Source organism: Polypterus senegalus, chromosome 12 (assembly GCF_016835505.1).
Source record: "Polypterus senegalus isolate Bchr_013 chromosome 12, ASM1683550v1, whole genome shotgun sequence".
NCBI lineage: Eukaryota > Metazoa > Chordata > Cladistia > Polypteriformes > Polypteridae > Polypterus > Polypterus senegalus.
Genome location: NC_053165.1, coordinates 157515485 through 157659663, shown reverse-complemented (window position 1 = coordinate 157659663; position 144179 = coordinate 157515485). Strand labels below are relative to the sequence as shown.

The 144179-nt window shown below is 46.9% G+C and overlaps 3 protein-coding genes and 1 long non-coding RNA gene across 8 annotated transcripts; all 4 read right to left on the bottom strand.

Annotated features, from left to right (window-relative positions):
• Window positions 1-8096: 8096 nt before the first annotated feature.
• LOC120540010 (CCN family member 1-like) lies at window positions 8097-26460 on the bottom strand. The gene is made up of 5 exons (XM_039770451.1): window positions 26205-26460; window positions 25750-25963; window positions 15167-15493; window positions 14854-15053; window positions 8097-9074 (listed from the first exon to the last, which is right to left on the bottom strand). Exons 1-5 carry the CDS (start codon window positions 26253-26255, stop codon window positions 8769-8771), a joined length of 1098 nt encoding a protein of 365 aa, XP_039626385.1. The 5' UTR covers window positions 26256-26460; the 3' UTR covers window positions 8097-8768.
• A 32211-nt stretch (window positions 26461-58671) lies between these two features.
• Window positions 58672-71684, bottom strand: LOC120540009. Its single transcript, XR_005635739.1, has 3 exons — window positions 71409-71684; window positions 65685-65786; window positions 58672-59025 (listed from the first exon to the last, which is right to left on the bottom strand). It is a non-coding gene; the product is annotated as an uncharacterized LOC120540009 (long non-coding RNA).
• Window positions 71685-73354: 1670 nt separating this feature from the next.
• Window positions 73355-89174, bottom strand: LOC120540008 (regulator of G-protein signaling 8-like). 4 transcript variants are annotated; one of them, XM_039770447.1, is made up of 8 exons: window positions 88936-89172; window positions 88609-88740; window positions 87754-88385; window positions 86579-86646; window positions 85269-85382; window positions 84725-84786; window positions 77853-78019; window positions 74137-74398 (listed from the first exon to the last, which is right to left on the bottom strand). In XM_039770447.1, the coding sequence occupies exons 3-8, from the start codon at window positions 88024-88026 to the stop codon at window positions 74225-74227; spliced, it is 858 nt and encodes a 285-aa protein (XP_039626381.1). In that variant the 5' UTR covers window positions 88027-88385; window positions 88609-88740; window positions 88936-89172; the 3' UTR covers window positions 74137-74224. The 4 variants fall into 4 exon arrangements, with proteins under 4 accessions (XP_039626384.1, XP_039626381.1, XP_039626383.1 ...); XM_039770449.1 differs by having other exon boundaries at window positions 87754-88382; XM_039770450.1 differs by lacking the exon at window positions 77853-78019 and having other exon boundaries at window positions 73355-74398; window positions 88936-89174.
• Window positions 89175-92331: 3157 nt separating this feature from the next.
• On the bottom strand, window positions 92332-139407 carry LOC120540007 (transforming growth factor beta receptor type 3-like). Of its 2 annotated transcripts, XM_039770445.1 has the most exons (19): window positions 139177-139406; window positions 135554-135690; window positions 127624-127793; window positions 127391-127528; window positions 126177-126357; window positions 123738-123906; window positions 122201-122314; window positions 121426-121573; window positions 119884-120070; window positions 117524-117753; window positions 111633-111788; window positions 108827-108928; window positions 108392-108568; window positions 103502-103810; window positions 100999-101131; window positions 100475-100534; window positions 97475-97582; window positions 97225-97336; window positions 92332-92636 (listed from the first exon to the last, which is right to left on the bottom strand). In XM_039770445.1, the coding sequence occupies exons 2-18, from the start codon at window positions 135606-135608 to the stop codon at window positions 97227-97229; spliced, it is 2547 nt and encodes an 848-aa protein (XP_039626379.1). In that variant the 5' UTR covers window positions 135609-135690; window positions 139177-139406; the 3' UTR covers window positions 92332-92636; window positions 97225-97226. The 2 variants fall into 2 exon arrangements, with proteins under 2 accessions (XP_039626379.1, XP_039626380.1); XM_039770446.1 differs by lacking the exon at window positions 108392-108568 and having other exon boundaries at window positions 139177-139407.
• Window positions 139408-144179: the final 4772 nt, after the last annotated feature.

The window sequence follows — 144179 nt, the reverse complement described above, 5'->3', positions numbered from 1 at the left end:
TTGCTGCTCATTCAACTCATATTGCTCTATAACTTCTTTTAAAATGTACACATTTTATTTTATATAGCTAGTCTATTTTTAACTTGAATTTTTTTTTTAATTTATTTTTTTAATTATTTATTTTAACTTTATTGGATCTAGGCTGAGTGACTTGTTTTTCTCGTCATACACATTTCATTGTATGTTGACCCTGTGTTAACCTACAGTGGTGTGAAAAACTATTTGCCCCCTTCCTGATTTCTTATTCTTTTGCATGTTTGTCACACAAAATTTTTCTGATCATCAAACACATTTAACCATTAGTCAAATATAACACAAGTAAACACAAAATGCAGTTTTTAAATGATGGTTTTATTATTTAGGGAGAAAAAATCCAAACCTACATGGCCCTGTGTGAAAAAGTAATTGCCCCTGAACCTAATAACTGGTTGGGCCACCCTTAGCAGCAATAACTGCAATCAAGCGTTTGCGATAACTTGCAATGAGTCTTTTACAGCGCTCTGGAGGAATTTTGGCCCACTCATCTTTGCAGAATTGTTGTAATTCAGCTTTATTTGAGGGTTTTCTAGCATGAAGCGCCTTTATAAGGTCATGCCATAGCATCTCAATTGGATTCAGGTCAGGACTTTGACTAGGCCACTCCAAAGTCTTCATTTTGTTTTTCTTCAGCCATTCAGAGGTGGATTTGCTGGTGTGTTTTGGGTCATTGTCCTGTTGCAGCACCCAAGATCGCTTCAGCTTGAGTTGACGAACAGATGGTCGGACATTCTCCTTCAGGATTTTTTGGTAAACAGTAGAATTCATGGTTCCATCTATCACAGCAAGCCTTCCAGGTCCTGAAGCAGCAAAACAACCCCAGACCATCACACTACCACCACCATATTTTACTGTTGGTATGATGTTCTTTTTCTGAAATGCTGTGTTCCTTTACGCCAGATGTAACGGGACATTTGCCTTCCAAAAGTTCAACTTTTGTCTCATCAGTCCACAAGGTATTTTCCCAAAAGTCTTGGCAATCATTGAGATGTTTCTTAGCAAAACTGAGACGAGCCCTAATGTTCTTTTGCTTAACAGTGGTTTGCGTCTTGGAAATCTGCCATGCAGGCCGTTTTTGCAGGCCAGTCTCTTTCTTATGGTGGAGTCGTGAACACTGACCTTAATTGAGGCAAGTGAGGCCTGCAGTTCTTTAGACGTTGTCCTGGGGTCTTTGTGACCTCTCGGATGAGTCGTCTCTGCGCTCTTGGGGTAATTTTGGTTGGCCGGCCACTCCTGAAGGTTCACCACTGTTCCATGTTTTTCCCATTTGTGGATAATGGCTCTCACTGTGGTTCGCTGGAGTCCCAAAGCTTTAGAAATGGCTTTATAACCTTTACCAGACTGATAGATCTCAATGACTTCTCTTCTCATTTGTTCCTGAATTTCTTTGGATCTTGGCATGATGTCTAGCTTTTGAGGTGCTTTTGGTCTACTTCTCTGTGTCAGGCAGCTCCTATTGAAGTGATTTCTTGATTGAAACAAGTGTGGCAGTAATCAGGCCTGGGGGGCTACGGAAATTGAACTCAGGTGTGATACACCACAGTTAGGTGATTTTTGAACAAGGGGCAATTACTTTTTCACACAGGGCCATGTAGGTTTGGATTTTTTTTTCTCCCTAAATAATAAAAACCATCATTTAAAAACTGCATTTTGTGTTTACTTGTGTTATATTTGACTAATGGTTAAATGTGTTTGATGATCAGAAACAGTTTGTGTGACAAACATGCAAAAGAATAAGAAATCAGGAAGGGGGCAAATAGTTTTTCACACCACTGTATATATGACAAATAAACCTAAACCTATCTTTAAGGTATATAAACCCCTGATTCTGGTTCGTTGTGGTCTGCAGTAATTTGGACCGCTGTCTACCTGCTTCTCTTTGTCTCGATCCGACCGTGGAAATCACTCACCTTGCAAGTGTCCTTTAAAGCTTTACTGTCTGCTACGTATTGCTTCATAAATCATTATTGATTGTCCCTGTATATACCCTGTATGTTTCTTTTGTATATATTTCAGTTTAAAACGAGGTACGTCCAGTAAAAGCCTTCAAGAAAGCTCACCCTTGCCGTCTTAATGAGGATGTGCCGAGTTATTTCAGCCCTCGGCGGCCGCGTTGCACCGTCGGCGCAGAGTGAGGCCGAAAAATCAAAGAGGAACTTGTTGTACAGAATCGTTCCGTTCAAATTGTAAAATGTGGTCATCTCCATGTTGAATGGGCTGGAAAACAAAAAGTACAGGAAAGGACAAACTCTGGGACACACAGACACCCTCAGGACGGTCCTCCTCTCGGTGACTTATGAGGAAGGTTGAGGAGAAGCTGCTGCCCCTTCTGAGGTCCTGGCGCCAGCCGTTAATTTAGAAGACGTTCACCATGTGAAGTCTGGTTAAGAGTGGACTTGGCACAGATTATTGGAAACGCAGTAAATGGTGTCGAGCTTTGGAGGGGGGTCTTCAGATCGCACTCAATTACAGTCTTTAACATAATTGAAAACCTCTTCAGAAAGTTGGCATCACTCTGACTCCTTCCAAGTGGCTGCGCTCCAATGATAGAAACACAATTCAGAACTCAATGTTCTTTGAACTGTTCGTTTTAGGATTTGCTCCGCTTGTCCCTTTTGGTTTCTTTTATTAGGGGGCTGCGCCCGTATTTATTTATTTAGATTTTTTAGGGGACTGTACATGAAGTTCTGACCCTCTTCTTGAGTCTGTTGACTGATTTATCACCCGCTTCTTTGAATTCTGAATCCTGTGCTCTGCATGCACATCAATCATTTGAGTTGCGCCCGTGTGTCAGGTGGCACCGCTGGAATTTGCATTGAGTGCCACCAGAACAAACAAGTCGTACCTGGGCACTTTTTTTTTTTTTTTGGTGTGCCAGAGCAAAGGGTCTGAATACTTGTATATAAAACTGGCTGGGGTTGAAATCCAAGTAATCAACGTAGACCTTAGCGTTAACATCTGCAGTGCGCTGTTTTGTAATGCATGGAGTAATAAAAAGCCCTGCTTCTTTCATTCCAACACATGGCACATCTTAAACATTTATAGTAATAAAATTCAACACTGCAAATGTTTGTGAGGTGCCATCTATTGGAATGACAAATGCAGTGCAGTCTATCACTATAAACCTTTGTGATGCGCCATGCGTTGGAATGAAAAATGCAATATGTCTCCGTCGCGTTTATTTCAGATGTAAATATGCGTTTCACACAGTTCTAATTAGTGAGGTGGGCTGGAGCGCAACCCTGCAGCATTGGTAGGAAGGTCGGGTAGCAACCATAGAGGTGGTCTCAGTCCGATGCAAGGCCCACTGACGAAGAGCCAATTAACCCAATAATGCCCATCTTGGGTGGACCACGCACTCACACACACACACACACACACGGACAAAACCAGGGGAGGATCTGAACAAAAGGTCCAAAGAGTTATTTATAAAATAAATTTATTATTTCATTTTTAAAAAAGGCAAACAAGTCCAAAAAGTTATTACACAAAAAAAAAAACCAGCTATATTAATTTACAACATAAAAATATGCTACAGTTTTCATAAATACAAAGAGATGATAAAAGGTAGTGTGTGGTACATCCTGGCGCAGCTGCCCTGGAAAGTGTGGTGGCTTGGTGGGGTGGGCGATGGAAGATAGATAAGTGGGAGCACCAGTGGCTCATTTTTTTTTTTCCCCTCATAAAAGGGTCCCATCATTTTAAGATGCTATATGAAATCAAGGGTGACAAGCAGCGTCCTACTGTGGCACTAGTGGGGGCTTAGAGGGTAAAGTCTCATTGCACCTTTTGTTTTTTTTTTAAACCCCCTCTCCTTAAATGTGCTTTTCAAAACCTATGCAGACATCATTGGTGGGAAGGCTGGGGTCCGTCCAGGCGGAGACCACCAGCCACACTTGTGCCATCATGCACACAAAGTCCACTAACTCGATTCTAAACAGCCAGTTAGGCTTAGGTAGGTAGGGAGGGAGGTAGGGGGTAGTCTGGAACCAAGAGGACCCTCGGTGGTCTCTTTTTTTAACCCATAGAGCGAGCAGGCAAGTGTAATGATTCTGTAGAATTTAAATTTTGCATACATTAGCTTTTGTTTTATTTGAATTGTCTTAAAATGTAAATTCCACCCCGCCATTTTGTTTTTAGTTTTCTGTCCCAAGGTGCCAACATTCACGCAGCATTGAGATGGTCAGGGTCCTATTAGAACAATCTAGACAAGAGCAGGCCATTCAGCCCAACAAAGCTCTCCAGTCCTGTCGAGTTTTGAAGGTCCCTAAGGTCCTCCTGTCCACCAACTACTTGGTCACTTACTTCACTTGTCTGTGGCTCACTGTGTAAAGTGGGTGGAATTTCCCCTTCACAAGTTTCAAGCTGTGCCCCCGTGTTCTTGATGAACTCATTTTAAAAAGTCACCGTCTCGATCCAGTGGACTGATTCCCTTCACTTTAGTTGGGTCTCCTATTAATATCCTGTGTAACGGCTCAGCTCTTTTAATCTTTATAACTCTTCACCCTGTAGCCCTGAATCAGCCTGGTCGCTCTTCTCTGGACCTTTTCTTGTGCTGCTGTGTCCTTTTTGTAGCCTGAAGACCAAAACTGCACACAGGACTCCGAGACGAGGCCTCACCTGTGTCTTATAAAACTTGATTATTGTTACTAATGGTGTGACAGTTGCGACACGTGACGTAGTCAGGCCGTCGATATTTAAGGTAACTCGCGTCCAGGTTTCTGACTACCTCAATCAGCCAGAGATTCGGGACTTTTGACGTTTGGTTTGCAGATTAAAAACTGGTGTCAGGGCCCTCATTTGTCTGGTTTCGACCTCAGCCTGTTTCAGATCATCATCTCTCTTTCTCTCGGCTCTTGGCCAATGTTTTGAACTAACTCAGTTGTCTACGTGACCGTGTTTATCGGTTTAGGTCTTGAGAAAACACATTATAATATCTGTATATGTCAAAACGTATCTCTTTAAAAATGCTGTTCACAAAAGATCTGAAAAATAGCGGGTGCAGCCCAAATGGCATCACTCGATACCCGTAATGGCCTGTTCAATGCGGTTGTCCACTCATCCCTTTTCCTACTTCCGAGATTGGCTTTCACTCTTGTTCTGTTAACTTGTCTAACCTCTCGCTCATTTCCATCCATCCATCCATTTTCTAACCCGCTGAATCCGAATACAGGGTCACGGGGGTCTGCTGGAGCCAATCCCAGCCAACACAGGGCACAAGGCAGGAACCAATCCTGGGTAGGGTGCCAACCCTGCCACAGGACACACACAAACACACCCAGCACACACTAGGGCCAATTTAGAATTGCCAATCCACCTAACCTGCATGTCTTTGGATTGTGGGAGGAAACCCACGCAGACACGGGGAGAACATGCAAACTCCACGCCGGGAGGACCCGGGAAGCGAACCCACAGATCTCCTAACTGCGAGGCAGCAGCGCTACCCACTGCGCCACCGTGCCGCCCCCCGCTCATTTCTTATATCTAATTGGCTAACCCAACCATCCTGCTCATGACATCTGTAGGCCCCACCAGAGATGGTCTGTCTGTCTGTTTAGGTGGCGTCGGTGGCTGCCGAGTGCATCGTCGACTGAAGAACACCATTTACCGTAAAATCCCGCATAGAATTCGCACTCGTGTATAAAGCGCATGCTGATTTAGCCCAACATTTTCAGGTTTGAAAAAAAAAAAAAATGTATTTATAATGCGCACCATTAACTTTGTTCAAGATTTTCTTAACTCTTTTTAGGGCGGATATCAACGTTTGTCGACAGGAGAGGCGATTATCAGCTGTAAAAATAACTCGCCATTACGGTAAAAGTAGACCCTCTTTGCTCGGACGAATGTTCGACTCGTTAACTTCCATTATTCAACTCGCTATATCCTAACTAGAGGGTCACATGGGGGGGGTCTGCCGGAGCCAATCCCAGCCAACGCAGGGCACAAGGCAGCGCCAGCCCACCACAGGACGTCTAATCTCTACATGTGTGCGAGTCGCAAAGAGCAACCATTGGCAACGCCATTCGTGACGCGAATACGTAAAGCAAAATACTCCACGGACAACATTCTGCGTGTAGTTTATTATTCTGAATTTTAAATGGAATATTATTATTATTCTCTTATTAATATTTGAATAGAAAATTATCAGGACTCTAATTGTGTTGGGCTCCGATTTTTTGGTGCAAGTGATCTGGAGGTTAAGATCGAAAATGAACGCGAGATACCGGCAATCGGCTGATTGTGGCGCTGCTTACGTTCATCTAGCTGATGCGGTTGCCTGGGAGGACCACCACTTACGTCGACGGAGGGTACAAACTGGACTGTGTGGCACTACGACCTCTGCCGCCACTGCCAGAATAGCCCAAAAAACGGCGAACGCACCGCGAGAGTGGCCAAAGAAGCAGCAGCAGATGTTTTAGGGTTGATTTATGTGAGAAGCTATCGCTTTAAAATTCGGTCTCGTGTATAACGAGAATTTCTTCCATCCTAAAAATTTCTAAAGTGGACCGAAGAGATGATCTCTAAATGACTTGGACCAGTCATACACTCCAAAATGAGAGAGCGCGCGAGAGACTCGGCACCAAACTGAATAAATCTGAGATGGAAGGACTCCTTCATTTGTCAGAAATTGAATAGTAATGCGCTGCGCAACACTACTGCGTACCTCCTGCTCCGACATCTTGATTACAATGGACAGGAAAAGGGAGAGAAAGAGCAGCCAGCACTGCGAACGACAAGTTCATCTCTGGGTGTGTTTGTCCAATGAGTCGGGTCTACATCGCACTATTTATAAGAACAGAGCATGAAAAGTCCTGTTTATAATCGAACACCCCTCGTACAATTGTCCATTTGATGTTCCACGATTAGAAGGAAGTGTGAGGATCATCCCCGATGAGGAAAATGCGTAATAGAATTAGCGCTAAGGGTAGATGTCGTGCAACTTATGGCAATGACCTTTCATTCGTTCGTTCATTCGACTGAAAGACTGTCTTGTCAGTCAGGGCTTTGTGAACAAAATGTCCGCCCTGTTGAGCAACAATGAGATTAGGATTAGGGACAAGGAGATTCCACGGCACCCTTTTGCAGTGCACTTTGGTACCGGGACCTCCCAACAGGAAAGCAAAGGGGTGGGGGCAGTTTCCGCACCATTCAGGCGGAAGGGGATGGGGGTGTCGTGGTATGGCAGAAGGAATGTTGGGACCAAATGCGCCAACCGGATAACCCCACCCCACCACAGTAGTACCACACACAACTAAAACATTTAAATAGAAACATTTGTTACAAATGGATGAGCAATCAAAACCAAAAGAAACAAAAATAAAAAAAAAAAGCCAACTGCTCCCAATGGAAGCCTAATGCGTCTTAGTGGCTCCGACACAGTGCTTCGAAGCGTAAATTGTGCAAAAAAATAAAAAAAATGAAATCTATCCCAGGGGTGTCCAACTCCCGCAGCGGCTGCAAGTTTTCATCCGAACGCTTTTTCCTAATCAGCCTGCAGTTTTCACTGCTAATTCACTCCTTTTCCCTTCCTTTTAATTAGCCCTGTTTTTAAGGATCCAGTCCTCGGAATCGATTCGTTTCTTCATAAAATGGCAGCCAAACGGAAATGAGACGTGAAACGAGCCGACAGATGAGCAGCTAAACTGGGGCTTCAAACTCCAGCCAGTTTCACTCCAACCAGTCTCTTAATGAGAAGCCGATTCTTGCTCTTAATTGAATATCAGGTCGTGTTGCTGCTCTCAGCAGACTGGGTCTGATTTTTCTGCTTTTTCCAAGACCACCGTCAAGATGTTTTGGTGACCGGAGCAGACCCAACATGGCCGAGACCTTCACCTTTCTTTATTATCAGGTGAGCCGGTCACGTGACGGCTTGTTTTGTGTTTGGCTGCTCAATAAGGAAAAAGAAACAACGAAGGGGGTCTGAGTCTCGTCACTTAAAATGAAGGCAACTAGCAGCAAAAAACGGCTCACTAATTAAGAAGATGGTTAGAATGAAAACCTGCAGCCCACCAGGACTGGAATCGGACGTCCCGGATTTCTATTCTCTAGGAAAATGAGAATGAAAACCAATACGTTTATATAGAGAGGTGTGCAAGGACACTCAAGAGGGATGAGCCTTTTGTCTGAACAGGTCAGGCTTGACAGTAACGATTTCTCTGCTTGGGTCCAGCAGGGGGCGCTCTGTGCAGCTGCAAATGTATTTTACACAAAAAATAAAAGAAAATGAAGAAAGGAGGAGGGAGCCATGGTGTGGCACTCCAGCGTCTGCTGCCCGCAGGCTTGTCCAGCTGCTCCCTTACGGACCCGTTCCTTAGAGAGGCACCCTGGCACCACCATGACGGCGTTGTGCTCTTCTCATTTCGTGTCGAGTCGCTCCCAGCACAAAGTCTGTCTTTGCTTTTAAATAATAACTAATGGCTTATATTCAAGGTCTCGCCGGGCACCTGGCCACTGCTGTCCTCGTGTCCCTCGGGCGTTGAATGGGCTTTCAAGAAAGCAGGAAATGAGGCAAAGGTCTCGACCCCTTGACCCCCCGCTCAGAACAAGGTGCCACCCGGTTTAGGCCTTCATGGGCCCAGGCTTGGTCTGTCCCTTGGGTTTCTTATCACGGGCACCTCTGTGATCAGTGCACCTGCTTTCCTTCTTATCTCTTTAAAACAAACCAAAAAAAAAAAAAAAAAAGTCCTCGAGAAAGAAAGGAAGGAAGGAAGGAAAGAAGGAAGGGAGACCTCCTAGTCCGTGAATTTGTGCATGTCTCCGTAGAGCCGGTAAGATGGCTGCAGCCCGGCCTCGTTGAGGTAGCCGCAGTCGTCGCTGCACTTGCACGACTGGATCATCATGACCTTGCGCTCAAAGGAGTCGCCGTCTTCGCAGAGGAAACGCACGCTCACCGTCCGCGTCTTCTGGGGGGCGCAGCAGCGGCCGTCCACGCACACGCCGCAGAAGTTGGGCTGGAAGCGGCGGAGGCTCTTGCAGCCCGCGTAACTCAGCCGAGTTGGCTCTTGCGCCTTCCTGGTCCGGGTGCACTTCTTACCTTTCTGTCGAGAGAAAATAAAAAACAAAATGGAGACACGTTTATGAAATGGAAAGAAAAAAAAAAAAAAAGAAACCTCTCTCTATTATAAAAGATAGACACTGTCGCCAAGAGATTTTTTCAAGTCCCGCCCTCCTCTCCACCATTTCCGTTTCACGGCCCACGCCCGCGCTCCTCTCACCTCTCATTGGTGTGAATGCTTTTGTCAGACACACTTCCTGCGCTCTCGGCTCTTATACATTTTTTACGTTTTCCTCACTTTAAGTTCCCAATAAATGAAGACGTATTGTGTCCAAATCTTACTGAAGAATTTCATCCCGAAGGGTTAGCAACCAAACAAATGGGTACACGGGCAATCATGGCACCGAGAAATGAGGAAGTCAAATGAATGAACGCAAAAAGTGTCCATCGGTCACACGGCAAATTGGTTTAATGCGTATCAATAGACTGTGCTGAAACAGTTGGTGGTGATGGTGCGGAAGATGAAAACATCGACTTACAATATCACGAAGAATATCGACAACCGTTAACACCGTCTGGCCTTCCACCGGCCGAATTACTGTCGAGAGAAGGAAGGATGTCTCGTAATGCCTGAGTGGTGGGCTACGCCAGCGTTTCTCAACCTTTACGTATTTGCAACCCGAGTTTTCATAACGGTTTTAAATCGCACGTCCCTAAGATTTTTTTGAAAGAAGCCCACGAATACCAATTTGTTCTTTTTTAGTTAATGATATATTTTATTATACCTACTTCACTTTTATCGACACGTATCTAACTCTATATTTATTTTTCTAGTATCAGAATGTAGTTCAAGTTCATATTTTTGATTCTTGTGTTCTTTTTAGCCGCTTTTCCACTGCATAGTACGGCACAGCACGGTTCAGTACAGCGCACCTTGGTTCGGCGCAGTTCGGCTCGGTTTGCGTTTCGACTGCAGTTTATTACTGCTTTAGAGTGGGCGCGATTATTCACGTGTCGTTAGAGTTGCGCCGCCTCTACTGCTCGCTCTTCATTTTTTTTAACTTGTCCCCTACACTGTTTGTAAGTCCGATGGTAGCCGTGTGCGGCCAAGAGCTTAGCGACCTCCTGAAAAACTTTTTCATTCCGCGTCGCCCCATCCAGCTCTCGCTGGATCTGCTCCTCGGCTACCAACGAGAGGAACGTCTGTACTTCCTCAATAGACCACGGAACAGCCATTTTTGGTTAAAACCAGTTCGAACCTTCGTGGGTCTGTTGTGTCTCGTGTCGCAAGTTCAGTGACGCAGTAATGACGATTTTCTCCGGCCAATCAGTGACCAGCAGTTTACACGTCACGTTTTGGTAACGGTTCGGCACGCTTGGAACCTCGGCTGAGGTGGTACTAAAAAAAGGACCAGGTACCAGGTACTGTTCCCAGTGGAAAACTCCCCAAAAGTGAGCTGAACTGAACCGTGTCGTGCCGTACTATGCAGTGGAAAAGCGGCTTTAGTTACTTCGTGCCCCCCCACAGTTTGAGAACCACTGGGTTATGCAATGGAACGAGATTAGCTGTATTCAAAATTGGTCGAACAATTCTGACATGTAAAATGTTAAACCGGCGACAAGAAAGGTAATGCAGTCCATCTAACATGAGACACCAACGGAGATCTCGATATGCGTATTAAAATGTTTACGGCTTCCCGTTAGAAGAGCTTTTACTGGGACAAACATTCGAAAAAGTCCGTTTATTTATTAGAGAGAAAGAAACGAAAATGAGTTCACGGGCAGTTAGTTATACGTGGTGTTGTCGCGATGTAACAAACGGAATCAAAATTCATTGCGATATTGTTCAAAAAATTGATTTTACTGAAGTTTTACAGTAAAAGTGTAAGTTTTAAAAAGTATTTGTGTGTTAATTTCAAAGCCAAAGAGAACGAAAACGTTGAACGCAACGAATAACTCTAACGCATCATGCAACAATTTTATTTCAATTTATTACGTTTTGCTGTTTTTTTTTTTGCGATTGTTAATTACTCGCTGTAATGTAAAATACTTCTATCATGCATATGTAATAATTCCCATCTGTTTAAATTGTACATCCGCATCCCCATACGCGAGTGGCAGAGCCCAGCAGTGGCTAGCGTGTAGTGCCCGCCCGAGGATTGGCGAGCGAAGTGAGCAGAGGGCAGAGCCCCCTAGTATAAATAAATAAATAAAGGAGACACATATAGAAAATGGACACACATTTTGCTCGGCCTCACCCAACTAGTTTAGCACAGAAATGAGCGTCGCTCTCCTTGAACGGTTTATAAATATCAGTCAGTCATTTTGTAACCCACTCGTCCTGAACAGGGTCACGGGGGGGGATCTGCTGGAGCCCACAACATATGGCGCAAGACAGGGAACACACCCTGGACGGGGCAAACACACACCCCGGAAATGCCAGTTCACCCAACCTGCATGTCTTTGGACCATCAGAGGAGACCCCCAGACACACGAGGAGAACAGGCAAACTCCACGCTGGGAGGACTGGGACACGAACCCTGGCCTCCTTACTGCAAGGCACCAGCGCTGCCACCGTGCCACCCCCTTTGTAATGTTATTATTGAATATCGATACAACAAAAATTCTTGCCTGCACGGGCCAACCAACGTGAAACTTGTCTCCATATTACAAAAGAAATACATGACGGTACTGAAGAGGGCACGCAGGCTGGTTGGCAGCGAGGGCCAGGGACCACGAGGAGAGACGGACCTTTACTCCCAAGTCCAGAGAAGAGCAACTCGGCCGATTCAGGGCTACAGGGGACGAGTGGTGAGGAAAGATGAAGAGAGCTGAGCCTTTACAGGAGATGAAGAGGAGACCTGAGTGAAGGGTTTAAAATGACGAAGGGAATCAGACCAGTGGGTCGAGATACTGAGGGAAACGTGCCTTGTGTGTACATCCCATCCTCCAGCTGTCCCCAACCCGTGACATCACACTCGGCTGATGGATTTTTCCCACCCTGTTGGTGACACTTCTTTCTATTTGTGACATCCCAATCTCCCAGTGGAGTCATATTTCCCAAACAGCACCTCTCTCATTAGGATGTCATTTTCTCCAGATGATGTCCCTAACCCGTGACATTACACTCTCCTATTGACCTCCCGCCCCCTTTTAATAATGACAGTTTGTCCTTCCTGGATCTTTCCTCTTTATTGGCGACATTGCCCCTCCGTTCCCTAGTGACATCCAATTTCCCAAGAGCACCTCTGTCATTAGAACATCACATTCTCCAGATGATGTCTCTAACCCAGGACATCACACTCACCTGATGCCCCTCTCCAATAGTGACATTTTCCCTACAGGAATCCTCTCTCTGTTGGTGACATTGCAATCATCTGACCTGTGTCCCCTAGTGATCTCCCATTTCCCCAGAGTGTTACCCCTCTCCTTATAACGTCACATTCTGTAGACCACGTCCTTCTGCCCTTTGTGACATTCTGTAATTCAAAGCACCTTCTCCTCCTGCCCTCCCTGGCACGTTTCCCTCAGTATGCCATCCCTCCACTAATCCTGTACTGGTTGTGCCCACCGCTTGAAGGGCAGACCCTTGTTGAAGTCCTGGTAGGTGTAAGCCCATCATACCGCCTCGTCCACCGTTCCCAGTCTTAACATACGTTCCAAGAATGCCACTTCATATCTGGCCTCTGTTACCAAGTGACACACGAGGGAGCTTCTATATTTACCCGCTCGAGCTTTACGAGCCCCCAGCCCCGTTCCCACCGTGGCCCCAGACTGGAAGTCGGATGCAGAGACGTATCGCTTGACACAGGCCTGCCGCCTCTCTCGGGGTATTTATATCGGGCTGACCGGCTCGGCATGCACATTTCTTTATTCAAAAATAAACACTAAGGGGGGACACACCGATGGCTGAAGTGCTGCGCCTTGGCTCAGAAACCCCCTCCCTCCCCAATGACGTTTGGGCCATCTTAAGCAGAAGACTTGACACTAGGATTCTGGACGTCACCCAGGGCCGTTAGGGTGACGCTGACCTCTGCTGGACACGCAGGTAGCTAAGGGGCTGAACACTGGGTGGGCTTGACTGATCCCAGCAGCACAGCCCGGGGAGAAACATATAGATAAGCGACATGGTGAGTGGGATTTGTACCCTCCACGTTGTGCTCTCCGGGTCAGCACCTGTAAATATCCAGCCCAGGAGAGGCCGAGCGTTTTAGGGTCTCCATTACACTGTGTGCATAATTATTAGGCAAGTGAGTATTTTGACCATATCATCATTTTTAATGCGTATATTCCAACTCCAAGCTGTATTAACTTGAATGCTTATTGGATTTCAGCACGTCAGGTGATGTGTATTTGTGTAATGAGGGAGGGTGTGGCCTAAGGAGATCAACACCCTATATCAAGGTGTGCAGAATTATTAGGCAGCTAGTTTTCCTCAGGCAAAATGGGCCAAAAAAGAGATTTAACTGACTCTGAAAAGTCCAAAATTGTAAAAAGTCTTTCAGAGGGATGCAGCACTTTTGGAATTGCTAAGATATTGGTGTGTGATCACAGAACCATCAAACATTTTGTTGCAAATAGTCAACAGGGTCGCAAGAAACGTGTTGAGAACAAAAGACGCAAATTAGCTGCCAAAGATTTGAGAAGAATCAAACGTGAAGCTACCAGGAACCCATTATCCTCCAGTACTTTCATATTCCAGAGCTGCAACCTACCTGGAGTGCCCAGAAGTACAAGGTGTTCAGTGCTCAAAGACATGGCCAAGGTAAGGAGGGCTGAAACCCAACCACCACTGAACAAGAAACATAAGTTGAAACGTCAAAACTGGGCCAAGAAATATCTGAAGACAGATTTTTTCAAAGGTTTTATGGACCGATGAGATGAGAGTGACTCTTGATGGACCAGATGGATGGACCTGTGGATCAGTAATGGGCACAGAGCTCCACTCCAACGTGGAGGTGGGGTACTGGTATGAGCTGGTATTTTTAAAGATGAGCTAGTTGGACCTTTTGCATTGAAGATGAACTCAAAATCAACTCCCAAACCTACTGCCAGTTTTTCGAAGACACTTTCTTCAAACAGTGATACAGGAAGAAGACCATGATTTTTATGCAGGCCAATGCTCCATCACTTGCATCGAAGTTCTCCACTGCGTGGCCAGCCAGTAAAGGCCTTAAAGATGAAGGAATAATGACATGGCCCCTTCCTCATCTGACCTAAACCCTATCGAGAACTTGTGGGCACTTCTTAAACGCTAGATTTACGGGGGAGAAAAACAATACACCTCTCTGAAGAGTGTCTGGGAGGCTGTAGTCACTGCTCCACAAAAAGCTGATCGTCAACAGATCAAGAAACTGACAGACTCCATGAATGGAAAGGCTTATGACTGTTATTGGAAAGAAGGGTGGCTATATTGGTCATTGATTGATTGATTGATTTTTTTTAAATGTCAGAGATGTTTATTTGTAAATTTTGAGGTGTTTGTTTATTATTCTCACTATAACAGATGAAAATAAACAAGTGAGATGGGAAAATTTTCATTTTTCCTTTAGTTGCATAATAAATCTGCACACTAATAGTTGCCTAATAATTGTGCGCACATATGTATTCCCCTGATGATGTTCACACTCACATTTCCGTTGTGAAACATTCAGGTTTCAGGTTTATTAACATTTTGGATTGACTGATAGCACTGTGTTTGTTCCATATTAAAATTAATCCTCAAAAATACAACTTGCCTAATAATTGTGCACACAGTGTAGAGTGAAATGAGAAGCTCACCAAGTGTGACGATCGCAGGGACAGTATGGACACGTGCCTACCTTGAGCTTGCCGACATAAGCCTGGTAGCAGGGCCGGATGTTGCACAGCCGCGTCTCCTTCACAAGCTTGCACTGGGCGTTGTCGTTGGTGATGCGCGTGGACACCCCCATCCCGCAGCTCCGGGAGCACTGGGACCAGTCGGTGGTCTGCAGGATGCATTTCTTTTGCAGGGACCGGCCACTGAGTAAAGGCCTCCAAGCTGCGTGAACACAATTAAAATTGAGAGACCGTCACTTCACTAGGAATGGACAGAAAGGGGTCACCACCCGAAGAGGGGGTTGGGGACAGACTGGTGACGTGAGGACGCCTCACCTGCCATGTGCTTGTACCCCTGCGTCTTGCCAAAGTCGTAGAGCTCGTTGCTGTGGCCGTAATATGGCACCCCACTGATGTGCATTCCCTTGTAGGGCTTCTTCGGCTCCTTGTCACAAACAAACTTCTCGCAGCACTGGCCGGGCACTTTCACCAGGCGTGGGTGGGGGCAGCTGGCCGATACCAGGGGAAACTCGGTGGGACACAGCGGCACGCAGCCCACTGCCCCGTCGATGCAGGTGCACTGGTGTTTGCAGTTCGGCTGGAAGTTTTCACCGTTCTGATAAATCCTGCTGTTGTATTCGCACGTTCGGCCCTCCAGCTTGGCTGCGGGAGAAAAGTGACAATTATTAGGACATCATATTCTTTAGTGGACGACCGCTTCTCCCCCTGTGACATCACAAGCACCCAGTGACTTCCTCCCGTGTCTCTCAATCTGTGACTTCCCAACCTCCTCACATGTGGTCCCCCGTGTCTCAGTGACATCACTTTTCCAGATGACTTCCCTAACCCGTGACATCACACTCACCCTTAATAGTGACAAAATGTTGCCTATGGGACACTTCTTCCTCAGCCTCTCTATTTGTGACATCTCGATCTCCTGATGCATTTTCCCTATCTTCCGGTGACATCCAACTTCCCAAAGAGCACCGCTCCTATTATGACGTAACATTCTCCAGATGCCATCCCCTCTATATGGCATTTGGTCATATAAAGGACAGTGCGCCTCCATGCCACTGCCCTGCCATGTCTCTGTCGACCCTTTCTATCTGTGGCATCCCAATGTCCTGATGCATTGTCCCCATTTCCTGGTGGCATCCCATTTACCAAAGGGCACCTCTCCTATGATGATATCCCTAACCTGTGACACCACACTCACCTGATGACCTTTATCCCCCTAATAATGACAATATGTTGCCTATAGGACACTTCTTCCTCAACCACTCTGTGACGTCTCGATCCACCATAGTGCACCTCTCCTAAAATGTCATCACGTTCTTCAGATGTCATCCCCGCTTTATTGCATTTGGTAATGTAAAGGACCCCCATGCCATTGTCCTGCCATCCCTGGCACATCTCTCTCTCTCTCCACATGATATTCCTAACCTGTGGCATCACACTCACCTGATGACTTTTTCCCACCTCATAGTGACACCATGTTGCCCATGGGACACGTTTTCCTCAGCCTGTCTATTTGTGACGTCCCAATCGTCCCGGTGGAGTTGCATTTCCCAAACAGCTCTTATAATATTATAAACCGCTCTTATTTGTCATCCTCTAATGTAAAGGATGCCCATTGTCCTGCCATCCTTAGCGTGTCAGAAATTCCCTCTCGATTTCTCTAGTCCAATTACCCATTACTGTAACTGGAGAAACCAGTTAAAAATGTCAACCACTGCCAATGCCACAATAAGAGTAATGACAGCAGGAAGAAAGTGGGCTGCCATCAACAGCTGGGCTAAAATAAAAAGGATGCCCACCTCTGCAGGTCCTTGGCGATGAATGGCCCTTCACTGCCATCGCTGCCCTCTGTGCTCCCCCTTTAAAATGAGGGGTGATGGAGGATCATGACAAACGTCATCCTTTGGTAGAGGAGAATTAGGTGGTCTCAAACCTGCCTAATCCAGTTTAGGGTCTTAGCAGCATTAGACATAAGAGAGTAGTAAACAACATTGGCCGGGGTGCCAGTCCAACAGACACACGGCCACATGCACCGAGCCGATTGGGAATTGCCAATTAACTTAATAGGGATGCCAATGAGAATGTAGAAGGAACACCGGACTGCGATTTCCTTCTTATTACGATCACTACAATGTGGAATCCTGATTTCTCCGCTTCCCTTCAGCCATTCATTTACAGTAAGGACTCTTAAAAGTGGTTTTGGACTGAGGACCACTTTGTCAAAGTCAAAAACATGGCGCACCACCTACGGCCAACAGCAAGCCCGGTAGCGTAAACTCCTTGGTAGGATCGTCCAGCTACTCGTGAAAAGTAATGTCACGATGCAAACAAGAAGAGTTCTCACATAAACTCAAAATGGTGAATTGGTAGGCCCCCCGTAATGTCCTACTCCCAGCGTCAGGTCTTTGAGACGTGCCCTAAGGAAGCCGAGCGAGGCACAACACGTCCGACTCCTACAGCTCCTCGCTCTCTTTCTGTGTTGTAAGCCAGTTCTTATACTGCGGCTGCTCTATGAGCGACCCTGCTGGCTGGCGACTTTTTGTTGGTGTAACCCTAAGGTTTCTACCTCTCGCCTGGTGTCTTCTCTCAGGTTTGGGTAGCGTCCACTGTCCCCGTTTAAAGCCCTGCTCTGCCTGGTGCTTGGCCCTTCAAATCTGAACGGAAGGTCTACACTGCAAGCCTACAAGCCATGGATTTACATCTCCAGGTCTCGGATGTTAGCCTTGAAGGTGCTGGTGAATATAAATACGTGAGAAGCAGCATCCACACTGAATTATTAGGCTGGGTTTATACAGGGTGACACAGAAAAATGGGAACTTTGGAAATGCGTAGTGGCAGCCATGTACAGTTGGCAGCACTGCAGAACAGGGACCCTGAGCTGTAAACAATCTCGCCATTTAGTAATCAATTGCAAGGCAATCAATGGCAGCTGTGCGAGATTTGTTCGGTAACCGTGTCATCTCAAGATTCGGTGACATTCCCTGGTCCTCAAGATCACCGGATTTGTCAGTTTGTGATTTTTTCTTGTGGGGCTACCTTAAGAGTCGGGTCTACACGACTCGGCCAAGGACACCAAATGAATTGAAACAAAGAATTCAAGACGAAATGCGTGGTATCCCAGCTGAGATGTTGCAGCGATCAATGGGGAACCTCAACAGCAGATTGAAAGAATGTGTACGTACAGGAGGACGCCATCTACAGGACGTTGATAATCTGGATTACTGTCTCTTAAAAAGGCAAGCTGTAGTGGTTCAATTGCTGTCAATAACATTTTTTTTGTTGGATTTCTTCTATTTTTATTGAGTTTTTCAAAAGTTCCCGTTTTTCTGTGTCACCCTGTACTTCAGGAGATGTGAGGTGAGCGCCTGTGGACGCTGCTGCTACGCATGTGTGTACTTCACAGAAATCTGGAAGATTCCAGCAGGTGGCAGTGCGAGATACCTTCACAATGTTCTGCTTCTCTCTTGTCGCCTGAAACATCCATTAAATTCTCAGGACACCTTGCCACAATACAAAGTTTGTGAACCCTTTAGAATTTTCTATATTTCTGCATAAATATGACCTAAAACATCATCAGATTTTCACTCAAGTCCTAAAAGTAGATAAAGAGAAACCAGTTAAACAAATGAGACAAAAATATTATACTTGGTCATTTATTTATTGAGGAAAATGATCAAATATTAGATATTTGTGAGTGGCAGATGTATGTGAACCTCATGGACGATCAGTTAGTTTGAAGGTGAAATTCGAGTCAATGGGATGCCAGTCCGGTGTGAGTGGGCACCCTGTGTTATTTAAAGAACAGGATCTACCAAAGTCTGCTCTTCACAACACATGTTTGTGGACGTGTATCATGGCACGAACAAAGGAGATTTCTGAGGACCTCACAAAAAGAGTTGTTGATGCTCATCAGGCTGTTAAAGGTTACCAAACCATCTCTAAAGTGTTTGGACTCCACCAATCCACAGTCAGACAGATTGTGTACAAATGGAGGAAATTCAAGACCATTGTGACCCTCCCCAGGAGTGGTCGACCAACAAAGATCACTCCAAGTGCAAGGCACACGTGTAATAGTCGGTGAGGTCACAAAGGACCCCATGGTAACTTCTAAGCAACTGAAGGCCTCTCTCACATTGGCTGATGTTCATGTTCATGAGTCCACCATCAGGAGAACACTGAACAACAATGGTGTGCATGGCAGGGTGGCAAGGAGAAAGCCACTGCTCTCCAAAAAAACATTGCTGCTCGTCTGCAGTTTGCTGAAGATCACGTGGACAAACCAGAAGGCTATTGGAAGAATGTTTTGTGGATGGATGAGACCAAAATAGAACTTTTAGTTTAAATGAAAAGCGTGATGTTTGGAGAAAGGAAAACAGTGCATTCCAGAATAAGAACCTCATCCCATCTGTGAAACATGGTGGTGGTAGTGTCATGGTGTGGGCCTGTGTTGCTGCATCTGGGCCAGGACGACTTGCCTTCATTGATGGAACAAAGAATTCTGAATTATATCAGAGAATTCTAAAGGAAAATGTCAGAACATCTGTCCATGAACTGAATCTCAAGAGAAGGTGGGTCATGCAGCAAGACAACGACCCTAAGCACACAAGTCGCTCTACCAAAGAATGGTTACAGAAGAATAAAGTGAATGTTCTGGAATGGCCAAGTCAAAGTCCTGACCTTAAACCAATGGAAATGTTGTGGAAGGACCTGAAGTGAGCAGTTCATGTGAGGAAACCCACCAACATCCCAGAGTTGAAGCTGTTCTGTACGGAGGAATGGCGGTGTGCAGGAATGATCAGAGGTTACCGGAAACGTTTAGTAAGGAGGGTCACACCAGATACTGAAAGCAAAGGTTCACATACTTTTGCCACTCACAAATATCTAATATTTGATCATTGTCCTCAATAAATAAATGACCAAGTATAATATTTTTGTCTCATTTGTTTAACTGGTTTCTCTTTATGTACTTTTAGGACTTGAGTGAAATTCTGATGATGTTTTAGGTCATATTTATACAGAAATATAGAAAAGGGTTCACCAACTGTCAAGCACAACTGTACCTCTGAAAAGGATAAATTTTTATTGATTACATCCATCAGTCCAGGGGTGCACCCATCCCATCGGGCACGAGTCAGAAGTGATCCCTGGACGGGGCATCAGCTCATCGTAACGTGAGTGCACACACACACACACACACACGTCATTTTAGTGCCACCAAATCCGCATATCTTTGGAAGGAAACTGGATCCCACTGTGGAAACCCACCAGGAAAACATGCAAACTCCAGGCAGGGAACACCAGGGACGCGACTCTCGGAGAGACCGCATCGCTACCAGTCCGCCACCGTGTGTAATTATTAAATGAAGTTAACGACTTCTCTGTAAAATGTCACATACATACTTTAATGCATTTCATCATGAACGTGATATCGAGTAGAAATCTAAGGATTTTAATTGTGCAGAGAGCTGGAATATCAGAAATGTAAGGAGTCCTGTGGGGCGATTGCTGCTGTCAGTTCAGGTGGAAGCCCCAGAAGCGGGTAGTGATGAACAAGTGGGTCCGTTTTAAGATGACGTTTACGACGGTCTGCTTTCATGATAAAGTAAACTACCAGGTTAAAGCGAAATTTCCACTTTAATCACAAAGTAGACCTTTTCACCATGTTTGGTTTTTTTTTCCTCTACGGATCAAATACGCTGCAGTACATTCTGATGCTACTGTGAAGGTGTGAGACTTTTAAAATGTCTCGCGCCATAACGATGGGGAATATGCAACGCTTGAATATAAAAGCACCACCAATATGTCGGTATTTTGCTTCACCACATCGAACCATTCATCAAACATGGAAGCGCACACTTCGATCGCGTAGGAGCCTCAAAGCGGCTTTCTGTCACATGTAGATAGTAAACGGTGACTCTGACGTCACGTTCCGACTTGATGACACCCCGATTTTTGCAGGTACTGCAATGCGCGCGCGCGTCGCGTGCTCGTGTCAAATGAATGCTGGGAACACGTGGCTGCTATTGATGCGTGCGCGTACGCGTTTTGGGCGTGAAGTACAAGGTGGCGCAGGGAAATTTTTGAACTAGGTGTTGGCGACACTGGGGTTGTCAGCAGTTGTTTGGGATCATTGCGAGCTCGTTTAGAAACCCTTGCCTTGAATTATAATGGAGCAGTGGAGTGGTGCGTTCGTTGTGAAGGCCTCTTGTGACTGCTGCGCAAAGGGAATTGCGGCGTCATTACCAGTTAGGACGTCACGATCGTGTCCCGTCTGCTCATGCGATTAACACATGGGTGTCTAATTTCGAAGAAACAGTTTCAGCCATAAAAAAGAAGTCCCCAGGTGGAGCCACCACTTCGCATACTGCCTGTCAATCGATGGCAGCGATTGTTTGGAAGGCGCGTCATTTCACGCATGACCTCCGAGATCCCCAGATCTCCTTGTTTGATTTTTTTTTTCCCGTGGGGGCATCATTAAAGCCAAGCGTAACTGTAACCATTGCTGAAATAAAAAATAGGATTGAAGACAAAATCGCTGGCATTCCCCTTGACATGTTATGTCGAGCATGGCAGAATTTCCACAACAGGCTGTCAGAAGGTGTACGGAGAAATGGACAACACCTTCACGATGCTTTCTGCCAAATGTAAAATGAATATTGATTACCATCATTAATCGCATATCCTGTACAATACATTTCGTCATTAAATGTATTTTGTAATGTGTTTATTCGTGCATTGAACGTCAATTTAAGATTTCCCGTTTCCCCACTCCCCAGTATAAAGAGTTTGAAGAGACATCAGAAGAGAGTAGGGAGTAATCACTACCGACCATCTGGGATCGAATCGAGGAGGAGTGGTGGGGAAGTTAAAGATATCGTCTGCAAGAAAGTCAGGCAGGGTGGTTGGGGCCTTTGAGATGCTTTATGTGGCCTTATCAGCAATAACGTTCCTCAAAGAAGGTGAGCACACGGACCACCAAAAGGTCCATGGAGCACACTTTTGAGAAGCACTGAGCTGCTTAGCTACCACTGAGATCGAGAAATGAAGAATGGCCAACGACCGCCTGCTTTAAGATATAACAGTGTATGTCCACTAGAGGGAGACATTGCTAAAAGAATTCGCTCAACTCGAGAATTCCTAGGGTCAGAATTGTCACAGGGTCAGTCGTTACTTCCACGTGCTTCTCAACACGCCGCACGTCGCCATGATCAGCAGGTATTACCGTCTTACCTCGAAACTAACGGGTGGGGGTGGTAGGGGATTCCCCACACAAAACTTTAAAGCACGCAGGAGACACTCGGCCCCAGGACACGCACAAAAAGTGTGCCTAAATTTGTCTGGCCACTCGATTTGTTTACAGTGTCATTCAAGCCCTTTACAAGGAAAGAATTCGCCAGGCCAGGGCCACCAAAATAAATCTTGCTTTATTTAGTTTAAATAAACACTTAGCCTCTGCCTATATAAAGACAGGGAAATCAGAGCCATCTGCCGCATAGAATTAAGATGGACAGATGCTAAAACCGTCTCGGAGAGTAAAGTGGTGCACCAGGAGAGTGGCGATAAAGGGGTCCTCGGCAGCGGGTAGCTACGTGAACCGAAAAAATAAAATAAAATCAGGAGATCGGAAATCTCAGACCCGGACCCAAAGTCCAAAGGAGACACAAGTGGGTCACCTAATGAGGAATCAGATGGACATCAGTAACACATAAAAGTCAGGGTGATGACATTGATCAGTCTCCTTGGAGCCAGTGGGTGAGGAAACAGCTAAGCAACATACAGAAATAAAACAGCCAGGCGTCAACTGGAAGTGAGAACTGGTACAAGTGTGTGTGTGCCTGCGTGCCCTGTAATGGACTGGTACCCTATCCAGGGCTGTTTTGTTGTTGGCACCCAGTGCTACCAGGATAAGCCCCCATTCACCCTAATGATCCTCACAGATACATAGGTATGAATGGCACTGTATAATAGATGGACAAGATAGATAGGAACGGCACGATATGATTGATTGACAGATTGGGATGGCACTATATGATAGATAGATAGGTGGATGGGTAGGAATGGCACTATATGATTGAATAATAGATAGGTAGATAGTGTGGCAGTATATGATAAGATAGATGGGTAGGGATGGCACTATATGACTGATTGATAAGTAGGTAGATAGATGGCACTATATGATAGATGGGTAGGGATGGCACTATATGACTGATTGATAAGTAGGTAGATAGATGGCACTATATGATAGATGGGTAGGGATGGCACTATATGACTGATAAGTAGGTAGATAGATGGCACTATATGATTAAAAAGATAGGTGGCGCCATATGATAGATAGGGTAGGGTGGCACAATGATAGATAGATGGGTAGGGATAGCACTATTTGATTGATTGATAAATTGGTAGACAGGGTGGCACTATATACTTGATTGATAGGCAACATGCATTTTAATTTGTCCCCAGGAAGACATTTGTCTCGAGGCGGAGTATTTATCTGCTCACCACTTATTCTACATGCTGTAGATGCCCGCTCCCAGTATGTCCATAGCTCTGTTGGTCTCCTGTTCCCCCATCTCGGTCGTGTTGTCTCTAGGCGTTTGTTGCCATGTGCAGTAAACAGACAGGCGTGAGGATGCTGAAGGTCGGCAGATATAAATGAAGACGTGCAGCCCCTGAGGTCACCGAAGTGTGCTGCTGGTTTACTCAAGGTCACGCCAGTTCTGGAATGGGGTGGTGTAATGGCCCACCCGGTCTTATTTTTGGCTCAGGTGGTACACTGGGTGAGGAGTGCCGGTGTCGCTTACTTTGGGGTTAAATCAAGAGTCAGGGCCACATGGGCCGAGGTTATCCAAAGTGTCGATGACAACCAGCATAAGGTTAAACAAAGTGCCAGGATCACTGAAGTCATAGCCACAAAAAGGGCCGGAGCGGTAGACGGCAGGCGACGTATCCTCATGAACTACGTGTATATAGCAGTTATATAGAGAAACAGAACCTGCTGTAATGCTGATGCCCACCATACTAGTAAGCATACATTACAGGGTGGCACTGCTGCCTCACAAGTCCCGTGGGTTTCCTTCCGCAGTCCAAAGACATGCAGGTTAGGTGTGTGTGCGTGTAATGGGTTGGTCCTGCGTTGTTCCCGATGCTGACTGGGGTAGGCTCCAGCTTCTCTAAGGGGTAAGTGGGTTTAGACGATGTGTGGATTGTATGCACATATCTTAGGGAGCTTCAAGCAGACAATAATAAAGGAAACTGACTGCATTGTATGAACCGAATGTAAAGATAGAACAGCCGAGCACAACCTATAGATTTAAAGGCAACGTGCCAGGGCTATTGGGTCATGTCGATATCTGTTGGCGTTAAGTTACATCTGGAACTGGGATGTTCACACCCAACTATACCAAAAACAAAACAGAAACTGTATACTGGCAAAGCTGAGCATCAAATCATCACTACAAGCGTGCAAACGATCCATCCAGTGGCACTATCTGAAGTTTAGACCCTGGCACTGAGCGGCCTCCTAAATGCATTACTTTTATTGGCAAGATCAAGGTGGCACAGTGGTTACCACTGCCTCCTCGCGAATCCCAAAGCCTGGGTTCAAATCCTACAAGCCACTTGCAGTCTGTTTTGTCATCTCACACCAGCAAAGATACATGCAGTGGGTTATATGGGGGGGTTCCAAGCTGGCCCTGGGTGAGTGGACCCTGTAAAGCTGCTGGCATAGGCTCCACACCCTCGTGATCCTACTCTGAGAATGTCATGTTACGACTTGGGCTGAATACGTTTGGAATCTTCTCATGCAGACAAATTGCGTTATAATACATCCATTCATTCACCATCATGGGGTCAAATGAACATGCCATGCTAATATACAGGATATAGTGTGCCTCCATACCCATCCCCGGAATCAAATTGTTCTAGATAGTAACTGTTAATACCTACGTAGCATCACTTTTGCTAACACATCCCCATTTAAGGCATATAGTCTTATACATTTGCTTTATATATATTATATTATATATATATGTATATGAAAGGCACTATATAATAGATAGATGGATATATAACAGATGGATAGATAGAGAAGGCACTACAGGTATATGATATATAGACAGGAAAGGCACTATATAATAAAAAGATAGAAAGGGACTACCTGTATATAATAGATGAATAGATAAGAAATGCATTTATCAATAGGTAGGCTGGTTGGTAGCCAAGACACTATATAATAAATACTTTAGTGTCACACCAAGCAGGTTCTTTCCCCAAGTACCATTATAGCGCCAACCCCTTTTGGATTTGTTAAACTTCCACTGAGTAAGTGTGACCGGCACAGCTGTTTTAGACACGGCGACGGACATCATGATCACTGCTGTGAAGTCAACACTCCCATAGCGGGACAGGACACCCAAGGATCATACAGACCCTTGTTAAGTAGACCTGACATTTTCATTTACGCCAAGATTGGCTGCGCTACATTTGTGTATTCTCACTTTGGACGGCTTTCTCAATCTGCCTATCTGAAGTGGCATATGGTGCTTGTAGCCATCCTTTATTTAATATAGCGCCATAACCGGCATACACTGCGTAGATCTTTATTACTTGGCTGATGTCTTTCTTCCCCTAGGCGACTTACAACATTTCAGATACAATTCGTTGCATTTTCCAACCCCCTAACTGGCTTGCTGATGGTCACACGGTGTCACTAGCGGGATTTGAACCCGCAGCCTCGGGGCAGCTAGAAGTGCAAAGCTTAACCACTACGCCACGCTGCCTGCCTTCATAATGTCAATGGTTATACCACAACCTCGAAACACTGGAATTCACATTTTCAAAAAGCATTGAAGATAGCGCTGCGTCTCCGTGCAGTAATACTAGGGAACTGCAGCCCACCTTACCTCGGCAGATGCCTCGATTGCTACGGTGGTCAGCCCCGAAGTTGCACTCCAGCCCCTTGTGGTGGTCGCACGGCTGCTGGGGGCCGCAGTCCTCGTTCAGTTGACGGGCGCACACTTTACAGCAGCCGCAGCCGTCCGGTACCGCACTCACCCCGGGTGGGCAGCGCACGGGCTCTGCAGGGCACTTGCATTGTGAAGGACAGGCACTCTGTACCTACAGGATTTGATACGAGAAGAAAATGATGGCGTCAGTGACATCTTAATATTTACGCATCTGGGCGGAGCGGATTGATCTTTCCAAGTGTCTACATGTTGGCACCCGTGCTCTTGATCTTGATTATGAGCCCTCGGGCGTTAAAGGGCCCGTCAGAAATCATTAAAACAGAAGAGGAGTGACAATTTGGGACAGAGTGCTCCTTAATATCACCCACACATCCCTTTCCCCGGTGACTTACCATAGACAGCCCAGCGAACACCAAAAAGACCGTGAAAAGCATCTTCTCCATTTAACGAGAAACGACAACAAAAGTGTCAACAGGTCTTCGTCACGTAAAGATCCGGACTTTCAAAGCAAAGGTGAAATACTCCGGCGTTTCAATTTTTGGTTGGTTCCCGAAATACAACGTGGAACAGCCGCAACTGTTTTAAAAAGAGGAAGATTTGCGTTTTGAAAACACGATAAGATTTTATCGTTCACTCCACGAGCCCCCAAATGCTTTATCTGCTACAGGGAAGTGCAGCGCGCACCAATTTATAGAGCGCAGAAGTGGCTGGCGGAGCCACGCCCACCACAGCGGCGTCAGCCAATCGACGGCTGGGCAGTGCGCCAGTAAGTGCATTCCAAGCGGCGGGGGGAGGGAATGTGAAAGAGGGCGTGTCTGAGGCAGTGAATGGAGTCATTCATAAAATTGGAGAATTACTACATTCCGGCTGCCCGCACCGGATCAATACAACGCTCGGGCTCGATAAGAGCGCAGACGGTCCCCGGCGTGCTGCCCACGCACAATGCAACAGAAATAAAAACACATAAAACACTTTGGTGGGGGGGGGGGGAGGGTTCTGGGGTAGGAGAAGCAGCGAAATGCAACTGAAGAAAAGCAAGACAGCGGTGCTAAAATTACAGCGGGCAGACAAAAACGGCCGGTCTCAGCAGAGCAGGTGGAGAAGGCGTGCGCGCCAGCGAGGGTCTCTTTTGCGATATGTCAGCAACGTGATTACTATTCCTCAAGGCCTCGTCATTAAGCTTGATTAAAAGATCTCAAACCCGTTAGATTAAAAAAAAATAATAATAATAAACACACATCGCGGGTATCGGTGGCGCAGCCGTTAGCGCTCCCGACTCCTTGGCTTAACTGGCCGCTCAGTTTCTGTCGGCGTGGAGTTTGCTTGTTCTCCCTGTGTTCGTGAACTCTCGAACTTTCCTTCATATGTCTCAAACACTTGAGTGGTTGATTGGCATTTACAGTATGTGACTGTGCCCCTATTTGTATTGAAATCAGACTTAAAACACATGCTTTGATATTAAACAACGTGGAAAATATTTAAATGTACTATTTTGAAGTTACATTTTGCCAAATACAAAATATGAATCAGAAATCCAGGCCAGTTCTTTGAATGCTTCTGCAGAGTAGGCAATGTCATCAAAAGTATGGACTGACGCGGCTGGCTTAATCCAGTTTGGGATCATGGTGGGGAAGGCAGGCTTTATTGGATATAGCGCCTTCTCGTATCAAACACCATCCCCAGCCGCTTCATAGCACGATGCGTTCTATATGCGTTCTTTATCACTTCTGTTTTGTGTGGGGGGGGGCTCAGCATTAGTCAGACATCCTCTCCAGGGTGACTTCCTGCCTTGCGCTAAGTGATGCCAAGGTGGGCTCCAGCCATCATGAGCTTGAATTGGATTAAGTGCCTGTATATAGCAAGCAGCTTTCAAAAAATGAATGTAACCTTTTGAAAATGTGTGGTGTAGTGTGGGAGCTGATGTTTTACTGTGCCATCCCTTAGCCACCTAGCCATGCTGCCTACCTGACAAACCTTTTAGTATAGCGTCTTTCCACAGTGACACTTGACAGGACTTGAAATGCTGTTTCCAGATGGAGCACTGGCAGGTTGAGTGGCTCACTCGGGGTCACACAGCAAGTAGTGAGGAGTGTTGAGCTGGCAGCCTGGCATTGCATCACACTGAATTAGCCACTAGGGCACGTTTTCTGAATACTGTAGTAGGCATAGCGCCTTTCCATATACAATATAGTACTAATGTATGCGATGGGGGCACTGGCAGGTGAAGCAGCTTATTTAGGGTCAGGCAGTGGGGGGCATCAGACACGGTTTAAGTCATCAGCTCCAACACTATACCACACATTTCATTCACTTTTTGAAGCTCCTTATTTTCCATCACAACTTCATGAAGTGCCACCCACCACATTCTCCACGGGCAGACAGGGCCATCATAGGATCATCTGGTAATGTTAAGTTGAACCCACCTTACCCGTGGTGGCAGCTTTCAAGCAGACAGGGTCTTTGGTGTTCCCATCTTTCAGCCTCCAAAAAATTTCCTCTCAAGATGGAGAGCATACTGGTTCAGACCCTCAGCTTTAAGACCCCCCCCCCAACACACACTTTAAGAAGTGTGCAGCCCCTCAAAGACCCTTAAGGCAGCACCGCCTGTGACCTGCTGGCTCTTAGTGACAGGGTGATCATAAGCAGTGCTAACCCCGCTGGCCAGCTGTGCTCAGACTCATTCAGAGGTGACACTGGCCACAGTGGGGTCTGTCGGGTCAGTCCACTCGATAGCCCAGCCGTCAGTGACCCCCCTCAGATTAGGTGACACGAGACTCAAGTCAAAGGCTCTCCAGGACATCTGGACCCCTGCTGTCTGACCAGTGCTGCCTGGACTGGCTGTGGCTGCTAATGACACCGACCTGAATGTATGTATTGTGAGAACAGAAAAGATGTGAAGGCGCTATATAGGACAGACGGATTAGGAAAGGCGGCCTTGAAAGGGATTGACGGACATGGAATACTTTATTGAAATGGAGAAGATAGTACAGAGTTAACAGACCAAAGAGGACGTCTGTGACAGAAATGAAAAAAATCATTTAACAGATGTGAAAGGCACTATATAACAGGTAACACACACTTTAGTAAATGTATAATTATATATGTATATAGAAAAGGAAGTATATAGCAGACATGACGGGTGCCATGTAATAAATGGGCAGATATAAAAGACTCTACTGAATACAAATAAAGTGCAGTACAGACAGGCACAAAATAAAACATGTAACGTGTAATCAGTGGGAAACAGCATGTGACAGACATAAAGACGCTTTAAGAGCCACTATATGCTATTTAATAGATGACCCTAATGACCTGATAAATGAATAAAAACTACAATATGATAAGATATACAGATAGGTAGGAGTGAAAGGCTCTATATAACAGAAAGACGTGAAAGTCAATATATGATAGACTGATATAAAAGGCACTATATAATAAATACATAAACTGAAAGGCATTTTATAACAGATGTGAAAGGCAGTATATAATAGTTACAGAGAGAGAGAGAAACATAAAAGACACTAAATAATAGATATATCGATAGATTTGAAAACCACTATGTAATAAGTGCATAGATAGAAAGACATGAAAGGCACTATATGATAGATAGACGTAGAAAGATGTGAAAGGCACATAGCAAAGTCAGTATATGATAGAGAGATAGATAAATATGAAAGGCACTATATAACTGATAGATAGATAGATAGATAGGAAAGGCAGTATATAATTCATAAGACAGTTAGATAGGAAAGGCACTATATAACTCATAAGACAGATAGGAAAGGCACTATATTACTGATAGATAGATAGATGTGAAAGGCACTATATAATAGATATATAGAAAGAGGTGAAAGTCACTATATAACAGAAAGATAGCAAAGTCAATATATGAGACATAGATAAATAGAATACATAGATATACTGTAAAAGGCACCATATAATAAATACACAGACATGAAAGGCACCATATAACTGATGTGAAATTAATTACATAATAGTTACAGAGGGAGACAGACATAAAGACACTATACAATAGATAAACAGATGGTTATGAAGGCCACTATGTATTAAAAGCATAGACAGCTAGAAAGACGTGAAAGGCACTATACAGTATAATAGATAGATAGATATGTACAAAATGCACTATATAATAGATAGATAAATAGAAAGACATGTAAGACACTTTATAATAAACACCCAGATAGACTTGATATAACAGATAGACATGAATGGCACTATATAACCGATACCTGAATGGATAGTTTGACGGATATGAAAGGCACTATATAAGTCACACGTGTAGGATGCCTAACAGCTGCCCAGACCTGACTACAGTTGTGCCCTCCAACCTGCTGCCTCTTCCAATTTCTGACATTCGCACCTGCTGTGCCAAGGCCAATTACTGCAAGTGAGCCCCGTGCCACCGCCTTGGCACTCAAGCTCTAGCACCAAATTGCCGTGACCAGTGGTGTCGTAGTTGGCAGGACGGCTCAGGTGTTGGGGAGTGGCTGTGGCTCGAGGTGTCGTGGCCAGTGACCTGCAGTTTTGGTCACAGTGTGTCCCCTCTGTGGCTTTGGATGGCACTTCTAGGGCACTCTGCTGGCTGCCCTCTTCACTCAATAGCAGATTCCTTTATTTATTTTTTTGTCGTTGTTCAGAATGGAGGTGACCTCTTCACCCTGTGGGCAGTCACACACTACCACCGTGTCCCTCACATGTCCTCACACAGGTGGCCACATCAATCTGTCGTCAACCGATGACCTTGGGTCACACTTCGGTCATTTCCACAGTGGGCACCTCCTGAGCAGCTGCTGCTCCTTCCACTGAGTTTCAGAGCCCCACATCGGCTCTGCTGGGGACTCGAGAGCATCCAGTGACAGGACTTGGGGACACCACATCACGGACTCCCGAGGGTCACGGCAGCAGCCATGCCTCCCTCCTGACACTCAAATGTCTTTCCTGACAGAAATACTCATTTGGTGTTTGGCGGGAGGGGGCTTGTGAAGAAATTCTCCAGTCTGGCCAAAAAACGCAGACAATCTGAAAAAGCCATTAGGGCTGCCGCTCCTGTGTGATGATATCATCTGCTGAGACTGAAAACAATGAAATGGCCAGCCGGCCGGCCGTCGTCTGCATTCCCTGCGGTGGGGATGTGAGTGGCTGACCGGTGGGTTTTCTGGAGGACCTTTTCCCAAATAGACAATGGTGTTCTTGTTCCCCATTCCCTCGTAAGGTTCGTATGCGCTGAAGTCCTCGCTCTTACCGCTGTGCAGGACTTCTCGACACCTGCTTGTGTCTCTTGCAGGGCCACCAGGTCACCAGAGCCCAGCCGTAGAAATGACAGGTGCAACACGCACATGGACAGGGTCAAATGCCTGTGGTTGGGGGAGTGGGGGTTAGATTTTAAAGAAGCGGCTTCAACCCAAAATAGGACATCAGTGCAAGCAAAGACCCCCGGCACCCCCCAAACACCACTTTCATGTTGCAGCCCCAGTAGGAGCCACCAGGGTGCAGCACTGAGCCTTTGTGATGCCCTGCTGCCTGTTAACCCCGACTTTGGAGTTTCATTGTACCCATATCAGCCTCGGAAGGGGCAGCCCAGCCAACACCATGACTTCAGGTTATATAGTGCCTTTCATACATTTTTCACCATTTCAGCACAGGCGTCTGATGTGATTTTTGCAAGGGTGGAGTGGAGAGGAGACTTGAACCCCACAGCCTGCTGCCTGACAGTCCAGTGCCGTAACTGCTGCGCCACCCTGCCATCCATTCCTGGCGTTCTTTATTTTTTTCTGCCTTCACTATGAAGTACACAATGTCTAGTTTTATGAAATATGGGATTTATCCCTTGGCATACACGTTTATAAAAGTTTAGATGCATTACAAAAATAAAAAAATCCAAAACAATACCAATAAAATGTTACAACTTTAAAAACATTTGAACCGTCCCACTGCCAATATTAACACGATTTCCTCTGAAGTGCAACAATGTCCATCTTTTCAAATTCTTCCTTATATAATTCTTCTCAATGATGTGGCGTTAGGTCTTAATTAACCTACATATATGTTTGGCCACCAGGGGGCATCCCAGAATGCCCACAAATATAACAGACCTTTTTTTTTGGTGGTCTCTAGGCAGTACACTGGGGTCCCTGTCGCTCTTCTCAGTGAAGACCACCCATACCTGGCATTACCCACTGCCAGCAGGACTCCCTCCTGCCATGTCAATCCAATACCCCACTGCCATGTCTTATACAGAAGTGGGCATCTAAATGTGCAGTGGCACCACCTGGTGGTCAGGCAGCATATTACTTTATAGACATTTGCTCTGAGGGCAGCTCAGGCTGAAATGGCCTGGCGATCTTTGCCTTTAGTCACCATGTTTGTAGCTCTACTGTGCAGTCACACTGCATGTCCAACCACATTTATTTCTTATAGCGCCTTTGATCACCACCTCCACAACTGGGCCATGCGGGCACACAGCCTGCTCACAAACATGTCTTCTCTCTAACGCCTGTAGTCACCCGTTTCATAGTTTTGCTATGTGGGCATATCGCCCGTTAAATAAACGTTACTACTACTTATGCTGTAGATAGATAGATAAGAAAGGCACTATATAATAGATAGATAGGAAAGGCACTATATAATAGATAGATAAGAAAGGCACTATATAATAGATAGATAGGAAAGGCACTATATAATAGATAGATAGGAAAGGCACTATATAATAGATAGATAGGCAAAAACAACTATAAAACCTAAGATTCCCATAAATTCAAACTGTTAAATAACATTTGCTCGGCCTAGCTTGCCTGGTCCTGAGCAGAGGGCGCACTTGTACAGTAATGTGTTTTGGGGGTCTTTGGTAAAGTACATTTGGTGGTCCGTGGTAGTGTGTCATCTTTTTTTTTTTTAAAACAGTGCACTCAGGCTCCAGGTGGGCTTAGGGGTATGCAGTCTCTTGAACGAGCGTCCCGTGGCCGTTGGTGAGGGGACTGGCGGAGCTCGTATTGACTCGCGGTCCAGTCGCTCTCCTCATTAGCGCTCTGGGGTTTCATAATTTTGATGTATTTGTGTGTAAAGAGCCTGAGCAGGTTAGACAAGAAGGAAAAAAGAACGAAAAAGAAGTGAAAGAGAGAGAGAGAGAGAGTCCAGAGGTTAAAGAAAAGGATAAGGAAAGAGAGGAACGCCGGGATCGTGGCAGAGTGAATGCCATTGAATGGTGTCCAGAGGTCCAGAAGTGAACCCGTAGGGAGCGGGTGAATGGCGCTTGTGGGGCAGGGTCTCTCCTGCTCCCTTTGTGCTGCGAGTGGCTCCCCCTGTAGACCGAGGGATGGTGGTGGGAGAAAACAGCGGAGCTTGAGGGGCTCTCAGCTGACGGCAGAGCAGTGACGGCAGGGGACACAGGCTGACAGAAGGGTGACTGGGATTACCGGTGGGTGGGTGGAGGAGACGTCACTTTGGGCGGATGCACCCCGGCACTTGGTGGGTTTTTCATGGCCAGGACCCCCTGGTAGTGATTTTTAGCCTCATTTTCAGTTGCTGGACTCTTTTGTCCCCCACAGAGACTCTTGTTGGTATTCTGGATTGTTCATTTCACTATCAAGTCACACTTTGTGTTGGACGTTTTGCAATAAAAGCACAAATCACACTTTGCCCCTCCTCTTGTTGTGTCCTCACTGCCCAGTCTGTCTTTGTCTATGACTATCGATGTCCTGGGTACAAGAGGAGTATGCCAGCTGGGGGCAACCTTGGGCGCCACAGGGTCCCAGTCAAGAAGTGTGCTGGGCCTTGGTGAATTACACAGCACAGCTTGACTGCGGTGGTCCCTGAACTGGCACCCTGAGCTTGAGCATTGACCTCGGTCTGCCTGAGTGGGCCACCCAGCAGCACACAAGGTGGTCACCATCTGTTCAGTTCAGTGATTCCCTTCTCTTGTCTTTGCCCCTCATTTTCCCTGCCATGTGTCTCTTTGCCTGCCAGACCCCGGCTCGTTCCACTCTTTATAGACTCTGAGGTCATCCGCGTCTCCGAGTGATTCACTCCGGCGGGCTTGCGCTTATTTTACTTTTTCGTAAGCCACGTCATGGACGTGAGGCTCAGACAATGGGAGTGAGGCCCCTTGTTTAGAGAAGCTGGAGACTCGTGTCTTAACGGAGTCCACCACATGGGAGTAGGTGTGTGGGCACAGCGCCCAAGGGTTAAGCCCGCCTCTCACCCGCTGCTTCTCCGTACGCGGTGGGCTCTGCGGTGATCTTGGCAGGGAGCCTATATACTATTGTGTCACAGCAGGGGGTGGTGGTGAGGGGGGGAGGGGTTTGCCTCCCCTACTGACTCCACTCACTTAAAATTTCCAGCTGTGACAGATGGCATCAACCCCAAGGTTCTCAGCATGCAGCACGGCTCTCTTGTCACCTGTCAAAACGAGAGTGACAGGGTCATCAAGTGGGGCTGATGACAGAGGACACCATAAAGGGGTCAGGCCACTAGGGGGCGCCCACCCTATTAGGAGGGAATGAAGGGAGTCAGGGATGGGCAGCTCAGACCTCCACTGCTCCACTCCTTTGACGAGCAAATCAGATGGCACATGTCCGACGATGTTTGGCGGCCTCTGCATTTTACGCCAGTCATGTGGCGCTGCCCACCCAGTCATTTGCGTCTTTCTCGACACCTCGGGTATCATCTCATAAAACATCCAAACGCTGTGGCTAAGGTTAGGGGTGTTTGGTGGGGGGTCTTCATACTCAGGAGGAATGACGACTAAAGTGTGCCCATGTCTCGTAGTGGGCACGTTGTGTAGTGCTGGTGGGCCGCAGCCAGACCCTCCTTGGAATCTCTGCTGTGTAAATCACGTGACATAAACATGAGATCCGATTGGCTGTTCGGTCGATCCAAGTGAAGGTGGTCCTCACTTTACTGATTTCAAATATCATATTGAGGTGCACCCTCTGAGAGGCTCAGGGGTTTCTCCATCCAGGCACCATACAACGTTTGCCGTCCTACAAAACCCCTTCACTCAGTCCATGTGTTAAGTATATGGGGGGGTCTCTCTCCTAAATTCTCACACTTTATATAGCGTCTGCTCTCCAGGGATTCTCGGCTCAGTTCGAGGGTCTCCTTGAAGCATATTGAAGTTTGCCCTCTTCTGAGGCTGCCAGGCTCAGACCTAATCTCTAATATCACACCATTGAAGTAGCCCTCCAGTGACCAGTTAACCTGATTAGTAAAAGGGGGTCTCTGAATCAGGTGGGGGTGTTTTCTCACAAATTTTCAATCCAGGTAGTGTTGGGATGGGGGTCTCTTCTCCCAGGACTTGCTCTATTCAAGTTTACCCTCTTTTGTCAAACACATTCTAGTTTAGGGCGGCACGGTGGCACAGTGGTAGCACTGCTGCCTCGCAGTTAGGAGACCCGGGTTCGCTTCCCGGGTCCTCTCTGCGTGGAGTTTGCATGTTCTCCCCGTGTCTGCGTGGGTTTCCTCCCACAGTCCAAAGACATGCAGGTTAGGTGGATTGGCGATTCTAAATTGGCCCTAGTGTGTGCTTGGTGTGTTTGTGTGTGTCCTGCGGTGGGTTGGCACCCTGCCCAGGATTGGTTCCTGCCTTGTGCCCTGTGTTGGCTGGGATTGGCTCCAGCAGACCTCCGTGACCCTGTGTTCGGATTCAGCGGGTTAGACAATGGATGGATGGATGGATTCTAGTTTATGGGTGGGGGGGGAATTGGGCTGATTTGTTGTTCCTATTTCAAATATACTACTGAAGTGTGCCCCCTAGAGGCTGACGTGAGTTAACATGTCTCTGCTTTGATCTCACACACCATGCTGAGGTTGGTGCCAAGCAAGTGGGTTCCATGGCTTGGTCCAGTATTGGCATCTGCTATACTGGCATGTGCCCTCAGGTGATGCTCAGTCCAGTCAGTGGAGGGCGCCCTCTCCTGGCCTCACACACCCCATATTGGGGTGACCCTCCAAATAAACTGAAGTGGTCTCAGTCCTGACAGCACACAGCACCCCTGTTGGTCAGTCCAGATGATGAGCCTTTGGGCCCACCAGGATGAGACAGTTGAGTTTACTTAAGGTGGGTTTAGCAGGCAGCCCAGTGGTCCGGTGATTAGGTCCCCCCTCCTGGTTCTTGAGTTCAAATCCACAAGATGGGCATTTGGGCCCACCAGAATGAGACAGTTGAGGTAAGTTTAGGTGGCCCAAACCCCCCCCCGCCCCCAGCTGCTGGGTTCAAATCCGGATGATGAGCCTTTGGGCCCACCAGGATGAGACAGTTGAGTTTACTTTAAGGGATTAGCAGGCAGCCAAGTGGTGTGGTAGTTAGGTGCCTCCCCCCGCCCCACCTCCAAAGCCCCCCAAGTGCTGCTGGGTTCAAATCCACAAGATGAGTCTTTGGGCCCATCAGGATGAGACCATTGAGGTAACTTTAGGTGGTTTTAGCAGGCAGCCCAGTGGTCTGGAGATTAACCCCCCAGTTTCTTTGTCTGGGGGATTATTCTCCCTGTTGATGTGTGACTTGGCATGTCTAAGTTGGCCCGGTGATGGACTGGTGCCCAGTTCATGGTTGGTTCCTGCCTTGCACCCAGTGATGCCAGGGTAGGCTGTGGCTCCCCACTCGGGGTAAAGCAGGACTGATGGTCTATTGGGTGTCTTCTGGATGGCAGCGGGGACAAGTTGGGGTGCTGAGAAAGCCGACATCTGTCTTCAGGAAAGACCACCTGCTCGGTGCAAACCTTGAACTTGAAACGGAGGGAGTTGTGACGCGCTCAGGCCCTCTGCAGGCTTCTGACTGCGCCCAGCGCGAGCCGTGGTGGCCTGCCTTCCTCCTCCTCCTCCTCCTCCTCCACGTGCCTTCCTGTGTGGCTCCCTCCCTCTCCGCCTCCCCAAACCTTCCAGAGAAAAACAAGCGATTAACAGAGAGGCTCTTTGAGGCGCAGGAATGTCTGGAATGAAGGGCACTTGGCTAAGGTGTGCGCGGACCTCAGCTGGTTCAGGCCCACCGACAGGAAATCGAGAGTCTGACTGCGAGAAAAACAGGCCTGAGACGGCAGTGCGGAGGGCCCACATGAAAAGGCTTGGGGATGGGGGGGTGGGGGACGTCAGTGCAGACCACATCTGAAATGTCCTGTGGGGGGGTTTGTGTACCCAAGTGAACCGACTCCCGGGTCTCCAAGGGATTAACAAGAAATTAATCAAAAATAAAATAAGGGAAGGCAGAGACACATTCGGCTTAGATGAGCAAATATTAGCCAATCAATCATTAATAGAGACCGTCTAGGAAAGGCAAAGATGAACAAATATTAGCCAATCAATGAATCAATCAATTAATCATTAATATATACAGTCACGGAAAGGCATAGATTAGCAAATATTAGCCAATCAATGAATCATTAATAGAGATAGTATAGGAAAGGCAAAGACTAACCAATAATAGCCAATCAATCAATTAAACAAGCCAAGTGATCAACCAATCATTAATATAAACAGTCAGGGAAAGGCATAGATTAGCAAATATTAGCCAATCAATCAAGCAATGAGTCAATCAATAATAAAGGTAGGTGTAATCGGACAGATCAATCAAGCAATCAAATCCAGCACCTGTTTTGCCTCTGTGAAAAAGAAATTGCCCCCTAGAAACCCCCCAGGTCTTTGTTTACCCACCAATATATAAGCGGCGGCCCACTCTTTCAAATTAGAAACTGAGGAAAGCGTAACTGATGGGTGCGCCTGTGTCTTCTCGGCAGCGCAGTGCGGGTTATCTTGTTTTTTTCTTGTTGTTTACAGATAAGGAAATCACCCGAGATGAAAGTTATATTAACAGATCCATACGGAAACCTCAAGTCAGACGTTTTCTATGACAATGGATCGAAGACTCCTCAGCTCAGAAGGGTGACGCCGGATCGAAGGAGTCACCTGAAATGCCTGGACTTCTCAAGATGAGCCTCTGTCCATCCAGGTTGTACGGTTCCATCTTTGCTTTGCTTCTGCTTTTGGCACAATAAGAAGTGCAGCTTAGAGACTGCGATTCTGTATTTGAGTCAAGGCTGGATTAAGGGACCCCCCCGGGCGACTCAGATTTGATTACACAGCAGTCCGACACCGAGTCGTTTGATGCAGTGCTGTATTTTTTCACTTTTAATTTCGTGTGCCAGACGTCCCCTCTGGAATATCATAGAGCAGATACACATCATATGGGGGGATATTGTGGAAAGACCTCTTGCCACATCCAGAAAGTGGTGATGGTGGACCCACCTCTGAATTAAGTGAATAAATTAAATCAACTTTTAGGTCACAATCTTGAGAAGATATCAGCATAAACATAAACCATGGGGGTTTGGGTGGGTGATAGACCCTGTTTGAAACGTAACACATAAGAAATGAGCCTCTGGGGGACAAACATCTCGATCTGAAACATGAAGGCTGGGGGCGGGTCCTCGGCAGTGACATCATGATGGCCCCGCCTCTTAGGGTTCCACCCACAGAAAACAAGGAACATAAGAGAACACAACACATAAATGCTGAACAACATATAAACATAACAATGTTAACAAAAAATACACCGCAACCCAAACGACAAGACAAAGACTAATTGAACCGAAACAAAAATAAGCAAAGTTATTTCAAAAAGGAGACAACGCAACGTCAAAGTGTTGGGGTACCACCAGGGGGTTAGTTCAGAACTCTGGGCCCTATACATAAACAGGCTGTCTGGGCCCCTTCCTTTCAAAAACAAACTTCGAGGCCCACCCCCCAACCCACCACAGTGGGTCCTGGGTAATCATTACCCTCCCACCCCACTATGACACCCATGGGCACCACCCTGGTGACCCCATATAACTGAAACGAGAAAGCACAGAAAAACACACAACGTCTTTTCAGTCGGGAGCTCAGAACTGAACTGACCTTAAAAAGCCCAAACTTCCAGTCACATGGGGTCCAAGCAGGAAGGGGCGGGTCCAGGCAGGAGGGGGCGGTACCAGTAGGGGCAGATAGAGGAAGTGACGTCATTGGTTGAATGGCCTTCAATCTTCTGTTCTGCAGGAGGAAGGAAAAGAGCAGGTGTTAGAACACAGCGCCATCCACTGGCTCAGCGGGTAATTACCGTCACCAGTGCCCCTAAGCGGTCCCCCATGCACACACGCGTGTGACAGTACGTTAAGTTCCCATCATTCATACCGTGGCTCACACTGCATCACAACTTGCAGGGACACGATAAAGACTTTGCTCAGTCTGGCTCGTCACCCAGAAAGTGAAGGATGAGGGTTGGGCACAATGCCAGTTGGGCATCCTTGACCTTGGCAATGGAATGTGGCTCTTGGGCCATGGAATGGGATTTATCTGATGGCCGAGGAGCTAAAGCTCATGCAGGAAGTTGAACAATGCCACCGAGATAGACACACTTGCCTGTACCCATGGCGCTGGCGCTGGCGCTGGAGATAGACCTTTTGACCAGTTGTTGTATTCGCCGTTTTCTTTGTTCTGCTATCAAGCGCTATTTTGATTTTTTTCTTTTTTTTTTTTTCTTTTTCATGTATACAGTTTAGTGTGGATTGGTGCCACATACGACAGTCCGAATTTGTTTCTTTCCCATTCATTGTGGCATACATGTGGCACAAGTGTGTGCTGAACTCTGTGCTGGCAGGGCCTTCATGGCACAGGGTGCACTGCAATGATAAGGACTACTGCCAACATGCCATCCCACTGTGTGAATCGCGCATGGATTCAGAGAGAATACTCTGGCAGCCCAGCCTGGTGCTAAACTGGGCACTGGAATATTTGACATTGCTGATGTTAGAGCTGGGAAGATGCTTTAGATGGTAGCACATCTCACAGGGTTTTTGAAAATTTCAGATTCTTGGCAGGATTTGCCGCTGGGAGGCATTAATTAGGAAGTGCTGTCTAGCCCTATTAGGGTACTACAGACCCTCGGTGTGGCCCACCCTGGGGCTATGGCTGAGACTCCATGGCAAGGTTTACTAAAAGAAAACAACCTGCCCAGCCAGGAGAGCAAGTCCCAGGTAACTAGTCTGAGTGAAACTGGTGGCACACCTCATGTTGGCATGTGCCAGGACATGAGAGGGTGGTCCCAGGTATCAGGTTTAACTAAAGGAATAAAACTGGTGGCACACCTCATATTGGCATGTGTCGAGACATGAAAGGGTGGTCCCTGATCTCAGGCCTGATTAAAGAAGTGAAACTGTAGGGCACACCTCATGTTGGCGCATGTTCAAATATGAGAGGGTGGTCTTTGATATCAAGTGCATATGAAGGAATGAAACTGGGCACACACCTCATGCTGGCATATGCCAGGCTAGGAGAAGATGCTCCCTGGTATCAAGCCTAAACAAGCTGCAGGGCACACTCTGTATTAGCATGTGTCGAGACATGAGAGGGTGGTCCCTGATATCAGACCTGATTAAACAAGTGAAACCATAGGGCACACCTCATATCGGTGTCTGGGTGGTCCTTGGCATCAAGTGTAAATAAAGGAATGAAATTGGGGGCACCCCTTATGTTGACATGTGTTTAGACATGAAAGGGTACTCCCAGATATTAGGTTTAAATAAAGGAATAAAACTAGGAGCACACCTAATATTGGCATGTGTTGAGACATGAAAGGGTGGTCCCTGATATCGGACCCTATTAAATAAATGAAACTGTAGGGCACAGTTCATGCTGACATGTGTCAAGACATAAGAAGGTGGTCCCTGATATTCAGGAATAAATGAAGGAATGAAACTGGGGGCACACCTCATGTTGGCATATGTTGAGACATGAAAGGGTGGTCCCGGATATCAGGCCCGACTAAATAAGCAAAACCATAGGGCACACTTCATGTTGGGGAGTGTCGAGACAAGAGAGGGTGGTCATAAGTAAAAGGAATTTAATTGGGGGCACACCTCATGTTGGTATTTGTCAGGCAAGGAGAAGATGCTCCCTGGTATCAGGTCTGAATAAAGGACAGAGGCTGCAGGGCACACCTCATGTTGGCATGTGTTGAGACAGGAGATGGTGGTCTTTGATATCAGGAGTAAAGAAAAGAATGAAACAGTGTACATACCTCATGCTGGCATATGTCAGGCTTGGAGAAGATGCCCCCTGGCATCAGGGCATGTGTCCAGACAGAGTGGGTGGTCCCTGGCATCGTCAAGTGTTCAGAAGTAATTACATTTAAACATTTTTCTGACGTAGGTAATCGGCAGTCTCGCTGGGTGCAGAGTCGCCTTTTAAGATAGCGATGCGACACTGACGGTTTTGGGACCCCCCGCGGTTTCTTTCCACTTCTTTGTTTGGCTTTTGTGCGACGACAATGTTTTGTTTTGTTTTTTTTTTTTACTCTTCGTGTATTCGTGACCTCTGCCAACCCCTTTGACCTCCTCTGCCTGCCTTAATTCATCTCATTTCTGTCTAATCGCCGAACTCCCCGCCCTTCAGGTGATTCACAACACAGAGAAGCCGGAACCACGCGGCCGCCTTCTTCTGCGTCTTGCTGTTAGTCACTCGTCATGTCTAGACTCTGAGCGCTGCGATTGTGTTTCTCTTTTCTGATTAAACCTCTCGGGAGTCTCCCTGTCCGAATGACTTCATCCCCGAGCCGGGGGTAAGCAGCGGGCTTCGTCTTTCTGTGTACGTTCGTTTGTTTGTTCGCTCATTTGCTCACGTGTGCGTTTTGGGGTTCAAAAGCAATGTGCTAAAGCAGTTGTCCGGCCTCCGCTTCTGGACATGGAGATCGTCTGACTTTATGGATCACCCGGGAGCCGCGTTCAGCAGTGCCGCGACGCAACGCAACGCAGACTTGTCAGAGCTGATAAAACACATTCCAGGCATCCCGTCTAGCACAAGAAAAAAAAAAGACCCCCGGCTGTCTGTCGGAGTGATGTCAGCGCACGTGGGTGTCGATAGGCCTGTCAGCGGCTCTTTGTGGAGGGCCTGAATGAGGCGCACGTGGGATTTGCTGAAGGACTCGGAGCGTCTTGGTGAGAAAACGCGATTGATCTCAATGTCCCCATAGAGTTAGCTGTCAGTGACTGCGGGGGTCGCGTCCATTTGGAAAAGCAGTTACTCTGTGGGAGCAGACATGGCGCTGGGGGGTGAAAGACGAGTTAGCCCAGTGAAGACGTGGAAATTGTAAGCTGCTGCCTCGCAGACCAGAGATGTGGGTCTTGTTGAGATTTCTTCACCAATTCTGATTTGGACCCTTTGACAATTAGATAAATTTATATTAAATGTACTATACCAGAGATAGATAGGAAAGGCACTATATTACTTATAGATAGATCGGAAAGTCACTATATAACTAATAGATAGATAGGAAAGGCACTATATAACTGATAAGACAGATAGATAGGAAAGGCACTATATAACTGATAAGATAGATAGGAAAGTCACTATATAACTGATAGATAGATAGGAAAGGCACTATATAACTGATAAGACAGATAGGAAAGGCACTATATTACTAATAGATAGATTGGAAAGTCACTATATAACTCATAAGACAGACAGGAAGGCACTATATTACTGATAGATAGGAAAGACCTTATATAACTGATAAGACAGACAGATAGGAAAGGCACTATATTACTGATAGACAGATAGATAGGAAAGGCACTATATAACTCATAAGACAGATAGGAAGGGCACTATATTACTGATAGATAGATAGATATTCCAACAGATGGCCCATCCTAAGCATTTGTAGAAATACAATGTATTACATTTGTCATTCCAACAGATGGCAAATCACAAATATTATTACTGCTTTTACAAGTCCCATACCAAATGGCAAATAAGAGAGAGATATGCATTGCATTTGACACTCCAACAGATGGCACATCTCATTAGTGTTAAGGCATTCTATTACAACAAATGTTTGTGATGTGCCATCTGTTGGAATTACAAATGCAATGCATTTCATTAGTACACACATTACAAATGACACTCCAAAAGATGGTGCACTGCAAACATGAACACTGAGGTCTGTGTTGATCATTTAGGTTTCAAGCCATCTTAGACAGGCAGCACAGCTAGACCACCATAATGAAAGGACATGTGCCTGTGTGTCTGTCAGATTGCTATGACTGTCATTTCAACAGATGGCACATCACAAACTTTTGTAGTAATGTTACTACAGATTTTAAGTGGTCTGTTCATGTTTTTGAAATAACATGTTTACAGTGTCATTCTTTTACACAAAAATAAATTTTTTGATGTACAAACACTTTTTTTCAAAAAAGCTCTGTACCTTCATTTTCTTAAACATTTTCTCCTGAGTCTTTATATTTCTTCTCCTTAATATGATATGGGGGGGGCAGCTTACATAACTGCTTGGTGACCAGCTGGTGGCGCCATCCAGTTCAGCTGGAAGTTCAGTGTTTGAACCTGCCTGCGTGATGGGGGGTGCAGCTTCGGGTCAGGTTTGGGTTTTCCTAATCTAAAAAATCTGTGTGGTCTTCTCTATTAGGGACTGTCTTCTATTATATATATTATTATATTCTATTCTATACAGTATATATTATTTAACAAAATCTGAAACTGTGATCTCTCACCTCATGCTCACCTTTTGATCCCAAACCATATACAGTATACTGTACAGCAGAAGCAAGTGAATTTGCCGTGCCCTTCCAAATATTCGGAGCAGATGATAGGCAGACCCCATATAACAGACAGATTAATGACCCTGGGGTTCTGGGTTTGGCATATGGGTTGGTGGCTTTGTGGGCAGCAGACAGACATGCCACTCTTGGCACAGCCCCTTTGTCTGATCCCAGCAGTTAAGTGATGGGGCTCACTTCCAAGGAAGGCATAACTTGTAAATGTCCTGTGGCTGCCAATGTGGCAGTGCCTCCTGCTGGTTGTTGCAGACAGGGCTGTCTTAACATATGGACACAATGGGCACTGGCTGGGGCCCCCAGGAGCATAGGGGCCCACGTTGTTTCTGATGCATATGTAGGTTTCTGTTTTGCTCTCAATACAGGGGCTCCAGTGCTCTACTTTGCCCAGGGGGGCTATGACACTGGCAAGATGGCTCTGGTGGCAGACAGTGCACTCCTGGTCCCCTGACGTCGGTCAGGTACTTCTACTCACCAATCGAGGTGACAGGTGGCATGTTGATCAGGACATGCAGGTGAGGAGTTCACTGTAAGTGGGATGGGACTGATTGACCTTGTGAACCTACTGTTATGAATGGGGGCTTCCATGCTAATACACAATGGGGCCAGTGCCCACCAGACACCTACCGGTCAGCCCTAATACTTGAGGGGTGCCACCAATTTCCTATACTGTTCCCTCCCACTGTGGGTATTTCTTTGAATGCCATACGTCTTTTTTTTTTGGCAGTTTAGTACAGCCTGGGCACATTGGTTTGGCACTTATCACAGCCTGGGCACAGCGGTTGGCACCTACCAAACGAAAGGGGCTGGAAACAGTGGCGCGCTTTTATTTGGGATTAGCGGCGAGCCCACTTTGCCTCTCATAAATCTGCTTTCATTTCCCTCTGCCTGATGGCTCAAGCCGCTCTTTTCTCCCCTCTTTTTTTTTTTAATGGGAAGAACAACATTTTGAGGGAAAACAGACGGAGGCATTTTAACTATTTTGAACTTTGTTGAAAGAAAACATGAGTGCTCTCGCTCGGCTCCCTCTTTCTGCCTCGGAGGTGGTTTGTAATGGCCGATGTACAGAAAGCCCTTCTTTTCCTTTCTTTTTTTTTCCTGTTTTTATTCCTGCTACCAGTGCTGCCACTCCTGCTAATATTTTCCAAATGTGTTCCCGAGTCTCGGTGAATGTGTTGGAAAAAGCCCTTTTTGTTCGCCCCTCCCAACCCGCGCGCCGCTGCCCAGGCCTGTTATGTAATGCCACGGCCCGCAGTACAAGTGCTCTGGGAATCCTGGGCGGCACTTGGCGCGCGCCCCTGACTCGGGACCGCCACGGCCGTCACCCCCACCCCTCCTCCCCTTCATTCAGGTTTACGTATTGGCTGGCCGGCAGCCATGTGCGCTCCAGGGGTGACATATGTGCTGAATTATACACCGTCTGCAACCTCATTAGAGAGGGCCGTCTGTGAAAGGTGCTATAAAAAGGGGGTCTGGAGGGCGGGCTGCCCGTACCACTCTGCAATCACATTCGGTAAAAATGACTTTATCTTAAAAGTGTTTGGCCGCAGCGATCACTTTGGTACGAGACGACATACACCAGGAGACCAGAAGGGCCGGCGAGATGGCTTGATCAGCACGTGTGGAGCAGTGGCTGAAGCTTTGGGCCTCAAATCCCACTGCTGACACCAATCTGTGGGCCTGAGCAGGTCACTTCACCTGTCTGTGCTCCCATTGGGAAAAACAGAATAAAAGTAAACCTCAGATGTTGTAAGTCACCTTGGACCAAAGCTTCAGTCAAGTAATAAGGAATGCAGCCATTGAGGAAATTCCTCAGACAGCCTCTGCAATATTAGCTTTAGGGTCTCCTTTTGCTCCCAGAGTAGCCTCAATTCTTCACAGCCCAGATTTCATTCCTTTGAGATCCTCCGCCATGTTGCCATCCATTTCTCCTGCTCCACCACATCCCAAAAGTGTTCTATTGGGCTCGGATCTGGAGACTTGGGAAGCCCCCGGCACTCATTGACATGTTCAAGAAGCCATTTTTAAATGACTTGTGCTTTGTGACCTGATGGAAGTAGTCATGAGAAGGTGGGTGTGATAGCGGCCATGAGGGGGATGCAGATGGTCGGCGATGATACTCAGATAGGCGAGGAGGGGATAAATGGGGCAAGAAAGCATTAATCCCACCCCCCACCCAAGACACCAGCAGCACCAGTCTGGACAGGTTGGGTGTATGGATTCATGCTGTTGGCACCTACCATCTGTGTGACTCAGTAGAAATTGAGAGTCATCACACCAGGCGAGGTTTAGACCTAAACCCTAACCCCACCATCGGACCAGAGTCACCAGAACAGGCAATGTTCAGACTTAATCTTAATCCCACCATCGGACCAGGTGACGTTCAGACCTAACTCCACCACCAGACCAGGTGACGTTCTTCCAGTCTTCAACTGTCCAGCTTTGGTGAAAGTGTGCCAGCTGTTGTTCCTGGCTGACAGGCGTGGAGCCCGACGTGGTCTTCTGCTGTTTTAGCCCATCCACCTTAAGACTCGACGTGTTGTGCGTTGTTTGGATGGCTCTCTGGTCACCACCATTGTACGGTGTGGTCATCAGAGTGACCAAAAGACTTTCTGGGATGGGGGTCAGCATCTCCAAGTCCGTGGTCTTGGTTCTCTTTCAGAAGAGAGTGGGTTGCATTCTCCAGGTGCCCCTCGTGGAGAAGTTCCAGTATCTCAGAATCTCATTCATGAGTGATAATAGAAGGGGACGTGAGATCAACACGTAGACTGGAGTGGTGGCAGCTCTGCCGGTCTGTGGTGGTGAAGCAGGAGTCTAAGGACAAAACTCTTGGTTGACCAGTGGACCTCCATCCCTGTCCTCACCTCATGACCAAAAGAATGGGGGTCACCCGTACAAGCGGCAGAAGTGGGGGTTTCTATACAGAGTGGCTGGCCTGACCAGCAATTCCAGGGGACCCTCAGAGTTGAGTTGCTGCTCGTCCAGACCGAGAAGAGCCAGTTGTGGAGTTTGGGGTCTGTCATGAGGAATCCCCACTTAGACCTTCTCCGGGCATGTCCCACTCGCTGCTGGCCCCCAGAGAGAGCTGGAATCTACAACTGAGGGCAAGGAAGTCCCACTGCCACTCTGACCCCTGTCAGGAAATGCAGATTTAGAAAAGAAGATGAGGTGAAAAGAGTATGAATGGACATGAAGAGGTCTGCCTGGCACTGGCTCACCTGATCTGGTGGGCAGACACCCCCTGCTGAGGGTGGTGTCCCTCACGTCCCGATATTTACTCGCGTTTCTGTTTCTTTAGCTTGTTTTTATTTTCTTTTCTGAGGGCTGGGATGACTAGTGGTTACCACACCAGCTCTGCCATGACCAATTTGGCTTGGAAATGTCCCAACGGTGCCCGCCTTTCCCTTTTTAAGTGGAAGAGCAGCAGACGCACATGAGGAATGCAGTTTTCCCGAGCTATTTAGAAGTTGCCGGGTCTGACCGTCCTCAGTATTCTATTTGTAGTCTAATGGAATCGTCTCAGTGCCAACTGTACCAAGATTCAAGCAGCTCAGATTGACACCAAAAAAAAAGGTTTGCACCATGACTTCTCCTATCGAATGGCACCTGCCTGCAGTGTGGTCAGGCGTACCCCACAAACTGATAAATGATGTGGGCAACTAAAACTGGCTGAAGGTGTAACAAGTGGGCTTTATAATGATTATTTGCCTTATGGGTACTGGTGTCATGGATGGCATTGGACCCAATTCTTTAACTGGGCAGTCAGAAGGATGGGCACCCCAACATCAATATCCCTTTTCCAGCCAGAAAGCCATCAGCCAAAGGACAGGTGGGGATGAGGGGAACACCTGGTGCCAGTAGGGGGAGCTCTACCCATATAACGGCAGGGAAGTGGAGTACCCAGAGGTAGAGGTGCCCACATTTTAAAAGGCCTTCCTTCCTTGGGTCTGGCAAGCCTGGAGTTGGCAGTTGGTAGTTGGTAGTTAGACGAGTGGTCATGTTGTGGGTGGAAGGAAGGAAGCCTGCAGGTGAGCAGAAGAAAAGAGTAAGGAAGTTGGGAAGTGGATGAGCGACCCCATGGGGCAGATGGGGACCACCCGAGACTATTGTTGTCTTACTTTCTTGTTTTTATTCCTTTTGCCCTCTCCCTGCTAGCAAAGTATTACTTTACATTAGTTGCTTGGTTTTTTTTGGGGCCTAAGCATGGCTCTTGAGTGCCCCCTACAGTCCACAATAACAACTAAATGAGAAGGGCCTGAAACATGACGCGTGTGCTCTGCATGAACTTCTTAAAAGTTATGAGAGGAAGGTCATTAAAGTCTAGTAATACTGTATGAACACTAGGGGGCGCTCGGTCCAGAAATGTTTGTGGTAGGTTAACATTGGCACCATTGATGTCACTGAAGGAGCGGGTGCTCCAAGGGGGACCCCCCAGGTCACTAAAGTTTAAACTTGGCTATCCACCATGGATGCTGAGGGGCAATGCCCTTACCCCACCCAGGGCTCCATTACTCCAGTACACTCCAGTACACTCCAGTACACAGAAGACCAACCCAGTAACGGATGTGGCATGGCTCACTCACCCTTCGATGATGCACTAGTGGTCACAGTTCACACAGCTACACGAGTAAAAGGAATGCAAGTCACATCCCCCTCGGTGCCCAACTCAGACCAAATGGCCGGGTCACTAAGCCCCTCCCCTGCCCGACTGCCCTCCATTGGTTCGCCACTCAAATGCGCTCCACTGACCCCAACAGACTGCCGGTGTCAAGACGAATGAATCGGAACGGGTGGGGTGATGACGTCTTATTTGCTTCAACCCGAGAGGACGTCTGCGTGTCCTTCCCGCCGAGTGCGTCAGAGGGACGTCCCGCTGTAACAATGAAGAGCCTCAACACATGCAGACGCGGGCCAAGCTGAGCGGATCTCACACCCCTCTGCCAGGCCATCGCAGCAAACTGACGGACGCGCTGGTATCCCGGGAAGACGGCGGCCTGCCAAGAGGTGAGCGTCAGGGGCGGCGGGTGAGTTGAGGTCAGTCTGTCCCTGTCTGGGCTGAGGTGGAGATGATCACCGGGTTGGCATTTCTTTGGGCGTCTGGCAAGATCAGCAGTCCATCCCAAGAATTCTGTTTTCGCTTTTCGTGGGAAGCCACAGAGAGATGGTGGAAAATGTCAGGAGGACGTTGTGAGCATTACTTACCATCGCTGGCTTCCCTGTAGGACAGAATGATGGTGAAAAAGCCTTCATTGGGGCTCTCATTGAGCCAGCTTGACCAGCGGTGTCCATGTTGGGAGTAGCAGACCCCGGGGGGATACCAGTGAGGAAGATCAAGTGGACGATGAGCTCCATCATCAAGTAAGCTGAGAGTGCTTCCCAAATGGTAACCACCAAACTGGACTGGAGTGGAGGCAGAGACCTCCTAGGATCAGCTCTACTCAATGCGGGGGGCCGCTGAAGATGAGCACCTCTGTCAGGCCAGTGCCTCCAAGTAACACGTGAACCATCTTGACGTTCCAAAGAAGAACAGGTTTGGTACAAACTCTTGCCAGGAACACTGAATCTGGAATCCCACCGGGACAGAAAAGCCGTCCCTGAACATATGAGGCCAACCCAGGTGGTGTTAGAAATCAAATCGCCCACCAGGATTGTTCCTTCTACAGCCAGAAAGTGCCCATCAGGCCAGCCCACCTCTTAAATCTTCAGACCGGCACACAGCAGATAATGAAACAAACTTCTGGAATGTCTTGGGAGATGAAAACTTCAACCCTGGAGCCTCTCGGCCACCTCCTGTGGAAATGGTGAGTAGAGCTTTTGGAGGGGAAGTATTTAGGGGTGGTCGTAGTGGTGGTGGTCTTCATAATCTGGAAAGGAGAAAGGAGGCACTGGCCAAGGGTGGCCAAGTGGTGAGGGCACTGGACCTCAAGAATTCCAGGTCCAGGTAGCGACTGGATGGGTCACAGGTAAATCACTGCTGGTTCTTTTATGTTGTGTCAGTTGTTTCTGGAATGTTCTCTGTCACCACGCGCCCCTGAATTGGGCACAATAAGTACACATGACTCTGAAATGAGCAGGTGACACAACATTTTGTGCCCGAGCAAACCCTTTACCTGAAACCCCAACGCGATCATAACCGCTACCTGTCGTTACTAAGTGTGAGCAGTAGGGGGCGTTGCAGCAACCAAATCCCAAATGAAACCCCACTACACAAGTCATGGGCTCAAATCAAACTGGTTTAATACCAAGAGGACCTTACAATTAGGTTCTTATACGATGGGCATAAACAGATATTCTCTTCTCCTTGTCTTTCTCTTATGCCTCCACTCGTCCCCGGTGACTGTATTCCAACTCCTGTCCCGACTTCTCGAAATTCATCCCGGCAAGTCAGTAGTTCCCTTTATCTTAAACCCGGAAGAACCAGGGCATAGCCCAAAGGAGGTACTTCCAGATTGGATATGATTACAAACCCTCATAGCACCTTCTCACAGCAACCCCAGAACCCATGGGACTACAGCTCCCAGCAGGCCTTGTGGCTATCCATGCAGGTAGTGTCATCTAGAGATGCTGTCACCTAACATATCAAGGGTTGGTCTATCACAATGGCCACCTGGCCAGGTATTGTTTCTTGATCTGATCCTGCCAGGATCCCAGTACGCCATGCTCCGGACTGGCATCTTCTGCCATCTTCCTAGTTAGGGTAAGGAACACCCTATCTTTGATCTTGACCTTCCAATGGGCTGGCCTCCTGTCCAGGTAAGGAACCTTGCCCCAATCACCTGTCTGGATGCCCGTCCAGGTGCGCCATCCTTTTACTTAAGTATGTCATTAGGAAGCAGAGCAAGACGTGATTGTTTAGCGCACGCCGAGCTGCTGTTCCAGAATATTCACCTCCATTTTATGATGAAGTTCTTACATTGTGACTGGTGTAGCTGGAATCTTCACTGGCACCCTGTGGCTCCAAACTGGACTAAAAAGTTTTAGAAAACGGACAGGTGGGCGAACAGAGCAGGGACCCTCGCTATTCATGAAAAGCCGTCCAGCGGAGTTGACTCCCTATCTGTACCGATTAAATTCTTACCTGTCCGTTTGTTCGCCAGTCACAAACATCAATGGACTGCAAATCCCAGCAGTCTCGAAATGCTGTGCCATTGGTTGCCGCGTGGCTTGCTGGGTGAAACAAGATGAGGCCCTAATTTGAAAGGAGAGTTGTAAGAAGCCAGCAGGACCACTGTCGTTTTGTTTCAATGCTTCACTCCACAGTCACACCTGTCGGATTACGGTTTTCGCTGGGTTTACGTTCTTGTCCTGTGCTTGTTTGTTGGTGTGACTTCGCCTGGCATTTGAAAACGGCGGCATCTGGGAAGTGCACCCAACTTCTACAAATCTTCACTTGCATCGGCGTCATGGTGGGACAAATCCTCACGTAACGTTCAGGAGGCGGGGACTTGGCTTCATCCAGCGCCACCATCATCTGCGCCTTTGAAACGGGCGATTTTGTCGGGGGTGTTTGGCGTTGATCGTTTTGCGCTTAGTGCATTGTTGGATTTTCATTGGTCCTGTGTTAGTTCATTAATTTTTGCTGTTGGGATTATTTGGGTGGGTTCCTACGTTTGTGTTATTGGTGTAATTGTCTTTGCCATCGCTGTTTATTTAATTTATCATCGATTTTCTGAACTGCTATACTTCATGTCTCTGTGTGTGTGAGTGTGTGTGTGTGTGTGTGACGAGGCAAGGCTGTGTGCGTTTCTGGTGTCCAGAAACTAAAACTAAAAGTCAATCACCACTTTAAGACGGTGAGAGTCTGAGTGCCTCATAGCCACTACACAAGGACTACAATTCCCATCATGCAGCAGGAGAGCGCTGGGGCTGATGGGAGGGCACCACAAAGTTTTGCACTAGTCAAAGCAGGACCTTATCTAAGGCTTTGTCCACAGTACTACGTCTTCATTTAAAAATGGTGTTTTCTGACCATTAGAGGGCATACCAGACCCCCAAACCTCAGACACAGCTGCCAACACACAGTCCCGGGTTCAAACAGAAGTTCATTCATTTGTCGGTGTACCTTTGTTGAGCTTCTTTAAACCTAATATGGTACACCACAATCCTTTATCCTCCTCTGTTCCTCTATAGGCGAGCCTTGTCGTCTTTGTTCGCCAGTCACAAACGTCAATGGACTACAAATCCCAGCAGTCTCGAAATGCTGTGCCATCGGTTGCCGCGTGGCCTGCTGGGTGAAACAAGATGAGGCCCTAATTTGAAAAGGGAGTCGTAAGAAGCCATCAGGGCCACTGTCATTTTGGGTCTTTTTGCGTAATAGGGGGCTTTGTCCCCTGCTCGCTTCTTCGTCCTGAGTCAAGACTTTCTCGGAGATCATTTCAACTCCCGCGAGACGAGACTTTTTGCCTAGAGATTTTGACAAGTCCCGCTCTCCTCTCAAACATTGACAGCCACGCCCACAGTCCACCCACTTCTCATTCGTGTGAATGCTGTTATCAGACACAGTTCCTGCGCTCTCAGCTCCAAGCGGGGTCGGAAATAAAAGACAAAGAGTAGAAGACAAAGTAGAACGTCGTAAAGAGGTTCAAAAACATTAACACGATGCCCATGCAGAGCAGGTTAGAGATTATGAAAGTACGAGAATTCGAAAGTCTCAAAAAACTGATAGTAAAGATCACATTAGTACTAACAACCGGAAATTATTACTCAGTGAAATAACAGAACAGCAAGAAGAGATCGAATATATGGACCAGAAGTCTGTAAATATTGTTCAGATTTAATCTTTAATCTTGGAGATCGTCTATTCGTGTTGCCATCGGGGAAAAGTAGTGTGTCTTCCCAATGAAGAGGCGCATCGGCGAGAAATAAAAGATTTGTCGTTTGGTGAAAGTAAAATCCACATACGCGGGTGGCAGAGACGCGAAGTAGCTGGCACATAGCGCCCGCCCAGGGATTAGTGAGCGCAGCGAGCAGAGGGCAAAGCCCCCTAGTAATAAAAAACTATAATCCTGATCTTGCGGTTTAGTCCTCAGATATCCATCCCCATATCTGAAGTATACGAGAAGTCGCGGGGAGACCACTCCTGATTTTTTTTTTCAAATGCGCGCCTCCTTTTTGAAGACAGTCTGTCCCCTCACGTCACACACCAGCACGTTTATGCGAGGACCCCCAGGTGTGGTTTGGCCACCTTCTCCCCTTAAAGTGATATCCTTAAAACACTAGGACCTGCATTCTAAAGGGGACAAGGTGGCAGAAACAGACAAAGCGAATACAATATGCAGCAGTCCTTGGGGTCCCTGGGGGGTCCTTTCTTAAACACTGGAACCACCCGGGATGTTTGCTACAGCTGGGGAACCTTCTGCAAACTCAGGGAGGGGACGTCTTACAAATAAATATAAGTGGGCCACACTGGATACGTCAGCTAGTGCAAGAAGGAAGTTCAACGGTGACATGTCGTGTTCTCTAGGTGACCGTGTCCTAAACGGTGACATGTCGTGTTCTCTAGGTGACCGTGTCCTAAACAGTGACATGTCGTGTTCTCTAGGTGGCCGAGTTGTAAACGGTGACATGTCGTGTTCTCTAGGTGACTGAGTTGTAAACGGTGACATGTCGTGTTCTGTAGGTGTTCGAGTTGTAAACGGTGACATGTCGTGTTCTGTAGGTGTTCGAGTTGTAAACGGTGACATGTCGTGTTCTGTAGGTGGCAGAGTCCTAAACGGTGACATGTCGTGCTCCTGTATGTCACATAGGTGACGACATATACAAAATAAAGAGGCGTAAAACGAGTAGCTGAAGCAGACGCGGAGCGCGATTCACAAGCGGAGTGGCAGGGTGATAGGAATGTTACGAGCTGCCCCGAGGCCGAGGCCGAGGCTCACTTTATTTGGAAGCTAAGCAGATGCCCGTCCGGTGGATGCCGAGAAGCCATGAAGTCATCTCTCTCTCTTTCTGGCCCCCTGCTAAGCCCGGTCACTCATCCCAAACCGGCAGTGAAAAGAAACAGAAATAAAAAACAAAAGAAAGGCTGAAAGATGAAAGGCAGGCAGGCTGTGCGTGACGCTGCCCAGCTTGCATTCACTCGAGGGGCAGGTGTCACGAATAAAACCCGACCTGATTGAAATTCCAGTTGCCGGACTCACATTACGGCCCCCTTGGAACAGACTGGAAGTGTGTGACTTGTCGTTAACCCTTTAGGGACACTGAGGAGCATATCGGCTTGACTGGCAGACCCCTGCAAGTAGCCCCTCAGACTCCTACCTCATCGTCGGTTTGCTTCTACCATCCATCGGTTACATCTGCTTGATCCAATTTAAGGATTTCGGAGAGCCCAGCGAGTATCCCAGCAGCATGGAGTCCAAGGCAGGAATAGATCCTGGATGGGATGCCAGTCCCTAGTAGGGCAGTTTAGTAAGGGGCAGTCAGAGGGTGGGAGGAAAGCCAGACTGACCTGGACATGAAGAGGACTGGCATACTCCTTTGCTGATGCCAGAACTGAGCCTGGTACAAGGGAGCTCTTGGTTGGCCATAGTGCCAATGTTAAAGTGTATGTGCCTACAGAAGGAAGGAGGATTATCACTGCAGCCAGGGGCCGAATGTCGAGTGGGAGGGGCAATGGTGAGTGGGAGGGGCTATAGTGTAGAGTAAGAGGGGTTAACATCTGACCCTCCCACAACCCTAATCTTAACTACAGTGTAATGGGGCACACAATGGGCATCTGTCCCCTCCTACTCGGCGTTCACCCCCCTGGCTGCAGTGGCACATACTTCACAGAAGGGGCCAGAAAGTACCGGATGACTGGAACCAATGCACCACCGTCAGGACCCTAAAGAAAGGAACATTAGACAACTACAACAACTGGTTATGGAATCTGAGCACATTTCAGGCCATAATCGTCATATGACGCATTGCCGAAGCTGCAGACGAGCAGCAGAGAAAAGAGCAGACCACCAGAGCATTAGGACATTTGAACAATCAGGACGAGAAGAGGCCGTTCGGGCCAACAGAGCCCACCAGTCCTGTCGAGTTGTGAAGGTCCTCCTGCCCACCACACTACTTGGTCTCTTATTCCACGTGTCTGAGGTTCTCTGCGTAAAGAAAAACCTCCTAATGTTTGTGCGAAATTCACTGCTAGCAAGTGTCCAGCTGTGTCCCCGTGTTGTTGGTGAAGTCATTTTAAAGTCACCATCTCGACCCACAGGACTGATTCACTTCATCATTTTAAACAGTTCAGTCAGGTCTCCTCTTCATCTCCTTTTGCTTAAACTGAGAAGGTTCAGCTCTTCTAATCTTAACTCACAACTCATCAGACGTCCCGTTGTGTATTCAGGCCTCACATTGTGATTTCCTGCGTGTCGTATTTTACATTTACTGACATTACATTTCACCCCCTGTAGGCCTGAATCAGCCTCGTTGCTCCTCTCTGGACTTTCTCTATTGCTGGTATGTCCTTTTTGTAGAACCAAACTGCACCCAGGACCCCAGATGAGGCCTCACCAGTGTGTTATAAAGGTTGAGCAGACCCTCCTGTGACTTGTAATCCACACGTCAAGGCGCTATATAACCTGACATTCTGTTAGCCGTCTTAATGGCTTCTGCACACTGGCTGGCTTTCGATAGCTGAGAGTCCACTGCGACCCCTAAATCCTTCTCATAAGGTGGACTCCCGATTTTCAGACCGCCCATTGTGTATTCAGACCTCACATTTTCACTTCCTATGTGTAATTCTTTACATTTACTGACATTAAACTTCGTCTGCTATCCAAGTCCTTCCTCAATGATATAACAGATTCCAGATTATCTGCCAATCCACCTGTCTTGGTATCATATGCAAACTTCACCAGCCTGGTATTTCTATTCCTATTTAAATCATTTATAAATATTAAGAATAGCAGCGGCCCCAGCACTGCCCCCTGCTGGCCACCACGTGGTGCTGTTTGCTACACTCATGTCATTTGTGGTGAGATGCGTGCAAGAGAGAGAGAGAGAGAGGGAGAGAGGAAGAGAGAGAGAGAGAGGGAGGGAGGGAGAGAGAGAGAGAGGGAGAGAGAAAGAGGGAGGGAGAGAGAAAGAGGGGGGAAGAGAGAGAGAGAGAGGGAGAGGGGAGAGAGAGAGAGAGGGAGGGAGGGGGAGAGAGAGGGAGAGAGGAGAGAGAGAGAGAGAGAGAGCGGGAGGGAGGGAGCGAGCGCTGATTTAACACCACTTTGCCACACCCACCACACAGCAAACCCCACCCCTTCCCAGACTGAGAAGGGTCTGACTGCAGCCTGCAATACCGATGACATTGGTCAGGTAGCGCCCTTTGAGTCACGCGACCCTCCCGTAACCCTAACATGAACCACAGTGTAACGGGGGTCCTAATGTTAACCACACTCTAATGCAATGGCTGTTACGTGACTGACTTTGGAGGGGCGTTTTGTGATGTCAGGGCGTTACATGACTGACCTCACAGGTACTGTGGTCCGCAATTACAATCTGTTGCCTGGATTGGGTCCCGAATGGAGCCGTGCAACGGGTGACACCTCAGCACCACACTGGAACAGTGCATGGCATTCAAGTGGCGAAAAAATGTAAAAGTGCATGGATGCGCCATCTAGTGGTTGTAGCTGAGTGTGAGTGGAGCGGACTGCTTCATACATACATACATACACACACACACACAGGTCTTTCATTTATGTTTTTCTAATAGGATTGAAGGGTTCATCCCTTTCTGTTGGAATAAGTCAACAAAGAGGCTTCAGTCGGAGTCAGTTGGCAAACTGGGGTAGACCGCCCCCTCTGCCCCCAGCTACTCCTAACCAAGGCACTTCCTCCAGTGTCTCTGGGTGTGCTGCATCATCAGGCCACATTAAGCTCAGATTCCAAAACGTATGTTGAACTCTCGATCGCATAGTAACAATAAGTGTGGCAGGGTGGTCCCCCCCGAACTCTCGATCGCATAGTAGCAATAAGTGTGGCAGGGTGGTCCCCCATGAAGCCTTGAGCACGTGAAAGCAATAAATGGGAGTTGTCCCCAATGAAGTATCAATCGTGTCCAAGAAATGAATGGTGGCAAGAGGGGGGTCTCTTGATGGCATAGTAGCAATACATGTGACAGGGTGGTCCACCACGAAGCCTCGATCTTGTCAAGCAATAAATGGGGAATCTCCTATAAAGTGTCGAACGTGTCAAAGCAGGAAGCTGGGGGGAGTCCCCATAAACTCTTGTTTGCAAAGTAGCAATATATGGGGTGTGGGGGGGTGTTCAAATGTTGTAGCGATAAATGAATGTAGCGCTAGAGAACAATGAATCATTAGTGTAGAAATAAATAAAATGAAAAGCAACAAGGGGAGCAGCAAAAGCAAATACATCAAGTCAAGTGGCTTTACTGTCATAACATCCCCACACCACACTGCAGCATACAGTGACACGAAATGACAGGACTGTAGTGTGACAGGCACGTAAACGCAGACACGCACATCACTAGGCTGTATGTACGGTGGGTATAGAAAAGAATCCCCCCCTTCGGAATGTTCCCATTTTTTTTCTTTACAGCCTTAAATTAAAACACACACACTAATATTTTTTCCAGCTTTACTTACTCAATGCAACCTCTAACATCCAAGTGAAAGACATCAGAGCTACAGTTCAGAAGAATTATAAAAAATCAAAAACAAGACCTACTGAGATTAATAAAGGATCCCATCCATTATCCAACCTGCTATATCCTAACTACAGGGTCACGGGGTCTGCTGGAGCCAATCCCAGCCAACACAGGGCGCAAGGCAGGAAACAAACCCCAGGCAGGGTGCCAGCCCACCACAGGGCGCACACACATCAGGGACAATTTAGAATCGCTGATTCACCTAACCTGCATGTCTTTGGACTGTGGGAGGAAACCCACGCAGACACGGGGAGAACATGCAAACTCCACGCAGGGAGGACCCATGAAGAGAACCCACAGGTCTAATAAAGGACCCCCCATGTCATTTTGTTGACCCCCCTTTTTCTTTAATGACACCCTTGAGTCTGTTGATTCTTCTCTATCAGCTTTGCACACCTAGATTGTGTAATATTTGCCCCCCACTCGGTGTTCAAATTCGGTCAAACTGGCCGGTGAGCGTTGGTGGTCTGCTATCTTCAGATCTTTCCACAGATTTTCACTGTGATTTCGGTCTGGGCTCTGACTGGCCACACTAGGACATTCACTTTGTTCTCCTTCAGCCACCATGTGCTTCAAGTCATCGTCGTGTTGAAAGCTGAACATTCTGCACATCTTCAACTTTCTGGCAGAGGGTAGCAGGTTTTCCTCAAGAACTTGCCGGTATTTTGCACCATCCATTTTCTCCTTCTACCCTAACGAGAGCCCCAGGCCCCCCACAACAGGATGCTGCCCCCTTCATGCTTTACTGTAGGTATGGTGTGTTGTGGATGGTGAGCTGCACTGGCGTACCGTTTGGTATTGAGGCCAATTAGTTTGATTTTGGTCTCATCTGACCATAAGACCTTTACCTACTTGGCATCAGAATCTTCAAGGTGCATTCTGGCAAAGCTCAGACGAGCCTTAATGTGGCCTTTCTTGAGAAGTGCGACCCTCCTGAACAAGTCACAATTGTGGAGCGCTTGTCAAATTGTTGTCACCTGCACACCATTAATGACCACTCTTTGACATAAAGTCCTGTAACTCCTTCAAAGTGGCCATTGGCCTCTCAGTAGCCTCTCTCACCAGTTTCCTCCTTGCTCTTCCATCCTAGTAGTGCCAAACACTTCTTTATTGTGGACTTTACTGGGCTCCTTGGGATTGATAAAGCCTTTGAGATGTTTTGGTCTCCATCTCCTGCCTTCTGTCTGTCCACAACTCTGTCCCTGAGATCTTCTGAAAGTGGCCTGCCACCCGTAGTCAGTTGTTTGCTGTCAGTTGCTCTGCCAAGGAAGGGAATGAATGGACCAGGAACAGCTTCACTGATCACACTCATTACAGCTGATCAACGGTGGGAGGAAGACAGCAACCACAATGGAAATGGTGGGCATTGACACACTGATGGAGTTTAGGGGGGTCCTTTATTCATCTCAGGATTTCTTGTTTTGATTTTTTAAAACTCTTCTGAACTGTAGCTTGATGTCTTTCACTTGGATGTTAGAGAATGAATTGAGTAAGTAAAGCTGGGAAGAAATATTGGTTTGTGTGTGTTATCATTTAAGGCCATAAAGAAAAAAAATGGGAATATTTCAAAGGGGGGGATTCTTTTCTATACCCACTGTAGATAAGTAACAGGTAAATGAATAGATGGTGATAAATTAAAATGAATGGATAATAAAAAGAACAACAGATAATTAAGCCAACACTAGTAACCGCTATCCTGCCTTTACTGTGGTCACCTGAGGAATAGCAAGCTGGTACATCTGCAGCACTTTGGGGCACCAAGCCAAGCCGGCTGACCCCTTTTACTTGACAAACATGATGGCGTTTAACAACATTAACAAAATAAAGTCACCCCACTGCAATGGGGGAGTCGAATCTTCTTTCCCTGAGCTCCTCTCCTCGGTCACTGGAGCCTCAAGTGACATTTTACCTCAGGATGAGATCTCAGATTTATAGCCCAGGAACCAGTTAGTTGGCCTTTCTGTGCTGTGGGACAGAGAGAAGACAAGGTGGTAAGTGGAGGCAGCGCCCCCTCTCTGCCCAGGATGGTATCACCTACCTGTGTAGAATTTGGAAGGTTGCCCCCGGGACGTGCCATGTGTGACAGCACAGAGTTCAGGGTCCGGACAGTCAAAGTGTATTGGAGATAATGCAGAACCTGGCCGAACCAGAAGTGGGACAAAGAGACCCACCCAAACCAGTCAGGTATTTCTAAGACAGCAGCCCCTTCACCTCCTCTGTTAAGACGGTGACTGACCTCAGGGTCTCCCCCGTGGTCAGTCCTTCAGCCCCCTTAAATGACTGCTAGGCTAATGAGGTGCCCTGGCATTCCATGAGCCCATTTACTGTATCTGGGGTCTGATGCTGCCAGGGGCCCTGCAGTGGAGCAGAAAATAAACATGGAAACGTCTGGATCAGAAGATGCACATCGATGGAGGACTGTGGTCCTAACTCGTTTCAGGGGGTCAGACAGGTGCGTTTCTTTCTCTCATTCGTTTTATTTCTTGAAATCGCTAAGCCGTAACAGACACGTTTCTCTTTGATCGTATAAACTGAATGATTCAGGAGTTTGGGGGGCACAGGAGGGTCTGGAACAAAAAAAAAGAATTCTGTCATGCAGGACCAAAATTTCCTGAAAATCCGCCTGTTCCAGTCAGGTGCCGCCTCAGTTTCCATTCACTTGCCATGGCTTTAATTACCTAATTGTTAATTTTTTTTTCTTCTCTTTTTTACGTTTCCCAGAAGCGCTATATTAATCACTGGCTTAGGGGCAAATGGCCAGCAAGAAGGGAAAAGAAAAAAAAATGTCGGTGACTTGTCGGGGTGAGAGGGGCGGGTGAAGCGGGGAGCTGAATGTGCCGCGCCATTGAAAACGAGTTCTGGCAGTTTGAAAATACGCACGGAGGCCAGAGGAAATACTGCGCGATTGATTCCAGACAGCCTAGGAATGTGGATCAAAAGGGAAAATGCCTGAAAGTATTTATTTTGAGAATTCCTCAGCTGCTGCACAGTGGCATTAATAGCCCTGGGGCTTTGCTTCTTTAACGCTTCTTTTCGTCTTGTATTTTATGATTATCATTATTATTATTCTAAGGATCCTTTTTTGGTTTCCCCCTTAAGTTGTCTCGGCCATATTCGCGATGATCCAGCGTTATGCTCAGGTGGACACTAAAGGTAACCCCGCCCCCATTGACCACGCCCCCTCCGGTGAGCCGACCTCGTGTTTTCCTGAGCTGTCATTCGGGTCACTTACTACGTTTTTTTTTATTATTATTATTGTTGCGTGTTTCCCTCAAGGTGGATTAGTGTCTAGTTACAGAACAGACCATCGCTCCGTCTTTAGATGAACGCGGCTGTGCGAGTTTACGGATTATACCGCGCCTCGCCGACCGCCTCTCTTTCTTGGCTTCTCTTTTTTCCCTTCCCTTTTGTCAGAAACAGACGTAATTAAGATTTCTGTGAACTGCTGGACAAAATGTCACTGTAGCCCTGGCAGCCCTTCCACTCACACCATTTTTTACAGTTGCCTTTTGTGTTAATCGTCATTGATGCTTGTTTGTGGACCAGTAGCTGAACTGGAGGTTCTTTGGGACGATGAAGTGCAAATTGCTATTGTCAGCTTCCCAAGGCTGGTTCATCTCTAATAATCTGAGGGGGGGGGTGCTAAAATTCAGTGCTCCAGTCATTCCACCAATGGATACAGGGTGACTCGAAAGAATATTCTGCTGGAATCATGGACTCGCAGGTGCGGAATCAGGGAAACAGGAAGATAGACTGACAGACAGACAGATAGATAGATAGGCACTATATAATGATTGATAGATAGATACTGTTTAATGATTGATAGATAGATAGATAGATAGATGGATAGATAGATAGATAGATAGATAGATAGATAGATAGATAGATAGATAGATAGATAGATAGATAGATAGATAGATAGATAGATAGATAGATAGATAGGCACTATATAATGATTGATAGATAGATAGATAGATAGATAGATAGATAGATAGATAGATAGATAGATAGATAGATAGATAGATAGGCACTATATAATGATAGATAGATAGATAGATAAAGAGGCACTATATAATGATAGATAGATAGATAGATACTATATAATGATAGATAGATAGATAGATAAAGAGGCACTATATAATGATAGATAGATAGATAGATAGATAGATAGATAGATAGATAGATAGATAGATAGATAGATAGATAGATAGATAGATAGATAGGCACTGTTTAATTATAGATAGATAGATAGATAGATAGATAGATAGATAGATAGATAGATAGATTGATAGATAGATAGATAGATAGATAGATAGATAGATAGATATGAAAGGCACTATATAATAGATAGATAGATAGTAATGCTGGTAATCATCAGTCAGACCCCATGTGAGAGGAAAGTGGACAGTCATATTAGAGGGTCCTTTAGGAGCTTAGGCAATATAGAGGACCTCCTTCTGCCAGACCACCATCACACCCCACTTGTCTGCAGATCGGATGACTTTGTCCTTTCAATTGGTGCCTGAAGTTCACCTTTGATAAGGTTGGACCCTCGTTTTTTGGGACAAGGAAGGCTCCTGGGAATTTATTTAGAGTGCTGATTGATGAAATAATCAACAGGTCCAAAATGTCCACCCAGAAATTCTTGACGTTGATGGCTTACAAAAAGTTATTTGGGGTAATCAAAATAAAAAGGATGCAGAGGCTATTATGTTCAAAGCCATGCCCAGCTTGTGTTAGGACCCCCCCAATATAAGGGCATTTTCAAGGGAAGTGCAAGCCTGCTCGGGTCCATAAAGCCTATAGATGATGTCCTCAGAACAGGAAACCCTGCCATGTAATTAAAATTGATGATGGATCATAGAAACAAGACTTAGAGTTGAACACCAAGCTTCGTGATCAGCAAGGACTGACTGGTGGGAATGAAAACCTTCAGCCATTGCGGCCCCCGGGACTGTGAGTGAGGACCCCAGAATACTGCAGTGTGCCCTGAAGGAACCGATTTCAGTGGGCACTGGAATGATATAACTGGCGATGTACTTTGAGGATGCTGCCAGCCTTTAGTGCGCCCTGTGAAAGCCACCACAAAGCGTCACCGTTGGTGTTAGAATGGCATTGGTGTTATGGAGGAGAGACCAGAATTGTGTCACTTGGAAATTGTGGGTATGGAAGTTAATGGAAAGATTTCAAGCGGCATTTACCAGAAAGGTATCCACCACCACCACCACCACCCTTTGCTTTGTGTCACCTCATCGGCTGGCATGCCTGCACTTCTGTCCCCATGATCTCACTCTGGAAGGCAGAGAGCTCCGTGTGCCACTGTAGGAAAATATGGGACGGGTGGGGCAAGGGGCAAAAAAAAAAAAAAAAATGCCGGGAACTTCTGGAAAGCCGTATTTCAATCAAGGCGTTTTATTAGGGAATCCCAGCTTGGAAAAATGTAGCCTGAAATCAATTCCAGATGACCGAAATGACAACGAGCAACACTTGACTAAACAGATTATTTAAGAGAGGGGAACACTGGCAGGCTCCGAGAAGGCCGAGAGTCAGCGTGCTGTGAGGGTTTCTTTCCTTTTAGTGAGACGGCTTGCCAAGAATTATTGCATCGTAAAAATGTTCTGCACGTAGGGCAGCCCGCTTGCATGCTCTCGGTGTTCTTTTCCATCTCGGGTTGGCAGATATTATACGAGGGGGAATGAAAACCGTAACAGCGACTAAACCTCTCGTACCGGTAACTGTGAGCGGATGTCTACTGCCCGACAATCTACAATTTTGCCACCCCTTGTGACACTCGTCCTCCTGGCAAGCCTGCTCCTGCCGATTTCACCCCATGCCATGCATAGCAGATTCCCCAGATGCCATCAGCTTCGTGCCAGTCTGCCCGAGTTGAAACCATTTTACCCTCACGGCCTACTTTCATGCACCACTGCATGCCCACTTGCCCTGGCACAATTCACCCACCGACAATCCAAATGGGAGCAAAGCGAGTCTGAACATGAGCTGCTGCTTCAGAATGAGGATGGCATCAAGATGCCGAGTCTGATTATTGTGTTACTTTGGTATTTCTTGATGAGATTAAACCCTAACAGAGACCAGTTTGAATGACGTGGCACGACCATTTTGGGGGGACGCAATGTAAATCACAAAAGCCCTGTTGCCATTTGCTTTTTGCCCACCGTCGCAGCAGAGTGGAATGTGTAATGTTTTTGTTGGCCGAGTCGGACGTCTCTTCTCATTATATAAGAGTGCGCCCTGGGAGTGCCGTCTCTGGGTCAGTGGTCCCCCCGCGCCAGCAGACCGCACACTCAGCTGAGGTATCGGTGTCTGCAGCGCCCACCGGGACGCTTGTGGAATGCGATTGTTGTCTCTGGAGCTCCGGTGCCCTTTGTGAAGCTCGGAGGTGGCGTCATCTCAGCCACGAGAACAACCGAAGCTTTCTTCTCGGGTTCTGCGCATCTGACAGGCAACTGCCCCCTAAAATCGAACAGAAATAAACAGCTGGCTTTGGGTGGCGGTCTTCATGTGGCATTGCCACACATAGCCACGGGGTTAGGGGTTCATAGCAGTCACCCGCCTGTTGACTGAAGGTCACGCAGTGTTTATGAGCGGGGAGATCGGTGGTGAAGGGCCTGCACTCAAGTGCGGAGTTTCCCCATGGGGTACCCCAAATTTGGGGGGCTCTTCTTAGTAACTGGGGTAGAACCTGCTGCCTTTCATTTTCAGCACCCACTCCCTTTCTTAGGTTTACCACAAGGAGGTGCTGTTGTGAAGGGCACATTCACATCACATGTCACGTCTTGATCTCCAGCATCAAGGGGCGGGGGGGGGTCTTAGGCTGCGTGCCCATGCCAACGGGCAGAAAATAAATACGAGTTTCCACGTGAAACACCTCAGGAACTCGGAGCTACGAGTCGGACAGTTTGGAGAAAACAAAGCTACAAAGCTTGGTGATCTCCAAGTGAGCTGTGACATGACGCGGGGTCTTTCACCTTAGTGAATCCTAAAATTTAAAGATGGTCCGATGGCCTTGTGGATGCCACATTAGGGGATGGCGTCACTTCACCCCGCCTGTGCTTAGGAGGGATGGAGAGGTGCTGACCTCCTCTGGGGAAACTGTGGAGCGGTGGGAGAAGCACCCAGTGGACGTGCCCTCCTACCAGGGGAGGGGATCCCATCACTGTTGGCCAAGTCACTATGGTGGGCCGAAGCTACCGGGGTGGATGAAATCGGACCCAAGATGCTGAAAGCGCCGGACTTGGATGGGATGGAATTAGTTGTGTTAGTGAATTAAAGAAGTGGGAGGATGAGAACTACTTGTCTTTAAACACCGAAATGCTGGAGATGTTAATTATTGGGGGGAGCGATGCTGACCACCAGCATATTTTGTCATCATTTAACTCAGTTGGAACCACCATTCAGTTTATTTACAACGTAGGCATTAGCTTTGATTCTAGCATGTCATTACAAAGTTGTCCAAATCAGGTTTGTTCCATCTTAAAAATGTTGGGAATTTAAGGCACTTTCTAAATAAACGGGATTCTGAGAAATTAATTCATGGACTTACTTCTAGTAGGACGGACTACTGCAATGCTGCGAGATCACTGGATGTTCAAACTGTTCTTTATGCAGCGTCCAGTTAATCCAAAATGCTGCTGCAAGAGTCATTACAAGAACAAAAAAATACGAACACGTAACCGCAGTTGTAGAGTCGTTACACTGGCGCCCGGTTAAGTTTAGGGCTCATTTCAAAATCCTCCTTTTAACATATAAAGCCTTAAATGGCCGAAGAATGGCTTACTTATCTGAACTTATCATGACTTACAAACCTGAATGTGCATTAAGATCTCAAGATGCCGGTCTGCTTAGAATTCCAGTAATTAATAAAATAGTCCGGTGTCAAGCTTTTAGTTACTGGGCCCCTAAAATGTGGACTGGTCTGCCTGCTACTGTAAGAGGTGCCCCTTCAGTCTCAGCTTTTGAAGACTTCAGTTTAGCACACCCTGACTAGAGCTGCTGATTAACTGTACAGACTGCATCTCCGTTGTTAGTCATTAGCACTGAAACACAAGTAACATGACGGTTAGAATGTGTTACTCACCCTCACCTGTTCTGTTTCTCTTCTCGGTACTCAAATATACACATAACTTTATAAGATGTCACTACTACCTACTGTATAATAGGCATATCATATTAGTAAAGATATATCCAATAAGATATTGTCTATAATTACATATACAAAATACTATTTTATTATCAGATTATGTATCAAATTATCCCATGAGATGTTATTATCCATAATAGTATTTGTTAAGACATACATATCAGCAGATATAATTTTATAATGAGTGTCTGTGAAATGCCAAATTTCCCCCTGGGGACAAATAAAGGTCTATCTATCTATCTGTTATATAGTGCCTTTCATATCTATCTATCTATCTATCTACATTAGCATTTAATAAGTCATATCATATAGGTAATGAATTATGATAAGATATTGTCTATAACTATATATGATAAGATGTAATTTTATATCATGTCATGCATCAAAAATATGAGATTTCATTATTTGTAATAGCATTTCATATCAACAGATATCATTATTAAATATTATAATGTGTCATTACCTTGTCACACATATGTGTCCAGGGGTCCCCAGACAAGCTTGACTGAGGTAAGCAATCCGACTCCAAGGCAAGAGGGCGCACTGTCACTAATGGTATCCTGTTCTGTTAACAGAATTTGATGAGCCATACTGTATCACATCATTATACGTATATTAACAGACATAATTTCAAAGTATAACAATAGCATATGATAAGACATATTTGTTATCATACCTCATATATGAAAAGATACATCATAAGACATTGTCTATAATTACACAGAAGATATAATTTTATATCATATCAGAGATATTGTGAGATGTCATTATCTATAATGGTATTTCATAAGACATACTGCATAATATTATCATCTATCACATTATATCAAAAGATATAATAAGTTCATATTATTAGATATTATTCCCTGTAATACTACATGATAAGACTTATTATCATATATGCAAAAATCCTAAGATATCCTACAGTAAGATATCATTTTATATCAAGCATTCATCAAATGATGTCCTATCATATGATGTCATTAAGTACAGCAGCTTTTGATCACATCACGTCACATCATGTCTTGACACTTCAAATCACGTCATGTCACATCATATCACATCATATCATGTCACATCACGTCATGTCACATCATGTCATGTCACGTCACGTCACATCACATCACGTCATGTCACATCACGTCACGTCACATCACGTCACATCATATCATGTCACATCATATCATGTCACATCACATCATGTCATGTCACATCATGTCACATCATGTCATGTCACATCTCTTTCTGCGTCCACACACACACCAGAAGCCGTCGAGCTCCCATTCCTTGAGGTTCCACTTCTCCACTTTTTCCATCTCCATCTTTGCTTCCTCCCCTCTGTGTGTGTTGCGTCTGTGTGCCCCCCGTAGCCTCGCTAACGTGCTGTTTGTCCTTTGGAGGTGGCGCACTCACCAGTGGGAAATTTCACGAATTTCAAAAATGTGACGGACGGCCCGCATGTCTTGTTTTCACTGCACCCCCTCAGCCCCAATCCCCTGATAGGATTTCCTGCGTGAGGCGCAGCTCTTGGCAGAACAAACAGCCTCCTCTGTCTCCCGCGCGCCACACTGCCCTCTTTGTGCCCGCTGTTTGCACAGCTTGGCCCCTGGAACTCCACGGGATTGGTGCACACAAGCGCTGCCCTGTTCTTTGCGAGAAGACGAAGGTGAATAGGACCAGAGGATGTTTAACCGAGAGGGAGAGCAGCCTGGGAACGCAAGCCACTTCCAGGTTTATTTTTAAATGTGAACAGATGCTCCCCTGTGCTCCCGGGGGCTGGTGTTTCGGTTTTGTGGTGGTCTAACTGCCTCGTAACCTGCACAAACATTTACAAATCAACAAACACACGCTGGGCCCTTCAGCTCCCCACACCAGCGGATCACAAAACAACATTCAAGATGTCGCTCAGCTCTGCCTCACCTTAGGCCACAAATCTAAAGGCTCCCTTTGATGTGGATGCTGCCCCCCCAGTCCCACCTGGTCTGCTCAGGCTGGTTGGGTCCGGTCTGAGCCGCTCCGCTCCCCAGGAGAAGAGTGGCGCACTGCCGCCATGGTGTTTCCTCTCAGCCTGATGCCAAGTAAGCACCGAGCGGCCGCAGAATCCGCCAGCGTCGGATGCTCAGCTCGAAATTCCTTTGGTGCGACTCGCTGGACGTTGTCATGTTGGTCACTCGTGAGCACCATGTGGTGTCCTGTGGAGGTGACGCAGGGCGGGGCGGACATTAGACTTTAGTCAGATTTGTCCATCCGTGTCCAGGCTCAATCCATTCGGTCCAGGGGTCCGGGGACCCAACAGACTTTTAGAAGTGTTTCCGCCACGTCCTCAGCTGACCTAGCAGCGCGTCTTCTTTAGACTTTGAGGTGGGAAACAGCATGTGAACACGGGTAGAACACGTAAGCTGGCGTCTGAGCCCCGTGTGGCAGCCGAATCACCCACCGGGCTTGAACTTTACAAGCAGACGATCAGAAAATAAAGAAACTGGCCGCTTGAAAATAAACAAAAGTGAACAAAAAACAAAACAGCAACAGCCAACGCAGACACTGCAGACCACCTCTGTGAGACTCGCCGCCATGCCACATTGGCCCAGCGGCAACCCACGTTAAAAATAACCAAACCCCCCTCGACAGGCAAGCGCATAAGTGTGCTCATGTTCCCCTTGGGGTACGTATGTGCATGGCCACTGGGGTGTGCAGACCGCGTATAGACGTGGGGTCTTCATATTTGTGTGTGCCTCTATGTGTGCATTTCTGAGATTATTTAAGAGACACGCGTACACAGGTGAAGTCCATATCTTCTACATGCGTGTGGGCTTAACGGTCTGTGAATAAGCGTGAACTTGTGTGTAGTCGCATGGTGAGTACAGCGTGTGTTCTATTGGGTGGTATGCACGTGTGCTGAGGGGTCCGTCTTCACTAAACTGTAATACCACCCCGAGACTCAAGGTGGAGCTGTCAGTGATAACCTTTTCCTCTTTTGCCTTCAGACGTGAAGACAACCAATCAGAAAGCTGACATCACTTCCACCCGAAGGCTCCACCCCTTTGCCACACAGCATACATGAGATCCTGCAATGGCAGAAGTGTGTGAGCGAGCCGGTCTGTTAGCACAGAGGAACTGAAGAAGAAGGGGCAAAGTTTACTGTGGGTAGCGACCTCCTTCACATCTTCTGCACCTCTGGGATGGCCGGTGGGGTGTGCTGGGCTGGTCGTATCACTTCAAGAGAGGACCACCGAATCAACAAGCGAACTAAAAAGGGCAGGCTCAGTGATGGGACGCACTCGGGACCCCCTGGAGGTTATGGTGGAGGAGAGAATAAAAACAAAACTGACGGCCGTTATGAACAACGCCGCACATCCTCTCTGTGACACTCCAGCACTGAGAATTCAGGAAATACACGTCAAGCTACGGGGGAGCTTCATTCCTGTGGCAATCCACCTTTATAGCGCCTCACTGTGACACCCATCTTATCTTTAGCCAAGTCAGAAGCTTTTTCTTTTCTTGTAATTCTTGTGCATTTATGAGAGGGGCTGATGTTGTTGCTTTTGTTATAATATTTCTTTACCTTCTGTAAAAGCTACACTTCACCCTTGAGACAAATCAATTGCTTCCTATTTATTATATAGTGCCTTTCACATCTATCTATCACATATTATTCCCAAATATGTTTAATCCCATTCAGGGTGACAGGAGACTGGACTGGGCACATCGCCACATAAGGTGATGGCACAGCATGAAAACAGCTGATAAGTGCAATAAGCTGGACTGGAAAAGAATAAAAAGGTGGCAGTTCCTACAAGGAGTTTCAAGATGGTTTACTGAGGCCAAGAGTACAATTTAATCAGAGCGCCCAACTCAGAAGAGCTAACAAACAGTCCTTTCCAGGCCTTGTGTTTGTGTGCCATTCTTGGCACTTCATAAAATTCTGGGGATCACAAAGCCCCAGTGCCATTGAGTGGCACCAAAGACTACTGCACTCCTGTGCATTCTATACTTTCTGGGCCACTTGGTCCCACTGTTTCCACTCTTCCCAGAATAAACCTTAATAAAAGGATATGTGTCTGCATGTCTGTGGATTTGTGTTTCCATCTGTATGCTATGTCTCTGTCATTCCAACAGATGGCACATCACAAACATTAACAATGCTTTCACGAATCCCATACCAAATAGCACATAACAGAGGCATATGCATTGCACTTTTCACCCCAACAGATGATGCATCCTAGATGTTTGCAGTAATAAAATGCATTGCATGTGTCATTCCAACAGGTGGCACATGCACAAACAAACACTACTTTTACAAACGCCACACCAAAGGGCATATAACAGAGACATATGCATTGCATTTGACATTCCAACAGATGGTGCATTGTAGAAATTTGTAATAAAATGTACTGCACTTGTCATTCCAACAGGTGGCACATCACAAACAAAAACACTGCTTTTAAGAATCTCACACCTAATGGCATAAAACAGAGACATGTGCATCGCATTTGACATTCCAACAGATGGTGCATCAAAGATATTTGTAGGAGTAAAATGCATTGCATTTTTCATTCAAACGGATGGTGCATTGTAGATATTTGCAGCAGTAAAATGTACTGCACTTGTCATTCCAACAGGTGGCGCATCACAAACAAAAACACTGCTTTTAAGAATCTCACACCAAATGGCATAAAACAGAGACATGTGCATCGCATTTGACATTCCAACAGATGGTGCATCATTCACATTACCACTGCTTTACAAATCCCATTCCAAATAGCATATAACAGGGGCTGTGAGAAAGGTTGTGGAGTGTGCAGTGGGCAGGGCAAGAGTCGCAGATTCTTTGACGTTGGACCTTTTTCCTCAGCTGCCTCTGACAAGTGTGGTGAGACCTCAACGACGCTCCATTCAGCTCAAGATTGACAGAACAGTCTGATGCGTTGAACCCTGGCTTTTTTAGCCACATCAGTGTCTGGGTCTACCATCATGGTGACGTGTGAGCACACTCAGGTTGGTGCTCTGCTCACAGAGGGGTCTTTGCATATTTGAGAGAAAAGGTAACAGGAACATCTCTCTGACATTCATCTATCCATCCATTATCCAACCCGCTATATCTTAACTACAGGGTCACAGGGGTCTGCTGGAGCCAATACCAGCCAACACAGGGCGCAAGGCAGGAAACAAACCCCGGGGAGGGTGCCAGCCCACCACAGGGCACACTCACCAAGCACACACTAGGGACAATTTAGGACCACCAATGCACCTAACCTGCATGTCTTTGGACTGTGGGAGGAAACCCACGCAGACACTGGGGAGAACATGCAAACTCCACGCAGGGAGGAGGACCCAGGAAGCGAACCCAGGTCTCCTAACTACAAGGCAGCAGCGCTACCCACTGTGCCACCGTGTCGCCTTAAACCTGTCCAATACCTAAATAAAAAGACCACCAGGACCCCAGTTCTAGACATTTGAAAGCAATTACTGGATGTGCTTTGGATGCATGTTTGACATGCAGAGCTGCTGTATTGATGAAGGTGGGCGCCAGAACTCAATTGCCTGATTTGGAAAATGTGCCACCACTTCTGTGGGCTTTCATTCACCCAGTCTCAGGTTTAAGGCAAAGCTGCACTGAAAAACTTCAGGAGGAGTTAACCTGGAAGATCACCAACACCAGGGAGACACACAGAGGTGATTAAGAGTTTGTTGGGGTTCAACAGGATGTCCCCCTAGGAGAAGAACATCAAAATGAATAGCTCCTGGTTACTTACCTCCAGGCTGGTGCCCAACTGCCAGTATGTCAAGGGTCTTCCCGGCTGCCCTTTGTTTGCGTGTCACAGTTCGTCCCAGTTTTGTCACAGTGTGTCCCATTTTCATTTCACATAACCCATCATTATGTTCTCCTGCTTCATCACAGGATGTCTCCTCCATCATTATGTCTGTTTAATACAACTGAAGAGTACGGTGGCCAAACCAATCTGGGATCTCAGAGGAAAAGCCTACACGGGCACACGGAGAACCTTTAAACGGCACCCACTCAGGGTCTAGGCTGGGATTTGAACCCGGGACTTTGGAACTGTAAGAGAGTGGTGGTAATCACTGAATCCCCAGTTAGAACGCCTGCTAACCTTCCATAGTACCCCAAAACTAGCTGCCATGAAGCCGCCCCCTGAAGTCATCCATGGACAAGCCTTTCTCACCTTACCTGACGTCAGCTCTGTGTGGGTACCAAGGTCTTGACCTTTCTTTCTTTTTCTTTCTTTTCACGCATTCTTTCAATGCCGCGTAAATGAGAACAAAGCGCCCAGAAAGGGAGCGTGCGGAGAACGGGATGTCCCGAAATTTCGCCAAAGTGCCGCTGCTTCCTTGGCGATCAGTGCTGAGTAGGCACGCCATGCGCGTCTCGTTACCTGCGCCGAGCAGGCCGAGCGATCCAGGAGGATTACGTAAAGCTAGAGCGCCCTCTGGTGTTCACTCTTATGTTTGCTGACCGCGCTCACCCGTTGGATGTTGTAGCTCGGGAATGACTTGGCTTTCTTTGCTTATTGTATACTAGGGGGCTTCGCTCCCCCAGAACCTGTCTGCCACTCGCATATGTGGATTTCACTTTCACCAAACAACAATACTTTTAATTCTCGTGGATACGCCTCTTCATTGGGAAGAAACGCTACTTTTCCGTGATGGCAACATGAATTAGACGATCTACAAGTCTCCGACTTAAAGGTTAAATGCAAACATTATATTCGATCTCTTTTCGCTGTTCCGTTATTTCACCGAGTAACAATTTCCGTTTGTTTGCGCTAATGCGATCTTTCCTATCATTTTTCTGAGACTTTCGAATTTTCATACTTTCATTATCTCTAACCTGCTCTGCATGTGTACCGTGCCGACGTTTATGAATTCTTTACGACGTTCTACTTTGTCATCTACTCTTTGTCTTTTATTTCCGGCCCCGGTTGTGGTTAAATCTCTTGGCACAAAGTCTCCTCTCGCGGGACATGAAAGTATCTCACTCTCTGAAAAAAGTCATGTCTTGTCGCAGGATTTTTTTTTTTATTATAATAGAGAGATTACGTTTTCCTATGCTAATACTACTGTTTCAACTAATAAACGGCGTTCTATGCGTCCAGGCAAATATGTCACTTACAATGATGGTGACATGCTAGTTTTAATCTTATCAAAGTAAGTGAAATGTATGCAAATGATGCAGCCGAACTATCCAATCAATACACAACGTTCTACATTGTCCCTAGTGCGTGCTTGGTGTGTGCCCTGCGGTGGGTTGGCGCCCTGCAGCCCGGGATTGGCTCCAGCAGACCCCCGTGACCCTGTGTTCGGATTCAGCGGGTTGGAAAATGGATGGGTGGTGTTTTGGTTTATGCCATTAGCATCGGACCTCCGGACTACGCGGGCAAACTAGTTTGGCGGAAGAATACACAGCAACGCAGCGTATGAGTGAGGGAGGGAGTTGGCGAACTCGTTTCGTTGCGCGGGGCACAAGTGCTCCGTTTGTGTGGCTTTGTTTGCCGACCTTGTGGCCCTTATCATGGCTCCTGAACGGAAGTCAGAGTCTTCAGATTGGCAGTGCTTTGAAGAAGAGGAGCGCCATCACGATGGAAGTGAAATCAGACATTGTAAAGAGATCAGGAGGAGTAACGGTAAGGACATTTTTTACGCTCATTTTCTCTGTTACTACAGTTCAGTATTTTTATCTCCTTTTCCTGTTTCTGTGGCTTAGTTGTGTTATTATGTTCTAGATTATAATTTTGCAGATGGGTTAGGACAGGTTGTGTTAGGACTCAGGCTAGGGTGTGTTTCAACTTCGGGTCACATCACTGTCGTAGGAACAGAACTGTGTCGTAACCCGAGGACCCCAACCCGTGTATATGCTATTTGGCATGGGATTTGTAAAATAAGTGTTAATGGTTGTGATGCGCCATCTGTTGGAATGACAACAGATCCGGAGTGTTTGATGGGGTCTTTTAATGGTCTGCCAGGTGTTTGTGACCTCACATCCTGCTGTTCCGCGGAGGCCAATCCTAACTGCTGTCTACGATTATCTGCTGTTATTTCTATTGTTATCTAATTCAGCTTGCTGCTCAGTTTTTAACCAAATAGTCAAAATGTGATTAAAGCTGATTTGCTACCAAAACAAAAACCAGGTGCGCAAAGCTTGTAGAGAAAAGGGGTCTTCTTCAAAGGACTGAATGAAGACTCTGAACACGTCTATGAGTGTCAGATTTCAGTTTTTGATTTTTAATACATTTGCAAACACTTCTGTTAACAGGTGCTCACTTTGTCATTCTGGGTTATTGAGTGTTTCAAATGAAATCGACAGTGAAGGGGTCTCTACGTGTGGCTGTTAGGTGACAGCCCCTCGCCTTGGCCCTTGGCCCACTGATGTTAAGGTCCCCTCTAATCGTTTCCATTTCTCCCAGACGGGGGATGAAGCCCACTCCATTAGTCTAATGAGGGGCTGAAGGTTCATATTACACTTCTTGGAAAGTTGAATCTGACAATGCTGGAAAAGCTTGTAGAAGCTGAACTGAAACTGCAGGGTCTGCATGAAGCTCATCAAAGCCCCCCACCACCATTGCAGCTCCGGCACATTTCCTGAGAAGAAGGCAGCTTTTCATTCCGCTTTCTATGGGCTGGCCCCCCAAGTCTTGTACAGGTCTAATGATACTGGAATGACCATCAGCTGCCTGTAGCCCTGAAACTGCATTTGGGGGGCTAAAAACAAACAAGCAGATGAATTATGGGTCTTCTCGGAGGTCTCCAACAGAAAGCTTTCAGGTGATGCTTTGAGACCTGGAAGGCTCGTCCTGATATCTCCATTAGGAAGCCACCATTTCGAGGCTTGCTGCAGGATTTAACCGGCTCCCCTCATACACGGCACGGTATAAATAGAGAGAGAGAGAGAGAGAGAGAGAGAGAGACCCCCTGTCAACATGTCACCCACCGAAGGTCCTGGGCCCAGCCTGGCCTGACTTTGCTCTGAGAGTCTGGGCACAAACTCCTTTATCTCTGCCCCAAAGCGATCAGGTCCTGGTACATCTGTGACTTCAAGAACCTCGGGTAGGAGTCCTTCTCCATTAGGCTGTAGACTCGCCTCTGGGCAGCATTGAAGCAGCACATGGTGGGATGAGCCAGGCTGTGAGTGATGGCCTCTCGCGTCTGGGAGTCCAGGTTGATCTAAAAAGCAGAAGAAGAAGAAGAAGAGATGAGTTGGCACTCGGTGTCCTCGGGCAAGTTTAAGTTGGGCACGCCGTAGGCCAGTGGACCCTGGAGGGCCGCAGTGCACGCTGCAGGTTTTCATTCTAACCCTTTTCTTAATTAGTGTCCTGTTTTTGCTGCTAATTCACTGCTTTTGAACTCATTTTATTTGAGTTGATCTTGAAGACTCAGACCCCTCAATTGTTTCTTTTTCCTTAGTTAGCCGCCAAACAATAATGAGATACAAAATGAGCCAAAACAACTGGCGTCCATCATACAATATCTGAAAATAAAGAAAGATGGAGGTCTCAGGAATGCTGATCTGCTCTTAGAAAAGAGAAAATCCACAATTTTGGAAATGTTTGCCATTGCACAATAAGAGCAGCAACAAGCCATGGAACTAACTATTTTATTTTTTTCTAAAGCCGTCTTGAGTTTTTTTTTTTTGTTTTTTCTGTCCCCCCTGGCCATCGGACCTTACTCTTATTTGATGTTTATTAATGTTGACTTATTTTGTTTTCTTATTGTCTTTTATTTTTCTATTCTTTATTATGTAAAGCACTTTGAGCTACTGTTTGTATGAAAATGTGCTATAGAAATAAATGTTGTTGTTGTTAAAGAACGAGTTTAATTAACGACAAGACTCAGCGCCTCATTGAGCAGCCAGTTGGAATGAAATTGGTTGGAGTTTGAGGCCCTGACTTAGCTGGTCTTCTGTTGGCCACTCACTTCACATTTCAATTCTGTTTAAGGAAAGAAGTGAAGAAATTCAGAGGAATGAAATCTTAAAAAAATCAATTTAAGTGAATTTACAAGACGTTAATTAGCAGCACAAACAGGGCACTCATTAAGAAAAGGGTTAGAATGAAACCCTGCAGCCACTGTGGCCCTCCAAGACCGGAGTTGGGGACCCCTGCCTTAATTGTTTCTTTTTCCTTAATTAGCAGCCAAACAATAATGAGATACAAAATGAGCCAAAACAACTGGTGTCCATCATACAATATCTGGAGGTCTCAGGAATTGCTAAAATATTTGACCAATACTCTTAGAAAAGAGAAAATCAACAATTTCAGAAATGTCTGCCATTGCACAATAAGAGCAGCAACAAGCCACGAAATTAAAGAACGAGTTTAATTAACGACAAGACTCAGCGCCTCATTGAGCAGCCAGTTGGAATGAAATTGGTTGGAGTTTGAGGCCCTGACTTAGCTGGTCTTCTGTTGGCCACTCACTTCACATTTCAATTCTGTTTAAGGAAAGAAGTGAAGAAATTCAGAGGAATGAAATCTTAAAAAAATCAATTTAAGTGAATTTACAAGACGTTAATTAGCAGCACAAACAGGGCACTCATTAAGAAAAGGGTTAGAATGAAACCCTGCAGCCACTGTGGCCCTCCAAGACCGGAGTTGGGGACCCCTGCCTTAATTGTTTCTTTTTCCTTAATTAGCAGCCAAACAATAATGAGATACAAAATGAGCCAAAACAACTGGTGTCCATCATACAATATCTGTAGGTCTCAGGAATTGCTAAAATATTTGACCAATACTCTTAGAAAAGAGAAAATCAACAATTTCAGAAATGTCTGCCATTGCACAATAAGAGCAGCAACAAGCCACGAAATTAAAGAACGAGTTTAATTAACGACAAGACTCAGCGCCTCATTGAGCAGCCAGTTGGAATGAAATTGGTTGGAGTTTGAGGCCCTGACTTAGCTGGTCTTCTGTTGGCCACTCACTTCACATTTCATTTCAGTTTAAGGAAAGAAGTGAAGCAATTCAGAGGAATGATGAAGAAATTTCGGGGAACAAATCTTAAAAACCAAGTCCATTAAAATGAATTTAAAAGAAGTTAATTAGCAGCAAAAACAGATCACTAATTAAGAAAGGGTTAGAATGAAACCCTGCAGCCACTGCGGCCCTCCAAGACCGGAGTTGGGGACCCCTGCCTTCATTGTTTCTTTTTCCTTAATTAGCAGCCAAACAATAATGAGATACAAAATGAGCCAAAACAACTGGCGTCCATCATACAATATCTGAAAATAATGAAGATGAAGGTCTTAGGAATGCTAATCTGCTCAGGACCCCCAAAACATTTGACCAGAACTCTTAGAAAAGAGAAAATCAACAATTTCGGAAATGTCTGCCATTGCACAATAAGAGCAGCAACAAGCCACGAAATTAAAGAACGAGTTTAATTAACGACAAGACTCAGCGCCTCATTGAGCAGCCAGTTGGAATGAAATTGGTTGGAGTTTGAGGCCCTGACTTAGCTGGTCTTCTGTTGGCCACTCACTTCACATTTCATTTCAGTTTAAGGAAAGAAGTGAAACAATTCAGAGGAACGATTAAGAAATTCAAGGAAACATTTCCTTAAAAACCAAGTCCATTAAAATGAACTCAAAAGAAGTTAATTAGCAGCACAAACAGGTCACTAATTAAGAAAGGGTTAGAATGAAACCCTGCAGCCACTGCGGCCCTCCAGGACGGGAGTTGGGGACCCCTGCCTTAATTGTTTCTTTTTCCTTAATTAGCAGCCAAACAATAATGAGATACAAAATGAGCCAAAACAACTGGTGTCCATCATACAATATCTGAAGGTCTCAGGAATTGCTAATCTTCACAGGACCCCCAAAATATTTGACCAGTACTCTTAGAAATGTCTGCCATTGCACAATAAGAGCAGCAACAAGCCACAAAATTAAAGAACGAGTTTAGTTAACGACAAGACTCAGCGCCTCATTGAGCAGCTTGTTGGAATGAAACTGGTTGGAGTTTGAGGCCCTGACTGAGTTGATCTTCTGTTGGCTCACTCGCGTCACATTTCATTTCAGTTTAAGGAAAGAAGTGAAGCAATTCAGAGGAACGATGAAGAAATTAATTAAATTTTCATTAAAATGAAGTCAAAAGAAGTGAATTAGCAGCACAAACAGGTCACTAATTAAGAAAAGAGTTAGAATGAAAACCTGCAGCCACCGCAGCCCTCCAGGACCGGAGTCTGAGACCCCTGATGTAGGCCGTTGTGTTTATACAGTCGAGTGTTACGTCGCGGGCAGCACTGCAGGTCACATTTATGGAGTCGACGGCCATCGGACACCCAGATTAGCCGCACTGGCAAATGAAAGTGCATTACATCATCAGGGTCAAACTCTAAGAAGGGCACAGGACCAGGGATCTCATACCAGCCTGATGGAGAAGGAGTGGCGCAGATGAATCAATTTAATGGAAATTCATAAAACATTTCATTTCACTCCCTGACTGTTCTGACCTGCCGGACTGCCAACGTGCAGCCAGCTTCCAATGTGGGCACAGCGGCTGAGTTGCCAACTAAGACATCAGCTCCAGTTAGGACAGCCGGATAATGAGCTCATTCCGTCCTGGCGCCTCACAGTGGCATCTCTCTGCATCGCGGGGCCATCCACAACAGCATTCCTTACCTCTTTTGGTGCCTGGATGCTGATGTACTCCGAATAGATTTTCCGAGCTTTGGGCACAACTTTGGCAGCAGACTTGGTAGCTCGGTAATCCTGACAGGCCAGCCAGAACTCGATGTTCTCTTCACTGAATTCGGAACGCAGGAATGAGCGAAAGGCTTGGATCCCATCTGGAAAAATTGACGACGGGAGAAATGGAATATGAGAAAAGGAGCTGAATATACAGGCAGTGGTCTTCCAAAGGACAGAAATGTGGACGTGAGTGTCAGAAGACTTTGTGCCCCTAGAAACCAAGCTACCGGAGCTTTCAGTAATTATTTACCACTCTAGTGTGAATCATTCTGATCATAAAACAGGCAACTGACGAGAAGAATTCAGAATTGACTGCAGAATTACGGCATTTGAGGACCTCTTACTCTCTCACAGTTTGGCTCAAAAACGAATCAGCACATCATCATCTCATAACAGGTTGAAGTTTCGAATTTGGGAGTTTTCCGTGCCACCATTTTAGCTCTGGACCGACCTCAAGAGACTGTGATACACAGACAGACACCCACTATCGAGATATCAATGTTTTCGGGATCAGGGGACCCTAAAACATCGAGATACGTCGAAAACCAGAGATTGAAATGTTTGACAAATCTTTTGCTCCTCCCCCATAGATGATGCGTATGGGGCGCAAAGCAAATAACAGCTGAGGTCAGGGTGGGGAGCAGGCACTGGTACATCGCATTATCCCACCCACCACACGATGAAACAGCTCGGGATCCCCCCCAGGCAGACACGCAGTCCAGTCCCACCTTCTGGAAATGGCTTTCTATCTGCCATCGCCAGGTGTCACGTGGGCATCCCCTTGGCCTGGTCCAGCTGTTCAGGTCCTCAACAATGAGCCGAATCACCCTCGAGTAATGACGCCACATGGCCGTAGTGCCATGACTGACGCTCACTCACAGGGCTGGTCATGTGCCTCATTTGGGACTCCATGAGTCAGGCCAGCAGGACCCAAGGACTCTCCATAGAGACACACATGAAGGAGTCCAGTCTTCATCTCAGGTCACTGGATAGCGGCCATGTCTCACAGACAAGGGGCACCAGGACATGCGATCTAGTCCCACCCATCTATCTGCCATCGCCAGGTGTCAAGTGGGCGTCCCCTTGGCCTGGTCCAGCCGTTCAGGTCCTCAACAATGAGCCGGATCACCCTCGGGTAATGACGCCACATGGCCGTAGTGCCATGACTGATGCTCACGCACAGGGCTGGTCATGTGCCTCATTCGGGACTCCATGAGTCAGACCAGCAGGACCCAAGGACTCTCCATAGAGACACACATGAAGGAGTCCAGTCTTCATCTCAGGTCACTGGATAGCGGCCATGTCTCACAACCATATAGCAAGACAGGAAGCACCAGGACACACGGTCCAGTCCCACCCATCTATCTTCCATAGCCAGGTGTTAGGTGGGCATCCCCTTGGCCTGGTCCAGCCACAATAAGGGTCCCATGAGCTGGATCACCCGAAGGTAATGGCGCCACAAGGCCATAGTGCCATGAATGATGCCCCCTCACAATGCAGGTCATGTGCCTCATTCGGGACTCCATGAGCAACACAAAGTCAGACCAGCTGGACCCAAGGACTCTCCATAGAGACACACATGAAGGAGTCCAGTCTTCATCTCAGGTCACTGGATAGCGGCCATGTCTCACAGACAAGGGGCACCAGGACATGCGGTCTAGTCCCACCCATCTATCTGCCATCGCCAGGTGTCAAGTGGGCGTCCCCTTGGCCTGGTCCAGCCGTTCAGGTCCTCAACAATGAGCCGGATCACCCTCGGGTAATGACGCCACATGGCCGTAGTGCCATGACTGACGCTCACGCACAGGGCTGGTCATGTGCCTCATTCGGGACTCCATGAGCAACACAAAGTCAGACCAGTAGGACCCAAGGACTCTCCATAGAGACACACATGAAGGAGTCCAGTCTTCATCTCAGGTCACTCGATAGCGGCCATGTCTCACAGACAGGGGGCACCAGGACTCTTAAGATTTTTGCATAGATATCAGGGGCACCACACACCCCTTTCCGGTGAACCTCATGAATGCTCTCCCAATCTACCTACTGACTTCATGAATGTCACCGCCGAGATAAGTAAACCTCTCAATGACGAGGTCGACACTCTCTCCGCAGACAGACACCCTGATGATGGCCGTGCCCAAGAGGTCATTAAAGGTCTGATCTCGGTTTTAAAGCAACAAACATTAATGGAAAATCAAACCACTGAGGTCAGCATTAGCCATGAACTGGTCACACTGGTGATGGCCGTTGGGGAGGAAGCTGTTAGCAAAGTAAATCTTAGCATCATACACAGCAACTGAGCTGAGGGCACAGATGGCAAACCTGCTCCAGGCTCCTCTGCCCAAAGAGATTGACTGCAGTTCCAGCCTGATCGAGAAGTACTGGCTGAGACTAAGAAGGCGGCACAGTCTTCTCCAAATGAACCGTGACGGAGACGTGTTGATGGATTCAGTAAGTGGCATCAGGAGTAAGACTGAGCTGCGGCGTGTGGGGTCTACAGTTTGTTAGTGGTGGGATGGAGCCGCAGGGTACAGGAGCCTTCAACCTGTTCAGGTTTCCAGTGACAGACGCTTGGAGTGATTGGCTAACAGGTGTTAGAAGTAGGACGGAGCTCCGGTCCTGGAGGGCCGCAGTGGCTTCAGGCGTTCATTCTTACCCTTTTCTTAATGAGCGACCTGTTTTTGCTGCTAATTCACTTCTTTTGAATTCATTTCAAATGACTTGCTCTTGAAGACTCGGACCCCTTAATTGTTTCTTTTTCCCTAATTAGCTGCCAAGTGATAATGAGATACAAATTGAGCCAAAACAACTGGTGTCCATCATACAATATCTGAATATTAACAAAGGTGAAGGTCTCGGGAATGTTGATCTGCTCAGGACCCTCAAACATTTGAACAGAGAAAATTGACAATTTCAAAAATGTCTGCCATTGCACCACAAGAGCAGCAACAAGCCACGGAATTAAAGAACGAGTTTAGTTAACAACAAGAATTGGCGCCCGACTAAGCAACTGGTGGGAGTGAAATTGGTTGCAGTTTGAGGCCCTGACTTAGATGGTCTTCTGTTGGCCACTCACTTCACATTTCACTTCTGTTTGGGTGCCATTTAAGAGAAGGAATGAAACAATTCAGAGGAACGGTGAAGAAATTCAGTTGAACAAATCTTTAAACAAATTAAAATGAATTCAAAAGGAGTTAATTAGCAACAAAAACTGGTCACCAATCAAGAAAAGGCTTAGAATGAAAACCTGCAGCCACTGCGGACCGGAGTTGGAGACCCCTGATTGCACTCTGTACAGGTTTACTCTGACAGAGACCCCCACTGATGGAGCTGCCCTGCAGCCTGCTCAGGTTTATTCCTACAGAAACCTCGATTGAATTCCTCACTGGTGTCAGCGGTGGGATTGAGCTCTATAGTAGATAGAAGCCTGCAGTGTGTCCAGGTGTATTCTGAGGCATTAAATGACTGACCCAGACCTCGACTGATCTGATAAATGGTGTCACTGGTAGGACTGAACTGTACTGGGTGGGTGCTTACAATCTGCCCAGATTTACTCCGACTGGACCCTTGACTGATTAAGTAAATGGTGTCAGCGGTGGGATGGAAATATGGACACCCTGTTCAGATTTACTTGGAGTGATTTGCTAACAGGTGTCAGCGGTAGAATGGCGTAGCAGTGTAGGGGGCGGCCTGGAACTCTGGACAGGTTTACTTTAATAGAGTCCTTGTCTGATTCTCTCACTGGTGTCAGCGGTGGGATTGAGCTCTATAGTGGATAGAAGCCTGCAGTGTGTCCAGGTGTATTCTGAGGCATTAAATGACTGACCCAGACCTCGACTGATCTGATAAATGGTGTCACTGGTAGGACTGAACTGTACTGGGTGGGTGCTTACAATTTGTCCAGATTTACTCCGACTGGACCCGTGACTGATTCAGTAACAGGCATCAGTGGTAGGATGAAGCTCTAGTGGATGGGTGCCTGCAGTCTTCCCAGGTGCATTCTTAGGAAAAATTGATTGATGTAGACCTTAACTAATTTAATAAGCTGGACGGAGCTTTGTGGGTGCCTACAGTTTGCCCAGATTTACTCTGACAGAATCATTGATTGATGCTGTAAATGGTGTTAGTGGTAGGATGTTAAGGGCAGCCATTCTGTTCAGATTTACTTTGAGTGACCTTCTAACAAGTGTCAGTGGTAGGATGGCACAGCAGTGTAGTGAGGGTGGGGGTTTGGGCCTGGACGTCTGGACAGGTTTACTTCAGCAGAGACCTCGAGTGATTCAGTCAATGGTGTCAGAGGTGGGATGGAGATCTTAGTGGATGGGCACCTGCAGTCTGTCCAGGTGAATTCTGAGGAATTAAATGACTTAGCCAGACCTCGACTGATCTGATAAATGGCGTCACTGGTAGGACTGAACTGTACTGGGTGGGTGCTTACAATCTGTCCAGATTTACTCCGACTGGACCCTTGACTGATTCAGTAACAGGTGTCAGCGGTAGGATGAAGCTCTAGTGGATAGGAGCCTGCTGTCTGTACAGGTATGCCCTGACTGAGACCTCGACTGATTTGCTAACAGGTGTCAGCGGTAGGATGGCACAGCAGTGTTGGCCTGGACGTCTGGACAGGTTTACTTCAGCAGAGACCTCGAGTGATTCAGTCAGTGATGTCAGAGGTGGGATGGAGATCTTAGTGGATGGGCACCTGCAGTCTGTCCAGGTGAGTTCTTAGCAATACATGACTGATGTAATAAATGGTATCATCACAACAATCTGCGCAGATTTACTCTGACAGAGTCCATGATTGATGCTGTAAATGGTGTTAGTGGGGAGATGGGGCTGCGCACAACCTCTACTCTAACAAAGAGCAGGACTGACTGGTGTCAGCAGTAGGGTGATGCTTCAGTGGCTGGAGCTACTCTGAGGCCTAAATAGATGACGTGGACCTTGAGTGATTTAATAGATGGTGCCCGCAGTAGGACGGAGCTGCAATGCGTGGGCACCTCTCACTTGTCCAGGTCCACTCTGACTGATTTACTGATCGGTGTCCGCAGCAGGAGAAAGCTCAGGAGCTTTCAGCCACTCCGTGTTTTTTTTTCTGATAAAGACCTCAACAGCATTCATGCCAGGTATCAGTGGAAGAAGATCTGCAGTCTGTCCAGATTTACACGGAGGGCTAATCCCCTATCATTGACCCCGACTGATTTACTGGTGTCAGCAGTAGGATGACGCTGCCATGCACTTGAACCTCAAGCCCCTCCTGTGGTTTACCCCTACAGGCACCTTGACTGGTTTTCTGATTGGTGTCCTCAGTAGACGTAAAGCTTCAGTGGATGGATGCCTGCAGTCTGTCCAGGTTTATCCTCGAATGATCTGCCTGTTGGTGTCAGCGGTAGGATGGCGCTGCAGTGTAGGGGAGCCAGGTTTACTCTGACAGAGACCCTGACTGATTTCCTCATTGGTGTCAGCGGTGGGATGAAACTGCTGTGGATAGAAGCCTGCGGTCTCTTCACATTTTTTTATTTTTTATTTTTTATAAGGCGGTTAAGACATGGCCGATTTTAAAAGACACTTAATAAGTGCTTTTTAAAATTTTATGTTACCAGCTTCTAATCTGGAGCTATGCAAGACGCTGTGTAAAACACATTGAATGAAGCATTCTGGGAATGGCTTTATACATTTTGTTGATTCTGTTTGCTATACAGTAGAAGGCGGCACGGTGGCGCAGTGGGTAGCGCTGCTGCCTCACAGTTAGGAGACCTGTGGGTTTACTTCAAGGGTCCTCCATGCGTGGAGTCTGCATGTTCTCCCCGTGTCTGCATTGGTTTCCTCCCACAGTCCACAGACATGCAGGTCGGGGGGGGGAGGTGATCCTAAATTGTCCCTAGTGTGTGTGCCCTGCGGTGGGCTGGCGTCCTGCCCAGGGTTTGTTTCCTGCCTTGCTCCCTGTGTTGGCTGGGATTGGCTCCAGCAGGCCCCCGTGACCCTGTAGTTAGGATACAGCGGGTTGGATAATGGATGGATGGATGTTTGCTATAGAAAAGTGTCATGTAAATCCGAGATTGACTTATGGTGTTACCCAGAAATGCTTTCTATAACAATAAAGTGTGGCTGACATTGTTGTGTTGTGATTCCTCCCACTATAAAAGGCGCCATAATAAAGACAAAGTGGGTGACCACTAATTGTAGTTGCTTTGTAGAAGGCGATGTGATATTGTTTGTTACAAAAGGCGCTAGAAATGGAAAGTTTGCTTGGTAGACAATGAAAAAGTGTTTTGTGACGTTCCTCTCATGAAGGGCGCTATATATTAAAAAAATTTCTTTGCAGAGTTCTTGGAGTTTTTTGCCAGCACTTCATGAGGGAGCTCTGCTTTAAAGTGATACCTGATTGTACTCTGAAAGGCGCTATATAATAGGTCAGTTGAGGGGTATCAACATTGGCATTGAAAAGCTGCACTTTTTCATTATCAAAAGGTGCTGCATATAAAAATGACTAAAATCTAGAATCCCCCTGTAAAGTGCCTTGCTGTGAAAGGCGCTATATAACTTGTGAGCTGCTTTCTGACTCTGTTCGTTGTGATTTAGAAACTTGTGCTTTTTGCTGTGTGAGTCTGCCGGCCCCTCTTTCTCCCGGAGCTTTTCTTGATCAGCAGCACATCCACCCCACCATTTCATGTTTCACCACCCATGGTGGGCTTCGCTCCCTAATACGCAAAATGGATTTTTTTTTAATATGATTTTTATGCCACTTTCCAGCCTTCCCCTTATGTCACTGCCCCATCAAAGTCACAAAGAGAGCCACTTACTGTGATACGAGAGCAGAGCCTCTAGGGAGCGTCCCCACTCCTGAGCTTCATGAGGGGTCGGCCTGTTTTGGGGTAAAAAAAGAGTAACATTAGCCGCACACTAGTGAAAGATGCCATAAGTAAACGACAACAACATTTATTTATATAGCACATCTTCATACAAAAAATGTAGTGCAAAGTGCTTTACATAATAAGGAATAGAAAAATAAAAGTTAAGAAAAATTAAAATAAGTTAACATTAAATGACATAGAATAAGAGTAAGGTCCAATGGCCAGGGAGGACAGAAAAAACAAAAAAAAAACTCCAGACGGCTGGAGAAAAAAAAATAAAATCTGCAGGGGTTCAGAGGCCACGAGACCGCCCAGTCCCCTCTGGGCAAAAACTCCCGCTTGCTACAACAATGGAGTAACACCACCTTTGGGAGTCTGACTGCCCACCACAGCCACCTCAACTGGCCCCACTTGACTCCGAGGTCCACGGCATGAGGCCCAGTGGCCCCAGATCACACGTCCTCAGACTTCTGAGAAATGAGTCTCATCTCACCTGCCGCTCCTCTCTGCCACCTCCAAGCTGTTCTCTGACTGCATATTCTGGTCACCAGAAGAAGAATCAGGTCTCTGCAGGAGGAAACTCAGCCGGGTCTTCATTTCTTTTGCACTGAAGGGAGACACAAAGCAATATGGGGGTGGAAGGACCACCAGTGAGAGCACCCCTTATGAGCAGACAAAAGTGCTGACGTCCCCAATTTATTGTGTGGGAGCCACTGAACTGCAAAATTATTATTCCTTATTGAAAATCAAGAGATAAATACCATAATGACAGAAAGAAAAACAAGGGCAGGAACATCTGCTGAGCATCAAGCACATCACAGGGTATCTTGATTGGCACACGTAAAAGCACAGAAGACACTTAAGTGGCAAAGAACAAGAAAGAATAAGAAGACAAGATGCTGAAGTACATAGACAAGAAAGAAAGGATCCATAACATATTAGCAGGTGACAATAAAGGATGGAAAAGTGACCTGTGGTTGTGTGTTTATGGCAGAGCGATTGAGAAACCAACTTATAACCACCATAGTGGCAGAAAGAAACAGAAGAGCAGGGACATCTGCTGAGTGTCAAGCACATTGCAGAAGGCCATTAATAGGCATTCTAATAGATGCCACATCACAAACATTTGCAGTACTACATTTTATTTCTACAAATGTGTGTGATGCACCATTTGTTGGAATGACAATGACAATACATTGTATTACTACAGATGTGTGTAATGTGCCATCTGTTGGAATGACAAATGCAATTCATATGTCTCTGTTATATGCCATTTGGTATGGGATTCATAAAAGCAGTGTTAATGTTTGTGATGTGCCATCTGTTGGAATGAGAAATGGCACAATGACACATATGTTGCATTTGTCATTCTAATAGATGGCACTTCATTTTATTATTACAGATGTGTGTGATGTGTCATCTGTTGGGATGACAAATGCAATGCATATGTTTGTTATATGCCATTTTTATGGGAAAAGCAGTGTTAATAATTGTGATATACCACATGTGGCAATGAAAAATGTAATGCACTTTATTATTACAAAAATTTGTAATGTGCCATCTGTTGGAATGAAAACTACAATATATTTTAATACCACAGATGTTTGTGAAGCACCATCTGTTGGAATGGAAAATGCAATGAACGTATATGTCTCTGTGTTATGCCCTTTTAAATGGGATTCATGAAAGCAGTGTTAATGTGTGTGAAGTGCCATCTGTTGGAATGGCAGAGACACAGCAAACAGATGGACACACAGATAGACAGACACTCCTGCTTTTATTAAGGTGGATATTTTAACTCACATGTTTGTGTTCTTCTTTTTCTCATTGGATTTCTCCAGAGTTTTTGAGGAGTGGCTCGACTCGATTAGCTGGTGGTATAGAGAAATAAAAACAAGTTAACTTCATTCATGGTAAAATTGGTTTGTCCCTCCCAGTAACAGTGGTTTATTTTCCAGCAATCACTTTAGCACCATCACGTCTGCCAAAAAAAGAATCCTAGGTTGACCCCGGACCACTGAGCCACACTGCCTGTCAGTCTCATGTTGGCATCCCAGATAGCTTGTGTGTTAATGGAGCCCACAGTTAACAAAAGCAGCTTCATTCACTCTTGATGCCCTTATGGCAATAGGAGTGAAGTGAACTGCTCTGATTACGTTAGGAAAACCGGACATTACTGAAAATTGCCATTTCATGTTGGCAAAAACGTGTTCTGTTTGATGCATGTACAGTGCCAGTTGATGCCCATATGGAGCCTTAGGCAATGCAGTCCCAATAAGTTACCAAAATTGCACCCTTCGGTGACCATAGTGTGGACAGTTTTACAGATCCAGAGTTTGTACTGCTTGAGTTACATAAATGGCGCCCCTCAGTGTTGAAAGCACAATTCCAGTATTATTAGACTTTGAGTGACAGTGGATGCCCTCCATAGCGTAAACACCCCAGCGCCCCTCACCCCAGACATAATAGAAGGGCACGGCATGTGCGTCGCTCGAGTTACATAAAGGATGCCCCTTACTGCCCGTTAGACTTTGAGATATGTGGCCCCGTGCGCCCCCTGAATTACGAAAACAGCGCCACTTACTATGCGTGGCATGGACAGAAAGGTACAGAGTTGCTTAAATGGTGCACCTCATTGTCTGGCATATGCATGCCCCTTGATTTTCAGAAATGGCACCCCACTGATGACCAGGTCTGTATTTGTCCATTTACACCATATGAATACTGGATATAGCGCCTCACCGGTCGGTTAATGGCACATGGCACAGTGGGCATGATGGAGTGAAGCTTGGCTGAGAAGCATCAGTGGGTCCAAAAGGCAAAGCCTCTGCCCCCTCCCATTCTGTCTCCCCTGCATATCACCCGCCCACCCATTAATCTCTAAATATGGCCAATTAGGTCCATTTAGGAAAGCCTTTAGAATTTCCCAGCTGGCTCCGACCCGCACGGACCCCTAAGCACTTCCTCTTATTACCCACCAAGGAGGAGGTCTGGAAAGGAGTAAAATCGGGAACGAAAAGCTCCTGCTTCGGTTCGCTCGCCGGCTCAGCAAGATGGTGCTGGGGGTCCGAGAGGGAGTTGACCGAGATCTCCCTGTACACGAGGTCCTGGGACATGAGGGCTTCCTGAGAGTGCGCTTTGGATTCCCTGCCCCCCGAAGGCCCTCTTGAGGTGGCGGCTGTGGCACCGATGGCGGTGGTGGCAGCCCCATGGCGACGCAGCAGGAAGCAGTCGCACAGGCCAGATGACATCCCTGGAGCCCCAGGTACCCGAGAACGGCTGCAGCCTACCGAGGTGGGGTACGTCCAAGTCCAGGTGGGTTGATGTCGCTCGACTTGTCGTGTCTTCTTCGTAGAAAAGCCAGGTGTCCGGCTTCCATTAGAGGTGGGCCATCTGCCGTCCAGCCCTTCAGGAGCTCCAGCCGCTCTCTCTGTTTCTCGTAAGCCTACATTGTGCAGTCTGCCCACCTTAAGAAGGGCCAGCCGTGATGGAGGCGTCCGCTTTCAGGACCACGGAGAGCTCCTGGGGGGCCTGTGGCCGAGTGTCAGCAGCCAGGGTGCTTCTTCTCATCCTCCATATTGACATCCCCAGCGTGCAGCTCATAAGCCTGCTAAAGGGAGAAGGGAGAAGAGCTTTAGAGAGACACAAGCAGAATGCAAAAGAAGTGAAGGACACAGCAGAGCATGTGGAAGAATCTGGAAGCAGCAGCGGCGGCGGCAACGACTGTGGAAAATCCTGACTTAGGACGATGTGAAGGCTAACAGCATGCAGTGGCCATAATGAAGAGACGGGCTTAAAGCTAAATAAGATGGAGGGGATTGTCAGGGTCCCACCTGCTCAAGGCTCCGGTGAGCCGCCTCTCATTTTATGTTTAGTCTCGGCAGCAATTCCAGATAATTCCTGGAGTGGTGATGTGGAGATTGAAATTCATGGTGAAGGTGGGCAGTCAATCCTGAGGCAAATGGCTATGCAGAAGAAGAGGAAGAAGAAGAAGAAGAAGGAGCAGGCAAGCATCTCTCAGGGGGTCCGATGGAGGATCTTTTGCATTTCCATCATTTCACGGCCCACTGAGCCCCCCCCCCACACACACCACACACTTTCAGCTTTTGAAATCCCCTTTAGAAAGAGCAAGCATCAAGTTACAAGCCGTGTGCTCTTACCTTTAAAGTTGCTTCAGGTCAGTCAAATTCCTCGCCTATTTTTTTATTTTTGGAAAAATTACATTGTCTGCCCTTATTTCTTTTTTACTCTTTTTTTCTTTCTTTCTTTCTTTCGCTTGTGGGGCCCGATTTGCAAAAATAGCAGCCAATCGACAGCCCCGGTGGAGTGCTGGAAGCGGTCGCCCTTGGCAACGCTCAAGCAAAGAGATTCCAGCTGCTCATCGGACATCCAATCAGAACTTGGCAAGATAATAGGGATGAAAGATTAACCTGTGGGATGGGGGGGATTGTGGGGTGCTGGGAAGAGTGCAGGGTTGCCAGGGCAACAAGCTGTTTCAGGACTCTGTGTGTGTGTGTGTGTGTGTGTGGTACTGTATGTATGTGTGTTAAATACACACACACACACACTGAAGTCAGTAGGCGGAGTCTGGGCACAACGGGGACCCCCAGCCAGTCGGGGTTCATGCCTTACAGCTGATAAGGGCAGCAGGTTCAGTTCCATGTGAACGTCTGTGATTGTGCCCTCTGAAACAGAGTGCAGCTCTCCGAAACAACAACCTCTCTGGACTGCCGAGGAGCTGAAAAGTCCCCTGAATGAACACGGGGTTACAGACAAAGGGGCTCCAAAGAAAAGTGGAGTGAAGGGAAGAAACTCAGAAGAACGTGAAATATGTTTGGAATGGCCCGGGCCGAGTTACTGGATTCAAGCAAAACCGGGCTCAGCCAAAGCCCTTTTTCAACTGGTTTTCCCTCCTTCTACCACTTCTACCACCACCACCACCATCCCACCTACATCATTATGGCTTGGGACAAGCCCACCTCCGAGCAGGTCTGTGCTGACCCCCTCTGTGGTGTCTTCTGCTCCCCCTCACTGAGGCTCCAGAAAGTTCCACGGCTGCATTGTTCCAGTTACAAAGATGGCGGAGACCACAGAGACCAGTGGACCTTACATCCCACATCATGAAGACCCTCCTGGACTATAGGAGTCCTCTTGTGAAAAGCCCCCTGGACCCTCTTACAGTTTGCTCGGAGTGAAGCTCCCTTCAGAAGAGGTCACCCACCTGAAGCTAAGCATATTCAGGCTCGGCCAGTACTTGGATGGGAGACCACCTAAGAAAAAGCTCGGGTTGCATGCTGCTGGAAGAGGTGTTGGTGAAGCCAGCATGGGGCTTTTGCTCTGTGTTCAGGATGGAGACCTCACTGTCCCTATGTGGTGACAGGGACACTGCGCTGTAAAGATGGTGCCATCCTTCAGCTGAGACCTAAAACTGAGGATAGGAAATTGTAAGGTGTACCGCAATGTCCTGGCTAATTTGCCCACAATGGCCTAATCATTGTGGCCCCCCTAATCTTACTCCCACCCCTTCACTCCCCTAACAGTGAATGTGCGGCGAGCATACTGGCACAAAATGGCTGCCGTCGCTTCATCAAAGCGGATGCTGCCCATTAGTGGTGGTGGTGGAAGGGACTCCCCTCCCTCTTTTGAGGGTCTTGTGAAGCGCTATATGAATGACATGCCATCCTCTTCTTCTTCACCAACATAAGAGTAGGGTGTGCGAGCCATTCTGGCCCCCTAATCACCTCTAAAGAGCTTTAACTACCGAGAAAAGATGGATATAAATGTCATTAATTATTAGAAACAGCTCAGAAAGTGAAAGGACCAAACTGAAAACACATCAGACCTCAAAGAGAACAAAAATCCTGCTGGCTGTCTCTACTGATCTGGACTGAGATGGTGATGTGTGAGGAACGAAAGGATGGAAATGAAAACGATGAACCGACAGAGAGAGGGCTGAACTCAAAGACACCCCGAAAGTCAAAGGGAGCAAATGACACAGCAGCAGGCAGGCAGGGGAGTCCATTGGGCTGAAATTTCATTGCAGCAACTCCAAATCGTACTCGCTAGTTTGTATGGCCCCCCCAATGTCGGGGCATGCTCCTAATGAGATGACAGATGGTGTCCTGGGGGTCTCCTCCCAGATCTGGACCAGGCCATCACTGAGCTCCTGGACAGGCTGAGGCGTCGGATGGACCGAAACATAATGTCCCACCCAGAGGTGTTCTACTGGATTGACGTCAGGCGAGTGAGCAGGGGGGCCAGCCAATGGTATCCATTCCTTCATCCTCTCGCCACATGACGCCGGGCACTGTCATATACCGGGAGGAACCAGCATAGGGTCTGACGATGGGGCCAAGGATTTCATCCTGATAGATACTTTATTAATCCCAAGGGGAAAGTCACATACTGATGGCAGTCAAGGTGCCTACCGTTGTGTAGCCTGTAGAGGTCTGTGTGCCCCTCCATGGATATGCCGCCCCAGATATACCATCACTGACCCACCACCAGACCGGTTACGCTGAACGATGTCACAGGCAGCATAATGTTCTCCACGGCTTCTCTAGACCCTTTCATGTCTGTCACATGTGCTCAGGGTGAATCTGCTCTCATCTGTGAAAAGCACAGGGCGCCCACCAGTGGTGGACCTGCCGATTCTGGTATTCTATGGCAAATGTCAATCGAGCTCCACGGTGCCCACTAGAGGACGTCGGGCCTCCCTCATGATGCCTGTTTCTGATTTTTTGGTCAGAGACATTCACACCAGTGGCCTGCCTGCTAGAGGTCATTTTTTAGGCTCTGTCAGTGCTCATCCTGCTCCTCGATGCCCAAAGGAGTAGATACCAGTGGGTCCTGCTGATGGGTTAAGGACCTTCTACGAGGGGCCCTGTCCAGCTCTCCTAAAGTAACTACCCGTCTCCTGGAATCTCCTCCATGCCCTTGAGACTGTGCTGGCAGACACAGCAAACCTTCTGGCAATGGGAAGCACATATTGATGTGCCACCCTGGAGAAGTTGGACTACCTGTGCCAGCTCTGTAGGGTCCAGGTATGGCCTCATGCCACCAGTATTGACGATGACCGTAGCCAAATGCAAAATGAGTGACAAAACAGATGAGGAGGGAATGTCAGTGGCCTCCACCTGTTAACCCATTCATTCCTGTTTTGGGGGTCCTCTCATTGTTGCCCCTCTAGTGCACCAAAGCAGCTGAAACTGATGAACAAGCCCCTCTGCTACTGAACTGACCAGCTCAATAGCCCAGGAGTTTCATTCACTTGATGCCCTACTCTCATTAAAAGGGTGCTTTTAATTTTTTGAGCAGTATATTTATTATAGAGATTGAAGTTTTTTGTTTTCTTTACTTCTCCTCCTTTAGTGTTTTTGGAAATACGGCTGACGAGAGAGAAGTTAGGACGTCACAAAGCCGCACAGCGTTAGACTTCATGATGCCATGCAGACGGGATCACAAAGATAGCCCACGACCCATTAAAGGGTTAACAAAGGTGCCTCTCTGATGGCCGTATGCAAAAAAAAAAAAAGTAAGAAACGCACAAATGGTGATCACATTTAAAATAAAGATTTATTACAATAAAGTATGAAGCTAGACTTGAGGCCATACAAACTAACCAAAAATGATACAAAAGAACATCCCTGGATTTTTTTTTTCCGTTTCTTTTATTTCCTGTTGGTCCTCAGATTGCACAGTCAGCGTGTGCCAGAAGTCCACACGGTGTCATCTCGGTTGTCACCACGAGCCAAGCCGGCGCTCCTTCAGTCGACGTGGACGGCCACAACACGAGCGCAGGGACACGGCGGGAGAGTCGGGAGAGGAATAAAGTGCAGCTGCTTCCTTGAGGATCACCGAGCTGAATGACAAAGCAAAGAGAGGGCCACGCCCACACGTCAGAGCCTTGAGCTCAAACCCCGCCCTCTTTATCTTAGCCACGCCCCCAACCGACCCGCCCACTTCTCCAACTCCAGCTTCTAACAAAGACAGACCACAAAGACGCCACAAGGGGTCCTTAAAGCATCCACTGCTGCTGATGCTGTGGGGTGGGATTAAGCAGCCAACCCCTAAAGGCACAACACAGAAATGGTGACGGCGGAGGACTTTTAACAATTTTACAAATCATCAGGGTCCATTTTGTGGCTGCAGATCTCCTAGAGAGTAGGGAAAAAAAATAATACCCTTGTTGTGAAAGGCACTATACAAAGTATGAGTGGAGGCAGGGAGAGTCAGCTCTCCAAGGGGGAGATGGGGTCACAGCCTGTCTGTCCCTTTAGTGCGACACTAAACTGCCCGACATGACACGGCTCCTTCTCCAAACATCAAGCTGCCTGCCTTGGCCCTTAAAGCTGGCCACCCAACTGGACCTCACAGCTTCTGAATGGCCCTGAAGACCACTATAAGACCACTATGGACAGCTGTTCACTTCAGTAGGTGGTCTGGGCTGAGGTGATGCCACAGTGTCATCCTAACCATAAGCTATGCAAGTCCAAATGGAGTGTCATAACTTTTAAAGTGAAATTGCACTTCAAACTGTCCGGACCCCAAGAAGGGCCTACACAAGCCACCATTACGTTACCTGAACCTCACCAAACCCCTTATCCTGAGCATCAACGCCTCCACTTTATGATGGGCCGCTAGAATCGGTGGTCACCAAAGGGGGCACCATTAGCAGCCCCCTTAGCATCACAGCCCGTCAGAACCCGAGTCTATGCTGCGTACCGGGACACGGCCACTGGTGTCCACAAAGTACAGAATAACCTGACAGATAATCTCAAATGAGACGTCGGACCTCAAGTCTAATTTGGAAAGCTCCCCGTTATAGGGAATGGAAAGCCCACCCAGTTACACTACACAACTACTCACTCAACTCTGCTGAGCTACCACCACTCAATGACACAATAGACAACTTCATTTACGGCGAGACCCTTAAGCCCTGGCTATGCTGCACAACTTCTCACTCGATGCCAAGGTGGCACCAGGCACCCCCCACACCCCAGGGGTGCTAAGCAGCTATACCCTACATGGCTCCCATCTACGAGTACTTCCTCCAGACTCCACACTTCTGTGTATTTGATTAGCAGAAGCTTTTATCCAAAGTGACTTACAAAGGAAGTCCACCTCATCAAGTAACATCAGTCTGAGTAGCAGGACTGAGGAGTACCGCAAGTGAAGAGCTGTAAAGCTGGCATAACAACAAAAAACGATCAATGAACAATAAGAGAAATCCACAGACCGATAAAACAGAACTTGAGGGGTCTTCAATCACTTCTTAAACACGTCGAGGGGTCAGCAGCTCACTCCACCAACTAGGAACTACAAATGAAAAAGTCTGGACTGAGACTTGATACCACACAAAGGTGGCATCACCAGACGCTGATAACTGGCAGACCTGAGTGGACAAGAAGGAGCACAGGACCTCACCGGGGTCTCCATATACTAAGGGGGCTGACCCACTGGCTGCTCTGTAGGCAAGCATCAGGGATCCGAACTTAACGTGTGCGGCACTGTGGTGACCTGAAGGGAGGAGTTGGGACCGTCGTCTGTCTTGGCTGGTTCAATACAAGATGGGTAGGTTGCAGTTTGGACCATCTGAAGTGGCCTGATGGCACATGCTGCGTCCTTCTGCACATTGAAGTCAATGCCCATCACCGAGGGTACACTGCAAAACTCTCCAATGATGTAAAGAGGCTGATATTGAGTTACACTACACAACTGACCCCTGAGGGCAAATGGACCATGAAGATACTGAAGTTAATGACCACAGCTGAGGATGCAATACACAAATAATCCTCAAGTGAATCCAGTAGTCTTCTGTGGCGACTCCATGGGTATGCCACACAACTCCACCTGAAGTCAAAGGTCAGCACCAAGGTTGGCATCCACCAGCGTCCTCTTCAGTGAATGGTGAACACTGAGGTGACACTCCACAAGTCTCTTCTGACGTCAATGACCGACCCTGACAGGGATGGCAGCCATTGTGGTCACATTTCATCAGCTACTGACCCAAAGACAAAGCTGCACAACTCATCTCCACAATGAGCAACCCGACCCAGACAGTACCCATTGCCACAGAGTAGTGGTGAGAGTGCCCTACCATCATGGCTGTGCTACATAACTGCCCACTGCATTGAATGGCTGACACTGTGGTCACACTACACAACGGACCACAACTGAGTTTGCAATACACGACTGCTTCCTGAAATGATGGTGAACATTGAGCTTACACTCATCATGGGCATCAGTGGTTTGACATTATGGTCCCACCACACAATTCTCCTCAGCACTGGTCTTCTGACCCCAAGACCATATTGCACAGCTCAACCTCAGCCCTGACCCACACTTCACCCCACGTAGCAGCCCATTAGTGGGATTGTGCCAATCCCATCTGAAGTCAAAGGCCAAATGCCAAGGTTGGCATCCACCAGTGTCCTCTGCAGTGAATGGTGAACACTGAGGTGACACTCCAGAAGTCTCTTCTGACGTCAATGACCGACCCTGACAGGATGGCAGCCATTGTGGTCACACTTCACCAGCTACTGACCCAAAGACAAAGCTGCACAACTCATCTCCGCAATGAGTGACCCGACCTGGATGTAAACCTCCACCGCAGAGTACTGGTGAGAGTGCCCTACCATCATGGCTGTGCTACACAACTGCCCACTGAGGGCAATGGCTGACATTGTGGTCAAACTACACCACTGTCCAGTGCAGCCAATGACCACAACAGAGACTGCAATACACAAGTGCCCGCTGAAGTGAACAGTGAACACTACACATGATGTCAGCACTGGCAGGGAGGGTGGACGTTACGATTATACTACACAGCTCTCCTCAGCATTTATCTTCTGACTAGAAGACAATGCTACAGAATTCCTTTCTCTGCTGAGCCTCGAGACAATGAAAGTCAACTCATCACAATGAGTGACCTGACCCAGATGTCATGCTCTAGAGCAGAGTACTGGTGAGAGTGTCTTAGCTCCATGGGTGTGCTACACAACTTCTCACTAAAGTCAATGGCTGACACTGTGGTCACACTAAACACCTCAACTAGAAGTCAATGACCAAAACTGAAGCAGAAATCCACAAGTGACCACTGAAGTGAATGGTGAGCAGTGAGGTGGCACTCCACAAGTCCCCACAAATGTCAATGGCTGATCCTGGCAGGGATGGCAGCTATTGTGGTCACATTTCATCAGCTACTGACCCAAAGACAAAGCTGCACAACTCATCTCCACAATGAGTGACCTGACCTGGATGTTAACCTTCACCATACAGTAGTGGTGAGAGTGCCCTACCACCATGGCTTTGCTACACAACTTCTCACTAAAGTCAATGGCCGACACTGTGGTCAGGCTAAACACCTCCACTAGAAGTCAATGACCAAAACTGAAGCTGAAATCCAAAAGTGACAATTGAAGTGAATGGTGAACAGTGAGGTGGCACTCCACAAGTGTCTGCTGATGTAAATGGGCAGCAGTGATGGGGATGGAGGACATTGGGACTATACTACACAACTCTCTTCAGTGTTGACCTTACTCTCCATAAGCCAAGGCTGTACACCTCACCTCCACAATGAGCGACCCGACCTGGATGTTAACCTTCACCATACAGTAGTGGTGAGAGTGTCCTACCACCATGGCTTTGCTACATAACTGCCCACTGAGGTAAAATGGCCGACACTGTGGTCAAACTACAGAACTCTCCAGTGAAGCCAAAGTCCAATGCCAAGGCTTCCATCCACAAGTGACCACTGAAGTGAATGGCGACCAGTGAGGCGAGGACTACACAAGACTCCTCAGATATCAATGGCCAACCCTGACAGGGATGGCAGCCATTGTGGTTACATTTCACAAGCTGCTAACCCAAAGACAAATCTGCACAACTCATCTCCACAATGAGTCACCTGACCCAGATGTTAACATCCACAAGGATGGAGGACATTGTGATTATACTACACAACTCTCTTCAGTGTTGACCTTACTCTCCATAAGCCAACGCTGTACACCTCACCTCCACAATGAGCGACCCGACCTGGATGTTAACCTCCATCGTAGAGTAGTGGTGAGAGGGCCCTACCACCTTGGCTTTGCTGCATAACTGCCCACTGAGGTAAAATGGCCGACACTGTGGTCAAACTACAGAACTCTCCAGTGAAGCCAAATTCCAATGCCAAGGTTTTCATCCACAAGTGACCACTGAAGTGAATGGTGACCAGTGAAGTGACACTACACAAAAGTCTCCTTGAGATGTCAATGACTAACCCTAAAAGGAATGGGAGGACATTTTGATTATACTACACAACGCCCCTTGGCATTGACCTACTGATCCTAAGACAAGGTTGCCCAACTAACCCCCAACAATGAGTGGCCTGACCCAGATGTCGCCCTCTACCGTACCCCACGTTAGAGAGTGCCCCGACTCCACAGGTGTGCTACCCTACTCACCTCTACACTGAGCTGTTCATCTGTTCTGAGCCTGAAGTGGGGCTTTGAGGTTCTTCAGTGGTTTTAACCCTTCGGTCCATAGGGGGCGTCCTTGACTGGTGCCTTGTAATATCTGTGTGGAAAAGAGAGGGGACGCTGGAGTGACATCAGCCCAGGCTGACAAAATCCCCCTCCTTCCTCACCCCAGGACCCAGGCCCTGTCCCCCACTTCTTGCATACTCTCATCTGCCTGCCTGCCTTCTGGAGGTACCTGTTCTTGAAGAGATGCACCACAAGGCTCCGGTCAGACAAACTCCAATCACAAAGGCAGCAGACGCGATGCCAACCACCACTGGGGTCTCCAGGCCTGCCAACAGGTCTGTACAAGACAGAGACAGTGAGTCAATATGATGGGTCAACAGTGAGGGGGCCAGAAGATGTTGAGATGGATCAACATGAGGTCTGATATGGCAGGCAGCACTGGGCAATGTGCGCAAACCTGCAGCATGGGACGACTGTAGAGAACAACATGGAGGAGGGGCCGGAGGCAATGTCAGTGGGTGGCATAGTTACCTTGGCAGAAGACTGACACCCTATTATCTAATTATCTGTGACCATCCCATGGCTGGGGTGGCAAGTGGTCAGTGGAGGGCAGCTGAGTTACAGCCTATGATGTCAAGAAGGAGACAAGAAGGTGAGGGTGGGGCCTAGGGTAAAGATATCCAATCAGAGAGCAGCTCTTCAGTAATGGGAGGTGGGGCTCATTCCAACCACACCCTCCATCAGTGTTTAGCAGATAGCATGACAAGCTGTTTTATTTTAAATGGTTTTATCATCAGATGAGCCCATGGTGCAGGACTGGTGCTCATGTGCCAAGCTCTGTCAGATGGCACATGCAACTGGCACCCATCATTTAACATTTAAAGACTTACTAATGAGGAGGGGCTATTCCGCTCAGCACAACTTATCATTTCTCAATATTGTCAAAATACAGCCAAGTTAGTATGGGAAGATCTCTGCGGTGTTGGTTTTCGTAAATATAAGGGGGTCTTTCCTACACGGACCCCTGCCAAGTCAATTTTCACACGCAGGAGGTGAGTCAATTGCGGCAGTCAGCCAGTAGGGGGCTACACAACAGGCCTTCAGGATGTAACCCTTCATTAGAATTTTGATGTTTCTGCAAGGAGACCACACACAGCAGGCCAGCATTTACTCCAGGAATGCCAGATACACAGTCATGTGAAAAAGTAAATGCCCCCATAATAAATGGCTTTTCTTTTTTTTTTAAACAATATACAAATTGCCCACTACATTGAAACCATCTGCCTAATATTGTAGGCCTCCCTCAAGCAGGCCCATCAAGGCACGGACCCCCCAAACACATGTGAAGGTGTCCTGTGGTATCTACACCAAGACATCAGCAGCAGGTCCTTTATGTCCTGTATGTTGCGAGGTGAGGTCTCCATGGGTTGGACTCGTTTTTCCAGGACATCCCACAGATGCTCGATCAGATTGAGACCTGGAAAGCCTGAAGGACAAGTCAACCACCTTGAACTCTTTGTCGTGCTCTTCAAACCATTCCAAAAACTTTTTGCATTATCCTGCTGAAAGAGGCCACCGCCATCATGGCATACGGGTGCCACAACCATGGTCTGCAACAGAAGATCTGCCGTCCTGGAGATGCTCTGTCACCGTCAACAAGCCATCACAATGTGGTGGCCCTTGTCACAGTTGCTTATTTCTCCTGCTTCTGACGCGTCACCTTCCAGACCAGGCTGTTCATTTGCTGCCCACTATATCCCACCCTTGACGCATGATGGGTGTCTTTGTGACGAGATAATCAAGGAGATTCACTTCACCTGGCAGTGCTTTGAATGTTGCGGCTGACCGGTGTATGTGAACAGATTAAGATTTGGTCTTCATTTAATTAGAAGCAGGAGTGCACCATTAGCGCACCATCAGAGAGGATCTCCTGCAACGCTATCCTCTTATGTAACCCTCAGATATTTGGGTTTGTCCTTCTCTTTGTTGTTGAGGTGGGTGTTGTCACCATACTAAGACTGAAAGAGCTCTCTGAGCCCACCAGTCTGGGAAGGGATTTCAAAAGATCTCCACACAAATTGGAACTGGACGATTGTCTACAAGTGGAGGAGATTTCAAACCATCGGCAATAAGTCCAGGTCAGGGACCCCCAAACCAGTTTCATCTCAAAAGCAGAACATAGAATGCTGACTCAAGTCTCCAAGAACACCAGGATTGCATCACAGGACCTACAGGGAGGTCTCGCCAGTGCTGATGCCAAAGTGAAGGAGTCGACCATTGGAAAGGGGCTGGAAAATTGAGATCTATGTGGGAGGAATGGCAGGAGGAGACCAGAAGGAACATCAGGGCAAGACTAAGGTTAGGCCACAAACACCAGGGCAAGGACCAGGACTTGTAGAACAATGTGCTTGGGACAGATCAGTTATTTGGTCAAAGTATCAGAAGACGTGCTTGGAGAAAACCAGAGACAGCATCTGAGCAGAAGGACCTGAGAGCAACTATAAAGGATGGTGGCGGAGATGTTCTGGCATGGGCTGCTTTGCTGGATCAGGGTCTCGGCAGCTCACCATCATATTATCCATTAGGAGTTCTTTGTTGTAGCAGAGGGTACTGGAAGATAATGTGAGACCACCTATCAGAAGACTGAAGCTCAACCATAAAGTGAAGCTTTCAACAAGACAACCCGAACCTTGTCCATCCAGGAATGGCTGATAAGAAAGAAACAGAGTTCTGGAATGGCCAAGTCAAAGCCCGTCATGATGCTATTAGGGGTTCAGGGGGTTAGGGGGCTTTGCACATGAGATACCCTTCAAACATCACACAGCTGAAAGAATTCTGTATGAAAGAGTGGGACAAAGCTCCTCTCTGCTACTCGATGTCAGGGACTGCTAGAGATGCCAGCTTGAGGGCCATGGGGTGGGAGGGCATACTATACACCCCCCCCAAATGGCATGTCTGTTTATTTGCCATTGAATAAATTATTGTACTCTGAGCTTTTCGTTGTTTTTTCTCCCAGTTTACCTGGTGGTCTTTTTTAAATGAAGATAAAATCTGGAGGTCCACATATCTTCAAATAGAAGAACACAAACATTTCATGGGGTGCCCTTACTTTTTCACACGACAGCTTTGTGTTGCCATGGTGATGTAGGGGTGTGGCACCAGCCCAGGCCATATGTGGCACACAGTGGACTATGGAGGGGTCATGGACACACAGAAGCCGGATACTTACAAGAAGCAGAGAGGGGAGAATTGGCAGAGGGTTTGGTCCCCAGCATTCCGGTCCTCTTTTCTTAAAAAGAAAAAAAAAAGAAGAACAAAAAATTAAAAAGTGATTTAATGGTGCAAAAGCCCTGGCTTGTCCTTAATGAGAGTGCTGGTGTCGTAGGGCTGGATGTGCAGTGCCAGGTGGGTACGAATCCGAATGACCCCACTCATGGCTCACAAGGACCACATCTCACCGTCGCTGTTGTATTGTCAGGGAGTTTCTTACTTGCATGTCCGACCAACATGTGGCCTGTCACCACTCTCTGGTGCCAACTACAGGATAAGGACTGGTACTGAGACCCCGGGTGACACCCCACCAAGCCAATGTGGCTTTTTTAAAACCAGCGGGCAATCGAGCTTTGTTTTCTTATTCTGCTCGTTTGGGAAAAGAAAATGAAAACTTGATTGTGAGTTATTAGGACAGAGTCTGAGAAACCCGGAGGTTGGCCAATGTCTGGACAAGAAATGTTACTGGAGGAAGGAACTCACCATAAGACTGCGTTGTTCCCCCTTCTACTGTCACCACTATGGGCTTGGAGAGGATCCGGCCAAACGGGCCACTGAGGGCATCACCTGAGGGAGGCGCTGTGTGGCCAGTGCAGACGTCATCTAAAGAAACACACTGTGAGGGACAGAGAGAGAGAGAGAGAGAGGGGGGGGTGGGACAGCGTGAGCCGAAGTGCACTAGAGGACCACTCAAGATACATGCCAGGCTAGGCAGTGACTCTAAATTGGCTCTGCGTGATTGGCTGCCTTGTGCTTTTTCCCCATGACCTCTAATTTGGAATGAGTTGGTTTTGAGAATGAAATACCATGATGATATGATATGATGTGATACAATATGAGAATATGATCAAATACACTATGATAGACTATATGATGCAATATATGATGTGATACAATATGAGAATATGATCAAATACACTATGATAGACTATATGATGCAATATATGATGTGATACAATGCATGACATGACAATATATGAGAATATGATATGATACACTATGATAAAATATATGATACAATATATGACATGACAGCACAATGTGATACAATTTAATACAATATGACAATACATGATATGATACGATACAATATGATGTGATATGATATAACACATTATGCGCAAATGATTTAATACACTATGATAAGAGATATGGTGCAATATATGATATGATAATATATGACATGAACTGATAATGACAATATGATACACTATAATGGAATATATGATACAGTATATGATAGAACATGATGTAATATGATTTAATACAATATGACAATATGATATGATACAATACGATAAGACAATGTGATTGTATTATATAATATGATATGATGTGATACAATGTATATTATGACAATATGATATAGTACCCTATAAGAATATGATATGAACTGATATAAAACATTATGAGCATATGATTTAATACAATATGATAGGAGATATGGTGCAATATATGATATAATGTGATACAATGCATGATATGACAATATGATATGGCATGATATGATAATATATCAAATCAACTGACATGAGAATATGATACACTATAATGGAATATATGATACAGTAGATGATATAACATGATGTAATACAATTTAATACAATATGACAATATGATATAGTACCATGTAAGAATATGATATGAATTGATATAAAACAATATGAGAATGTGATCTGATACACTATAATAGAATATATGATATGACATGACAATATGAGAACATATGTGATATGATTTAGTACAATATGATATAATATATACTGTATTATAGCATATTTCCTACTGTATCCTATTGCATCACATCATATTATATCTATCATATCACATGGTGCTGCTTCCTGCCTTCTGCCTTTCCCCAATGACCCATAAATTGGAATAAGTGGGTTTTGTGAATGATATTATATGATTATATGAAATGCAGTGATGATACAATATTAGAGTATATGACAATATGTGATATGATAGGATAATATGATACAATATAAACAATATGACATGATATAATATGATACACTGCAATCTCATACATTATGATATCATATTTATCCTATTGTATCACATATTGAATTGTATAGTTTCATACTGTATATCATATTGTATTGTATCATATCATGTCAGAATTTATTATGTTATATATGTATCCTATCAAATCATATCATATAATACAAGACATATTCTATGATATAATGCAACATGATACCATCTGATAAGACTATAACAGAGCTAAGGTTTGTTTCTGCCTTTGAGTGAATGCAGCACAAGAATCCCCTCTGATTGGGACCCCCTCCAAGTCCTAATGTCACACACAGACTGGCATATGGGCACTAAGGAGACGCTGACCAACCTGACTGAATGTCTTTGTAAAGTGGAGCCAACAGGAATGCCGAGACAACTTCAAAAAAAGAAGGTGCCACCTTCAGGAATGGAACTGAGCCAAACTTCAATGAGGCTGACCCCGGACCACAAGGCTGCCAGGGAATTCAACCCGTGTGATGCCAGGACAGGGACTTAACCTGCCTGTGCTCCAACTGTAATAAACAGTAACATTTTCTAATGTTGGATAAAGATGTCAGCCACCATAATACCCAGCATGCCAACATCCCAACCATGTAACAGTGGTCTTCATTCAAGTCTTTTCCAGGCTGAGCCTGTTCTGGCCGGGGTTGGCGAGGCACTGGCCTGCCTGTCACACCTTACATGGCATTAGGAGAACAGCACAAGACCTGAACGCACAAACTCCACAGTGATGGTGAGCAGGTCATGACTTATCTGGGACTCTCCAGCAGTGCTAGCCATTGTGCCACAGTCTCCCATTAAACCCACACACTCAGTTTAATTTTATGCTGAAGTCTACAAATGTAGGAACATTGTGCCAAGTCTCAAAGCCAGCTATGGTTGATTGATAGTAAAAATGGCAACATTACATATGTCTTGCCTTTCATATGTGATCTCACACACTGTTACCTCATCTGAAGGCACATACCAGGGGCAGATGGGCTCCATGGCGAAATACGGTGCCATCCACTCCAACTCCACACATGGACATTCTGCAGTGGAGAAACTGTACGGAGTTGTTGAAGCGAGGCCGCAGGATGAAGCTGAAGCGTACTCTGTCCTGTCGTTCCCATCGCTCTTCTTGGTGCTCTTCATCATAGAAGGTGACCGACTCATCCAGCGGACATGTCCCAGAAATGACTGGCCATCTAGGGGTCCCCTCGGGGTTAGAGATGGGTGACACATAGCAGGACTGCATCCTCAAACCCAAACCGGGCTCACCCCAAAGCATGGAAGCCTAGCAGCAGACACAGAAAAAAAAAAAAAGGTGACTGCAAAATTAGTAGAACTGTCTCAGTGGCGCCCCCTGTCCTGCAGTGTAATAGGGTGAAATGGCAAAAACGTGTTTCATGCAAAGAAAAATGAAGAGAAAGATGCATTTGACTTGACTTGCAGTTACACCTCATATAAGAAGAAGTGGAGTCAGTCAGTCGGTCAGTCAGTCGGTCAGTCAGTCAGTCAGTCGGTCGGTCAGTGTCCAACCCGCTATATCCTAGCACAGGGTCACAGGGGTCTGCCAGAGCCAATTCCAGCCAGCACAGGGTGCAAGTCAGGAACAAACCCGGGCAGGGTGCCAGCCTACCGCAGGGCGAGAAGTGGAGTGATTTATCAAAGTCTAAAGAAAAGCATTGGGAACCAGTGTGATGGATCAGAAGAGTGAGACATGGAATGAGAAACGGACTAATGATGAAGGCTCGTGAGAAAACCATTGAGAACTGGAGTGACACATCAGGACTGTGAGAAAATGGAATGAGAAACAAGCTAATGACACATGGCACTGAGAAAATGAATGTGAAGTGGACTGATGGATGAGAAGAATGAGAAATGGACTAATGATGAAGACTCTTGAGAAAATTAATTGAAGTGGACTGACAGATCAGGATATTGAGAAGAAGAATGATAAATGGAATAATGATGAAGAATAAAAAAAACACAGAACTGGAGTGATAAATCAGGATTATGAAAAATGGAATGAGAAACAAGCTAATGACACATGGCACTGAGAAAATGAATGTGAAGTGGACTGATGGATCAGGAGAGTGAGAAATGGACTAATGATGCCAGCTCTTGAGAAAAGCATTGAGAACTGGAGTGATAAATCAGGATTGTGAAAAATGGAATGAGAAACTGACTAACAATACAGTCTCTTGATAAAAAGTATGTGAAGTGGACTGATGGGTCACATTCTAAGAATATGTCATGAGAAACTGAGTTATGATCAAAATCCATATGGATGGAATGACTGTAAAAGCAGAGTGATAGGTCAGTGTCAAGACAAAGGAAGTAAATGGGACAATTAATAGGAAATACGTTGTAAATAAATAGGAAATAAGTTGTAGACCATATTTTAGAGAAATTGAATGGGAAATAAAGGATCAGGATTTAGAGGGGGGCAGCACGGTGGCGCAGTGGTAGCGCTGCTGTCTTGCAGTTAGGAGACTCGGGTTCGCTTCAAGGGTCCTCCCTGCGTGGAGTTTGCATGTTCTCCCCGTGTCTGCGTGGGTTTCCTCCCACAGTCCAAAGACATGCAGGTTGGGTGCATTGATGATCCTACATTGTCCCTGGTGTGTGTGAAGGCTCGTGAGAAAACCACTGAGAACTGGAGTGACACATCAGGACTGTGAAAAAATGGAATGAGAAACAAGCTAATGACACATGGCACTGAGAAAATGAATGTGAAGTGGACAGATGGATGAGAAGAGCGAGAAATGGACTAATGATGAAGACTCTTGAGAAAATTAATTGAAATGTGTGTGTGTGCGCGCCCTGGTGCCACGTCTGTCTGGTAAGTCTTGAGGAACTCTGGCGGCCCCCCGTACTGACACATTGGGAATTGTGCACTCTACACAACACAGGCCAAAGGGCAGGCGCTGCAAGTGCCAATTTCTGTCGATTTCTTGGTTTAGATTTCATGGTGGCAGTGCCCCAACATATAAAAAGTGGCTCTGTGGGGGTTAATGGATGCTCCTGTAGCTCAAGTGGAGAGGCAATTGCTGTTTGTGCCCTGATGACCCAGGCTTACATGCTGGAGGTGGACCAACTAAAGGCAAAGTAGCCATTACTCGTTTTATTTAACTGACTCAGGGTCATCGCTTTCTCATTCTGCAGAAAGGCATAATCACACCTTAGCGTAGCATATTCTTGATCCATCAGAAAAGATTCTGCCGGCAGAAATACTATATATTATAAAAAATGTCATTTTCAATATAAACAAGTCCAGCAGACTGTTGTGTCTTCTCTTACGCCTTGTTGTCATCTCTGTTCTTCTGTGGGCAGTTCCTTCACTGACTCACAGCAATGGGGTTTAATTCTCTGTGTGGTGTTTGGACCTCCTCTGACCACTCAGGTTCCACTTACTTTGTGCACCAATAGTCTGCCAGCCATAGCTGTGTGTGCCTGCGGGTGGAGTCGACGCGGTCTCGGGACATACAGTAGCTGCAGCGCAACAAGCCGGTGTGGACAATGAAGGAATGAGCCTACCACCTAGTGGTCACATTTGGAACTACAGTCTTAGTTTGAGCAACACGCACAAAAAATACTCACTTAATCCAAAGGGCGGCGCAGTGGGTAACGCTGCAGCCTCGCAGTTAGGAGACTGGGGTTCACTTCAAGGGTCCTCCCGGTGTGGAGTTTGCATGTTCTCCCCGTGTCTGGGTGGGTTTGCTCCCACAGTCCAAAGACATGCAGGTTAGGTGTATTGGCGATCCTAAATTGTCCCTATTGTGTGCTTGGTGTGTGTGTGTGTGCCCTGCGGTGGGCTGGCACCCGGGGTTTGTTTCCTGACTTGTTGGCTGGGATTGGCTCCAGCAGACCCCCGTGACCCTGCGGTTAGGATACAGCGGGTTGGTAATGGATGGATGGATTTAGAGGATAAAAGAGAGAATCGGTCTAATGGAACAGGCTCTAAACACAATGAATCTAAAGTGGAGTGACAGATGGCATGCAAAAGACCTGGAATGAGTAACCGAGTTATGGATCACTGTCTATAGAACTGGATCTTAGAAGCAGGGTGACTGGTCAGGCTCAAAAGAAAGGGAGGGAGTGTTTTCTAGAAAGAATGAATGAGAAACCAAAAAAGCAGACCAACACCGAACAACATGTAATGAGAACCATGTTAACGGGCTGTGATCTACAGGAAGAGAGTGAGAAATGCAGATGTAGAGTGATGTGCAGAGACGAATTAAGACAAGAAATGTGAAGCGGAGTTACAGTTCAGAATCTAGAGAAATGGAATTGCGAAACAGAGTGATAGCTCAGGGTCAGGAGAAATGGCAAAGGAATTGAAGACCATAGTCAATAAGAAACAAAATGAAATACAATAGTAAGCTTCAGAGACACGCAATGAGAAACACCGTCCTGGAAAAGAAATGAGAAAGGGACTAGTGGGGCATGGATCACACAGTAAAGCCATGGAAAGAGAAGTAGAGCTGTGAACCTGACTCTGGAGACACTGACTTTAGAAGCAGAATTAAGAAGAGTCAAGGGACAGGGAGACAGGAACGGGCCGTCCCAGGTGGCACAGAGCACAAGGCAGGAACAAATCTCTGGACGGGGCGCCAGTCCATCACAGCAGATACGGACTAAGAGGTGGATTATTAGAACAGAATATGAAAGAAATAAGTCCTTTGGTCCAAATCTATCCCAGTGGTTGCAAAGTAGGAAGGAACCCCAGACAGGACCCACTCACTCTCTCACACACACACACCCCATTAACCAAACCCGCACATCTTTGAGATGTGAGAATGCAGCCGGCTCAGGGAGAACATGCCAACTCCCCGCAGATGAGGCAATGAACAGGTGCAGGATTTGAACCCGGGATCCTGGATCCAGACCACACAGCTCAGCTTTATACAGTAGAGCCAATAAATCAGAAAAAGGAGACGACGTCAGAGAAATGACAGGCAGAGGAATGACATTTAATAGCAGAGCAGTAGGTCAGAGGATGAGAGAAAGAGAATGAGACATGGAGTGATATGGAGAATCTGAGAAATCTGAGGAAAGTGAGAAACCTACCGCATCCATCCACCCATCATCCAACCTGCTATATCCTAACTACAGGGTCACGGGGGGTCTGCTGGAGCCAATCCCTGCCAGCACAGGGCACAAGGCAGGAAACAAACCCCGGGCAGGGCGCCAGCCCACCACAGGGCACTCACACACACCAAGCACACACTAGGGACAATTTAGGACCGCCAATGCACCTGTGGGAGGAAACCAGAGCACACTGGGAGAACATGCAAACTCCACGCAGGGAGGACCCGGGAAGCCAACCTGCTGGTCTTCTAACTGCGCCACCGTGCCTCCCCTCGATTAGATTATCCATCCATCCATTATCCAATCTGCTATATCCTAACTACAGGGTCACGGGGGTCTGCTGGAGCCCATCCCAGTCAGCACAGGGCACAAGGCAGGAAACAAACCCTGGGCAGGGTGCCAGCCCACCGCAGACATACAGCATGGATTTACCAATTTCTGGAGATAAGAAGTGAAAAGAGTGATGGATTTGTTTCTTTTAGGGAGACCAAGCAAGTGGAGCAACGGGAAGGATCACAAGACACGGCATGAGAAGAGGATGGAAGGATCATGATTTGAAGAGATGCAGAGAAAAAGGGAAGGAGTTAGTGAGGGATGACGAGAAACGGAGAGATGGGATGAAACGAAAAGGACTAATGAAGTGGTTAAAATGGAGTTTCAGGTGGTAAGCCTTCATCTTCTAAACACACGTAACGAGAAGCTGGGTGACTGACAGATCAGGCTTCTAAAGTGACAAAGGAGAACGTGAGCAATGGAGGCTTAGAGGAGACCCGGAGTGACTCACTTCAACAAAAAGGAGACTGTTCACCGCTGTGACACAAGGCCCGGGCGACGTCCTCTGGAAGGATTCAGAGTTGTACAGATCCAGGGTGAAGAGACTGGGACCCCTCATATGTTCGTGGCTCGATTCGCCATGCTGACCAGCGATGAGTGCTGCTGGACCCGGATGGAGGCAACTGAACTGACCAGGGGACAAGAAGTTATTTGCCAGGTTGAGCTTTCATAGCAAAGTCGTAAGGCGACGAACCACACCAGACTGCCTGTAATGGCGCTGGTGAACACTGACCTCTAGTGGACTCCTAGGGGAACACAACTCTATTCCATAAAGCTGCTAAGTAAGCCAGGGGCCTAAAGCACAATGGCCTGTCAAGCTCAAGTCATATTAGCCCTACTGAAAAAGAAAGACATGTAAAGTAAGATTTAGGACAAGGATTCTTACCTCCACGATCTTTGGTGAAGCTTCTAGTAGTTCGTCCTTGTCAAACCCTTCCAGAGTCTCATTTGCAAGGCCATCTAGGGCATCGGGTGTCCACACGAGGACCTAAAAAGAGAACACAAGTGATGCAGATTTAAAAAAAAAAAAACAATTGTAATCAGCAGCAGCGGCTCTGGTTTCTGATTTAATTGCACAGCACAGAGGGACGGCCGTTGAGGTGAAGCTTTCCTGACTTCCATCCGCCCGCTTGGCAGTATGGTGTAAGTCAGGGGTGGGCAATGCCAGTCCTGGAGGGCCATACTGGCTGCAGGTTTTTGTTCCAACCCAGTTTCTTAATGAGAAGTCAATTATTGCTGACAAAGCACTTGTTGCTTAAGTGACATTTTGAGGTTTCGTTTTAGTGGTCTCGCTTCTTAAGCCGCCCACCCAACACTTTATTGCTTATTTCAGTCGTAGCATTCAGTGCTTTTTTAACAGCTCCTTATTAGCCATAAGATGTAACTGACAAAGGAGCCAGTGGTTCTCCATGTCACTCGTTTCCATTGACACCTCTGTGTGGTTTCTTAAAGCAGAGAAACATGTGACAGACTGAAAATGAACCGTTTCAGGCTTCAAATCATGTGGACGATTTCCTCGATATAAGAACACGACACTGCAGGCTAACGAGCTGTAAAATTAAAGAAGCTCTGAGAGTGGCAATCATTGGTGTCTAATTAAGAAATTGGGTTGGAATGAAAACTTGCAGCCCCCCGGACCGATGTTGCCCACCCCTGATTTATTATGACATACGCTGCTTTACAGATCCGATGGAAAAAATGTCAGTCAGCCAGTCTCCAACCCGCTATATCCTAACTACAGGGTCACGGGGGTCTGCTGGAGCCAATCCCACCCACCACAGGGCACAAGGCAGGAACAAACTCTGGACAGGGTGCCAGCCCACCACAGGGCACACACACACACCAGGGACAATTTAGGGTCGCCAGTGCACCCAACCTGCATGTCTTTGGACTGTGGGAGGAAACCCACCCAGACACGGGGAGAACATGCAATGCAGACCAGTATGGATTGGAAGGGTTTGGGGGTCTTTTCTGCCCAGTGCTATCAGGCATTTCAAGGCTTCCTCCTGTAGCACTTGTTATGTTTATTTTGAGATATCTTTGAACAATATACATTTATTGATTTGCATTTATTTATTTTTATTTACTTATTAATTGATTGATTGGTTGGCTGTATCATGTGTCCTGCGAGTTTGTGTCGCTGTTTTTTATGTTTCTGTTGCTGTGTGTGTGTGAATTTCCCCCAATGGAATTAATAAAGCTTATCTAATCTAATCGACTGCAGTGGGCTGGCACCCTGCCTGGGGTTTGTTCCTGCCTTGTGCCCTGTGGTGGGTGGGATTGGCTCCAGCAGACCTCCGTGACCCTGTAGTTAGGATATAGCAGATTGGATAATGGATGGATGGATAATCTAATCGAGGGGAGGCACGGTGGCGCAGTTAGGAGACCTGCAGGTTGGCTTCCCGGGTCCTCCCTGCGTGGAGTTTGCATGTTCTCCCAGTGTGCTCTGGTTTCCTCCCACAGGTGCATTGCCGATCCTAAATTGTCCCTAGTGTGTGCTTGGTGTGTGTGTGTGCCCTGCGGTGGGCTGGCGCCCTGCCCGGGGTTTGTTTCCTGCCTTGTGCCCTGTGCTGGCAGGGATTGGCTCCAGCAGACCCCCGCGACCCTGTGTTAGGATACAGCGGATTGGACAATGACTGACGAATCTAATTGAATTCACATGCCTGCTGCAAAAGGCATCGTGTAAAATGAAGAAGGACTGAGCCCGTCCTGTTTGGCGTCCACCCAGTAGCAGCAGCTCAGAAACGTGCCTGGTGGGGCTGCAGACGGCAAAAGGGCATCGTACAAAATTAGAGTCGAGTGGCGTCCATCTGGGGTGTCATCACGTGTACAGAGATAAATGAACCCATGTCCAAAATCATAGCGAGCCAAAGACATTTACAAAAAAAAAAAAACAAGGGGGTGAGAGTGCGTGGAGGGTCCGGGTCGGCTCCACCCTTTTTGGGAGCCTCTTGAACCCGGAGCCGTCGATCATCATAAAGCGAGTTGATGAAGATGAAGACACACACACACAGAGCCAGCAAGGGGTGGGTGCAGAGCGGGTCACACGCGTGCGATTCGGAGGCGCTTTAGGGGCTCAGATAAGTGGCCGTTACCACCACTGCACTTGTTTCTTTTGATTCATTTTAATAAAAGCCCCCCGCGCTGTTTCACCTTCCCCTTTTCTTTGTGTGGGGTCCTAATTTGCTTGGCTGATCCCTTGGAAGCGTTCTCTGCGGTGGCGGGTTCAAGGGGCTCCCGATGGGATCTGGTAGCGTGGGGCCAACCCGCACTGTCACAGACCGCCCCTTTCCCTTTAACTTCCGTTCTTTTCTTTCTTTTCTCTACTTCCCAATCTCTCACTCTCTCTCTCTCTCTTCCGGACTCGAGCCCACCCCTCTTCTGCCGCGCCGGCTCCTCTTATCCCTCTGCTGTGTAACTGGGTGGGTGCAGGTGTTGCCCGCCGTTCCCTCCGAGACTCAAGTGAGGCGCCCGCCTCTGCAGGTGTATGCGGCGCGATCGGCCACTCACCCCAATATCGCTCACAACCGGACCCCATTATTTGTTTAAAATCCACTTCACACCACGGACCACTTGGTACACAAAGGGGGGCAGTCCATGGAAGGATTCTGTTGAAAGAAGCAGACCACAAACACGCAGCCAGCCATTTGGAAATGGCGGACACACACGGCCTTGTGGGTCGCCTCCCTTACCGCATTACGATACAGGACCCCCAGAGACCCTGAGCTCAGATCGGCTTCGGTTCCGCAGGACGTGATGTTGAAATCCCATATAAAATGGCTGCCGTTCAGGACGGCTCTGCAGCTGCGGTTCTTCAAGGTCAGCTCAGCAGACGCGAGCCCCACGACCTGCAAAGCAGAGAAGAGTGAAAGAATGAGGGGGTGACACTCTACGGGGCTCACTCGTCTCACTACACACATCAGCAAGGGGCAGAGACGCCCCACCTGGAGACCACCTGCTTACGCAAAACAAAAGGGGGTCTAAGAGCACACACTGGGCTCACTCAACCCGGCAGTGTAAATGGCAGCCGTCTGAAGGTCGGGCACATGGCAAAGGTTACTGCCCACCAAAGAAGAGGGCAGGGACAATCACTGGAGTGAAAAGTGAGACAAAGCTATGAGTGTGAACCAAAATGGAGTGAAATGAAAAAATGACCAGCAGAGCAAAATTACAGTCAAAAGAGTGAGACAAAGAAGAGTGTGAAACAAAAGAAACTAACAGCTATAGTGTGACACAAAGTGGGGTGCAAGGGAAATGACAAGCACGAAACAAAGGAGAGCGAAAATAACAACGTCAGAAGAGTGAGACAAAGCAGAGTGAACATATGAGAGTGTGACACGACGCAAAGTGAAACAAAATAGAGTGAAAGGAAAACCAGAAGAGTGAGAAAAAGTAGAGTGAGAGGAAAACTAAAAGAGTGAGAAAAAACAGTGAGACGTGGAGATCAGAAGATAGAAACAAATTAATATCAAAAGAGAGGGACAAAGAAGAGTGAAAATATGTGATGCAAGGCAAAGTGAAACAAAATAGAGTGAAAGGAAAACCAGAAGAGTGAGACAAAGCAGAGTGAGAGGAAAACTAAAAGAGTGAGAAAAAACAGAGAGACGCGGAGATCAGAAGATAGAAACAAATTAATATCAAAAGAGAGAGACAAAGAAGAGTGAAAATATGTGAGTGTAACATAAAACAAAGCACAACCAAAGCCAAAGCAGTGAAAAGAAAACCAAAAGACTGAAAAAAATTTAATTCAAGAGTGAGACAGAGAAGGGTGAATTTTCTTAAAACTCATAAGGCTGAAACAAATTAAAGTAGAATTCAAAGTGAAAACAATGAGACAAAGCAGAGTGAAGTGAAAAGAAGAAGAGTGAGGGACAGCAGAGTGACAATATGTACGTGTCAAACAAAGTAGAGTGCAATGAAAACTAACAGAGTGAGAAAAAAGAGTGACATGGAGATCAGAAGATTGAAATAAATTAAAATCAAGAGAGTTAGGCAAAGAAGAGTGAAAATATGACAAGGGTGACACAAAGTAACAGAGTTACTTAGAGTGAAAGGAACCAAAAGACCAAAACAAATTAAAATTAAGAGTGAGACAAAACAATGTTTTAAATCAAAAGGTTGCAAACAAATTTAAGCAGAATTAAAGTCACAATAGTGAGACAAAGCAGAGTGAATTTAAAAGCAGAACAGTACAGTTGAGTAAAATATGTAAGTGTGAAACAAAGTGGAGTGCAACGAAACCACGTGAGTGAGATAAAACAAAGCAAAAATTAAAATCAGAAATGTGAGACAAAACAGTCAAAATACTGTAAAAGGAAAAGAGTGAAACAAAGCAGTGGGAACATAAGTGAGTGTGAAAGAATACAAAGTGAGCTGAGAAACACAAGAGCAAAGCAAAAATAAAAGAGGAAGAGTGAGAGAAAGCAGATTAAAACGTGAGTGTGAGGCCAATTAGGGTGAAATAAAATCAAAGGAGTGAAGTAAAGCAGAGCAACAATTAAACAAAATGAGTGAGACACTCTATAAAGAAGATTCAAAAGAATGAAATGAATGGAAGTAAAGTTGAAATCAGAGGAGTGAGATAAGAATGTACACGACTGAAAGCAAAATGAATTTCAAAGCTGAAGAATAAGGCAATGCGGAGTGAAAATATGTAAGAGTGAAATAAATCGGAGTGCAATGAAAACACAAGAGTGGGGCAAAGAAGCAAACGTTTAAAAAGGTTAATCAAAGGAGTGAATTGGAGCAAAAGCAAACAAAAAGTGAGACAAAACAGACTGGAAAGATGTGAACGGAGAACAAAACAAAGCGAAAATAAAAATTAATCAGACTGAAATGCAAATTCACAAAAGTGAGACCAAGCAAGGCAAAATGAAAGTACAGTAATCCCTCGCTATATCGTGCTTCGACTTTCGCGGCTTCACTCTATCGCGGATTTTATATGAAAGCATAACTAAATATATAACGCGGATTTTTCACTGCTTTGCGGGTTCTGCGGACAATGTGTCTTTTTACTTCCTGTACATGCTTCCTCAGTTGGTTTGCCCAGTTGATTTCATACAACGGACGCTATTGGCGGATGACTGAGAAGCTAACCAATCAGAGCACGCAGTTAAGTTCCTGCCTGCTGAATGCAGTGTTAACCAGGAGGTCTCGTCTCGCTCATTCAGCATCAACGTGTTTCGCTGTGTAAAGAGTTGTGCTCTTTTGTACGGAAGCGTATTAGGGCCACGGTGAAAAAAAAAATACGGACACAGCGAAAAAAAAAAAAGACTAAATGTCGAGATTAAAGTCGACATGCTGACTTTATTCTCGACATTTCCACTTTATTCTCGCCATTTATGTCGAGATTAAAGTCGACATTTACACTTTATTCTATTGTTTATTTTGTCAGTAGAATGTCGCAAACTAAACTTCATCTTTAAATGAATGTTCAATTTACTAGATTTTCTCAAACCCCTTCATTAATTAATGTAGCACATTAAATGCTTTATATTAAGTGTTCCCCGACCCAGTTTTTAATCTCTATGCGCTTCTTCAACTGACTTCCTCTTGCACTGAGAGGCGCAGACAGCGATCGCCGCACATTGACTTCATGATGTTCCTGCTCTAAGAACATTCAGAATACTAAGAGAAATACTTGATATCTTCTTCACGATGAAATGCAATAAAGCATGTATTAAACATGGGTGGCGGGGGGCACGGTGGCGTGGCTATAGAGCTGCTCCCTTGCATTAAGGGGTCCCCAGTTGTATGTTCAGTGTAGTACAAAGTCCCAAAAACTGGATATATGAATGGGTATCGCACAGGTTTAACTTAAATATTGTGTAAATATTGGGCTTGGTGGGTCGGAGACACGAACACAGGATTAAATGGATGTTCTTCTGAGCGGGCTTTCTTTATTGCATGCGTGCTGTCTCTATCTGACGTACTAAACCTCCAGTTTCTATCCTTGCTTTTTCTTTCTGCACATAACCAATCACCACAAGATAAACGTCTTTGTGAAATTAAAACAAGTTATAAACTTAGACCTCGGAGTTTTCAGAACTTTAAATTATTAAAGCATTTGGGGGCACGGTGCTTGCTGGGATGGAGTTTTCAGAAATTAAAAAATCTTCATTATACATGCTTAATTATGCCATCCATTCAGGGTTGCGCCCATCCCAGCAAGCATCCTGTGCGAGGCAGGAGTAAATCCTGAATGAGACGCCAACACATCGCAGGGTGAATACGTGCAACATATAAAGTAGCAGGGTCAATAATACATAACAAAACCCCACATCCTACATGTCTTTGAAAGGAAACTGAAACACGCCGAGTAGACCCACCAGAAAAACATGCAAACTCAAGGCAGGGAACACCGGGACCCCTTGCTGCTGCGAAGCAGCAGTGCACCACCACGCCACCGTGCCCCATATGCTTTAATACATTTTAAGTTCTGTACATTTTAAGTTTTGAAAACTCTGGGGTCTAGGTTTATAACTTGTTTTAATTTCACAAAGACGTTTATCGTGTGGTGATTGGTTATGTGCAGAAAGAAAAACAAGGATTGGAACTGGAGGTTTAGTACGTCAGATAGAGACAGCACGCATGTAATAAAGAAAGCCCGCTCAGAAGAACATCCATTGAATTCTGCGTTCGTGTCTCCGACCACCACATCACGAACCCAACATTTACACGATATTCCAGTTAAACCTGTGCGATACCCATTTATATATCCAGTTTTTTGGAGCCTCGTCACACTTGCCATAAAGTTCACTACACAGAACATACAACTGGGAACCCCTTAATGCAAGGGAGCAGCTCTATAGCCACGCCACCGTGCCCCCCGCCACCCATGTTTAATACATGCTTTATTGCATTTCATCGTGAAGAAGATATCAAGTATTTCTCTTAGTATTCTGAATGTTCTTAGAGCAGGAACATCATGAAGTCAATGTGCGGCGATCGCTGTCTGCGCCTCTCAGTGCAAGAGGAAGTCAGTTGAAGAAGCGCATAGAGATTAAAAACTGGGTCGGGGAACACTTAATATAAAACATTTAATGTGCTACATTAATTAATGAAGGGGTTTGAGAAAATCTAGTAAATTGAACATTCATTTTAAGATGAAGTTTAGTTTGCGACATTCTACTGACAAAATAAACAATAGAATAAAGTGTAAATGTCGACTTTAATCTCGACATAAATGGCGAGAATAAAGTCAGCACGTCGACTTTAATCTCGACATTTAGTCTTTTTTTTTTTTCGCTGTGTCCGTATTGTTTTTTTTCACCGTGGCCCTAATACGCTTCCGTACTTTTGTGTTTCTCTTTGTGTGTAGTCAAGCCCTTCATTATGGCTCCAAAACAATCTGCTACTGCTTCAGGGGCCGTGCCCAAGCGCCAACGGAAGATGTTAACGATTGCCAAAAAGGTAAACGTTTTGGATTTGTTGAAAGAAGGAAAAAGCTACACCGCTGTAGGACGCCATTACGTCATCAATGAGGCTACGATTCTTTTTATTTAAAAAGTAGGAAAGGAATATAAGATCTACGGCCGCAGTGTCCTTTTAACCAGGGTGCAAAACGAGTTGTAAGTGGATGTAATAAGGCAGTAGTCCGGATGGAATCTGCTTTAGGGATTTGGATTGAAGAAGAACAACGGCGGTGCTACACAATCGCCTGAAGAGGCTCCTTTAGAAGGGCTGTAACGCTCTCCTTTGTTGTGCAGTAAAATAAAACTCATTGTTATCGGACAAGTCATCGTGTCATTGTTGGTGAGTAACCATAATTAATTTTCTACTTACAGTACTTAGTACATGTACGTGCGTTTAGTGTCACTGTGCACACATTTACTGTATACTATTTTTCTTGCGTTGTACGTATTTATTGCTGGTGGCCTGTCTATCGTAATGGCTGTAACATATGTGATATCTTTAAAATAATATTTAGGTTTTACTGTATATAAACAGTGTGTTCACATACATAATTTCAATGAATCTTTCCTAATATCTAAGAGAATACAAAGGGATTATGCGGTATAACTGTGTGGGGAATATTTATAAACAGTGTGGGAGAGTTTATAAGGACTTAAAATATATAAAAATAACCATACAAACATATGCTTTCTACTTCGCGGTTCTGGAACGCAACCCCCGCGATCGAGGAGGGGTTACTGTAGAGAAGAGTGAGACAAAGCTGGGTGAAAAACGTGAGCATAAAACAAAACTGGGCAAAGTGTGCAATACAAGAGTGAGAGGAAGCAAAGTGAAACTAAAATGAGGACCAAAGCTGATAAAGAAAACATTACACCAAAGTGGAGAGGACCAAAGAGTGAGACAAAGTGAGACAAAACAGACTAAATAAAATGTGAACGTGAACAAAGCAGAGTTAATGACCACCTGTCGACATGAACCAATGGCAGTGTGACACCAAAGAACGACACCCCCTCCTTATCCCCCTAAGACCTCCGTGTTCACCCCCATAATTACCATTGGTGTTTAGCCTCAGAGTGTGGCATTCTGAGAGTCCTCAGGCTTGGCACCTTCCATGTGACATAAGATGCCACCATAGCCCCCCCAACCCCGTGCCCCTCGGCTGGCTTACCTCCAGCACGCTCCTGTTGGCCGTCACCGATATCGTGTCTCCGTGGCAGCTCACAGAGATGGACTCCTCCAGGACCTGAAGCAGCGTCTCGTGCTCAGAGGAGTTCGCCTCCCCCTGAAGCAGCCAGTGCTGAAACAAACTCTCAAAGCCGGCACCGGGGGGCAGCCTGGCGCTGTGCCCGCCATAGAAGGGGGCGGGCTTGTGGGAGCGAGGCTGGATGGCCGCACAACCTGGAAAAGAAAGGCAGAAATAGAAGAAAGAGGCACAGACAGCGGGCACACTTCAGGGGCTCCGAGGACCAACCCATTAATCACTCAGCCATACCTGCTTAGCCCAGTGGCTGCCTCAGTGGCATCAGGAGTAAGGCAGATCCCACTCTGGCATCCCAGTGCACACTCACTCACGGGTGGAGTCAGGTAAATTCAGCAATTAACTCTGACGCCCTTCTCTTTGGGGTAACTGGAGAAATGGGTGTTCAGGAAAAACGTGCCACCTCCAGCCAGATGGGATCGAGAACTGGGTGGCGTGGGTGGGGGTTTGATTGTCAGCACTTTTACCAGCTGTACCACTCTCTGTATCCTCTGGAGTGGCGTTTGGGTCAAGGCTCACACTGGGAGTCCACCATAACTTCAAAAGAGGCTTCTGGGAAGAGCAGCTCAGTTATGATGGCAGAGGGGTGCCACCCGCTGAGAGTAAAGGGTCTGTTAGGTGTGATGGTCAACTTATGGCATCTTTGTTCTCTTTGTATTATTGATCATTGTATTCATCATTGTTCTGTCAATTTATTATTTATCTAATTCTGTATTTTCTGTTCATTTCATTTAGTTACCAACGCCAAGAACAGACTGCTTTGATCCTAATCAGTCGGGTCCATTTCACCGAGATGGCTCTACTCATTGTGGTCGACACTTTATGGCTGGCAGGAGCTACCAACGTGCCATCTGTCCTCATCCTGCAAGATCTCTCCTCTGCCTTTGACACAGTTAACCACCAGATCCTCATTTCCACCCTCTCCGGCCTTGGCATCAATGGAACTGCGCCCTCTGGTGGTTTCAAATATCCACTCTGCCACCCTCCCTGACCTTGGCATCACTGGAACTGCGCCCTCTGGTGGTTTCAAAGATCCTCTTTGCCACCCTCCCTGACCTTGGCATCACTGGAACTGTGCCCTCTGGTGGTTTCAAAGATCCTTTTTGCCATTCTCTCTGACCTTGGCATCACTGGAACTGTGCCCTCTGGTGGTTTCAAAGATCCTTTTTGCCATCCTCTCTGAACTTGGCATCACTGGAACTGAGCCCTCTGGTGGTTTAAAAGATCCTCTTTTCCACTCTCTCTGACCTTGGCATCACTGATCTGCAACCTCTGGCAGTTTCAAATGCCCTCTTTGCCACACTCTCTGACCTTGGCATCACTGGAACTGTGCCCTCTGGCGGTTTCAGCCCTACCTGTTGGGCAGATTCTTCCATGTGTCCTGGAGAGGAGACATGGCATGACCGGGTGTACCAGGCAAGTGTAGCAGTGCCCCACAGATCAGTGCTGGGCCTCTTCTCCAAAAGGTGTTTTTCCGTGCCAAGGACCAGAGACACATGGAAGGAATACGTTAGCCTGTAGTGCGGTAGATGGCAGCCCTGGGGTGACCTTTCAAACTCAACTTTGGAAGAATTAGGTGGAGAGGGTTGGCCAGCTTGTTGGGTTGAAAGCAGCACCTGGTGCCACCAGAGGGAGCTCTAGGCCAGTAGCCATAGGAAGTCTGTATGACACTTTAAGTTCGTCTCAGGGTTTTTCTGGAATTCCAGTATGGCGCAGGCTTATTAGGAGTGTGAGGCTGTGGGAGGAGCAGACGACTGTTACAGATACGCGATTTGTTTCACCTTTGGTATGAAATTTGTCACCTTTCCGTGAGGTTTTCGACTCATTTGGGGGGTCTTTTTATACCCTAGAATCTCACCGTTGATTGTCACCGCCATTTTGTGCACCTGTTGCTAGAAACACATCCTGCATTGTTAGGGGTGTGTCCTCAGGGGTCACGACAAAGGTCAAGGACACATCCAAAGGTCCACTTCGTTTGCTTTTCTTCCACTGGCTGGAGACTTGAGATCAAATTTCTGTCTCTTGGCTTCAGTAACGGCACAGTGTCCTTCATCACCTCGGAATAACAATGACAAGCACTCGACTGGCAGCAGGAAGGTGATGGGGTGTTAGGTGCTTGTTACAGGTGAGATGATAAACCAGCAGATGACACCAGACAAACAAAGCCACCATACTGTGACTGTCACCCTCAGCCATTGGCACACTGAGCACCCCAATTCACCGCTAACGCTCGCCCATCGTAACCCTCAGAGTCGGAGGGCCGTGCCTACCGGGAGCTGGAACTGTAATGACAAAGCGGTTGGCCAGGTCTGCCTCCGTGTAGGAGGTGATGCTAGGAAATCCCCTCTGAGCCGCCCACTCCGCCATGTCGGACGCCTCTTGGAGCTCCCTGGAGGTGTCGTAGCTGAAATCCAGTTGTGGGTCGAGATCCAAGCCTGTCGAAATGCTGTTTGAGGCCTGGGGAAGGAAGAAAGAGAGAAAGAGAAAGTGAGAAAGGCAGAGAGATAGAAAGAAGAGAGAGAAACAGAAAGAAAGAGAAAGTGAGAAAGAGAGAGAGATAGAAAGAAGAGAGAGACAGCGAGAAATAAAGAGAAAATGAGAAAGAGAGAAAATTAAACAGAGAGAGAAAGAAAGAAAGAAAGAAAGAGAGAGAGAGAAAGAAAGAGAGAGATGGATGGATAGATTGAAAGAAAGAGAAAGAAGGAAAGAGAGATTAAAATGAATGGACTGCCATTGCTGGAGAGCTGCTAAGACAGATTGGTGCTGGATTATCCCAGATGGTTTGGACCACCTCCAGTTTACATATCATCACAATCAGACCAAAGAAGTGCCGCCATCCTGGCACACTTCTGGATAATCAACATTGCTCTGCCAGTGTCTTGTTTACAGACTGCAGCTCAGCAGTTCACATTGTGGGACCACCAAAGCTGGCCGCCTTACTCCTCAGCATAAGACTATGAGCTACACTCCCCAGAAGACCCCGGCCATTGTGGCCTGGCACCATCACATCCTTCACGCTGACCCTCAACATGGATGCCCTGCAGGGTGCTATGCTATGCCCCCTTGCCCTGACACTGACGAGACTCTATCATTACATTTGGTGATGCCCCCCAGCAGTAAGGAGATGGCTAACAGAGTGACACTGCAGTGCCAGGGCCAAAGCCAAAGAGCTGACCATAGACATCCACCCCTGCTAACCCTTACTTGGTGTCTTTAGAGAAATTCTTCACAGACATGAGGTGTTCAACCACACGACGGGGGGCAGATGGTCCTCTGATCTGATCCAGCCAATCAGACGTGACAGATGCAAACCCCACCCCCCCAGGTCAGTGTGAGCCGCACTCACCTGGAGTTCTGAGTTCAGGGTTGGTCTCCATATTACAAAGAGCAGACCAAGCCCTGCTGGAGAAAGCCCACAGGAGGCTGACATGGAGGAGTCAGGACTGAGGTTAAGTCCACACCATTACATTTTCCCATTTGCGCCATCCTTCCGCACTACCCCGGCATTTCTAAAAACACTCGCCAGAACCATATACTTCCAGAAATGCAACCTTAGCGTTGTGGTGTGGATGGGTAAAAAGGCAGACTCTACTTGCACTCTGATTGGTTCCTGCTTATTATGGGGCTCTTTCCTGATTGGCTCAGCTATCCAACTGACCTGTTAGATCACTGAAAACAAACTCACTGGTGATTCAAGCAAACAATGAAGGAGTGACACCACCTGCCCTGGTGGCCACACTTGACCCGCCCCGAACATCAAATGCTGTCATCTGCACAAAGGCTGAGCAGAAAGCCACCAAAAAGTCAATCACCTGCACGCGAAGGCGTCCCCTCATCCCGTGGGCTTTGATGATCCAGTTTACAGAAGCATCGCTTTTTAAAATGAGGACCACATCAGCCCACGTGTGCTTCTCCTTGGCCGGAGGCTGCAAGGTCACCAACACATCCACCTGCAGTGAACTAAAGACAGACGTTAAGAGTACAGAGAGAGATACGCCACATATAGTCACACAGACATGTCTGGGATCCATCTTCCTGGCTCTGAAGAGGTAAGCAATACCACCCTGGAATGAGAGGGGGCACTCATGCTGACATTACCTTCTCCATCCTCCTCCTCTGCAGCCAATAAAAACTGACCCTTCCCACCGCTAGAGAAACTCGGCCTCCTTCCTGTCCCCAGAATACAAAGCTGGCAGGTGGCATCAGCTATAAAACTGACAATCTGGAATCGGGGACAATACAATGTCAGAACAGTTCTGGGTGGGGGCTGAATACTGTCCATAGCCCAGTGTGCCTTACATGTGAACAAACAGGACGAGAGCAGGCCATTGAGCCCACCAAAGCTCGCCAGCGCTGTCCACTTCATTCAGTCGACTTCTGAAAGTCCCTAAAGTCCTCCTGTCTGCCACACTTCTTGGTCACTCATTCCAAGTGTCCATAATTGTCAGAAATACTTTACAGCAGAAAGACCTCTGACTGCTACACACTGCCAATGTTATAAAGTAGCCATCCACTTAGATGACTTCTTATGCCCCCACCCCAACTGTCCCCCCAAGTCACGCTGAACTGTTAGGTAACTCCACTTACATTTTAAGCCCTTTACTCTTTGTTTTCTCTAAGCAGCCTTCCTTCTTCTGGGTCTTCTCGGCCTTCATCCACATGGCCTTCTCCAGGTCTATAACGGGGCACTGGCCTTCCTTTCTGCAACATAACCAGACGGTTTATACCAAGGAGGTCATTTGTCACAACTGATTTCAGGTCTGCACAACGTCACATCCACAGAAGTGACACAACACATACATACACCAAGCGCATTAAATGGCCAGCCGCGGGTTTAACGTGCACAGTGGCCTTTTCTGCTCCTATTTAATGAACGTCATGGCCAGTAAGCTATAGGACCACAACAGAAACTCAATCATTGAGCCCACCTAGTCCAGTTTGTGGTTACAGGGGCCTGCAGCCCACCCCAGCAGCACAGACTACAATGAAAGAAACCAACCTTGGACAGCGTGCCAGTTCTTCAGTGGGCACACCCCCTAATTAGCATAACATGCACTGAGAGATAAACAAATGTCACATGGGGAGCAATCCAAGCGGAGATTTGAACCTGGGACCCTGGAGCACCGAGACAGTGGCACTAAAGGACACCACACAGTGCAACCCACGAGAGAAACGGGTACAAGCACAAGTTATAAGGGCATCTGTTCACACTTCCAGTTTCCACACCTGCTTGTTCCAGGCCAGGCCTTGGGTATGGGTGTGTGGGGGGCTAAAATGACAATAATGGGGCAAGACAGGCATATGCCCTGGAAGGGGGTCCCATATGTGTGTGTGTGAGATCACTTTGGTATCACACAGTGTGGTTATTTATCAACAGGATATATTACACCTGCTGCGTGATCATTTTTACAGGTGGAGCTCAGACAGGTAATGTGGACTTTTCCTGGTCACTCAACTGAGGAAAGAATGAAATCTGCCACTTTGGGAATTAAGTCTCATTCCTTTGGCAGTACACCATAATTCCTACAGTACTACACCGCATGTTTTGTCCTTTTATTTTTCTCTGTCTTGATGAACTCTACATATGCAGACACTCCTGGTTCACCCCTGTGCTGTACGGCACCTTATCCTGCCTACTACGCCATGCTGCCTGCCATATTTTGTTTTCTTTGCCAATGAACTTGTTATTTGTGTCCGTTCCCTCCATGGTGTATGACACCTTATCCTGCCTACTACGCCATGCTGCCTGCTATCTTTTGAACTCTATATATGCAGACATTTATGATTCATACCCACCCAGCCCCCTTCACCCATCACTAACACCATGGTGTATGGCTCCTTACCTTTTCATGTGTTCGTACCAACAGTACTTCTCCTAGCTGAGTAGCAGGATGTGCAAACCCCCCCCCCCTTAATTTTACTGTCCTTGTTGGGCCAACAATCCCAGTGACTGTGCCCCTCTCCTTCCACAATCTACAATTACACCAAAAATCCCAAACGCTGCAGATTCTGCTTTACAAATCCCATTTAGGCAATCTGCTTCTCCCCCTCTAGTAGTATGGATGTTTAGGACCCCCAATTAAATTCCACCATTCACTGTTGCAAGTGAGGACCCCTCACGCACTGACACAAGCTGGATCCCGCCGAGCGCAGGTAGATCAAGTGTACTTCTGGATCACATCGGTACCCTGTGGTCAAGCAGCTATGCACCTCCTGGGCTTGAAGGTTAGAGGCCATGTAGTTCTGAGACAAGAAGAACTTTTTCAGTGTACAAGTGCTCGGCATCATGGGATCTGTTTAAAAAAAAAAGGAGAAACAAAATGAATTTAGTAGAGTGCAGCATTGAAGCTCCCAGTAATCATGCAGCCCCTCCCTTCACATACCGGGCATCATTAACTCCTTTTCTAATCCTCCTCCAATCATTTACTGTATACCATTAACTCCTCCCATGGCCCCGTCCTACACTTGTTTATTAACAACTCTTTTCCCAGCTACTCCCATCATTTGCTGTAAATCACAAACCCCTCCCTTCACATGCTTTTTGTTACTATCCTTACCCCAAGCTCCTCCCATCATTGGCTGTATATCATTAACCTCATTTTAAGCCCCTCCCTCCACATACTGTTAATCATTAACTCCTTCCATGGCCCCTCCCCACACTAGCTTTTTCCCCACTAGCCCCTACCTCTGACCCTTCACTTCACTTGCTGTTTATCACTAGCCACCCACTCTGCCCCTCCCTTCACATGTGGATTATCATTAACCCCTCCCACAGCTCCTCCATCGATTTGCTACATATTGTTAGCTCCTCCCATGGCCCCTCTATTCACTTGCTGTTTACTTCTAACACCCACTTCTCAGCACTCCCTCCACATGCTGTTAATCATTAACTCCCTTCCCTTCACTAGCTTTTTCCCTCTAGCCCCTACTCCTGGCCCTTCCATTCACTTGCTGTTTATCATTAGCTCCCTCCTCTGTCCCCCCTTCACATGTGGATTAACATTAACTCCTTGCTTCACATGATCTTTAATAGTGTCCCGAGCCCTGGCTCCTCCCATCATTGGCTATCTATCACTAACCCCATCTTTGTCCCCTCTCTTCAAATGTTGTTTATCATTAACTCCTCCCCTGGCCTCTCCCGTGATTAGTTTTTCCACACTAGCCCCTACCCCTGGCCAATCCATTAATTTGCTGTTTACTACTAGTCCCACCTCTGCCCTCCCATTTGGATGTGGATTATCATTAACTCCTCCCACAGCCCCTCCACTGATTAGTTTCATATCGCTAGCTCCTCCCATGGCCCCTCCACTGATTAGTTTCATATTGCTAGCTCCTCCCATGGCCCCTCTCTTCACTTGCTGTTTACTTCTAATATCCACTCCTTATCCCTCCCTTCACATGGTGATTATCATTAACCCCTTCTTTCACACAGTCTTTAATAGTATGCCCAGCCCAGCTCCTCCCATCATTGGCTATCTATCACTAACCCCATATTTGTCCCCTCCCTTCAAATGCCGTTTATCAGTAACTCCTCCCCTGGCCTCACCCTTCAATTGCTTTTTACCACTGACCCCCACTCCTGGCCACACTCTTAACATGTTCCTTACTACAACGCCTTCTTCCACTTGTTGTTGTACTTTAACTCCCCCCCTCCTCTCTTCATTGGCTGTAAATCACTAACTTCGCCTTTGGTCCCAACCTTCACATGCTCTTTATTACTTAGTCCAACCCAGCCACTCCCTTTACATGATATTTACCACTTGGCCCCTCCCCTCACAAGCTGTTTACTACTAGCCCCCCAAGTGGCCCCTCCCTTCAATTGTTACTTATTATTTACCCCTTCCCTGACCATCCTCTCACATGCTGTTTGCCACTCACCCATCCCTTCTGCTGCTGTTTATCATTAACTCCTCCCATGACCCCACCCTTCACTTGTAATTCATTACTAACCCCTCCCCAGCACCCCCATTCACTTGCTGTGCTTATCATAAACTCCTCTTTTGGCCCCACCCTTCACTTTTTATTTATCAATAACGCCTCCCCTGGCCAATCCCTTCACACACTATTTAGCACTAACCCCTCCCTTCACACACTGCTTACCATTGACTCCTTCCCTGGTTCCTCCCTTTACAAATTGCTCGCCTCTGGCCACACCCTTGCAGTTTTGTTGCTAGCCAACACTACTACTTCATGATGACCAGGATGGAGACCTGAAGATGAGCTAAGTGTGCCTCACAAGTTGCTCCTGCTAAAGCCTTCAGAGGGAGCTCAGTGACAGCGCCACCTACTGTGTGAAGTCCTCACAGCATGGTGGTCTGCAGCATAAACGCACAAGTCAGGCAGGTAAAGAAAATGGATGGATGGATGAGTGGATGGTCGGATGATCAAATGGATGGCTAGTCAGGTGTTTTTAGAGGTCTTCAGGAGTTGGTTAGGAACCTCAGGTGTGGGCAGCGCAAATACAAAAATCAATAAAAATACTTCAAGCTAGTGATACAGTCAAAAGCAAATTCCAATTGGCCAGTCACCTTTCCCTGGAAAACCACAAAACAACCAGTCTTACCATAGCCAGCCCGGATGTAGATGTGGTTGACCTGGTCAAATTCATTGAAGGAGGTCACCGTGTGGTATTTGCTCAGGACCCAGCGCAACAGTCGTTCATTTTTATTTGGCAGGTTCTTCTCCGAAATCTGCACAAAGGTGAGATTTTGCAACAGGTTTTGGACGGTGGAACCTCGAGATATCTGCAGATCAGAGTAGAGAGAGGAGAAGACTTTGGATAAAGGGATATTCAAAAAAACCCAGTCCTTCCCTGGCATCACCATGGTTACTGGCACAATATTTACTAGTAGAAACCATCAACGTCTGCCATCAATAGGGGGCTCAAGCAAGAAAAGACACAATCAAAAAGACACTAAGTGTGGGTGCCCTCAGCCTGTGACATTTATCAGCCTCTTCAGCTGAGCCCGCAGTGCTACCGGGTTCTTAGCTGGCATGGGCTGGTCCATTATTCTGTTAAATTGGATCTTAATAATGGATAGATAGGCAAGGATTAAGAGGTGGACAAGCGGGCATATCTGATGCTTTCACCCATCCGCCTGCTTGAAGCAAATTTAGGGTTCACAATAAGTCCATGCCAGCAGTGCTTATACAATCTTGGATGGGGCACATTTGATACTTCACTACCAGGTAAATTAAGGTTTTAAAGGTTGGCAAGAACAACCTGAAGTACCCCATGCACCAGTGTGCTCAGCGGAGTGGGTAAAAGCCAGAAAATGAGCATCAAATGGAGTTCAAGGCTAAGCAGAGTCTGCTGCAAACCCGTCCATTATCTTTAACCAATACAGTGCCCACAACAGACTGGCACCCCCTCACTTACAGATTCTCGTTAACTCTCTGTGGCCCATGATGTCTGTGGGCACATGATGTCCTCATAACAAAGAGTTGAAGGGCAGAAGTTGGCAAACAAGATGAGGAGCAAGAGCACTTTGTGGTAGATGTGTGCCAACAGCGCCCCATCATGCCAATCACTCCATTTGCTGCCTCATTTCCATGGCCTTATGGCTGAGTCAATTTATTTATCCTTAGTGATATAGCGCCTTTACAAAAAAAAAATCACAAAGTAACTAACAAAACAAATGTAGGGGACCCCTGGAGGTGACAGGAATTGAGCATGGCTTCAGCCCCAAGGTGCTGCTGGGTCACACTTCCATAATGCCAGCTTTTGGATTTTTGCCCTACATATGCCCCCCACACAATTTTCCCATAAAAACTTGCATGGAACAAGTGCTGCACTTGAGGGTCCATCCGCTTCCCCTCCAGCCGCCAGACCACGGCCCCCTGGGAGCGCAGCACGAAGATCAGAGGCCGGGAGAACACCAAGGAGACAGCCATCGGCGCCACATGTAAGGTCACCTGCAGGACAAAAAGTGACGTCAGAATGCCATCGCACTTCATTGCTTGCACATCCCCGGCTGGCACCCCCAGCCTTCCACTCTCGTCCCACTGACCTGACTGTCATCGGGGGCGGAGATTCGACGAAGGTTGATGACGTGAACCTCTGGGCCCAGGCTGCCCTGCGTGGCACAGCCCACTCCAGCTTGGTACGTCTCCAGTAGGCCCTGCACTGGGCTCAGCTCTCCCATGGGGGTCGGCTGGCACTGTCTGGCTGAAGTCAGGCCTTAAAAGAAAACCAAAGAGGCTGACAGCCATTTTTACATACAAGCCCACTCAAGTCATCGCAGGCCACTTCAGTGTCACCAGTCAGCCTAACATCTTCGGGAGGAACGAAACACTACTGAGGAAAAAAACAAAGGAAACCCCCAGGGCTGAGTAACTTTGGAATTATAACAGCACATGCAAGCCCAGTGCTTCCAGACTTGGGAAATCCCGCAGATTTTAATGACCTTGGGAATTACAGGCCACTTAATGGAGGTGACGGAACATTAGAAAACTGAGACGCAAAGCTTGAGGGGTCCGATGATGTGACTCTGTGACGGTGTGGAAGATAAGAGTCTCCCTAAATACTAACATCAGTGTATGTAAAGCTGTTACCCAGCAACAACAAATGGGGGTGTGGTATTTAGTGTGGCCAATAAGATCTTCCTTAAATACTAAAGTCAGGTATGTACCGCTGTTACCCAGCAACAGCAAAGGGGGCGTGGCAGTAGACATTGCTGATGAGAGCCTCCTTAAATACCAAAATCAGATATGGAAGGCTGTTACCCAGCAACAACAAATGGGGGTGTGGTATTGGGCGTGGCCAAAAAGATCTTCCTTAAATACTAAAATCATGTATGTACAGCTGTTACCCAGCAACAACAAAGGGGGCGTTGCAGTAGACATGGCTAAAAAGAGCCTCCTTAGGTACCAAAATCAGATGTGCGAAGCCGTTACCTAGGAACAATAAATGGGGGTGTGGCAATGGGTGTGGCCAATAATAGCTTTCTTAAATACCAAAATCAGGCATGTAAAGCCGTTATCCAGCAACTGCAAATGGGGGTGTGGCTGATAAGCACCCCCTTAAATACTAAAATCAGGCATGTAAAGCTGTTACCAAGCAACAGCAAAAGGGGCGTGGCTGATAAGTGCCTCCTTAGATACTAAAATTAGGTATGCAAAGTCATTACCCAGCAACAACAAATGGGGATGTGGTGATGGGTGTGGCCGATAAGTGCTCCCTTAAATACTAATATCAGGTATGTAAAGTAGTTACCCAGCAACAGCAAATGAGGGCGTGGCTGACAAGCACCTCCTTAAATACTAAAATCCGCGTCATAAAGCCATATTTGTGTAAAGATGAACTGTTTTGCTCACTTTGTGCATCAGAATTCCCCATTTTAAAAATAAACTGAAAGTTTTGCTTGTCTGTCCTCAGTTATGACTATGGATACGCTGGATAAAGGAAGGGAAACTTGACCTTAACCTTGGGGGTCTAGGGCATCCCAGATATCCTTTCCAGGGGCGGGGGGTTAACGGACCCCGGATGAGGTCTACCACCCTGATGTAGTGCGACAGGCGCTATATAAAATGAAGGTTAGCAGTCCCACTGGGCAGAAGCTTCTGGAACTCGTTAGAGGTAGGGGCGGGCCGCCTGGCACAGTCATGAAGGCGCTGGCCTTGAAAGCGGGTCAGTGAACCAGCCTGGCGCAGACGTTACCCAACGCCATCATCTGGCTTGACTCACTTCATTAAACAGACGGTGGGATGGCTGCTTTTCATTATGTGTGTGTTTTTTTCCTTAAATGGTCCTCAGTTTTCTCATTTCTTTCTTTTTTTTTTTCTTTTTGGGTTTAACGTCACTTCATATGGCAGAAGGCGTCTCACTTTCATTTTTGATTCTCTGCCCCTGAGGTATCCTAGATATCGGAGCCTCTCATTTCACATGCAGGACTGGAAAAGGCCAACGAGGGCGGCGGCTCATCATGCTGCCTACCGTGAGCTCCGAGATTAGACCACCTAACACCCCAATAGGTCAAGGCTGGCTGGCTGACTGACTGGCTGATGCTCTTCCACAAGCCACTTTAATCTGACAGACAACCTTCTCAGGCCGTCCCACCCTCGATTACATTCACAAACAGCTTTGCAGCAGCGCCATCCGTGAGAGGAGCTACAGGGACCCCCCCTCCTTGATTTCCTCTACCTTTACTTATTCAGAACACTTCATGGTTTCAGATCTCCAAACAAATGCAGTAGAATACAAAAGACCACCCGAGTAAACACAAATCACATGGATTTACTGAAGGAAAAAAAGTCCATCAATGTCTATATTGCGCATGTGAAAAAGTAATTGCCCCCCTAAACGTAATACTTGGAGGTGCCACCTTTAGTACCACCAAAACAAAAGACCATCCACATAAACACAAGACGCATTTTTTAAAACGAGCATTTGGATTTATTAAGGGAAAAAAAGTTCACTAATGCCTATATCGTTGGTGTGTAAAAGTAATTGCCCTCCTAAACTTAATACTTGGTTTGTGCCACCTTCCATCCATCCAGTATCCAACCCGCTATTTCCTAACTACAGGGTCAGGGGGGTCTGCTGGAGCCAATCCCAGCCAGCACAGGGCACAAGGCAGGAAACAAACCCCGGGCAGGGCACCAGCCCACTGCCGTTGTGCCACCTTTAGAACAGCCAAAACAAAAGACTACCAAGTAAATACAATGAAGAGTTTTTAAATGATCACTTGGATTTATTGAAGGAAAAAAGTAAACCAAAGCCTGTGTCGCTAGTGTGAAAAAGTAATTGCCCCCTAAATGTAATACTTGGCTGTGCCACATTTAGTACCACCAAATCAAAAGACCCCCATGTAAACACAATGCACAATTTTGAAACAATCATTTGGATTTACTCAACGAAAAAAAGTACACCAATTCCTACATTGTTGCTGTGAAAAAGTAATTGCCCCCTAAACTTAATACTTGGGTTTGTGCCACCTTTATGACAGCTGGAATAAAAGACCACCCGTGTAAACACAATGTACAGTTTTTAAGGGATGATTTGGATATATTGAAGGAAAAAGTTCACCAAGTCCTGTATTGCTGGTGTGAAAAAGTAATCAACCCCCAAACTTAATTCTGTGTTTGTGCCACGTTTCACAACAACACCTGTAATTGTAATCCAACAATTGTGTTTACTCTTACATGGGTGTCCTCTGTGCTATGTGAGAGATCAGAAACAATTAACGGTGATGAATAACCAAAAAATAGAGGAAGTCAGGAAAGGGGGCGATTACTTTCTCACACTGGGATTTTCGTAGGCATTGGGGATTGACATTTTTTACCTTCAGTAAATCAAACAGTCATTTAAAAGCTGTGTATTGTGTTTACTCAGGTCGTCGCTGGTATTATTTGGAACATCAGAAACAATTAAATGTTACAAATGAGCAAAAATAGAGGAAATCGGGACGGGGCAATTACTTCTTCACATGGGTAATGTACACGTGGATGATGAACTTCTTTATCCTTCAGTAAATCAGACAGACATTTTAAAAGTGAATATTGTGTTTACTCCAGGTGTCCTCTGTGTTATGTGAGAGATCAGAAATAATTTAGGGTTATGAATGAGCAAAAAATAGAGGAAGTCAGGAAAGGGGGCAATTACTTTTTCACATTTGTAATGTACACGTTGGTGATGAACTTTTTTTTCCTTCAGTGAATCAAAGGATCATTTAAAAGCTGCGTATTGTGTTTACTCAGGTTGTCGTTGGTATTAATTATTTCTGATGTTCCAATTAAGTGTTTCAAATGAGCAAAAATAGAGGAAATCAGGAAGGGGGCAGTTACTTTTTCACAGCACCATACATATATGAAAATGAAGCTCAAATGACCGATAAGGGTGAACGAGCAATAATGAGCCACGCACGCCGGTTTGAATTCCAAGGCACCTGATCGGTAAGCTGCCAGGCCCAGACGGCCCCACCGGAGCCACCTGATTAGGAGACTCTGAAGACCACCATCTGCATTTTTCAGAAATGAACTCCTGGAATCACCGACAGCTGCTACTAGTGGGTCCCGCCTGCCAATTCAAATGCACTTGTCATTTTTTATTTTTCTCTCTCTCTCATTAACGCTCCCCAGACTGGCCGCATCAAAATTCTGAGAATACAGCCAGAGGGGCTTTGAGATCTCATGGCACGGGTCCTCTGCCGCCTTCTCTTCCAAGAAGACACAATCCTGGTTCTTTGTGGCGATTATCTGGGAAACCTGATCAGCCACCTCTGAAGGATGAAGGTCTTAGCACAGTATCATAGTTACACAGAAGAGCGGCCACCCTCCATCTCCGTTACCATCGTCAGTCTCCCTGAAGAGTGCGGTCGAACAAAAAGCAGCACAACAGTCCACGTGCTACACCGTTATATAGCGCCTTTCAATTGTCAATACCATTCTAAAGCTGTTAACATCTAAGCTGGCTGATCAGACACCCCATATTACCCTAAAACTGTCTGATACACATCAGACCCTCATGTGATATCCAACATACCAAAAAAGGAAGTTAAGAGTCCTTAGGTGGGCTGTGCTCATCAGACCTCCCTAGCAGGACATCGGCCCCCCGTCACGCTCTTCCTCCTCATCTTCAGCGTGTGGCTGTTGATTGTCTCCTCTGAAAGTCTTCTGCTGCATTGCTGTTACCATCCTGAGGCCGTGTGCTGTGGTGCCTTAAGTGGTGCTTTGGACCTCAGAAGCCAAGGCTGAGTGGGGGGGGGATTAGGTGGGCGGGGGGGGATTATGGGTGGTAGTTCAAATCCCGCAACTGCCGCTATGTCAAATACATAAGTGTAAAGAAAATAAGAAGTGGCCAAACTGGACAAGGCAGGTTCGAAACTATAACATCGTGTGACAGAAACTGGAATGTCAAGAGTGTGGAATCGGAGAGCCTTCAGGCCCCTTCACGTTCTGCACGCTTCATTTTTAAACGGATACGGTCACCATTTATGCCCATCAGTCTACACGCGATGACCCACCATGACAGAGTGAAGACCTCTCTTCAGAAATTTCGCACAAACCCAAGTCTGAAATCTCTCCTTCTCAGTATTCAGACCCTTCATTCGGTTCTCTTTAGAAGCCCCCTTGGCCCAGCTTCAAGACTTCCTGGTTCTGTAGGTCTCTACGAGTTATGCACACCTGGAATTGGGCGGTTTACCACCATTCTTTCCAAAATTATGCTGACCCTACAAATCGTGCTCAAGTGCATCCTGTTTTACCTGAATTCTCTTGGGATGTATCTAGAACTTAACTGAAGTCCACCTATGGCCCACTGAACTGACCGGACGGCGTTTAGAAAGGCACACATGGACCTCCGTGTAGAAGGTTCTGACCAATTCAGCATAAAAACAAAACCACAAAGTCCCAGGAACTCCTCTGTAGACCCCCACAAAGATCAAATGGTGGTGAGGCAAAGATGAGCAGGGCACGGGTATCAAACCACTTCTACAGCTTTGAGTGGTCTCAGGAGCACAGTGCCCTCAAGAAATGTGAGACGGAAGAAGTCTGGAACTACCTAGACCCTTCTTAGAGTTGGCCAGACTGAGTCACCGGGCAAGAAGGGACTTAGTCAAAGAGGTGACCGGGAACCTAATGGTCACCCTAAACAGAGCTTCAGGGGTCCTCTCTTGAGCAGTCGTAAGGAAGACCACCTCAGAGAGCTCTATCAATTGCACATTTAGGGTAGGCAGCTTGGCACTGCAGGCCTCCTGTTGTCCAAGATTCTGGATTTAAGAATTTAATATTCTGGCCAGGGTGGCACAGTGGCGCAGTAGGTACTGCCTCTCAGTAAGGAGACCTGTGGGTTCGCTTCCTTGGTCCTCCCTGCATGGAGTTTGCATGTTCTCCCCATGTCTGTGTGGGTTTCCACCAACAGTCCAAAGACATGCAGGTTAGGAGCATTGGCGGTCCTAAAGTGTGCCTGGTGTGTGCCTGGTGTATGGTTGTGTGTGCACTGCGGTGGGCTGGCACCCTGCCCGGGGTTTGTTTCCTGCCTTGCTCCCTGTGTTGGCTGGGATTGGCTCCAGCAGACCCCCATGACCCTGTACTTAGGATATAGCAGGGTAGATAATGGATGGATGGATGGATGGATATTCTGGTCATTCATTTTGGACTTCAACTTTGGTATTTGAATCACTTTAAATGCCTAGATGCTTTGACCCCACCTCCTCTCTAAGCGTTAATCCTGGTCCTCTCGGCTGTCTACCCTCGGCCGGTTGGTACTCTGGACACTGCTGTGGCTCACCTCTGACCACCCGAATTCTAAGATTTCTTACAAATGCGGGACTGAAGTATAATTATTATGTTTATATTTACACAGCATGAGCGCTGACAGGTTATGTGACTCACTCAGGGTCACACTGTGACAATAATACCAACCTGCGGGTACGATAAAGAAACACGAAAACGTCAATGTGGTGAATCAAAATTGCCTTCTGAATGTCCCTGTACCTCCACATCTTCAGGGTCAGACCCTGCACAAGTGGGGGTCTGAAGACTTCCTGAATGGCCCTGTAGCTCCACCCCTTCATGGTCAGAACTAACATAGGTGAGGGTCTCAAGACTTTGATGGTCCTGTAGCTCCACATGTTCCTGGTCAGACCCTGCACAAGTGGGGGTCTAAAGACTTCCTGAATGGCCCTGTAGCTCCACCTCTTCATAGTGAGACCCTGCAGAAGTCGTGGTAGGGGGGGTTCTAAAGACTTTGATGGCCCTGTAGCTCCACCCCCTTCATGGTCAGACCTCACATAGGTGAAGGTCTCAAGACTTTGATGGTCCTATAGCTCCACATGTTCCTGGTCAGACCCTGTACAAGTGGAGGTCTGAAGACCTTCTGAAAGGCCCTGTAGCTCCACCCCTTCATAGTGAGACCTTGCAGAAGGGGGGTGGGGTCTAAAGACTTTGATGGCCCTGTAGCTCCACCCCCTTCATGGTCAGACCTCACATAGGTGAAGGTCTCAAGACTTTGATGGTCCTATAGCTCCACATGTTCCTGGTCAGACCCTGTACAAGTGGAGGTCTAAAGACCTTCTGAAAGGCCCTGTAGCTCCACCCCTTCATAGTGAGACCTTGCAGAAGGGGGGTGGGGTCTAAAGACTTTGATGGCCCTGTAGCTCCACCCCCTTCATGGTGAGACCTCACATAGGTCAGGGTCTCAAGACTTTGATGGTCCTGTAGCTTCACATGTTTCTGGTCAGACCCTGCACAAGTGAGGGTCTAAAGACTTCCTGAATGGCCCTGTAGCTTGACATCTTTAGGGTCTGACCTCACATAGGTGAGGTCTTTAGACTTGAATGGCCCTGTAGCTCCACCCCTTCATAGTGAGAGCCTGCAGAAGTGGGGGTCTAAAGACTTTGATGGTCTTGTAGCTTCACCCCTTCATGGTTAGACCTCACACAGGTGAGCTGAGGTCCTCGGCGTGGCCCACCATTTCATCAGCTTGCACTAAATAAAGTCAAACCCATAGTCGTCGAGGCCTCCGCTACCGATGATCACGCTTCTCTCATTCTCAAACCTGTTAACTCAGCCCAGGGTCTTGAGGGTGCAGTGCCAATCCCAGCAGCACTGGGCACAAGGCAGAGAAGATCTCAGGATGTGGCACTAGTCTATCCAGGGGCACACTTACACCCACAGGGCTCAATCTGGAATCGCCGACTCTTTGGAGCAAAAACTGAGTATCTGGTGGAAAGCCCACCAAGACATGAGGGGAGCATCCAGGCATGGGATTTGAATGCTGGATACTAGTGTCAGCGGTACCCACTGTGCCATCATGCCACCCCACCAAACATGGCCTTGAAACATCACCAGACTCCAGCAGTAGCCCCACTAGGTCACTATGGGCATAAATGGACATCCCTCATCCATAACTACTGGCCTTTAAAGAAAGTGCAACAATAAAAAAAGCCCGGGGGGTCACCAACAGCCCTGCCCCTGAAATAACGGACCCCTGGTGCCTACCTGAGGGGATCCAGTAGAGGACAAGGTGACACAGCACAGCCAGGAGGCGCGCCATGCTAACTCTCCCTGGGCAGAGGCTTCACAGAGGCTGCTGCGTTGGGTCTGCTCCCACCGCCATCACTGCACAGGGGCAGTACCTGCAGGAAGAAACAGGCTCAGGGTCAGGCTTCACTGGCACTTGGGCCTTTGGTGGTCTGTGGGGACATGTTTGTGACAGCCCACGTCACAGGCAGAACACAAAGTCATCTGAAGACACGGCAGCTCCACCTCGACTGCTGACAAAAAACGTCCACAGGTCTGAGCAGCCCATCACCAGCCATCTCGGGCAGTCTGGTGAGGGGAGGATGAAGCCCCCCTGCCATCAGCAAATGTAGAAACGTGACCAGAGTGTCCAGCAGGACTCGAGGAACTAGAACATCGTCTAAGAATGAAAGAGAAACCCCGTAAGGAATGATGGCGAGGCTTGACAGAAAACTTACAATCCAGGCATGTCAAGGAGACGCCAGGACGGCGGGGGGCCGAAGCCTGTCCTGGCAACGTGGATGGGGTGCCAGTTCAGTACAAGGGAAATAACGAAGGCACAAAAACTGACCCAAACCGGATCAAGTTTAGAGACGCCAATCAGCTGAATGAGCAGGTCATTGGGCGAATAGGAGACCACCAGAACACCTCAGATATGCTGTTAGGAAATGTGTGCGTAATAATAAAATGGTGATAGCAACAGGAACAGTATTCATTTATATAGCGCCTTAACTACGATTCAATGTGTGCATTAATATGATAATAGCAGTGATACAAATAGGAACCTTTATGTATTTATTTATATAACACCTTTCCTATTATTACACATGTGCAATATAATATCAGTGACAAGAATAAGAAATATTTCAAGTATATAGCGCCTTTCCTGTCATTAAATGTGTGCATTGTACCAATAGCAGTGAAAAGAATAAGAACATTTTTACAACTCATTTCCTAATATTAAATATGCACATTATAATACTAGTCACACCAATGAGAACATTTTAGTTATATAGTGCCTTTCCTATTGTTCGCTCTGTACATTATAACAATAACAGTGATAACAAGAACGTTTTTAACTTTTTAAATAATGTCTTTCTGATTATTGAATTTTTGCATTACACTAAAACCCGTGATAATAAAGAATTTTTTTTTTATATAGCTGCTTTTCAATTTTTAAATGTGTACATTATAGCAATAACAGGGAAGACAATAAGAACATTTTTAGTTTCCTATTATTAAATGTGTGCGATATCGGTGATAAAAATAGGTTTTTGGTTATATAGCGCCTTTCCTATTATTAAAAGTGTACAATATAATATCAGCGATAACAATAAGAACGTTTTAGTTAAACAGCGCCTTTCCTATCCCTAAATGTGTACAATACCAGTGATAAGAGTAGGAACATTTTAGTTATATAGCGCCATTCCTATTCCTAAATATGTGCATTACAATAATAACAATAAAATCTTTTTCCTTTATTGTTCTCAAGCACCTGCGACTGTTCTCAGTAAACAGACGAGACCCGGCCGATCCTCGCGCAGCTCCACTTCCATCAGCACTTGTTGTTCAATTCCAGTTCGCTCGCAAACAACGCGCTCGGTCCAGAAGGCCACAACAGTAAACGGACTCTTAATCAAAAAAAGGAAGCCATGCATCCAAACACTGGAAAGCGGGGTTACGCGCAGGACTTCCTGTTTTCCCTCTCTAGACAGCCAGCAGTCCAGTCACCGCCGTCTGGAAACCACCGACCCCACACGAGTGCGCAGACGCGCGTAGAAGTCCTCGCCGGCCTGCTGTGTCCTTCAAAAACCAACCGCTCGCTCGCTCGGAATGTTGTCAAGCACTGAGCGGGGACTTTTGTCACCTGTAGGGGGTACATCAGAGTGCCCGACGCAGGGGACGGCGAAATGGGCTTATGTGAATGCGACTGGCATGTAGAGGGAGCCCGTGTGACAGTTAAGGATCGCTGGGTGGCATCTGGCTGAAGGGAGGTGACCCAGTCGTCGGCTGCTCCCACACCATGACGTGACCTCTCGCCTGCCCGCCCGCTCGCTGCTTCTGCTCCAAGACGTTACGTGTCTTTGACCCAACGGGAGGTGTAAAATCTGAAAATTTCCAAAAGTGCATTTTACTGTCATTTCGCTCTTAGTGTTCCGTTATTTCCAATGGCATCTCATTTGCAGTTCTCTGGTCAGATAACGGTTTTTTATTTTTAATAAATCGGATGAGAATGATATTCATGAGAAAATAAAGAAGACGCGGAGGATGGGTGGACTGGGGTTGCTAAACTGGCCCCTATTGTCTATGGACGCGGCGATGAACAGCTATTGTTCCTGCCTTGCGCCTGATGGTTGCTTGGAGTGGCTCCAGCTTCCCTACCAAGATAAGCGAGTTTGGAAAATCGACAGATGGATGCATGGATGGATGAGTCCACTTACATCCAATTTAGGATGGCGGGGGAGCAGGAGCAGGACTAGACGCAAGGCCTGTAAAGACCCCTGGACACTTAGTAGGGTCCCATTTATGCACAGACCATGACTGACACTCGCACAGTGTGGGGCTTCTTCCTTGGGGTTTGGGGGTCTGGTACAGATAATTTGAGTCTCCACTTAAACCTCACCTGCATGTCTTTGAGATGTGTGCGGAGAGCCGGACTACCTGGAAGAGAAACCCACAGGAACACCAACCGAACGTGCAAATCCCACATGGAATGTGAATGGGCTACCCACCCCAGGCATAGCAGATGCAGTTCTACCCTCATACAAACCGTGGTGATTACTTCCCCTTAGGGTTTCCCGCGAGAATGGAACTTATCCCCCCCAGTCTCCAGCAATAATAAGATGACGAAGAACAGCAACACGAGCTTATCGATACATTAGGGGCATACAGAGCCTCAGATCAGTCCCGGGAGAGGGCGCCACTGGGTTAGGGAGCTGGATGGATGACGATTTCAGTCGCACTGGACCATTAAATAAAGACGAATAAAAGGAAGGAGCTGGTGGACGCTGAAAATCGAAGCGCTTGTTTCGTTTTCTTGACGGCCTTTTGGAGAAGGTAGGTGTGTCTGCGACATGAAATCTTATGTATCGACCCGTAATACTGCCATGATGTTCCCGTTATCTGGAGTATTTTGGGGGGGATGTCGTCCGATACCCCGCAATCGCCTTGCTTCCCGCTAGTTTTGACACCACAAGATGTTACAAAACTACCTCCATTTCAGGGTTAAAGGGGGCGCAGATAGCTGGACGCAAGTTGCGGCTGAAGCGCGGGATGTCGTTATGTCATTGATCGCGCGTATCATTTTATAGCGCCCCCTGCCGGCGCGGTGTTTGAATGCTCAGACTCGCACTCACCTCTCCCGAAACTGGCGGCCCGTTCTGCTATTTACAGTCGCCACGTGCAATCGGACTGGCGACGAAGTGCGGTGAGCGCACCGACCCAGCGGGACAAACAAGGAGGAAACGACCCAAAAGGCAGCACGCGTTTCCCACTAACGACTTAATTCGTTTCAGATTTTGTGTTTTTCTGTTTTCTTTTTTTTTTTTGATTTCCCGACTCGCCCCACCGCCGAATTACAAAAGAGACAACATGAGACTCACAGCTTGATAGGAATGACCCTTCAACCTGTCTGTCTGGTCCTCCTCGCCCCTGGTCGGCCGATCCCCGCCTCTCTGTTTTCTTTCTCTCAGGACGAGGATCGCGCGTGGGTCACTGCGAGTGGACGCTGATCCTCCAGTCCCAGTAACTGGACACGCCGCAACCGCGAGAGCAGAGCGCCTGGAGGCTGTCGAAATGAAAACGCAAAACAGAAGGAGCCGACTAAATAACTCGAGGAGGACCAGTGAGGGGAGGGAAAAGGGAGAGGGACGGGGGATATTCGGTTTGGAAAAGGGGGTTGTAGGCTGAGTAATAGTGTCACGCTGAGCATAGCGGAGCGGTGAGGCGACCCGCACTGCTGTACACAACGGAGGGTCGGGCTCGGGTAACTCGGGCGCTCCGCCAACACGGCGTGCTGCGCAACTGAGGGCTCCCGCCGCCAGAGTTGCGACACATCCTCGAACAGCCTGCCAGATTCGTCCTCGTCCAGACAGCCGCCAGCCTTTGAGGAACGTAACATCCACAAGAGAGCAGCCAGGAGGATCTGATTAAGCGGTCTGTACCCCTCTGGCTACAGGAGAGTGGGAGGAGGGTCGGCGTGGGTCGTAAACTGGTGGCAAGGGGGCGTTACCTCATGCTAATCTATCGAGGAAGGAGGCGGTCAGTGACATGAAAGAGGCGTGTTTATGCAAACTAACCCCCTCACTTTTCCAAATCGGCAACCCGTCGGCACTTGAATAACTAATTGTGGCTGGCCAGACTCAAAGTCCTGGGTTCAAATCCCAGCATAATCATTGAACGTGTGGAGTTTGCACATTCCGCCTGAATGTGTATACGATTGGCACCCAGTATTAAAGTTTGTCCCTACACATTGCAAGCATATGTATATTAGGGAGGGAACCATGGGTAATTCAATTTTATTTACTGAATCAATTCTTTGAACTACGTGTTTAAGTAAATCAATTCTTTTGGTTTATTTGATTCGTTTAAAATGAAGCGTACATGCGAAATATCGTACACGGGCCTTGGGACCTCCCCAGTTCTTATGATTGCACCACAAATGTGTACAGTAATATAAAAATTCGTACAATAGTTTCATATATATATATATATATATTTACGTACGTGAGTATATGATTTAGTATTTAATTAATCCACAAATCATTATAACATATTTAAGATGTCTAATTAAAATAAGACGTTACATTACTGAGTCGAAAGTAAATGAGAATTTATGAATTAAACGAGTCGGGACGCCCGATTCAAGCAGTTCCTGCGCCTGCGCTTTATATAAATCCACATTCGGACTGCGGCAGCGAAGCCGAAGATGACGATGGCGACGTCACGCTAGACACGCGTGCGCTTTAGCACTCGTCCCGTTGAGCTCCACTGAACCGATCCGTTCCTGCTGATGAATCGATTCATACGAATCACTGAAAAGAGTCCGTTAGGAAGAATCGCCTATCGCTACAGGTAAGGCCAACATGGGCAGCCGTCCAAGGGGTGACACGGGGATCGCCAACATTAAAAAATTTGAAAAGGAGATTGCAGCCTCTGCTAGTTGATCCATTTGGGGTACCATTTATAAAAATTAAGGACCCCCCCATCCCCTCGAGTCATCAAAGTCTAGTAATACTGTTTGCATGCAGTTATCTGAGGGGCACCATTTATGAAAGCTAAGGAGCGACTCTCCACAAAGTTCACGTTATGTACACTTTAGAGGGTCAATTATGTAACCGATGGAGCATGCAATCCAGATACCAATGGGGGGCCGTCCCAACCAGACCCCAAAGGTCAGCTTGTGTGCCAACACCTGAGGGGTCATGTTCATAAACGCTAACGGCCACGAGTGCCATACATTTTGCCATATGTATACATAGGGATGCAGTTTAAGTAACTGAAGGGGCTCGCATTGTCAACACCAAGGGGGAAAGCCAGGTTGTTGTAGTCTATTACTGACTAGACTACCCACGGTGGACAAAATGAGCCCCCTAAAACACCCCGCCACTAGTGCTTCATTGGGCTGACTTTAAATTAATGGGTCACCCTAAAGTGTAGGCAGTGATGGACATTTTGATTTGATTTACTGATTTCATTCTTCTGAATTGTCCAAACTTTTCATTCATCGGATTCTGGACCAACTGATATAAGATATTGAGAAGGGAGTGCTGGGGGTCTTCTGAGTGTTTCAGATGTCACAATTAGTCGTCATATTTGAAAATTAATAAATACAAATTTTTAACATCACGTAGTGTGAAAGCAAGCGATAAGCACAGCTGTCCATGCACTGAATCAAATACTAATAAGGGACCCCCAGAGTGACACTACCAGCAACATATCGTATTTCAGGTCACAGACGCACCCACCTTCATCCTAAAGGTAAAACAAGGGTTTCGCTTTTCAGTGTACCCCCAAACCCCCACTAACAGCTCATTCCTTCCATGACACCTCATTTGATGTCCCAGTGCGACTGCAATCTTCATCTGCAGATAGCAGTTCTGGATGTCTACATCCTGAGCGCATGTTGCTGCTCTTCTTCTTCTTATTACTGTATTATTCTTGTTGGCAAGGTGGCTCAGTGGGTAGCCCGATCTCCTCATGGATTTAGTGTTCCGCCTGGAATTTACAGGATCTTTCTGGACTCGTGTGGCCTCCTCGCCAACATGCAGGGGACGTTCACTGGGGACTCAAATTGTCCCATTTGGGTCCGTACCTGACGGGACCCTGAAACTGCATTGCCGGCCCCTGTGACCCTCAATTACTACGATTCATGGGGTTTAGGGGTGAAGGATTCCCACAAATGCATAAATCTACAAATACATTTTGCACCCTCCCACCCCACCTCACCTCCTGATACTGAGCTGTTAACCGCAAGCTTTAAAAATCCCATACCGAGGATCATTTAACAAATTCTCAACCCTAAAATAAAGTTTTATACATAAAACACCAAACTAAAAGTCAAAGATTCGTGTACAAGAGAGAATCAAAGAGTAAAAGCAGCTCATCCATTAACACCGGTGACCATGACAGTCCTATCACTTCTCTAGGTGGTCTCCCAGCTGGCCAATCCTCTAAATTCTTCATTCTTTGGGCGGAGACGTTTTCCAGCTCCTCCCGATTTCAGGTCATCAATGGATGTGAACCTGTGACCTCGTGGACCGAAGCCGTGATAGTCACAAGGTGCTGGACCAGGGTGGTGAACGGGATGTGGAAGATGTTAAACCCCAAGTCGCGTTGCCTCCACCGTCACAAGAGAGGCTCGTGAGCAATCATGGAGCAGGGGGGCCATTTTCTGTCGCATTCCTCTTCTTCTGCATCACATTGCAGCTCTCAGGTTCTCTTAACGTTGTACTGGTCACCGAGGGTCCGCGCTCCTGAAGATGTGCCAGAATAGGACCCTTCATGCCCCAGCCAAAGAGGAGGTCCTCGTGATTTTCTTGGCGGAGGGCTGTCATTTGGATTTCTTCTTTACCGGAGGAGACGCGGGTTTTCCACTGCAGCCTCACGGTGATGGACCCGCCGTCCCATCTCAGGTGACAATACGCTCCAAAACACTCGGATCTTCTTCCTAATGTTGTAGGAATTGGGACACCCCCTCCACCGGCTGTTGCTTGAGCGGATCAGTCAGCTGTTTGGGTAGCCAAGTCCGCCGGCACTATGGCACATGCAGAACCATAGCGGATACCCAAATGTGCAGCGACAGCGAACGGCAGTCTGCTGGTCATCTCTCTGATGAAGATGTCCGCCATGTTGGTGGTCGACCAGATCGAGCGTCGGCGGCTCCACTTGCTCGTCCCGCTTTAAACCTTTGTAACCCTCCTCGTTAATTCTTGGTTGAGTCCTGCTGTTTTCACTTCCGTACTGATCCTTCGATGACTTTCAGTAGGGCTGCACTCCCTCTGCCCTAAGGAATTTCGTTATGGTGGGCTCATCGACCGCACTGGATATGCCTTGGCTTCAAACAGACTAATAGCAGAGCGCGGTGCAGGATGATGCCCGGCCTCACGTGGCCAGAGGGTGTAGGTGACTCCTGAGTGACCCGCACGTTCGCCAGGCCGGAATCCATCTGAGAACCTCTGGGACGTTATGTTCACCACCAGGTGGCGCCACAGACTCCCTGATCCAAATCTGGGAGGCGATCCCCACTCCCCCCCACCGCCAGGATGCCATCAGCCATCTCATCGGGCACGTGGTGGGGGGCGCCTCACACACCATGGAGTCACGTTAGGAGGCGCCGTGGTGAGATTCACACAAGTTGGACCAGCCTGGGATTTCAGTTTTCCACTTTGATGTCCAATGTGTCGTTGACTCGGCCCCTCGGCGGGTTGGCGATTTCGGTTTCCATTCACCATTGTTGCGCCATTTTGACCTCAAAGATGTCACAGGATTTCCCCCCGTTCATCGAGTTCTGATGCGCGATTGAAGAGTTCTCTTCATTTTTTATTAAATATCTGAAACGCGTTCAGAGGGGGACCCAAAACCACCACATCCCCGGCCCCCCGGTCTTCCCATACACTCTAAACATTTTACACAAATCGATTCACTTAAAAACAGACAGTTTGAGAAAATCACATCAGTAAAGTGAATCGAAATGCCCACCACCTGTGATGCTGGAATGAAGGTGGGCACTCAGGCTGTCCACAAGACTCCCCCCTCCCCATGTCCACCACCTGATCGAGGCATAGTGGGGCAACCTTGGATGCTGGAATGAAGGTGGGCACCCAGGCTGTCCACGTGATGCCCAACCCCCCCCCCTCCCTAAAATCAAAGCCTGGTAACAACAGGGAATGACTTAAGAACATTTATGGAAAGTATAATACCCAGTGTGGCTGTCCAGGTGGTCTTTCGGCCTTGAACCCCTGCAGGTTTTTCTTAACTGGGGTGCTCGTCGTGTTTTCTGTCCTCTGACCTGATCACCTGACTCATCTTCAGCGACTTACAATACTACGATATTCTATAAGGAGGACTCCGCTTTTCTGCTGGTTATATAGCAGATAGCTGCATG

Bases quoted from the DNA above. Each gene is read 5' to 3' on its own strand.
- LOC120540008 (XM_039770447.1), bottom strand. From the start codon at position 88,026: ATGTCATCTGGCCTGTGCGACTGCTTCCTGCTGCGTCGCCATGGGGCT. The intron at 84,787-85,268 runs GTGAGATGAGAC...ACCCCAAAACAG, and splicing joins GTGGCAGAGAGGAGCGGCAG to GCCGACCCCTCATGAAGCTC. The intron at 78,020-84,724 runs GTAAGTGGCTCT...CAATTTTTCCAG, and splicing joins GGCTCTGCTCTCGTATCACA to ATGGGATCCAAGCCTTTCGC.
- LOC120540007 (XM_039770445.1), bottom strand. From the start codon at position 135,608: ATGGCGCGCCTCCTGGCTGTGCTGTGTCACCTTGTCCTCTACTGGATC. The intron at 126,358-127,390 runs GCAAGTTTTTAT...TCTGATCTGCAG, and splicing joins AAGTGCAGCACTTGTTCCAT to ATATCTCGAGGTTCCACCGT. The intron at 123,907-126,176 runs GTAAGACTGGTT...TTTTTTAAACAG, and splicing joins CTACATCCGGGCTGGCTATG to ATCCCATGATGCCGAGCACT.
- LOC120540010 (XM_039770451.1), bottom strand. From the start codon at position 26,255: ATGGAGAAGATGCTTTTCACGGTCTTTTTGGTGTTCGCTGGGCTGTCT. The intron at 25,964-26,204 runs GTAAGTCACCGG...CAAATCCTGTAG, and splicing joins TGTTCGCTGGGCTGTCTATG to GTACAGAGTGCCTGTCCTTC. The intron at 15,054-15,166 runs GTGAGGCGTCCT...GTGTTCACGCAG, and splicing joins GGGGTACAAGCACATGGCAG to CTTGGAGGCCTTTACTCAGT.